The sequence below is a fragment of the Gobio gobio genome, assembly GCF_949357685.1.
Source record: "Gobio gobio genome assembly, chromosome: 9".
NCBI lineage: Eukaryota > Metazoa > Chordata > Actinopteri > Cypriniformes > Gobionidae > Gobio > Gobio gobio.
The window spans coordinates 35,392,158-35,536,336 of record NC_137115.1 but is presented as its reverse complement, the minus strand read 5'-3'; the positions used below and the strand labels follow the sequence as shown (position 1 = coordinate 35,536,336).

The following is a 144,179-nucleotide window of genomic DNA, read 5'->3' as shown; positions in this document are numbered from 1 at the left end:
CTCAAACTTGCCCTAGCGATAAAGTCCAACCCCTTAACAAGCTTCTCAACTTTACCATGATTGTAACAGGGAAAACTAAAGAAATAAAAACAAAAAAATAAAAAAAATAAAAAACAAAGCCAACAAAGTCATAAAATAATTTACGATTTTGCCATCTTAGAAGTAGTCATGAGACATCTGAATATCAGACACACAAACACCTTAGGGTTACCTATGCAATCCCGGTTTCAGTTGCTCGCCCTATGGGGACACGTCCCGAGGAACCCTGTGTCTGAAGGAAGACACACAGGCATGCCTGAAGCATGACAATGCGACGCAGCATCTTTTTCCCTTCTCAACCGGGGGTACATGTGTAACCCTAAGATGTTCCCTTTCGAGGAAACACGTACGAGGGGACTCAATTGTTGCTCATACAATGAGTAGTTGCAATGGAGACACTATGCAATCCAAATAAAGATTCCACCATTGTCTCAACGCCTCAGTGTGGAGATCTGAGAGGAATCAAAGGCTCACAGACTCAGAGGAATCCATCTAATTCCTCAGAACTAAACATGCCACATAGTATGCTCTCAGCAAGGTCGGAAGTGGCTGCAGAGTGTGATTTCTGATTTCAGAGTCAACATTAGAGCAATTGTTTCCATTTTGGATCTGAAGAATTCACAGAGCAAGCTTCCAAATCCAGAAACGGGACTTGCATCCAACTCCTTCGGGAGATGAACGCACTCGATTCAGATGCTCGATTCTATGCCTCGAAAGAAAATCAAGCAAGAACAGGGCTCTTATCTTCACATGCACATACAAACAAAGTGGCTTCCTGAATTGGCGTGAATTTTACACATTTAGACACAGAGTTCCGTGGGCGAGTCCCCATAGCGTCAGCAACTGACGCAGCGTTGAGTTCCCTCAAAAGGGAACCCATATTGTTTGGCATCTCTGGCATATCACGTCTTCATGTGCCATGTGTTGTTTATGCATGCAGAAGTGCAAATGAATTATACAAATATTACATTAAAAGTTTATTTTTTTTGCACATTCAAAACATAACATTTAGCTCAAAGTGCTTTACACACATACACTATATTGACAAAAGTTTTGGGACGTCTGCCTTTACATGCACATGAACTTTAATGACATCCCATTCTTAATCTGTAGGGTTTAATATGGAGTTTACCCATCCTTTACAGCTATTACAGCTTCAACTCTTCTGTGAAGGCTTTCCACAAGGTTTAGGAGTAGGGTTGGGAATCGTGAGAAATTTTCCGGTTCCGGTTCCGGTTTCGGTTCCGCCTAACGATTCCGGTTCCGATTCCGGTTCCATTAAAATTATTACACAAATAGTGGTAAAGGAAAAAGGCACAATACGCAACTCAAACAATCCATTTTGTGTTTATTACTTGCTCTAAAATTAATTTACAGGTTGGCAATGTCAAAAAAGTCCTGTACTGTACATATATTACAGTATTAATTAAGCCATTCTTGCAACACATTGTTTTTCAAATGAACACCTGTGAAATTGTCTTATTACATTTTATCTCTCTGTCTCTGAATAAAACCAAGTTATAAATTATATTTATTAGTTATATTTATTAATTAGTTGTATATTAATTTAATAGTAATTCAGTTATTCAGTGAACTTGTAAATAATAAATTGCAATTCAGCATTACAAAGGTAATTGTGCCTAAACGCTTACCTAAACCATGGTGACTCAACGGTTGACATACATACATTATACATTATACATTATATATATATATATATATATATATATATATATATATATATATATATATATATATATATATATATATATATATATATATATATATATATATATATATATATATATATATATATATAGGCCTTACACTATAAATCTGGTATAAGCCCTGAGGCACTCTGTGCTGTAGCAAATGTTTTGTCAAATTGCTAGTGCAGCCTCCTTTGCATGTTATTAACTTTTCACATTTTGCTTCATTATCATTCATTCTTTGGAAATGAATCCATACTTGTGACTTTCTCTTCGCCATGCTGGTGGTCAACGAGAAAATATCTGACGCAAAACCGTAAATGTGTAGCGCGAGGGCTTTCAGTGCTGAACTGCGTTGCACTCCTGGAAGCGGCAGGACACGTAATTAATATTCATGATGAGGGGAGCCAGGGTTGCCAGGTTTTCACAACAAAACCCGCATAATTGCACAATCGCTTCAACCCGCGGACATAAAACACAGCCCGCGGCAACAGTGGAAAACGGGAAGCGGGAAAACCACGGACTTGGCAACACTGGCTGTCACTCGCTATGAAAGGATACGCTTCCAGCAGCGCTTCGCACACACATTGCACCAGAACCGTTTTCGGAACCGAAACTTAGGAATTTCGCGCGGTTCTGGTATTTTTCAAAAATCAGTTTCGGTTCTGAATAAGAACCGGTTCTCGGTTCCCAACCCTATTTAGGAGTGTGTTTATGGGATTTTTTTTAGCTCGCAGTCTCCACTCTAATTCATCCCAAAGGTGTTCTATCGGGTTGAGGTCAGGACTCTGTGCAGGCCAGTCAAGTTCCTTCACACCAAACTCACTCATCCATGTCTTTTTAGGGACCTTGCTTTGTGCACTGGTGCAAAGTCATGTTGGAACATCCCCAAACTGTTCCCACAAAGTTGGGAGCATTAAATTGTCCAAAATGTCTTGGTATGCTGAAGCATTAAGAGTTAATTTCACTGGAACTAAGGGGCCAAGCCCGACCCCTAAAAAACAACCCCACACCAAACCCACCAAACTTTACACCTGGCACAATGCAGTCAGGTAAGTACCGTTCTCCTGGCAACCGCCAAACCCAGTCTTGTCCATCAAATTGCCAGACAAAGAAGCATGCTTCCTCATTCACTCTAGAGTTGCTTTACACCACTGCATCTGACTCTTCGATGCAGCTGCTCGGCCATGGAAACCCATTCCATGAAGCTCTCTACGCACTTTTCTTGAGCTAATCTGAAGGCCACACGGAGTTTGGCGATCTGTAGCTATTGACTTTTACTACTGGCATGCGCTGACCCCGCTCTGTGATTTTACGTGGCCTATCACTTCATGGCTGAGTTGCTGTTGTTCCCAATTGCTTCCACTTTGTTCTAATACCACTAACAGTTGACCGTGGAATATTTAGTATTGAGGAAATTTCACGAATGGACTTATTGCACAGGTGGCAACCTATCACTGTACCACACTTGAATTCACTGAGCACCTGAGAGGGACCCATTTTTTCACAAATGTTTGTAGAAGCAGTCTGCATGCCTATGTGCTTGATTTTATACACCTGTGGCCATGGAAGTGATTGGAACACCGGAATTCAATTATTTGGAGGGGTGGCCCAATACTTTTGGCAATATAGTGTATATATTATAGGCCTATATATAAAAGAAATGTCCTCCCACTTTTACTGTTTTTTTTCCCAACAAATTTCTTATGTGTAAATATTTGTATGTACATAAAAGAATTCAACAACTGAAACATAATCAGAAAAATTTCACAGACATTTGACTAACAGAAATGGAATAATGAGTCCCGGAACAGAGCGTTGGTCAATATTAAAAGTAGCAATCAGTAAGTAGCAGTCAATATGTGGTGTGGCCACCAACTGCTTTGAGTGCTACAGTGCATCTCATCTTAAATGACTACGAAAAATTTGCCAGCTCTTGCTGTGAATTGTGGCTCATCCACCAAGACACTTAAAAGTTGTCACAAATGTCTGAGGGGACATATGGTTACAAGTGGTTTGGTACTGCAAGAACGATCAATGGTCTATCCTATCTCCCTGTAGCTCTGTATTAGGCATCTTACATTACAGACTTTGCAGTTTATTACTTTGGCCACATCTGCAGTCCTCATGTCTCCTGCAGCAGGACAATGGCATGTTCACAGGTGATCAGAGACCCTGGACATCTTTCTCCTGGTGTTTTTCAGAGTCAGAAAGCTATTGGAACTGGGACATTACTTTGCATTTACTGTAAACTATTAGTGTCTTAAGGACTGTTCCACAGGTGCATGTGAAGAGTTCAGATGCAAAAGCCTCTAAAAGCCACTTCGGTCAAAAATGAGAAAACGATACTGAGTGAATGCTCTCCGCACATAGCCGTTATATAGTTCATAAAATACTTTCACTTCAAACCCACTAAATCCCAGCCTCAGCCCATTCAGAAGTACCAGAACTTAAGTAGAAACCTATTCATAGGAGCCTGACAAAAATGCTTATTTTAAAGAAAAACGTCAGACGGACCTGATGTCTTCATGTGCAAAATTAGTTTATAGTTCATTGAACAATCATGAAAATTGTTTACACACTTTCCAATAATGATTAGTAAAGCTTATTTTGATTTTACAAATTATCTTTAAAATACAGTATCCTGAAATAGGGATTTCACCTGTTTTTATAAAATATGAAATGTGAACCAGATAAGACAAGATTCCCAGTTAATAACAATTCAATTTCAAATATTGTTCAAAATATTTCACTTTTTATTACACTGAAAGTCTTACATGTTTGGAATGACATGAGAGTTGGAGGGTATGAGTTTTTGTATTTTTTGAGTGAGCTATCCCTTTAAATTTAACTTTAACTTGAATTGGTTTCAAAGCGCAGCTACTTAATACGCTCTTGCTAAAAATCTAAGTGGAATTTGAGCATTTCCAGGTAATCTTGAGCTTGCGTTCATGGAAACCAAATCTGCCAAGCCACTTAACCCCAGTAAGCCTCGATCCCTGAACCCACTTGCACAGTGTTATTTTTACCAGCAAACCCTCAACCACTGTAACACACAGGTATAAGCTTTGGAATTTGGCCAGGAAGGAAACAATAACATGCATAGAATAAAGGAGGAATCATCGCTCAATACATTCTGACCCATACCTGACTGCAAAAGACCCTGTTACCCTGAGGAGAAAGAGTATAAACACACACACAGAGCTCAGATATCCGATTACAGCCCTGATAAGCAGAAACACTTTCTCCTGGCAGATCAACTGATGTGTGTAATACGTTGAGAGATGGTTTCCACAACCTCCTGTCATCAGGACCCTGAACATATTGAGCCATCCCTTTAATGCCCGACCAGGAACTCACAGCACATTAGTAGTCTATGGCAAGCCAAGAGTCCCAGTGCCAGCCTGAGAAAGGCCTTATTCGTGAGGAGAAAGGGAAAGATAAGGATAAAGAAAAGTAAAGAGAAAGAAAGCGGAAGCTTCGATCTTCTTTGCCCATCTACTCTACATACGGCTGAGTGGTAATCGCGTGACAGCCAAGCTGATTTACCATTCAAAGGGGCCCCTTGGTTCAGTAACCTGTTTACCACAATTACAAACGACCCCCCCCCCCCCCCACATACGCACAAATACACATGCACATGACATATCACATTCAGCGTGTCTCCTGCATTCCCACACCTGCTTTACAGGAAGTCTGTTGGGATATTATACGATTGCTGGTTGCAAGATCAGTCGGCCCCTACACAAGTAATTCTCAGCTGGTGGGTTGTAACCTAAAATCAGGTTTCAGATAGCAGGAAAAATATGAAGCTAAAAGCACATGATGAACAAATAATTATATTATATTATATTATCAAGGTAAAACCCTTTTATTAAACTAAAATGTTTTATTAAAATCAAAAAGCTTAACTAAAAATATAGAAAGCAAGCAAAAACGAAGAGTAAATGAGATACCAGGTGAGATAAATGAGATATTATGAAGGATAATCATAATAATTAAAATGAAGGAAGGATGGATGGATGGATGGACGGATGGACTCAAATTCATGTCACTTGGTAATATGGCAATGCTAGTTAGGGGAGAACTGATGAGAACTTGACACTGCATAGACACGGTGCTGAAAACATTAAAAACTTTTGCATTTACTTTAGTACGATTAACAGTTTTGGCACTATGTTGCATTGCCACATTATGTCCAATATAAAATGTGGGTCCTGAAGTAAAACCACTGAGAACCACTGCTCTAAGCCAAAATGTGTGAGTGTTTGTGCAGTGAAGGAGCTCTCTAAGTGTCTCCGAGAAGGGGTAAGCCATACAAAGCCCTGCACCCCCAAAAACAAAAGCACCCTTGACCCCTTGAAACTCTGAATGTACCCAACTCAATAATGAGATGAGGCAGATAGAGGGGCAAACTGTTCTCATGATCGTTTGATGTATCTATCTAGAGTGAGGAGTTTTTGGCAATAAATAAACAAGTACAAAGACAGAACGAGAGAAGTGTTAGACCATGAACGCTATTCATTAGATTGCATAACGATAGAGTCAGTTCCCAAAAATAGCATTTTTGTTTGAAGTAGATTAATTTGCATGACATTGCGATTGCATGCTTTAATCTTTTAAAGTACTACTTTTGACCTCATTGCCCATTTTTCCATTTTTCAGAGCAATTAAACAAACAAGCACGAAAGCTTTAGAAATGGTCACTGGCAGTATAACGTCTGACATACTGTTGCATTATGCATTAGAAAGATTGTGTATCTGCTGTCCCCAGACTGTGCGCTCCATCTTGCTCCAGTCTCATGAACTTTGCCAAGAACAGTGTCTTTAGCTCACATTAAGTGGGTCATGACGCTTGTTTTATTGTCCCAAGGTCTCAAACTGAAGCTGGTTACTTGAAGAGCCGTAGAAACGCTGCTCACGCGATGAGACCTATAATCCAACTTAGAGAAGACACCAGAGATGATCCTGTGCACACTTGTCAGGTAATATTCCAAAAATGCTATAATTATTATTTTGGGAACCCATATTTTTCATTATTGTTGCCCATACTTTGAAAAAGTAACCCCAAGCACAAAACGTTGGCAAGCAACTTGCCCTGCACCATTATGATATCTCAAACTGCATGCTCTGTTGAGGTATGATGTTACTTTTCCACAATTAGACAATTTTTTAACCTGGAACATGACTGAAGGAGAGAGAAAATTGCATAGAATTAGATAGATGGAGACTAAAACACCATAGAGACTTGAGGCTATCACATAGCAATGCCTGAAAACCACATAGTTTGTTGCAATGCAATAAAGTTGGAAGACTAGAAATATTTTGGAATAAAATAATTTCTTCAGTATAAAATAAGCACAGAGGGAGAGAGAGAAGCTGTGGCAGACCCTAACAGAAAAGATACAATAGTTCTTGATGACAGTAGCACTCTAACGAGGGTGTTTGATGATTCAATTGTTCTTATCTAAATTCAATTTTGCATTCATTAGCGTTATCTTAATTAGCTATTCATCTCGGTTATCTTAATTTCTCTGCCCAACATACTCTGCATTTAGGTAATGAAGTGTTCATAATGAACTCATGGTTTGCTTAATTAAGATATCTTTCCTTTTGTTTTTTAAAAACCTTCAGCTAACTTTAAATTTTGAAAATGTCTGTAACCACTTCCTAAAAAATGACAACGCTATTAAGAGAATTGCACTGTGCTGATAACCCCACATCTTATCTGAATTTACAATTAAGTGAATCCAGTTAATCATGTTTTGAATTTCAAAAGGTGCACCATATGGTGGCCAGAATTTTTTTTATTTATTTTTTTATATTTTATATTTAAAGCACATGTAAAATGTTTGATTTCACTGCACTGGTTAAACAAATCTGGTTTTAAAAAACCTGGTTAAACAGTTTTAATAAACACTTTAGCCAATAAGTTTTATAGTGGGTGGATGTATAAAGTCACATTCCCTCAAGTTGTAGTTCATCATATTCACTCTTAAAAAATTGTTCTTCTATGGTATCACTGTGAAAACCCCCTTTTAGAACCTTTATTTTTATTTTATTTTTTTTTAGTATTCCTCAGTCAATTCATGATAGACAATATAACAAGAAAAAACGGTAACACTTTACAATACGGGTGCACTAATATGCATTAATTCCTGTTTAACTAATATACAGATAATCACGAGTTAATGTATGACTTATGAAGAACTAACCCATCTATTAACGATTACTGCATCAGCAACTAATGAACATTCTATATGATTAATAGATTAAATAATATATGAATTGCTATTAATTAAATGTGTCACCATGTATTAATTCCCTAATAGCATATTATATTAACTAATAATGTAAATTACCACAAAGGTCAAAGCTATGTACTTCAACTTCCAGTTGTCTGTTTTAATTAATCATTAGCTAATGATTTCCAAAGGTATCATTATGTTATGATTTTACTTGTTGAGGCACATGACTATTAACTAATTGTTAAGTAATATGTCATTGTGGTTATGGGTTTTGAATTAATTTTGGCATGTTTTGCAAATTTGCAAAACAAAGTTGTTGTTTTATCCCCTCTTGAACACTATATGGACATTTTCTTTTTCTTTTTTTCAAACCTAAAAACTATATAGGTATTAATGTGAAAATTTTTGTTTGAAATTCTGCTTCTTTCTTTTAAAAAATTTCACTGGTTTTGATATCCTGTTATGAAATGCAACCATCATTCATTCACATACAGTTTTATGAGTGATTTAAAGCGTTAGTTCACCCAAAAATGATAATTAGCCCATGATTTACTCACCCTCAAGTCATCCTAGGTGTATGTGACTTTCTTCTTTCAGACGAACACATGTTGCAGTTATAATAAAACATGTCCTGGCTCTTCCAAGCTTTTTAATGGCAGTGAATGTTGCTCTGTTTTTGAAGTCCATAAAAGTGCATCTACAGGTGCTGGTCATATAATTAGAATATCATCAAAAAGTTGATTTATTTCACGAATTTCATTCAAAAAGTGAAACTTGTATATTATATTAATTCATTAAACACAGACTGATATATTTCAAATGTTTATTTATTTTAATTTTGATGATTATAACTGACAACTAAGGAAAATCCCAAATTCAGTATCTCAGAAAATTAGAATATTGTGAAAAGGTTCAATATTGAAGACACCTGGTGCCACTCTCTAATCAGCTAATTAACTCAAAACACCTGCAAAGGCCTTTAAATGGTCTCTCAGTCTAGTTCTAGGCTACACAATCATGGGGAAGACTGCTGACTTGACAGTTGTCCAAAAGACGACCATTGACACCTTGCACAAGGAGGGCAAGACACAAAAGGTCATTGCAAAAGAGGCTGGCTGTTCACAGAGCTCTGTGTCCAAGCACATTAAAAGAGAGGCAAAGGGAAGGAAAAGATGTGGTCGAAAAAAGTGTACAAGCAATAGGGATCACCGCACCCCGGAGAGGATTGTGAAACAAAACCCATTCAAAAATGTGGGGGAGATTCACAAAGAGTGGACTGCAGCTGGAGTCAGTGCTTCAAGAACCACAACGCACAGACGTATGCAAGACATGGGTTTCAGCTGTCGCATTCCTTGTGTCAAGCCACTCTTGAACAACAGACAGCGTCAGAAGCATCTCGCCTGGGCTAAAGACAAAAAGGACTGGACTGCTGCTGAGTGGTCCAAAGTTATGTTCTCTGAAGAAAGTAAATTTTGCATTTCCTTTGGAAATCAGGGTCCCACAGTCTGAAGGAAGAGAGGAGAGGCACACAATCCACGTTGCTTGAGGTCCAGTGTAAAGTTTCCACAGTCAGTGATGGTTTGGGGTGCCATGTCATCTGCTGGTGTTGGTCCACTGTGTTTTCTGAAATCCAAGGTCAACGCAGCCGTATACCAGGAAGTTTTAGAGCACTTCATGCTTCCTGCTGCTGACCAACTTTATGGAGATGCAGATTTCATGCCAAAGCAACCAGTGTCTGGTTTAAGGACCATGGTATCCCTGTTCTTAATTGGCCAGCAAACTTGCCTGACCTACAAATTTTATATGGGGTATTGTGAAGAGGAAGATGCGATATGCCAGACCCAACAATGCAGAAGAGCTGAAGGCCGCTATCAGAGCAACCTGGGCTCTCATAACACCTGAGCAGAGCCACAGACTGATCGACTCCGCCACATTGCTACAGTAATTCAGGCAAAAGGAGCCCCAACTAAGTATTGAGTGCTGTACATGCTCATACTTTTCATGTTCATACTTTTCAGTTAGCCAAGATTTTTTAAAAATCCTTTCTTTGTATTGGTCTTAAGTAATCTAATTTTCTGAGATACTGAATTTGGGATTTTCCTTAGTTGTCAGTTATAATCATCAAAATTAAAAGAAATAAACATTTGAAATATATCAGTCTGTGTGTAATCAATGAATATAATATACAAGTTTCACTTTTTTAATGGAATTAGTGAAATAAATCAACTTTCTGATGATATTCTAATTATATGACCAGCACCTGGATATCCATCATAACTGCTCCACACGGCTCTTGGGGGAGTGGGGGGGGGTTCTTCTGAAGCGAATCAATGGGTTTGGGAAGGCGATTCGCCAGCAAATAGATAATTTAGTTTATAAAGTTTTAAATATGGACATTTTTCATATAAAAATGCATCAATTAGCTTTTATTATCTGCAAGAAGAAAGTCACATACACCTAGGATCATTTTCATTTTTGGGTGAACTAACCCTTTAAGTGAGCAAATATTTTTTTAAATATGTCCCTCCCTGAGTTTGTTCTGGAAGAGCCGAGCAGATGCAAAAGTGATCGATTCTGCCATAGCTTGAGGAAGAAATGCTGACATGCTGTTTTGTGAATAGCTCAACTAACATCTCCGGATCAGGTGGAGAGACCAAAAGGAGGAGACCGGAGGTCATTCTGGGTGATGGCAGACACACAGAGCCAGAACGCAGCTTTGACACAGGCTTTGGAAAGCATTCACCCCAGGCTGACCCTCCTCTGTCCAGACGTGAGGACCCACGGAGGTGGGCCGCACATCGCCGGAACCAGCCGTCCTCTCCACGCTCACTGCATCCTGTCAAAGAGGAATCTGATACTCACACACAGTTTGCAAACAAAGCAGGGCTGAAACAGAGGCTACCTGCAGGGTGATATAGCAGCAAGAGAACCGTGCAATGCATGTGCTATATCACTCAGACACAGAGCGGGAGAATGAAGGGGAGGAAGAGATAGAGAGATATCTCTTCCTTAAGACTAATAAATTATTAAGACTAAAGGATTGAATTTGGGGAGTTCAATGTATTTATACATAATATATTTTATTACAATCTACACTATCTTTCAAAAGTTTGGGGTCAGTAAGACTTGTTAATGTTTTTGAAAGAAGTCTTTATGCTGACCAAGACTTCATTTATATAAAAAATACTGACAAAAAAAGGAGGCTTTTATCCGCAAAAATTAAAAAGGTAATTGCGGCTTTTTATCTCATAATTCTGACTTTTTTTTCAAGCAATTCTGACTTTTTTCTCAGAATTGCGAGATATAAACCCGCAATAGTGAGAAAAAAAGTCTGAATTGCAAGTTATATCTCACAATTCTGACTTTATAACTCGCAATTGCGCATTTATATCTTGCAATTCTGAGGAATAATCAAATATCCTTTATCAACTGATACAAATCAATAATAAAAAATAAAAAAACATAATATCTGCTTATAAAAATATGGTACCGATATATTGTCCATATCAAGTATTTATTAAAATATATGCATCACAAACTTCATTACATTTCAAACTATTTTAATGTACACTAATTCACGATCTATAATGCTAATCATTTTTAAAATGTTCTGTAGATAATATCTATCGACAGGAAAGACATTATAGAATGCCTGCTTGTGCAAAAGTAACTGCCATGACATGCCACACAGCAATTACACATGGCACTTCAGTAAAAATACATTGTCAAAATATAAGAAATGCAATATCTAATAATTAAGCCTAAAGAAGACTGCTGTGAGACCCCTTTTTCATTTCAGCTTAACCTTTATATCCATTACTAAAATCTTTCTAGGTCATCTCATAGTAATTTAAAAGCTTTTAGGACTGGTATTTTAAGTGTTACCCTTATTAAAATGCTAAAAAGTAGCTAATCACGGCACAAGACCTTTTTTTTTTTTTTTAAGTAATGGTGTTTGATGTGCTTCATGGTTCAAATCATTAGGATTCCACATGTAGGATATATGTGCCCACCAGAAGCATTCCAGCAGTGCGGCTGTGTTTGGTAGATTGTTTAGGAGCCGTGGGGCGAGCAGGTAGGCAGTGTTTTAAAGGAAGTCATTTGTTCAGGCAGACTGGAAATGTGGAAGAATGGAAACCTGAGAATTCTCTTAAGATGACCTTATAGATACAGCTAGACCTAAAAGCTCTACAATGGCAAAGCTTGTGCTTTTAATGGCACACGTGTGCAGAGGAAATACTTTTATTGAGCTTGGGAAAAACTCTCACGAAACTGTCACCGAAATAAATAGAAATAGAAATGTTCACACCGAAAGAAATGCTGTTCCAAATTCAGCAAGTAAATACCATCAACACAACCACAGTGTGCATACGCGCGTGTGTGTGTGTGTGTGTGTGTGTGTGTGTGTTCAGAAACTTTAAATGTAAGAAAAATGTTAAGATGCAATAATAGATTAAAGCTGCTAGCAACATTTTTCGGGGTACAAGCCTTTAAGGCACACATGCATAAATAGATATTAAGGTTTAGTTTGCAAGCATGTAACAAATTAAGTCTTAGAAGGACTATACCATTTTAAAGACTGCTATAGGCTTTTGTGTGCAGCTATATGATAAACTAGATAACAACAAACTTTAAGTTGGCTTGAGAAAGCTGGACCATGAAAATAAGACATTATTTAATGTGAGACAACAATGTAGCTTTAGCAAAGGATCATTAGTAACTGAATTTCAACCAATGGTCAGCTGTCAGCAACCATTTCAAAGCAATCCTCTATCCTGACAGAAACCACTGTGGTCATTAGCTCACTGTTCAGTAACACAAAGTTTCAGCAAAAAGAGACAGGCTGCATACTTTCTACAACAATCCAGAGGTCTTTTCCTGTCACGAATCAATTATCCATGTGTGCAACTACCCATATGCCATTTAAGAAAAGTGGAAGCAATTACATGGAATAATTTAAGTGACTCCATGCGTACAACATACATGAATAATACTAATAAACCTTGCAAAGGCCACATTTTAAATGGCTCCCTGAATTCCGCTGTAATTCACTGCTTTGAATATGTCTTTCATGGGACGAAATTTAAGGTAACATCCTGGAAAAAGATAAGTGGCAAAAAAATGAAATGCAACATGCATTTTGAGAGGGTTTTTTTTCCCACGGTCTATGAACTATTAATATGATTCAAATGTTAACAGATTACATTTTCAAGAAGTTGTATGGCATCTCATTCATTCTGAAACAACTTGAAGAGACAAAATATGCAACATGGGCAATTTTCTCTCACTCAGATAGCAATAACTGGGAATTTAAAAGGGAGGAAGAAAGAGTGAAAAATAAGTTAGAAATTGATTACTCAGATTCTTTGTCACAGTGATCCCAGACTGCCCACAGAACGCCTGGTGTATATCATACACAAAATGGCAAAAGCATTTGAAAATTGCCAGTTACAATCTGACTGAATGCTCATTCCCAAATGGCACCCTCAGCTCTCCGAGTCCATATTTATGTGATGTAACACCAACTAGACTGTTGCACCATACACAGAGACAAGCTACCAAGAAGAAATCTGGCATTTTGTGAATCCATATTGCCATGTGGAAGTCAGCCAGACCAGAAACCCAGCACAAGATAGCATGTAACATGTTTTCAAAACTATGGTTTGATTGCTTCCTTCCTCGAAAGCGATTGAGTTTTACAAGAAGTCATTTGGAGCTGTATCCAATGCGAGACACTCATGGACACATGTTAGCGGCCAGCTCCAGCTAATGAAAGGTGTAATGTTGCATTATAAATCTACACATGGAAAACACAAGCACAGAGTCTGAATTCTGTGGTCATTGGACGTCTGTCTGACATTTACTATGTACACTGTTAATTAACTTTGATGCTAAACAATAAATCAACAGATGTCTAATAAAGGTTTAATCTCAGGTCCTGTTTACACCTGGTATTAAGATGCGTTATGGTCGATCGGATCACAAGTAGACGAGGGAGACACATACCCGTGTGGTGTTTTAATCTGTCTCTTTTGTCTACTTTCAACCACTTCTGTTCTGATTTCTTCCAGAGGAGGGTCTATGGGCGGGTAAATGTATGTGCTTTTTCAGATCTTTCAATCTAATGAAATAAGCTTCCGCAATTTACACAGGAACACACCCGGAGACGATGGAAAACATATGGAGAGCATCAACTTTCGTTTCTGCTCTGACAGCCACAAGATGCCACTGAACGCAATGAGTACGTGTTAGACAGCAGGAATGGTGAAAGAACATTGTGCGTTTTTTGTCTTCAAACCAAACTTGGGTCTCCAGCCGACAAAGTTAAAATCCCGTCTGGCTAACGCGCTAGTAGGTGTTCTTTTGTGGCTGTACAAACACATTTGACCACACAAGCGTTTACACTTCAATAGCAATCCGGGCAAATGTGTTTTCGACTACCTCTGGAAGTGGTTGAAAGTGGAAAAGCTCGAAACATTTTAGACCCCATTTACACCTGTATTTAGCGTCATCCACTTTAGTGATCAAAACGCATCTTAATACCAGGTGTAAACAGGGCCTGATTAATATATTTGGTTAGTGATGCTTGCCAATTAACAACCCAGACAATGTTCCATCAACTCCCTATAAACCAAACTTTAGCAACACCATAGCAACCACCCATGATGCTTTAGTTGCACCCTAGAAACTAAGCATAATCATAGCAAACACCTACAGAACACATTTGCAACAGCCCATCAAACACTCACAAACATTTCCTTAGAAACCACTCAGAGCATCTTATCAACACCCTAGCAACACCTACAATTCTCTAGCAACTCCCTAGAAACGCCTCAGAAAGCATATTTTGTCCCTTGAACAATGTAGATGGTTTTGTAGTTTTAAGTTTTTAAGACTACAAAAACCATCTGCAATGTTCAAAAATTCCTTAGAAATCATTCAGAACACTTAAGTAGCCTTCAAGCAAAACTCTAGAAGGTAACCGCTAACAACATTCTAAGAAAGAGCTCAGGACTGTGGTAACTCCCTAGAACCCACCCAATAGGTTGTAGTAACTCCCTAGAAACTATGCAGAAACCTTAGCAACAACCCACAATGCTGGTTACTCCCAGGATATCACACTGTAAAATGTTTACGTACAATCAACTTCATTTAAACTCATTTTAAGTATTTTCAACTTAAATAAGTTGAGTCTTGTTTAACTTAAAAAAGTTAAAGTAATTTACAAATATATGTTGACATAACTTATTGATCATATGGTTTTTTTAGTGCACCCAATGTTCTAGTAACTCCCTAGAAACTAGGGATGCAACAATACAGTTAGTCCACAGTTCAATACATACCTCGGTTTTTAACCACGGTTTTCGGTTCGGTTCGGTTCTGATGGCTTGTCACATCAGTTTTTTGTTATTCTATTCTTAGGCGACAGGAACAGCAAGAGGTTGAGAAAAAATACTATTTTTTTATCGCAATACTCTTTCTTTATTTTACTTAAAAGAATTGAAAACCCTTACTTAAACTTAAAACTTTACTTTAAAAAAAGCCCTTGTACACATTCCTAGTGTATTGTAAAATATAAAATAAATATATATAAAGATTTACACTGGCAGCTCAGAGCTGTACAACAGCATTTAAGTATGAAATTGAATGAATAAATGTAAAAATAAAACACTACATAGACTTCACTATAAAATATACATTGATTCTTATTAAAGCTACTCTATTAGTTTTTCAGTCAAGAGCAATGAGTGGTTTTCTCTTTGTCTTTTGTTGTTGTATTAACATTAAAGGGATAGTTAATTCAAAAATGAAAATTCTGTCATCGAGAAATTAATACAGGGTTGGAACAATATTAGTGTGAGTAAATAATGACATAATTTTAGAGGTGAACTGTCCCTTTAAGGACAGCGTGTTCACTACTCCACTGCTGTCAATTTAAGACCTCCGTGCATCTAATATGCAGACACGCACGATTTTACTTTCACTTTAGACATAACCGACTGTGTTTATGTTAACCTTGTGTGTATTTGACAGTAATAGCGCAGTAAGACGACTACTTAGTTCAGTATTCACGTGTTTGACAGGCGTTTAGTGCGCGTGCTCGGAAAAGCGCATGTTAAAACCGCGCACGCAAATGAGCCGCCAAGGCTTTAAAACGCATGCAAATAATGAACTTTCTTGATTGTGAATATCTATAGTGTTCCTTGAGTATAACTCTACCACTAACGTGTGATGTGAATGTATGTCGCGTTGTTCAGTATTGGGATGGAGGGAAATTATAGAATTTTTTGAAAAATAATTAATTCAATGCAAAACCGAAAAAAACGCAATTCACAAGCGCGTATTGAACCGTGAATGCCGTACCGAACGGTTCAATATTATATTGAGAATTGTGGCATCCCTACTAGAAACTATGCAGAACCTTACCAACTACCCACAATGGTCTAGCAACTCCCTAGAAACCACTCAAAATACATTAGCAACTGTCTAGCAACCACTCACAACCTTATCAACCCCCTAGCAACCAACCAAAATGCTTTAGGATTTCCTTAGAAATTATGAGGAACCTAATCAACCCAAAGCAACCACCCACAGCATTCTCTAACAACTCCATAAAAACATTCTCTAACAACTCCTCAGAAACCTTAGTTTAGCAACCAGCTAGCAACCATCCACAATGTTCTAGCAACTTCCTAGAAACTTCCCGGAAACCACTCAGAACACCTTAGCAACACCCTAGAAACTACAAAACAACACTCTAGCAATGCCATATAAACATGTTAGGAAATGTGATTTCTATCTAAAGAACCATAGGCATTTTTATCTGAAAATGTCAAAATCTAGTTTCATTTTATAAAACAATTTTACACACTAAAATAAAATGTTAAATTGTGCAATAAAATGTGTCACATTTGTGATATTCTGTAGAGTAATCATTGTGTAGTACGCTTCTGTAAGAACAGTGAGTATATAAAGTCTTTGTGAAGTCTTTGAAAACCAGTACAGTCAAATCCCCTGATAGCTATCTGCCAGAGCAGCGCTTTATAGACAGACTGTGTTGAAAGAGGCGAATGGGACATTTGTCAACATTAAGCCCTCAGAAAGCAAGGTCAGACATTTCTCCACAGCGCTACTAACAACCATCTTTCGCTCTTAATTAAAAAGAAATGCACAAAGGGAATGGTGGACATTAAAACCTTGCAGTGACACGCACATTCAAACATCTGAACAGCTGGTAGATATGTATTTCTGCCTAATGGCCCAGAATTTAGCCAGCAGGCACAAGCGAGCGCGCTCACCCTTAACTAGTCCCTCTGGAATAAGATGATCACATAGAACCATCCTACTGTCTGTCAGCAAAACCATCTCTCAATGAGATAATCACCATGGCATTTACATTACGATTCAATAAGCGTTATGGCTGAACAAAGTCCCGCTCTATTCCAGTCACACGGCATGATATAAATAGCACAATTATCTTGAACAATAAAAAGCATCTAAGAAAGATGGTCTCATACATATGTATGGAGGGCAGTTAATTTATTTTCACTTTCTTCAATTTCTACATCAAATTATCATAAAATATATTATAAAAAAAAAAAACTAAAAAAACGCATCAGCCAAAATGATTAAACGAAATACATGATTTAATTTTTTTTTTTGGATATAATGGTAAGGTTACAATAGGGTTCTGTTCCTTAACATTAGTTAATGCATTAGGTATCGCAAACTAACAATGAAAAATGATTCTGCAGTATTAATCTAATGTTAATTTCCACATTAGACACTAATACATATAAATATTAAACATCTTAAGTTGTATAAATAAATAACATTTTAATGCGTCTAATATGAATTAACAATGAACACTACTTTTATGAAATAACATTAACCTAGCTTAACCAAATGCGTTAAAATCATTTTGTTGTATCAATAAATAAAACCTTTGTTAATGCATCAAACTAATTTGAATTAATAATAAACAGTATTTTATAAATAAACAAATGCTGTTTAAAAAAATGTATAAATGCATTAACTAGTGTTAAAAATTTTACCTTTTTGCTAAGTGTTTCACTACATCCGATTTAATTATGAATTATGATAACAAAAAAATCCTTAATTTCGGATCAATTAGAATAAGAAAAAACTGCTTTATGCCACATTCACAGATGTTGCTATTTATGTGATATTACTCAGTAATTTAGCCTCTTGCATAGGATACTAAGGTTATCAAAAGTTCTCTCGAAATATAGTAAACACTCTTGCTCACTGGTGTTTATTTAGTATAAATACTATCACTAATGTATTGCTTCTCCACCTGAGCTATGATATTCCACATGGGCATTAACTTACTATTATTGCAAGTCTCAGTGCACATCTACTCTCGGTCGGCCTGCAGGGCTTGTGTCTGGATATCCCTGCGTCATCCACCTTCATAACACCTGGATTCGCCAAATCTCTTATGTTCTCGGTCCGTTCAACACCTGCAGGCGTCACAGTCTTGTTACCAGGCCACTAAGTCTCTGATAAAGACAAAACTAAAGGTACGTAATTCAAACCCAACAAACAGTAGAAATCATTACAAATTGGGGGAATCAGAGGGTTTTACCTCACAGTGGATGTTGTCAGAGGAGTCTTGAGACCTGGAATACACCATCCAATATCCTGTGAGAACGAGACATGAACCTGGATGAGAGTAAAGCCCATGAAATTGAATGTCTGATGGTAGTTGTGTATGCCACACCCCTTCTCGCTTTCACACAATCTCACACACACACAATAGATGAGGGGACCCTCCTAGTTACAGCTCTAAATTAGGCACAAGGCTGCAGGTCTCAAGGGCCGATGATGGTGTAACCCCACCTGAGTACACGCTGACGTCAGGACGCTCTTGAACTTGGGATTAATATCAAACCCTCAGTGTGTTTGTGCATGAGTAAAAGGCGAATTGAGCGCTGTAGAAATGTGTACATTTGTTCCAACAGAATAATGTGATACATCACATTTGCAATAACGATGCTTGATATGGGAGAGTGCAATTCCGGTGATGTTTGCCAGACTCTGCAGGTGAGAGCTCGTCTGGAAGGTCAGTCTGTATGCTGAAGGGGGGCGTAAGGAAATGTGCAGTGATTAGCATGAAAGTCAGACAGAGTGGGTCTAGTTGACTTGAGTGTGTTTTATCCATTTTCATTGTTTCCTTGAAGATTTGCAATAAATATATTCCAAATATCACAAGGGTCCGTCATCTGGAATGTTACACAGAATGGTAGTCAGTTCCAAGAGCTGAGTGGAGGCGCATCCAAGTTAAGCATTCCTATCACATAGAACACAAAAGTGTTTTATTGCTTGTGCACGGTTAGTAAAAGAGAGAGCATATTTAAATGACATGACCTTTATGCATTCTTAATAAAATTTATATTGTTTAAAAATTGCCATTGGATGAAGAACCAAAGTAAATAAATCAAATAACCGCCCACTGCTCTTTGTCAGTCAGCAATAACAAAGAGCTCCAGTATAGCCAATGCAAGCAAAATCGACAGTCATCATAATTTTGATTTATTTAAATGTCTTATTTGGGAACAATTAGCATAACTTAGGACTTAAAGGAATAGTTTGCCCCAACATTTAAATTCTTTCATTAATTACTCAGCCTTATTCCAAACCCGTAAGACTTTCATTCATCTTTGGAACACAAATGTGAAATCTGAGAGCTTTCTGTCCCTCCGTTGACAGTTATCTGAAGAGACTCGATCGCTATATGTGATGAACCAACCCAATCTCATGGCAATTCGTATATATTTTACGAGGACATTTTTTTACCTCACAACGTACGAATTGGTATGACTTTTGCTAAATTGTACGTATTTAACGAGTTCGTCAATTCGTATGATTGTGTACGAATGACCTAACCTCAAACCCTGCCCCTAAACCTACCCATCACTGCAGTAAAGACAAATCATACAAATTCATACGAGTGAGGTCGTACGAATTTGTACGAATTAGCCATTTTGTACAAATACGTATGAATTGGTCGTGAGATAGCGTTGGATGAACAGATCCAATTTAGATTTCTCACATATAAACATTCATCAACTCACACATCGGTTGTGGTAAACGGAAGCTAAAGCATGTTTGCTTGGTGTGCAAGAACCAATGAGGTTCATTCTCCTGTTATGCAGCACGTTTGAACTTCTGCAAGAACCAATGAGGTTCATTCTCCTGTTACACAGCACGTTTGAACTTCTGCAAGAACCAATGAGGTTCATTCTCGTGTTATGCAGCACGTTTGAACTTCTGCAAGAACCAATGAGGTTCATTCTCGTGTTACGCAGCACGTTTAAGCTTCTGCAAGAACCAATGAGGTTCATTCTCCTGTTACGCAGCACGTTTGAACTTCTGCAAGAACCAATGAGGTTAATTCTCCTGTTACGCAGCACGTTTGAACTTCTGCAAGAACCAATGAGGTTAATTCTCGTGTTATGCAGCACGTTTGAACTTCTGCAAGAACCAATGAGGTTCATTCTCCTGTTACGCAGCACGTTTGAACTTCTGCAAGAACCAATGAGGTTAATTCTCCTGTTACGCAGCACGTTTGAACTTCTGCAAGAACCAATGAGGTTAATTCTCGTGTTATGCAGCACGTTTGAACTTCTGCAAGAACCAATGAGGTTCATTCTCGTGTTATGCAGCACGTTTGAACTTCTGCAAGAACCAATGAGGTTCATTCTTGTGTTACGCAGCACGTTTAAGCTTCTTCAAGAACCAATGAGGTTCATTCTCCTGTTACGCAGCACGTTTGAACTTCTGCAAGAACCAATGAGGTTAATTCTCCTGTTACGCAGCACGTTTGAACTTCTGCAAGAACCAATGAGGTTAATTCTCGTGTTATGCAGCACGTTTGAACTTCTGCAAGAACCAATGAGGTTCATTCTCGAGTTACGCAGCACGTTTGAGCTTCTGCAAGAACCAATGAGGTTCTTTCTCGTGTTACGCAGCACGTTTGAACTTCTGCAAGAACCAATGAGGTTCATTCTCGTGTTATGCAGCACGTTTGAACTTCTGCAAGAACCAATGAGGTTCATTCTCGTGTTATGCAGCACGTTTGAACTTCTGCAAGAACCAATGAGGTTCATTCTCGAGTTACGCAGCACGTTTGAGCTTCTGCAAGAACCAATGAGGTTCATTCTCGTGTTACGCAGCACGTTTAAGCTTCTGCAAGAACCAATGAGGTTCATTCTCGTGTTATGCAGCACGTTTGAGCTTCTGCAAGAACCAATGAGGTTCATTCTCGTGTTACGCAGCACGTTTAAGCTTCTGCAAGAACCAATGAGGTTCATTCTCCTGTTACGCAGCACGCTTGAACTTCTGCAAGAACCAATGAGGTTAATTCTCCTGTTACGCAGCACGTTTGAACTTCTGCAAGAACCAATGAGGTTAATTCCCGTGTTATGCAGCACGTTTGAACTTCTGCAAGAACCAATGAGGTTAATTCTCGAGTTACGCAGCACGTTTGAGCTTCTGCAAGAACCAATGAGGTTCTTTCTCGTGTTACGCAGCACGTTTGAGCTTCTGCAAGAACCAATGAGGTTCTTTCTCGTGTTACGCAGCACGTTTGAGCTTCTGCAAGAACCAATGAGGTTCATTCTCCAGTTACGCAGCACGTTTGAGCTTCTGCAAGAACCAATGAGGTTAATTCTCGTGTTACGCAGCACGTTTGAGCTTCTGCAAGAACCAATGAGGTTAATTCTCGTGTTATGCAGCCCGTTTGAGCTTCTGCAAGAACCAATGAGGTTCATTCTCGTGTTATGCAGCACGTTTGAACTTCTGCAAAAACCAATGAGGTTTGTTCTTGCGCGCCAATTCGGTTGAGCTTTCTGATCAATGTTTAAATGTGAATAAAAGCCTAAATTCAATCTGTTCATCATATAAAGCGATGGAGTCTCTTCAGAAATTTTGGACTAAACCGCTTGAATCATATGGATTAGTTTTACTATCTCTTTATGAACTTTTTGTAGCATCAAGGTGTCAGTTGAGTAGCTGTCTATGGAAGGACAGAAAGCTTTCAGATTTAATCAAAAAGATCTGCATTTGTGTTCCGAAGATGAACAAAAGTCTTATGGGTTTTTAGGTGAACTAACCCTTTAAGAGAGAATTTTAGTTCACCAAAAGAATAAGATTTGAGGTTAAAAAAATTAAATAAATAAAAGTTTTGGCCTGTTTGTAACACAAAACTATCATTTGGCTTCAGAAGACGTGTTCTAGTCCATTGCAATTTAGCACAAGTATTATGGACTACTTATTGCACTCATTAGAACTTTAAAGTCAAAATATTTCAGAAGTAGCCAGACATTCTGTAAATCATCTCATTTTGTGTTTCAAAGACAAATAAAATGTAACATGCATTATGAGCAACATGAGAAGATGTTTAGTATATCAAAAAACAAACATGGGTTTCACAATTATATTAAGCTCTTTTTTCTGCATTTAAAAATGATTGAAAGTTTGTAGACTTCAAGCTATTTACATTAGCGTGGCTACTGAAACCTCAGAGGCTTGTGGGGAAAGTTTGAGCTGATGATTAATATCCAAGCCTTGGACCTGATACTTTTAATCAACGCAAGCTCATTTGAACTTTATAAAAATTTTATATGCAACAAAAAAAAAAAATCATATAACAGTCTGTTCATTTGTCATTACAGCAGCCGGGGGAAACAATTTTCTTCAGAAAGTGTTTACTGAGAAAAATATACTGAAGTTACCATATTTAGCCACAGTAAACAAACACATCATCATCTGTCCCACCATTTTTATGGAGCGGTGGAACAGTCTATTGAAAAAATTGCAGAGCTGGTCTATAGAATATCATTAAAGCTTTATTAAACAGATTACTCCTGGAAATAAGAAAAGGACATCTGGCTTGATGCCATTTATAAATGTAAGACTGAAAGAGTTTTACGTATATTTAATCAAACACACATTTGGTACATACAAACACACACACACACACACACACACACACACACACACACACACACACACACACACACACACACACACACACACACACACACACACACACACACACACACACACACACACACACACACACACACACACACACACACACACACACACACACACACACTCACTGAATTCTCTCAGGGTCATTTCCTGTATCGATTTAAAGCCGCACACACAAGGACATGACCTCTCCTGCGGCTCTCCTAATGAACAAGGAAAAAACGGGCAGGAAATTATTTTTCTGGTTGAAAATGTTTGGAATTTTTCACCACCCTCTCAATATTAATATGAATTAGTGCGGCAACACTTAATGAACGTGAATATGCAATTTCTTCTACCCAAAAACATCCATCATTCCTGTGGCAAACCCCGTAACCTTGACTTGTAAACAGGCAACAACAAAAAAAAGCTTTCCTCAACTAAAAACTGTCCTGATTCCAGATTGAAGGGCATTTCTATGAACATGCAGCATAACCCGGGGTCATTCGATTTGGATTTCTTTAAAGAGCTGTCAGCCTGTGAGGAAATGCATTTCCTTTTTTTAATAGATCATATCTGCAGTCTAAAATATATGTGTCCTTCTCCACCTTAACCTTTAACCTTTACGAGACATTCTACAAGCCGGGGAATTTAAATTTAGTTTCAACATACATAAGTTTAGCATGCAATGCCATTTTTTCCTATGATTCACTAAGCCAGCAGCCCTTAAGCAAGTAAGCAAGCAAGTAAGTAGAGGGAAAGTAATAGAGGTTTGGAATGACATGAGGGTGAGTAAATGATGACAGATATTTTGGGTGAACTATCCTTAAAGGTTTTGTTGTCCTTTAAAATTTTCAAGGAATAAGAACACTAAGGCAGGGTTTAGATTAAGCCAGGATGAGGCCTTAGATCAATTAGGACATTTAAGTAGCTTTTATAAATACGTACTTCCGCTCAATTTTCCTTTTCCTTCAGTACTCCGTTTGGGACTACGGTATATTCTTAGGTTTTCTCAGATCAAATTTTGAGACTGTTTTCCAAGATAGCTCCTGTCTGTATACGCGTAATGTACTGTCTTTATAAAGTATCTTCTTATTAAACTGTTTGTACACTTACAAAGTTCTCAATGCTTCGGTTTGCAGGTAGGGACCCTCATTATGCTACCGTGTTAGTGTGAGGCTATTTTGAGCCTTGTTAGTGGTATTAACTAGCAATTTAATTTTACTTATTATATGCCCCATATACCAGCGTTATAAGCTAATCTGTTTTTAGAGATAAAACTCTTTACATTCAAATTTTCGAACGATCTACTCGGTAACCATGTGTTAATTACCCCTAGGTTCATTTTTCACCGGAGCTGTTGTCCTACAGCTGAAACATGCATTTTAGTCTGAGAGTAGGCTTAAGCCTTGTCTGTGAAGCCAGGGGTAGATATTTTATCTGTCCATATGCGAGTCATCACACAAAAACAGCATGTGAAAAGGAAAACAAAAAACCCTGATATCCTCCTATATTCCATCCGGAGCAATAGCTCTGTTTATTATTGCAGGAAGTCAGGCAATCAATGATGGGAAATAAGAGCTGCTTCAGGGCTGCACTGTCCAATAACATAGTACATATAGGCCTAATAAGGAACCGTCATTGTGATGTGTGTTTATTGAATGCATGTCCGGAGATCGGGAGTACTAATGCTATATAGTTTCTGATGAACAAGACTTCACTGTTCTATGACCACATGATTGAAAAGACACATTATTCATGATACAAAACCGAATATAGGTATTCCTAAGATACTTTCATGTCAATACTTGTACTTCCAACAATGAATTTACACAAAAATATCGACTAACCCTCATGTTGTTCAAACACCTGTAATTAATATTTTCTGAAGGATGTACATAGTTCATAGAGACTGACAAGCTCCAAAATGGACAAAAATCACCAAAAAGTATTATAAAGTAGAAAGGATGTGCCCAATTGGAATAACATTAGAGAAAAAAAAGGACAGAATTTTCATTTTTGTGTGTACTTTAAATTAAACAAACATTTCTGGGAAATAGGACATTTCAGATCCAGCAGAGAATACCTGTCATATGTTCTCTCCCATCCCTCCACCTCGGTCACAGGATATCCTACCACAGGAAAAGGCTAAATGTTGCCTTGACAACAGTAGCATGAATCACACAGGGTTACTGTAGTATCCTGCTGAGGGCTTCCTGTACCGGACCATCAGGCTTCAGGCGATGACCTTTTATCTACGGAACAGCATGGTGCCCTGTAGTCTTTTCTTGTTCCTCCTGTCGGCACAGAGTGGACATCTGAATGTATTCAATGTTAAAATGATATTTCGCCACCTTGGAATTATAAGGTTCTATCTGCATTCTGACTGGTTTGGAGATATTGAGCTTTAAAGTTTTTTGCATTCCATTTGACTGTGTAGAAAGGACCTTTTTATTTTCTAAATAAAAAGTTCCAAAAAACTTAAAAACTTAAAAAAACATCATCACATAATGTAAATAAGTTGTCACAGAATAAGAATATGTGAATAACTCAATTTTGACAAAAATGTCAGATAGAACCTTATAATTCCAAGGGGACGATTTGCTCAGTCTTTGTGATTTTACAGGGTCTACTACAAAACCAAAGAAAATGACAATTTATTGTAAAAAAGTTTGAGGGCAGACTGGAAGAGGAAGTCAGGTCATGTGATGAGCAAAAGGAAATGATAGGGAGGAGGAAATATGATGCTGTGACAGCAGTAAAATTAAAGCTTTTGCGGGAAAGCAGGGCAGGGATGTGCGAGTTTGATGTGATCAGTTCATGAACAACCATCAGCCCTGTATGTACGTTTGACATTTGACGTAAATTAGTCACATTTGAGCATCAGAACAGAAGGATGTGTCTCTCAACAGAACTTCTCCCTGTTTCTGATCTCACAAATGCACAATATGTGCCATATCTCACAATATGGAATCAGATATTTCCAGAAAAAACTACTTTAGAGTTCTGAGAATATAAATACATGCTTAGTCTCTCATAATTACAGCCTTGCCTTCCTCCAAACTTTATGATCATTGATACATCCATGAACATGTACCCACATACACAACATACATTTAAAGGAGCCACAGGCATGTACAGTACCAGTCAAAAGTTTAGACACATGTGACTGAATTTTTCATGATCTTAAAGACGTTTTGATTAGGGCTGTCAAAATAAACGCATTATTTTTGCTATTTTACTATTTTTTTCTTCTTCAGTTTAACGTGTTAAAAATAATGAAGGCAGCATCCATTTTTTATGTGATCCTTTGTGTGCTACAGTATATGATCATGCTATCATTCATTCAAGCATGATAAGACGGAGAAGAAAAAAAAGAGCTAAAATCTGTCCTGGCATGCTGTCTGTGAAGCGGATCTCTGTGAACAAACAGCCAAAACGCTAAAATTGTTTTTGAAGACTAATAAGTAGTTCCCAACTTCAGCTGTTCCAATACATTTGTAACTACATTTTTAAAAGATTGAGTTGGACTGGAGAATCAGGAAAAATAACCAACAAGTAGAAAACCCTAATATATAATCAATCTTAAAGTAATATATGACCACTTTTTATTTGTCACAGTTATGTTCAGTTTGTCTCTCTGTCCGGTCACGTTCACATTTAGGGCCCTATTTTAATGATCTGAGCACATGGTCTAAAGTGCACGGCGCAAGTGCACTTAGGGCGTGTCAGAATCTACTTTTGCTAGTTTAATGACAGGAAAAAACGGTCGGCGCGCCAGGCACGTGGTCCAAAAGGGTTGTCCTTATTCTCTTAACCCTCTGGTCCTCTTCGTTTAGGGGTCACACTTGTCTCCTTCGCGGTCAAAAGTGACCGAAGCCTTAAAATTAGTGCTGTCAAACGATTAAAATATTTAATCACGATTAATCGCATTAATGCCATAGTTAACTCACAATTAATCACAATTAATCGCACATTTTTATTTATTCTAAATGTCCCTTGATTTCTTTTTGTCCCATTATTTTTTCTTATTTTAATGCTCTTATCAACATAGAAAAGTGGATCGGCTTGCTTTGTTCAAATGTTTGTTTTATTGAAAACAACATTGGCATACTGTAGTGTTCGATTTCACACCAACATTCTCACTTGAAGCAAATAATCGCTCACACAATGTAACACTGTCCATCAATAAAAGGGTGAAAAAAAATACTTTGTTGCACAAACAGCCCCTTCAACAGCCCTTTCTAAGGGATCAAAACAGGGTGATACAAAATAAAATTACAAAGTGCACATGCAAGGTAAACTAGGACTCCGCCTATAGTGCAGTTAAACCAGGGGTCGCCAACTAGCGGACTCCGGTCCAAATCCGGACCGCGAAGCCTTTTGACGTAGGCTAATGAAACAGTTAACGTTGCAATGCTCACTGTTGCGTTCAGACCCAGACGCGCGGTCAAGCATGCAGGTGCACCGGACGCGAATGACGCGACATGCACGCCGCTTAATTCGCGCCGCAGAATGTCTATTTGCGTCTTTGCATTGACTTAAATCACTCGCGCAAAACGCTTCATTCGCGTCCGGTGTGAATGCACCATCAGAGCAGAAAGCAGCGCTCAAGACAAGCACTTTTAGTTGAAGACCCCTGAGTTAAACCATGGCATAATACGTTTCTCATTTCGGCGTCTCACGCTTGCCATCCACGTCTACTCTTTTAATGGCCCAAACAAGTGTGGGCAGCCGCAGCGTGCCTGATGTTTTGTTTCCGGTCTAGCTACATCCGGAGTGGTGTTGTAGTTTTTCTAACGTTACTAGTTGCTGCAACAGCATGTGAAAAAACTACAAAGTTTGTTAGACCAAAAAGAACGTTAATCTCGCGATAAAAAAATTGACGCCGTTAAAATAGGTTTGCGTTAACGTCGTTAATAACGCGTTTAACTGACAGCACTACTTAAAATGTCACTTTTTTTTTCTTCAGGAAAACCAATGTAATATATTTTAGTTCAATAATATTTTTTGATTATTATTTAGAATTTTGAAGGGATTCTATGGTACTATGCAATAATTATACAATTTTAATGAGCAATTTTTTCCATTAGAATTAATTAAAAAAAAATAAAAAAAATGCAACATTTCACATTAAAATAGAGTGCAGGCCTTTAAAATTATTTTTTTTAAGTGAGAATAGTGCCTTCTGGAGCCGTAAAAATAATAATAACGTGTAATGTCGTGTAACCATCTGTAGGCTATAGCTTTTTTTTTTTCAATAAATGCTGTCTTGCCTGTCAATTTCTCTCTCTCTCTCTCTCTCTCTCTCTCTCTCTCTCTCTCTCTCTCTCTCTCTCTCTCTCTCTCTCTGTCTCTGTGTGTGTGTGTGTGTGTGTGTGTGTGTGTGTGTGTGTGTGTGTGTGTGTGTGTGTGTGTGTGTGTGTGTGTGTGTGTGTGTGTGTGTGTGTGTGTGTGTGTGTGTGTGTGTGTGTGTGTGTGTGTGTGTGTGTGTGTGTGTCTGTGTGTGTGTGTGTGTGTGTGTGTGTGTGTCTGTGTGTGTATGTGTGGACTGGTAATCCCAACGTTATGGGGACGTTAAATGTCCCCACAAAGATGGCAATATCCGAAATCCTCGTCCTTGTGGGGACATTTTTTGGTCCCCATGAGGAAAACATCTTATAAATCAGACTAAGTGATGTTTTTTGAAAATGTAAAAATGCAGAATGTCTCCTGTGATGGGTAGGTTTAGGGGCAGGGGCAGTGTAGGGGGATAGAATATACAGTTTATACAGTATAAAAACCATTACGCCTATGGAAAGTCCCCATAAAACATGAAAACCCAACGTGTGTGTGTGTGTGTGTGTGTGTGTGTGTGTGTGTGTGTGTGTGTGTGTGTGTGTGTGTGTGTGTGTGTGTGTGTGTGTGTGTGTGTGCATTTGAGCGAGAGAGTCACTTTTGTACTTTTTTTTTCATTTATTGATTTTATTTATCATATTCTCAAAATTTGCTGCTGCAGTCTTACCTGTTCATTTCTATGTGTGTGTGTGTGTGTGTGTGTGTGTGTGTGTGTGTGTTTGTGTTCTTGGGTGTGTGTGTGTGTGTGTGTGTGTGTGTGTGTGTGTGTGTGTGTGTGTGTGTGTGTGTGTGTGTGTGTGTGTGTGTGTGTGTGTGTGTGTGTGTGTGTGTGTGTGTGTGTGTGTGTGTGTGTGTGTGTTGGAGTGTGGGTGTCTAATTTGCACTCTAGACATTTTAGAGTGTCACCCCTTCATTGCTGTGCACTTTTTTTCTGCACAGTGGCTGATTTGTAGTTTGTACCACCAAAAGTTTCTCTGAGTTTTCGTATTTTTGCGTATTTACCGTTCATTTCCTATGTCGGTCATTTTTGACCGCGAAGGAGACAAGTGTGACAATTTGTTTTACGACCCTTTAACATATCCGAATCATCTCCTTGATTTTTTTGTGTGTTCACATAGCTAATGCAACAAAAGTCACCAAGTGTCATCCCATTCCGATAAGGCAAAAAAATGTAACATTTCAAAACGCAAAAGTTTTCGGTCATTTTTGACCTAAGAGGACCAAATGGTTAATGAGTAATGTGTGTGTGTTGGGCGTAATGTGCAATAAACCAATCAGAGTCTCATCTCCCATTCGCTTTAAAAGCCATATGTGCTCATACCATGGCGGATTCGCTATTTACATGGCGGAATTTGCAAGCAGAAAAACTGAGTGGTTCTCTAGCAAGGAAACGGATCTGCTCGTCCAGTGACGCCTGCTTGCTCGTCATTACTGCAAATAGGTAGGCTAATTCTGATACGTGCAATGACTATTTTTATATTTATGTACACAATAATAATCTTTTACATTTTAATCCTTTAATTTTTCATTTTTAAAAATGTTTGTGTGCTGCTGCACTGTGTGTGTAATAACCAGAGTGTATGCGCGTAGTGGACCCATCTATAGGTGCAGATTACAAACGTTTTCAGTTGCCTCAAAATATCAACGTGCCAACAACGCGCCTGAACACACCTCGTTTTCAGACCAGCAAGCCCATGGGTGCAACAATGTGGCGCAGGACGTTGAAAATGATAACTGCGTCAGGCTGAAAACACTTGCAAAAAACACTTGCGTCAAGCCTGGTGTCGCATTGCGCAAGGGTGTAGGGCCTTTAGTGTGTGTTGCTCCTACCTGTTTGCCTGTTATGTGGATCATTGATATTAAACTTGTGTTAGAACAATAATTTTCATCTTCCTTCCTGCAACTACCCATGACACTATTACTGTAATTCACCCTTCGCCGCAAGTTTGATTGACAGGCGATCTGACCAATCACATGCCGTTTTGTCCGACAAAGCAGTCAGGAGAGTTAGTAGATTAAACGGTGTAGAAAAATGGTGTGTACTGACGTCTTTCCGTGGTTGAAACAACATTTCTTTTAGTGTTCATTCCTGTTTATTTCATGCTTATCAATGAACTAGAAGGAAGAGATAATGGGTTCACGAGCAGCTTTAACTGAGGCGCTACAGCGATCACGACACATTAAAGAGCCCCAAAACTGTATTTATTGTTTAAATTTCTTTTAAAAATTACAATTTCAAAGTTGAGACTATGTTTCATATCAAAAGTAACTTGCTCTGTCCTATCTGTCGGCGTGTTGTCAGTGTCCTCTTTGCTCCACGATGTATTTTCTGTACGTGAGAAGCGCCATGGCTTGTCGGACATAGCAACAGTAACTAAAGGGGGCGGATCTGTACGAACGGTCAATTATTATGATGATGATTATTATTATAAATATTTATTATTATTATTATTATTGTATACACATTAAAATAGACATTCATTTTATTATCATTATTATTATTATACACTATTCTTAATACTATTATTAATGATAATACTTATTATATGCTAATATTAAGTACATACATAGCCTGAATCTCAAAATTAAATTCAGTCAACTTGATCTTCCAACAGACAAATGAACTGGAAGTAATATCAGGCATGTTTTTTAAAGCATCTCTTACTCGACCTTGCATGTTTTATTCAAAAATTGGTGTTCAATTATCATCTTGAAAACATTGTAAAATTTTGGATTTTTGTAAAACTCTCATTAAAGCTACACTGTGTAACTTTTTTAGTCTATTCTTAGCTAAAAACACTTAGTTCTTTCAAAAATATATGTGCTCATTAATGTATATTTACTTCTTTCAAGTAATAAAGTATTCTCGTAAGTTTATAATATGCCATTGAAAATACATAAGGTAATGGGATCTAACGGTGGTCGCCATGTTGCCCCTCCATCTTGAAAGTACATTAGCCAAAGAGGGACATACCCGTAAATTCAAGCTTCGCTTTTCTCGTTTTAACCGGTTTTAATACTCGATGGCACTGTACAAAATTCTCTGCCTCGCGCATGTGCGCGTCAACTTGTTCAGACTTGTCTGGTGCATGTGCAGAGAGTTTTCATCTCAGCAGCGTCCAGTAACAGAGTTATATGGAGTTTTCCTGGCTTGTTTATTCCTCAAAAGTCTGTTTTTCCTTGTGTGGTATTTCTGTGCGTTAATAACTCCGTAAGTAATAAGTTATTGTCATTGTAGATGTGTTTCAGAGTGTGTCATTGCGTAATTCAGTTGATGTCACCTCAGAAGTATTTTTGTGTCAACATACAATAGCGTAATGCTCACCTATTTGAATAATCATTCAGTTATTTTGTTATCAACAATGTTTATTCGTTTATAGAAAATATTTGCTTGTAATGTATGTTGATGGAAATATGTATCAGGTGTGATCGGCATATTAACAATTGTTATACAGAGCGCACTGCAGTGCTAACGTTAAAGCGCCGCACACACTTTTGTAACCGGACACCGCTTGTTAGCAGCAGCAGCGGCGGCAGCTCCGCTCCTTTTAATGCAGCTTCATTTAGCGCCTATATATGGTACAATAAGCTCTGGTTTACGGTTACATTATACAAATGTAACTTATAAGTATAGTTATACAGTTCTTAACTGTGTATGTATATTTACCATCCTTATTTGTTCTCTCACAGAAACCACATTTATGTACATATCCACGCAAACCTGTTTATGCCTTGCAATTGGATGACTGAATAAACATTACTATCATCAAAGTTCACTCTGGATTAGCTGCAGTTCTTTCTAGCCGAATAATTAGGCCAGTTGAGTTCCAACCATCCCACTGCGCACAGAAATCGGCCACCGTAGGAGTTGAAACGAAATCGGAATTGAGAGGAACAGAAACTAAAATTCGCTGGATGGTCATATACCTTTTCACCACTAGATGGGGGAAAATATCACACAGTGTAGCTTTAAATAATGAATTAAGAAAAAGATGCTGGTTGATCTGAAAAACATAGTAATGTACAACATATTAGGTGTAAAGCAAGTCTCAAACGAACAAGGGAAAAGTTCAGTGGAAATATAGTGCTCTTAACTGAGCGGAGAATTAGTGAAATGAGCCATGGGAGATGGAAAATCAGTCCCTAGATACCAAAAGAAACTGTTATTGTTTTTAGATCAGTGAGGTGTTTAAGGAGGGAGGGGTAAGACTCTCTCTTCCTCTTCCTCTCTTGAGAAAGTGGTGGTATATTGCACAGGTGGCAGTAGTTAACAGCAGGGGTGAGCTGATCTGTTTTTACACACTCTCTCTGTTTGTCTTTCTGCCTTTCACTCCCTCTACATACTAAAACTAAAACATTCCCATTCTAATCGTCTGAGCTTTTTACTGAAATGCATGTCGGGTATTGCAAACCCATAAGAACATAGTTCAAAATGAAACTGATAGTTGCTTGTTATAGCTACAGTACGCCATCATCAACTAACAAGAGAAAATAAATACAAACTACAATTTCAGGCAGCTGTGTAGGCGATTGGTTTTCAAGCAGGTGTTGTGGTGATGATTTGCACAGAACACTGGTCACTCTGTCCGTCAGAACAAACAGTGGCACTAAACATAGCAACAGGAGTGGTAAAACTATTAGGTCAGTGTGTGTTTGAGAGGGGTAAAGCAGGACTAACGTTATTCTAACAGCTCTCGGGTCATTAGCACTCTGTGGGGAAACCAGCGGGAGAGCGATTCACAAGACCAACCTCAGCACAGACACCTGAACTCATATCCAGTAAGATGCAGAGATGACAATCTGACCAGTGGCCCATGGATCTCTGTGTGAGAACAGGTCAGACTTTGGTGAAAGTGAATGGTGATTCCATTTGAATGTCTCATCTGGAAAAGACAGATGCAAACAGATGTACATATATCATTCTGAGGTTTGAGCCCTATAGTTTTTTTTGGTTTTAAATGAAGATAAAATACAGCAAAGAGATAAACTAAAATAAGTGCTAAATGTTGATTAGCAAATCAAAAACCATGCATAAACGTTATTCTCTCAAAAATACAAGCATGTACATACATGTTGCTCACATATTATGGTAGCCCAGTTTGTGCTGAATACACTTTTTCCATTCATATGTTTATAAGCAACTGAAAAAAAGCACAAATGTCAGAGCATGTCAAAACGTCTAAAGGGCCCCAAAACTGTGCAGACTTCTAGGAGTTAAAGGTATAATTCATCACAAACTCATTCCAAACCTGTGTGTTTTTATACCGCAAAATGATAGCAAAATGAAATTATTTGAAAAAACTATATATAATAATCCATGCATGCTCCAAATAAACAGAATACAAGAAAAATAAAAATGTTTCATTAAAAATGCTCCTTAAGCTGTAGGATACCAGGATATTTATTTGACTGAAATTGAAGTAGTTATTTACTAAAAAAATAAATAAAAAGAAAAGAAAATCTTATTAGGAGTTATTTATATATAAATAAATAAATAAAAATATATAAAATAAAATAAATTAATTAAAAAATAAATAAATAAAGTGAAGCTCTGAAATAATATTAGGAGCCACTTTCAGTAACATTAAAATAACAAAATAAAAATAAATAAAACAAAACAAACTAAAATGAAGCTCTGAAATAATATTAGGAGCCACTTTCAGTAACATTAAAATAACAAAATAAAAATATAATAAAATAAAATAAAATAAAATAAAGCTCTGAAATAATATTAGGAGTCACCTTTGGTAACATTAAAATATCAACAAATAAATAAAACAAAACAACAATAAAATAAATAAATAAAATAAAATAAACTTTTTCAATCTTTATGGTGTTTGTTGTACTTGTTGGAGTCTGACATCCTTGGTCACTAAACTGCCACCTAATAATAAAAAACTTCATTTTCAATGAAAAAATAACAGCATAGAGGTTTCTAACGACATGAGGGTCAGTAAATGATGATAGAATTGTCATTTTTGGCTGAACTATTCCTTTAATGATTAAATGTTACAGCCCATTAACCTTCATGAAGAAGTCATTGATATTTAATGTTGATGTAATGCTGCTCATTTAGTCAGCATTCCTACCAGACGCATGTTAAATAAACACTACAGGTTAAAGTCTATTCCAGAACATTGCTCTTGCAGCATCTGGATTGCTCAGTCGGATACGTTTCAGTCATTTAAGGGAGCCCAAAATGAGCTCCAGCACAATGGTGCCTGTCTCCTGAACCACAAGCGCTCAGACAGAAAGTTTCCCTGACATTGACCATTCTCCTCACATCCTGCACATATGCGTGTTTTCATCAGTCACGCCTGGGCCCTGCCACCAACATCTGCAGTCCTGCGGGAGCTGCAAACACAATATAAACCTTTTTGGAACACAGATCCCTGGAGACGGGCTACACTTTTGTCCATCAGACCCAGTTTCCTGAGGAGAAATCTTGAGCCCGACCACTGAAACCCAATCTGAGTGTGGATGAAGTACAGAGAGCCTCCACCTTCCTCCCCATGAGACGCTTTTTTTCACTGGGGTTTAGCCAGAAGTCAGTATTCAAGACTGCTCTTAACCTTTTGAGAATAAGAAAGGAAAATAGCCTGGTGCATCAGAATAGGGTGATTCTTCATTTGGGCTAATTTTGACTATACTTGAAGTCTTGACAAAAATGTTACTTTTTCAAACTATGCTTTATTCATGTTATTTATCACACTAATCAAATAAAGGTCAAAGGTTATGGGCAAAAAAATGTACAAAAAAAATACTACTACTAGTATTGGCTGTTTTTAACCCTTAAATGCACAAATGTTTCACTAAACATTATTACATATTCTATATCTAACATAGATCTCTACCTGTCACGATAATAAAAAACTGTCCCGATATTGGAGTAACAATTACAGAAGAATTTTGTTACCTTTTGGAGCTTGGAAGGGTTCAGTTTGAGAAGATGTTTTATACCATCATCACTGTCCTCGTCAGAGCTCATTTCCAAATACATTCAGCATCTGGCTCATATTCACCATCTCAAACATATTCTCAAAACTATAATTTTCAACATCTTCAAAATCAATATTTTGATTGCTGACAGCTTCTTCACGAGATCCACCATCAAGTGACAGTGACACTAATATTTGACAGCGTTCAGTACTTGCTCTGCAGTAAATCACTGAGACATTTCAAGTTTTGCAGATGAAACTTCCTATTCTTTTGTTTTCTGCCTGCGGTAACTATGAGTGAAACGCCACTTCATTATTGTGTATCAGACAAAGGTGAATTGCACTTATTCAGTCATCAAACATTCAATTATTGTTGTGCAGAAAAAAATATACTTACACTCAGAGCCGGATTAAATAAATGGACTACACTAGGCAGGCCCCCCTCCATCGATGTTATTTATGAATTGAAATCTGAAACTTACCAAAGTTACTAATAAAAGTGAATTCACATTTTACATAGCCTAGTCTATGGTTACAAATTGGTTGTGTTGTATATTAAACAGTCTATCAGACTATTTTTTGATATTCATTATTTATACGTCATTACATGGCTCTATTAAATGCTATTAAATGATCCTCATCCATTGGGAGTGTCATTGTTAAGGCAGTAGTACCAGTAAATAACCAATAGGTATCAGTAAACTATGTAAACAGAGCAAATAAGTTTATCTTATTTGCTCTGTTTACATTTAATCAACACATTTAATTAATTTCTGCAAAATGCAATAGCTTACAACATTTATAAATGTTGTAATTAAGAACAAGAAGGCAAACATGACCCCTTCACATTCATCAAGACCATTTAGAAACTGTCTAACAATAAATAATAATAAATATAAGGATGTAGGATTTAAACTATGGAAAACTAAAGGTATTCAGACTATTAAAGACTTGTATATGGATGGTATACTTCTTACATTTCAAGAATTGTGTGATAAACACCAGATTCCCTCAAAACATTTTTTTTTTTAAATATTCACAGCTTAAAAGTTTTATGTCTTCCAGGTCTACAGATATTATGTACATTCCCAAACTGTCATTAATTGAGAAAATAATTGAAAAAAGAGGTGAAAAGGGCCAATTGTCAAAATATTATAATGTCTAACTCTAAAGAGTCTGCTGTAGACAAATTAAACGCATGGAGGAAAGCCATTCAAGAATAAATAGAGGAATTTGAATGGACTGAAGTATGTTTAAAGGCGCAAAAACAAATCATAAACACGCGGCTTAAATTATTACAGTATAAATGGTTGACAAGGGTTTATATAACACCTGAAAAACTCAATCATATGTCTAGCAATATTCCTGACATATGTACAAAATGACAAAATTATAAAGGAACTCTAATATGGGAATGTTCTGATATACAGAAGTTCTGGAAGGATGTCATAAACTGTTTGTCAGAACGGTTTAATCTTAAAATACCACATTGTGCCAAACTTTGTGTACTGGGAATATATCCTACAGGTTTCTCACAAACAAAGAAACACACTAGACTATTGGACTTTGGATTGTTACTTGCCAGAAGAGCCATTGCTGAACTGGAAGAGCATGGAAGCACCTTCTATAAAACAATGGATAAAAGAACTTTCAGAGTGCATTGGACTGGAAAGGCTGACTTATATCTCCAAGAGTAAAATAAAGGACTTTGTACAATTATGGGAGCCATACATGATTATTATATCATATGTAAAGTAGGGCCATGCCATTATTCTTTTATCGATTTATTTATTTTTTTACATTTGTTTTTATCTTTTATTATCATTTAGAATTAGATTTTCTTGTAACTTAATGCTGCGTTCCACGCAAAGCGCGCCTTCCGCGCCGCGGGACCTCCAGACGCGCGTAAACGCGCCTTTCCATTGACTTAACATTGAAATCACTCGCGCCAGACGCTCTATTCGCGTTTGGTGTGAACGCAGCATAAAACTTGACACGGAAATGTTGTTTTACTTATTTTCCGCCGCATCTTCCACCGCGTCTTCGGGCCGTGTCTCCGGGCATGGCTCGGCCTTTGGCTCTGCTGACTCGAGCAGGGTCACAGCTGTCGGACGGCTGCCCGACAGAAACTTCTATAAAGCCCCCCACTGTCTCTTCTTTTGTTCCTCTTCATTTTTTTTTTTTTTACGTTTTGCCGCACCCGAAAGCATCTTGAATGTTAGCCTACTCAAAACACCTGCCTGCTAGCTTTGTTGTCCCGCTCTGACCTGATTATAATAAATACAGTCATGGGCTGGCGTTAATGTGACGTAATGTAACAGTCTATGGTTAAGATAAACATCGTCACTATTTTTAGTTAATTCATAAATATTGAAATAAATTGTAGATAGGATATTTGTACATTTTAATTTTATTAAAAAAAAAATTTTGTCCCTCTGTCTGGGCCCCATCCGGCCAATCGGGCCCTAGGCACGTGCCTAGTTTGCCTTTGCGTTAATCCGGCACTGCTTACACTGTTACATACCACGGGTCGTTAGTGAACCTATACCATTTTTTACAAAAATATGAATGGGAAAACAGGCATTCTTTTATAATTGTATTATTATTTTTCTTATTATATGTTCATAATTGATTGAGGAATACTAAGAAGGTGGTCTAACTTTTAATGATTTGAATGATACCCAGGGTCACTAATGACCCAAGGTATACCCTTACACTCCAAAAAAATGCTGGGCTAAAAACAACCCAAGTTGGGTTGAAAATGGACTAACCCAGCAATTGGGTTGTTTTAACCCAGTGAATGGGTTGTTTTAACCCAGCAATTGGGCTGTTTTAACCCGGTGAATAGGTCGTTTTAACCCAGCGGTTGGGTTAAATGTTTGCTAAAAACAACCCAATCGCTGGATTTAAACATCCCAATTGCTGGGTTAGACCATTTTCACCCCAACTTGGGTTGTTTTTAACCCAGCATTTTTTAGAGTGTATAGATATAAGCATAAAATTCAGCTGATTTAAACTCACATATAAGTATAACTACTACATATAACTACTAAGTAACTCTAATGCCAAAATCAAACTACGTAAAAACCACGGCAGTGAAGAGAAATATACAGATATCTAGGGGAGACCACCATTCTAAAGATAGAAATGATGTAATAGCCACAGGCAAGATAATGTACAACTTACAAACATCTTAAAACAGAACAGCCAACCAGCTGCAGACCAGAAAACTTCACAGATCAAAGCTATCTAGGAAAAAAAGATCAAGGAGCCGCACCAATATGAATGGTCAAAATATGTACTAATATATGGCCAACTCTTTAAATGGCAACCAAGTTACAGAAGGCATCAAAAGATGTCAAAAGTCACAAATATTATTATGCAGATAGACTATTGCCAGCGGGCTCATGTTCGCATCCAGACAGTGCGTCTTCAGAGTTAGTGAGATGGGAATAGCTCTGTCACACTAGTGAGAATATACAACCTAGTTTAAGTTACTGGTGCTAATACCAGTCTGCCTAGTAATAAGAGCCAGCAATACCACATCTGACTCAGATAATCCCTGATAACTATGGACATATGTATACCATTGTTATAGTCAATGACATATAGCCATAATAACCACAAATTACTAAAAAGGAGCCAAGAATAAAATAAAAAATATAGAAAAGCACTACGATATAGTAATTTCTGATGCATGAATGTATGAATGAATGAATGAATGAATGAATGAATGAATGAATGAATGAATGAATGATTGATTGAATGAATGAATGAATGAAGACAGTGAAGTACGTCATACAGATTAAAATTAGATAAAAAAAAGAATATAAAAAATAACAAACTTAGAAATAAGCGTAAATATATTGTTTTTACATATAAAAAAAAGTCCATGAAATGGCCTTTAAGCTGCATTTGAAAAATGATTTGTTCAACAGTAGATTTTTTTGCCAAGTAACACTCGCTAACATCCTTGTAATTGTAATTCTGTATGAATAAAACATTAGAGATTTCTTGGTTTTCTGGCATTTGTTTTGTTGCTTTGTCATAACCACAGGATCTTATATTACACATTATTGTTGCTTGAGGTAATATATGCTGGTATCTGTGGCATATTTGACCCCTCTCTATGGGTACATGCCCCTTCTGAAGATGGCTCTTGGCAAGCTGACACACTGGATGTGTCGGCTTAAAAACCATATTAATTACCAGCCAGACTCCTGAGTTCTGTTATTCAATACCTTCATCTCTCATCACGAAACAGTCGGCCATACACACACACACACACACACACACACCCTGCGGCCAAAAGCCAAACATTTCCATTACTCCGTGACCTTTCCTAAAATACCATAATGGAAACCACAGGCTGTTTACATTTGCATACTACACCAAAATAAGTTCAGCCAAGAGCCTTTAACCTAAACACCAAACCTGTACCTAGCCACCATGGAAAACTCTAGAGTAATTGACAAAACCAAATACAAACCGTGAAGGAGACGTGAATCCGTCCAATATTGGACTGACGTTGTCAAGCAAACAAGTTTCCACCGTGATACCGAGCTACTTTAACCGGGTCTTGGTGATCCTGAGGCCAGGCAGTAAAACGGCGCCATATCCCAGGACAAATACGCAGCTTTTTACTGGAACCACAAATCTGTTATTATTCCTCAAGGCCTTCCAAGAGAAATTACAGAAAGGTTCATGTTTAAAGGTAATAATGAGCCAGCCCTTTGAGGACGAAAAGAAAACAACACCATCACGAATAAAAAGCCAAGAAATAAGTACAGTCACTTCCACACTTGAATTAACAAAATATAATCATCAAAATGAATAAGCTTACTAGCATAAATATAGGTGCATCAATTTGCGTACTTATGCACTATTCTATGCCATTTGACTCCGATGTTGAATGACAAAATAACCTTATAAAGTTCATACACTATACAGTTGAGTAGTACATTGTAAAAAACACGTGTTTAAGTGCCTAGTGTATAGTGCGTCCTTTGGGACACAGCTTATGTTTTCTCAGTCAAGTTGTCCTGTTTTCAGGTCATAAACACTGGTGCATTTTTATTCTAAAATGACAAGTTTCTAGAGTCAAGATATTTTATTAATTTGTTTATTTTTTTAAAGCGAAAAAGTTGCGCAAAGTAACATTCAATAAACATATGTTTTGTGTTTAATATCAGAGGTGTAGAAACCATCTAAAAAGTGGTGGAAAGAGACATTGTAAACCACTTGTAAACCCTTAAATCTTGCTCACAAATGTTATTACAGCAAAATTAGGATTACATAAAATACACTCACATAAAGCGTAATATACTATAAAGCAAAGCTCAACAGCCTGATTTTTTTCGTAGCAAAATGTGACTATTGCCAAGAGCTTTATATAAAGTTTGACATATAAATAATTCTTTATCCGCATACATACAATGTACTCATGTAGGCCAATATAATTTCTCAACTGCTTGATTGCTTGTATAGTCGCAAAATGTAAACTATATCATCGCCGAATGTTAATATGCTATGAGGCTATAATGCATTAAGATATTAAAGCTGCAGTCCGTAACTTTCTTTGGTTAAAAATGATCCAAAATCTAATTTTGAGCAAGTATATAACCAGCCAGTGTTCAAAATCATCTCCTTACCTTAGTCTGATTCACAACGGTAAGCTTGTAATAACGTGTTATAATTTGAGTGGTACTGGTGGATTTCCACAGGAAATTCGAGCATGTCTTTGCATCATTATTTTTTCATGTATACATGAAGGAGTCCGGCTAGTAGTAGTATCGCATGTGAGGATGCTGCAGGTGGCGGATCATTTATAGTCTTTTCTCACAGCAGCTGGAATAATATAAATGTATTAGCCTGGATGCCAGCCGAACTTAGCACCGCCCACAACATTTTAACTCAGGCAGTTCGGTCTGGACTTGATCCGTAGAGAAGTAATAATGCCCAGAACAGAAACTGTTCGGACCAATGAAATTGTCAGGGCGGGCTTTAGACGATGATGGACAGATGATAAATAGTAACGTAATCATCCACGTCATCAAAGGCGCTTGGGTTGAATTTGTTCTAATCCTAAACGGAGAACTTGTTCGTATATGCATTCACCTTTACTATTTCTCTCAGAAATGTTGATCGTGTTGGTAAGTACTCTGTGTATCCTTAAATTCTTTTTTTACAACACTGGCAAAGATCGTTTACACTCATCTTTTTCTTCTAACGTTAGGCTACTTTTTCCAGCGTGCGTGCAGACAGGGTTGCCAAGTTTTTACAAAAAAACCCACCCAATTGCTAACGTTACTCAAAACTAGCCAAAAACAAGCCCAAGAGCTTTCCAGGGGGGGGGTTCTCCAGGAAAAAATGGCATTTGGGGGGTAAAATATGTGTTATTTTGGCAGGGCTGCCTGCTAAAATTCGCATTCCTGGGTCTGTATATCACATAATTGGGATCGCTTCAACCCACGGACTTGGCAACACAATGCTGTTGAGTTCTGTTGACATTTGACAACTAACGTTATGCGTCGCTCCGTTGCTCTGATTGGTTGTAGGTCTATCCAATTGAGGTCTTTCCTGGTTCGGTTGAAACACACCCCATAATCACAGCCCAACGGAGCAGTATCAGACTCAAATTCTGACTAGAATTGAGTATGACGACGTCAGGGTATAAATGTATAATTTTATGGTGGATTGTAATCCAGAAAGGTCCAAACGACAATCAGTGACATTAGATTCACCCGTAGTCAAAATCAAAAGATTAGACTGTACAGAAATTGAAATCTACAGGTAACGCTAATACACACTAAATACGCAGTCACGCAATACTGATGTTGTTAATATTAACAATTTGAGAAGACAGTATAATAATAATAATTTGCATGGTTTGATTTCATATGAGCAAAGCGATCATTAGATTTAATCTAATTTTTTTTTTCTCAGTCGGTCAGAACAAAAGGAGCAGACATGTTACTTACTTATTCAGCAGTGAAACTTATTATTTTGGTCGTACTTCCAAGACGTAATATCTGTGATTCCGAAATACAGTATTCACACAGGTGCGGCAACAGCCTACACACATTACTCCTCAAAACATTAGATTCATCCGCGCTGAGGAGCCATGACGATGCACAACGCAAATAAAGATAATAATTCTGCAACTAACTGCAATTCCAGGTTTCAAACAGAGATGGCGACAAAGAGGCAAAACTTACATACTGCAGCTTTAAAGTTGCGATAGGTGTGGTAGTCTTTTCCTCCCTATTGTTATGTATATCCGAGTGAAATGGCTTCTCAAACAAGAACAAATGTAAGGCGGAACTTGATTTTGTTCATATAGGAAATTGATTGGATCATTGGATTGTTGTTGTTTGCTATGGCTGTTATCTCTAAGAGTATAAATATCAAAATTATGATTTTCTGTAATATCCGAGTGAAATGGCTTCTCAAACAAGAACAAATGTAAGGCGGAACTTGATTTTGTTCATAGGAAATTGATTGGATCATTGGATTGTTGTTGTTTGCTATGGCTGTTATCTCTAAGAGTATAAACATCAAAATTATGATTTTCTGTAAAGCTGCTTTGAAACATTGCGAAAAGCACTTTATAAATATATTTGACTAATATTCTTATATCCCTAACCCTAACACTTTCTGACCAACTGGCGATGCAACACCAGAGGCTACACTTTTTGTCATAATATGATGGAGGTTGAATGAATGAATGAATGAATGAATTGCTTTTTTTGGACCTGTTGCACCTACTGTATTAAGGATTAAGGCTGGAAATCGCAAGGTTGAAGGTTCAAATCCCACATGGGGCGAATGTGACCCGAAGTGCCTTTGAACAAGATACCTAAGGTTCTTCCAAGGAAATTGTCCGTATAATAATTGTGTTGCAAGTCGCTTTGAGTAAAAGCATCTGCTGAATGGCTTCACCCTCAATGACACATAGCATCAAGGCTATAAAACATGTCTTCACTCGTAACGCAGGTCATTAAGACAGTGGTGAGGAAGATGCCTGCATGTTTTGATGTTAGAGAAATGGTGGTTGATCAGAAAGGGTTGGATCTGGATTCTTGTGTTTGAAGTGCAAGTAGAGGCGAGCGGTTCAGATAGCTGGGTTGATTTTGGCCTGGTTAAACTCTGGCGGCAAGAGCAAAAAAAGCTCTGGGTGTTTACCCGAACCGGGGTGTGTTTGGATTGGATATCCTCATTGCCCTTCACTGCGAGCCACCAGACAACTGGAGTTTCCCCTAGTCGCTTTCCTCGTCCGCTATCATCTAGCAGCAGCGATCTGCCAAGATTTTGTTTTTCTCCAATGAATCGTGGATGTCCAAACAAGTCGGTGTGTTATTCATTATATGCTATCTAAAAACCGCCACACGCACGAACACAAGTGCAGGACAAGCTGTGGGTCTCGCCCTGGCCCAGTTTCTCAGAATGCCTCCATGTGTTAGACACGCGCGTGTGGCATTAGCGAGACGCTTGCTCTCCGTGTGGTCTGTAAGACTATATGAGCATGTATCGGTCATACGTGCCTGACTCAGTTTCACATGGATCTACTGATACTACACACAGCGTTCCTTTAGGGAGCTAATGACCGATCAGCGCTTTCATTCAGCTTTTGTTCTGTGAGTACTTACACTTGCGTGAATAACTATAAAGGACTCTTTCATCGTATCGGCCATTTATTTATTACTACAGCTGTTACAGAGATCCTACATAGCCCTGTGGTCAAATTAGGACAGCATGTGTACTTAGTACTTAGATGTACATTGTGAAAATAATGATAATATAATTAATAATAATAAAAATACAAATAATAGCTTTTAATATTTCAAAAAAATGATGTGAGTGGTGGTTGCCAGTGCGTTGCTATCCAGTTTTTTAGGATGTTTTTGGTGTTTTCTATGGTTTCTTCTCCCACAAAATTTAAAGCTACACTGTGTGATATTTTCCCCCATCTAGTGGTGAAAAGGTATATGACCATCCAGTGAATTTTAGTTTCTGTTCCTCTCAATTCCGATTTCGTTTCAACTCCTACAGTGGCCGATTTAGTCCAAGATTAACATGGCTTCCAGTTCGACCTCGTCCACATTCGACACGGTGCCTGTGGGATATTCTGTGCGCAGTGGGATGGTTGGAACTCAACTGGCCTAATTATTCGGCTAGAAAGAACTGCAGCTAATCCAGAGTGAACTTTGATGATAGTAATGTTTATTCAGTCATCCAATTGCAAGGCATAAAGGTTTGCGTGGATATGTACATAAATGTGGATTCTGTGAGAGAACACATAAGGATGGTAGATATACATGATAATGACATGACAGAAGATACACAGTTAAGAACTGTATAACTATACTTATAAGTTACATTTGTATAATGTAACCGTAAACCAGAGCTTATTGTACCATATATAGGCGCTAAATGCAGCTGCAGCGGGAGCGGAGCTGCCGCCGCAGCTGCTAACAAGCGGTGTCCAGTTACAAAAGTGTGCGCCGCTTTAACGTTAGCACTGCAGTGCGCTCTGTATAACAATTGTTAATATGCCGATCTGACCTGATACATATTTCCATCAACATACATTACAAGCAAATATTTTCTAAAAACGAATAAACATTGTTGATAACAAAATAACTGAATGATTATTCAAATAGGTGAGCATTACGCTATTGTATGTTGACACAAAAATACTTCTGAGGTGACATCAACTGAATTACGCGATGACACACTCTGAAACACATCTACAATGACAATAACTATTATTACTTACGGAGTTATTAACGCACAGAAATACCACACAAGGAAAAACAGACTTTTGAGGAATAAACAAGCCAGGAAAACTCCATATAACTCTGTTACTGGACGCTGCTGAGATGAAAACTCTCTGCACATGCACCAGACAAGTCTGAACAAGTTGACGCGCACATGCGCGAGGCAGAGAATTTTGTACAGTGCCATCGAGTATTAAAACCGGTTAAAAACGCGAAAGGCGAAGCTTGAATTTACGGGTTTGTCCCTCTTTGGCTAATGTACTTTCAAGATGGAGGGGCAACATGGCGACCACCGTTAGATCCCATTACCTTATGTATTTTCAATGGCATATTATAAACTTACGAGAATACTTTATTACTTGAAAGAAGTAAATATACATTAATGAGCACATATATTTTTGAAAGAACTAAGTGTTTTTAGCTAAGAATAGACTAAAAAAGTTACACAGTGTAGCTTTAAGGTTGGTTGCCTGGTTACCATGGCCAATATTAAAATTATATACTATTTAGGCAAAAAAAAAAAAAATGGAACAATAAAACTCAATAATAGAAACAACCCACTACTCAACAATTAATAAATAAATAAAATTAAAATCAATCATTTAAATGTGACAACTGAATTTAGGAATCACAAAAATCGCAAAAGTAATATATATATATATATATATATATATATATATATATATATATATATATATATATATATATATATATATATATAGGCCTATAAAATATAGATACAATTATGAACAAAAATTCTTTAATATTGGCTGATAACAAATGTGGCACTCATATATTATGTTAACAGAAGTCAACCTACACTGCGTTGGTAACCACACTGTAAACCACACTTGGTTCTCACTGTAAAAGAGAAGGGAAAGCATATTTCACAGCCTGTGAATAGTTATAACATTACAACCATTAATAAAGATCAAATTAAGATGTACTAAGAAGTGCTAAAGCTACTGAAATCAACTCCAGAGACACCCCGATCACTTCCATGAGGCGCAGGACTCTATAAATATGCAAACACATGGACACAAGCTCCTCCATTACCCTAAAGGCCTTGTGTTGGAAGATGGTGTCGACAGTATCACACTGACTGCTGATTGGACGTCTTCACGTCGGGAGTTCCTGTGTCTTCCAGTGTGTCTGTTTCCACTGGAACTCAGGAGGTCGGCATGTATATGTCCGACCTCTTATTTTTAGTGGATGTAAACAGTATGCGTGGCGCTCTTGTCAGTTATCTCAGAGTTTGAGTGAGGCTCTGAAGACGGACGGGTTAATTAGTCGGGTCAAGGTCTCTCCTCAACATTCTTAAAGTGACATCCATACTGCACAGGGTTAAAACTTCATCTCCCACAGTCAGGGCTGATATACTTTTAAAGTGACACGTGCAGAATGTCATCTCAAAGAGTCTCTAGAATGCAATTCTGTTTGTCTGCAATTGTTTTCAGAAGAATAAAGGGATGTGATGCAGGAAAAGCAACTGGATCGGCTACAATGGCTGTCTGAAAAAAACAAAACTGATCTCCTGTCTATGAACCTGATTGGTTTTTAAAAGGCATTATTCATGTTTAATTACATGCCACAACCCTAAAAATAAAAATGTAGCAAGTAAATCAGTTCAGTTCATAGTTTTCAATTTATCAATACATTTATAATGGGAAATATGCAGAGTAGGCATCAAGCCTACATACTGTATTTATTTGTAATATTTATTATGTGTGTGTTATTTATATGTGTGTGTGTGTGTGTGTGTGTGTGTGTGTGTGTGTGTGTGTGTGTGTGTGTGTGTGTGTGTGTGTGTGTGTGTGTGTGTGTGTGTGTGTGTGTGTGTGTGTGTGTGTGTGTGTGTGTGTGTGTGGTGTGTGTGGTGTGTGTGTGTGTGTGTGTGTGTTCGTGTGTGTTTGTGTGCGTGCGTGCGTGCGTGCGTGCATGCGTGTGTCCTAGTAAACCTTCCTATGTTATGGGAAGAGAATGTCCCCACAAGGATGGCAGTATCAAAAAAATCCTTGTCTTTGTGTGGACATTTTTTGTCCCCATGAGGAAAATAGCTTATAAATCATACTAAGTTATGTTATTTTTTTAAATGTAAAAATGCAGAAAGTTTTCTGTGATGGGTAGGTATAGGCTTACGGTGTAGTACAGTATAAAAATCATTGTCTATGAAAAGTCCCCATAAAACATGAAAACCAACGTGTGTGTGTGTGTGTGTGCGTGCGTGCGTGCGTGCGTGCGTGTGTGTGATTGCTAAGTACATTAGCGTTAAGTGTGTGTAGGTGTTGTGTGCTAGGGAGTGAATGATGTGATAGTATGTCTCCAAGAATTGCAGTGGCCAATTATCTCTCAAACTATCAGCATGTGTATGTGTGTGTGTGTGTGCTTAAAAGCAAAGGCCTGTATCCCATCCACACCTCTTACATAAAGTGGTTGATGGCGACTTTCAGTGACCAGACATGACATGCGATGGACAAACTGCCCTGCTGTGTGTTTTCGTGTACGTGTGTGAGAGAGAGAGAGTGAGAGGGGTTGATTAGTGGAAAGACTCGGGCTCAGATGTCACTCAGGAATCAGGTGCAAGTCTGATAAGTTGACCGCATCCCCTACAAAGCCTTCTCATTATCCTGAGATGGAAGGATGTGGAGGCAGTTGAAAAGGGTACTTCAAATAAATAGTTTTTTTTTACGTCAGTTTCTTAGCCATACAAAATTCAGAGTGGAAAGGAATAGTTCAACCAAAAAAAAATGTTTTTATGTATTCCCAATCATGTTGTTCCAAACTTCTATGGCTTTCTGTCCTCCATGGTAGAATTTTTTTTTTTTTTTTGATACTTGCTCTTTTGCATTTGTCTGGCTATCACCAGACTGAGCTCAATTTAAGATTGAACATTGGTCTGGGGAGTCTGCTCTGTATTTTCTACTGCACAAGAGGCGTGATAAACGAGCATAAATTAAATGACTCTGTATGCAATTGGATAGTCCTTCAACCAATCAGATCACAAGAGGCGTGATCAACGGGCAACGACCCATCGCTTCTCTATCCGTCATTGTGTTAAACCCGCCAATAGCCCGCCAGGTGGATAAGCCAGTCTGTGATTTGTTCCTGCAAAAGTGTAACAGAAGCAGGATAAATTAATGTACAGGTTTCCAGACTGAGTTGCAGGGCGAAATCAAATCGCCGGGTTGGGTTTACCTAGTGTCACGACCGCTGGTGAAGAACCCTACCGTCGGCCATCAGAGGTCGCTATCACCTGAATACTGACTCTCGTTCCTGGACTTCATTTCCCACAACCCCACATACCTGGCCTGATCACCTTGCACCTGACTCTCATTACAGACTATTTAAGCCACACACGCGCACACACACACACATTGCGAAGTCTTGTTTTGCCCCGGCAAAATTTCTGAGCATTTTCCCTTGTATCTGATTCTGCCTTGTGTACGACCCTGCCTGTTCATCGACTCTGATTGTTCTCTGCCTGCCCGTTTGATTATTGTTTGCCTGGACCTTGTTTTCTCGACTGTTTGCTGCCTGCCCTGATCTCTGCCTGTTATGACCACGATTCACGTCTTGTCTCTGATACTGCTGTTATTCCTGGATGATCGACCCAAGCCTGTTTACACTGTGAGTTTGTCCAACTTTAATAAACTGCGAATGGATCCTACTCAACCTGAGTCTGTGTTACACCTAGTCTACTTTTGCATAATTATAATGAACTGGGGCTGAGGCTTGTAAGCTTCAAAAAGGATGTAAAAGCAATATAAAAGTATCAGTTAAAATGGACCAAATAGGATTTCCAGTAAATTACAACTTAAAGGGACAATCAAAAATATACACTTTGTCATTATTTACTCATCCTCGTGTCATTCCAAACCAAAACTATATGCATTTCTTTCTTTTGCGAAACTTGTAGACTGATTGGAAGCAAACAACATTGGAGCCCAAAAAATAGATATCTATTTTTTTGTCATGGAATAAAAAAAAAAAAAAGTTATGGGATTTCAATATGATTTAGATATTTAATATATTTATTTTAACCAACATTTATGATGCTTTTGTGTCCATCAGTCCCCAGTTACAGTTCATTATAATAGCATGGAAAAGACCAGACTTTTAATTCTGTGTTCCCACAAAAGAAAGTTATATTATATTGACAATGAGTAAGATATGGCAGATATTAGCATCCTAGTTCATAGGATCATGAAGGTCATAGCAGCAACAAACGGAATAATAAAAATAATATAATAACAATAATAGCTGCTTCAAATCATAAAGCCTGCAGCGGCCTTAACATTATATCTCTACATAAATTATATTCTCCCCCAACCCCACCTTCAGTAAAATAAGTCAGAAAAATAACACTAATGAAAGCTTCTACATTCTTCTGGCAGTCAGATTAAATATCCTCTAAAGATCTGGGAGATTTCCGCCTGGATTTGGCCTACCCAAATTGAAAAGCTTCCCATACCCACATACAGTGGTCTAAATACACAATTTTGGTGTCATTTTAAAGGAAACCCTTTTAAGTGTCATAAACCACTGTGATAAACATGTAAGTATATGTTGTCTAAGCTGTAAACAAAGTTTTTGCTCTACACTGCATTTTTAGTGGGGAAATCCTGTTCTTATATCAGTTAGATTATTATTTAGTTAGATTATAATAACATTGTTATGAATTATATTCATATTCAAATGTATCCAGGCGCAGAAAAAATCTTTCTCCAGAGTGGCACCACCTGAGTAAACATACTAAAACGACAGGTGAAAAGGCACCCTTTAAAAGACCTGCAGCTGCCAGCTGAACAATTACTCCCACCCTTAAGAAAGTAAAAATCACAATCTCTTTAAAATACCAACATCATCTACAATACAGACATGGATTTCAACTCAACATTTCTCACCAAAGTCCAAGTGACCTGAGCTATGTCTTCCACATTCATTTTATAGCTCTTAATGCATGCCAACATCTAAGTGAAACAATGAAGTAAAACGGTAGTACTTTACAATAAGGTGTCATTTGTTAACATCAATTAAAGGTGCAATAGGTGATCTGGGAAATTTAGCCTGCTAGCATTGAAAGCATACCCTCCCTGCAAATCGCCGTCTAAAGCATCGCTCCTCCAAAACACATAACGCACACAGACCAGAAGGGAGATGACCAGAGACAACATTATTGGATTACATCATGTATCATTCAGTACAGTGAGTAACAGTACTACAATAACAAACGTAAACAACTATTCGCCTGCCAATCTCGCTCTTTCTGCTCTGCACTCTCCATGTATGATGTCTGCGTGAACAGGCTGTGCAGTGGTATGCAAACACACGTTTACTGACAGGGAACACATGCTTTCTTTTCATTCGGACCGAATGCAATGATTGAATACGCCTTCCACAGATGATATACTTTTATAAAAATACTTTTATTTAGACCGCTTAACATAGTGATTGCTATCAGCAGGGTTTTTCCTGGGTCAAAAATGGTCTTCGGTGGTGGCTGACAGACATGGTCATCCATACACACACACGCACGCACAGTAAAAAAGTACCCTACCCACGTGATCTGCAAGCGCAATACTGACAATACATTTTAAATAAATTCAAAGAAAGTTTGTAACTTTTGCTTATCTTATTTTGATCCCACATGAAAAAATACTATAGTATATTATAGTAAAATTACTCTAGTAAATACTATAGTGTTTTTCAATCGTACTATAGTAAATATACTACAGTAAATTAACAAAAGTGTAGTAAATACTATAATATACTATAATATACTACAATTTACTGTAGTATCTTTCCTATGGTATGGTTCAAAAACACTATAGTAATTTTACTATAATATACTATAATCTAGTATTTTTTCATGTGGGATACCTTGATGTTTGCTTTTGTTCCTCATTTTTACACTATTTACTGATAATTGTTTTGGTATATAATCATATCAATATTAAAAAGTAGTATTAAAAAAAATGAACAAATAGCCTAATTTTCTCCCATATACAATTTCATAAAATTATCAGCTAGCTAATAACAACTTTGGTCTGGTTTCACCTCACTCCAGTCTAAACTAAGTGATTTATAGCCTATTTATTTTACTACACATTATGAACATAAATAAGCTGAAAGACTGTGGATAATTAAAACTAACTCTTACACCCACTCTTGCTATATGGGGTAAGCACACTTGTGTTCTCATTTCAGAGGTGTTCTGAGTAAATTATTAAACTGATTCATGAGTTCAGTGTTGTCAAAGGAGTCATTATGGCGAATCGGACATTAGCAGACGTGTTGTGTGCGAATCCCGTCTGTTAGAACATCGTGAAAGATTTGTCAACACACAGAACACACTTCATAACGGGATAGGATTTGTTTCCCGTTTATTGAAAGTATGGTTTATGTCAGCTGGTCAGAGAATCAGTCAATGTATTTTCAGCGCAATTCACACCCAGCGGTAATTAAAGGAAAACATCGTCTGATAGCGCCACGTGCAACATGGATTCGCTCTTCCGACCTTTTGATTTTGATTAACGTAATATGTGAAATATTAGAAAGCTAAGAATGCTTATTTTGAAGACAGAGAGAGTGCGAGCGGGGGAGGAGCTCTCTGATCGTTCTCTCTGTCACTCAGTTACAAGCGCAGCATCTATTCTACATCATTCATAAATCACAATAACTCATCAAATAAAGCTTTGGCGGGACAAAAATATGTTTTGGCGGCCGCCAAAACATTTTCAATGTAGGAAAAACCCTGTATCAGGATATGAGGAGACTTTCAATCAGCATAACAAAAAAATTTTCTGTAGAGAATCACCTATTGCACCTTTAACTACGTTGGCTAACATTAACAATTAACAGTATTTCTACAGCATCTAGCCAGCGAACAAAAATATGTTCTAAGAATGTTTCGCTAATGTTTCCATTAAGTTATGAAAACATTATTTCTGAATGTTCCCTGCATGGTAAAAATTTTTAAAGGGGTGGTTGCATGCTATTTCACTTTTTAAACTTTAGCTAGTGTGTAATGTTGCTGCTTGAGCATAAACAGTATCTGCAAAGTTACATCGCTGAAAGTTCAATGCAAACAGAGATATTGTCTTTTAAAGTTATGGCAGTTTATAACCTACAAAAACGGCCGGTTTGGACTACAACAAGCTTCTTCTTGGGTTGGTGACATCATAAACCCTTGCTATTAACATAAACACTGCCCCCGCGAACACGCAACAAAGTGGGCGAGGCCACGTCGCAGTCATTACGAAAGAGAGAGAGCTGTTGCAGACCTACAAACTACATTTGGCCATCTAACCAATCAATGACCATTGAGTTTTTCGGAGAGATGGGCTTCATAGAAGCAGGAAGCAAACGAGCCGTTCAAAGGACAGTGGAGACAGCGGTGTGGAATAAAGGTAAAATATAAGAAAAAGTATTAAGTATTAAGACATGTTATACTGCGCCCCATAAACACAACCAAGCCTGGAAAAAAACCACAGAACCACCCCTTTAAAAACGTTGTTTTGGTTATGCGAACATTAAGGAAACAATTAATTTTATCATTCTGCAAACATTATACAAATCTTAATTTTGAATGTTTCCTGAACATTCAAGCAAACAAGTAGAACTAAAGTGCAACTAACATTTTTTTGGTAACACTTTAGTATGGATAAATAAACATTAACTACTGTTAAAAAATGAGACACTATAGTAAAGTGTAACCAATAAAACATAACAGAGAACTCCATTAAGTCTCCAGAGCTTTGAAGGAACAACCTCTGAGCAAAAAAATACAAAAAGTACTCTAAGATTAACAGAACAATGGGGCAGGACTTCCAAAGTGTTTCTCCATTTCAGTCTCACTGTCCTTCACAACTCAGCTTTAACAATAGGAAAAAGGCAGTACACTATTAAGCGTGTCACAATGGCCATTTCCTGCCAAGTACATCCCATCGTCTACTCAGCCAATGAAACGAGATGTTAGAAGTCACGTTTCAAGGATCACGCTCCACTGAACCACACAAGTTACATTTCGACTGTGACATATGACACCATGTGAAAGAAAAAAGAAATGATGATTGTGCCGACTAATCGTTTTTTGCATCTTAGCAATAACCATGAAGGGCAGGCAAACTGTTTAATGTCGTTCATCTGTGAAGTATTTGGCACAGAAACGGACTGGAAAGTCTCTTCCATGCCCGTGACTGTATCCTTCATGCTTTCTGGAGTATGAAATGACACTTTAGCCTCTATTGGAATAAAGCAAAAGCTGGAGATGGGTTTGATAACCTTTAACTATGGGCATCACAGATCAAAACTTTGCTCACATTCCGTGTTTTTGACCTTCTGAATGTCCATTTATGCAGCATATGGCCTTTAAATGTCTTTACAATAAGGTTTCATTTGTTAGAATTAGTATTATATAACATGACCTAACAATGAACAACACTTCTACAGCGTTTATTAATCTTAGCCATGTTAAAGGGATAGTTCACCCCAAAACGAAAATTTTATGTTTTTCTGCTTACCCCCAAGGCATCCAAGATGTAGGTGTCTTTGTTTTTTCAGTAGAACACAAATTAAGATTTTTAACTCCAACCGTTGCCGTCTGTCAGTCGTATAATGCATGTGAATGGGGTCCAATTCTATTAGAGTAAAAAAAAACATGCACAGACAACTTCAAATTAAACCCTGCGGCTCGTGGCGACACATTGATGTCTTAAGACACGAAATGATCGGATTCTGAGAGAAACCGAGCAGTATTTATGCTTTTATTTCACCTATTATCAGACGAATGTCATCAGCTCTCCAGACCGTCATAACTTCCTGCGAATAAGGTAAAAATACCGGCGCGGTCATAGATATATACATAGATGCCTCATTAGTGCCTGCATGGATTGGTCGAATGAGGAATCTACGTATATATTTCTATGATCGCCCTGGAATTTTGACCTTACTTGCAGGAAGTTATGGCGGTCTGGAGAGCTGATGACATTGGTCAGATATGAGGTGAAATAATAGCATAAATACTGTTCGGTTTCTCGCAGAAACCGATCATTTCGTGTCTTAAGACAGTGGAAGAGTGCGTTGTAAGATGCAAGTAGCAAAACATTTAATATTTAACTTTCAGCGACCAATAGTAATATCCAGTGATGCAAACTACTTGACATTTTTAAATGAAATTACACTGTTTTGAATTGAATATATGACATTATTTATGTAAATCATAACTGAATTTGACGTGACAAGAAACATTTGCATTTTTACATATTAGGCAGATGAAAATAAGAGTGAATGTGTGCATAGTTTAAAAAATATATATTATTTGCAAATAGTTTACTTCATAATTACAATAAAACAATACAAAAATTGCATTTTTACCATTCTTATTTTTTTCTTAAATCCCTTTTAATCCTTTAATAATTTAAATCATTTAAATAAACCAATAAAACCAAAAATGAAATTACTTGAATGTTTAAGGCAGCAACTTTTTTTTTACAGTGCTTATATTGAATAAGTAATTACTTAACAACCACTAAAGAGTATGTATAGTATGAATGTGTGTAATATGAATATAATCTGGACGTACTACATTTGCCATATCATGTGACCTATCAGCGTCAGTTGCGTCGCTTCACTGTCATTCACAAATCCTCTCCCGTGGCCCCATGGGATATTAAAGTGTCAATCGTATGCACACTTCAGAATCTTGTCAGAAGTAGTAGGTCATCCGGGTACTTTTTGCCTACTCTTTTATGAGTACTGTAAATTTGGACATACTTCTTTTGTCACATACTGTTTTTCGCCTACTATATAGTAGGGAAGTATGCCATTTTGGATGCAGCCTTGCATTTTGGCTTCAATCCCAGAATGCATAGCACTCTGCACAGACTGTGTCAATGAGGACATGTTTGTTTTATACAACCTAATATTGCAGGTCAAATCCAAGCACAAATTTGCCTTACTTTAAGACTAAAAGGAGTTTTTAATGGAGATGTGCCAGGAAAAATGCAGGTTAATGCAGAACTAAAATAACATACGTCTGGACAAGCTTTCCTGTTATGCTAATGTCGTTCTTTTAGTTAGAATAGCCACTCCTGATTATATTAAACAGAGCATGTTGGTTATACAGCACGTTTAGACCTTTAATCACGGCCGACACATTGGACAGGGTTTCTAGACCTGATTAGGGCTCGTGGTTTTTTGACTCATCCTTCAGAATAGGTTATTTTGGTCATTTTGCAGGCTGATAATTTAGCTCTTCTGGCAGGTAAGGCCTCTGTGTGGCGTCTGGATCCCTCACGGCTCAGGTGCTGAAGAGCGGAGCGGTGATGACCATCTGCAGGGACTTCAAACAAACTGCCATCTGCTTCAGATTACCAGATCGGCCCACCAATAAACCGGCCAGCGAGAGAGGTGGCATGTGTACAGGTCTCATCAATCACTTTCACTTCTTCTCAATCTAACCAGACTCCCAAAAACATTCTCCCACCTGTGTTGTGGCTGCAGTTGCTATCAAAAACACACTTTTGCTTCCTCTATAAAATTATATTTTACTTGTTGGCACTATGTGTGGAATAAATGCCATGCTAGTTGAATGAGCTATTGTTTTAAATGTATGAAAAAAAGCAAAAAGTGCTATATCTATCGGTCTGCTCTGGCTCATATTTATCCCAGGGAAGGTTCTCTCAACACTCACTCAACAAATGGTTGTTATGGTGCCATTTCAGGTGCATTAATGGAAATGAAAACATCTGCTCGCTCTCAGACGTTAATTAGTGGTGATAAATCACTGGTTAGAGAGCTCCTCTGAGATGAGATGTCTCATTCTACCAAATCCACAGTCATCAGAGTCATTGCTTACTGACTATGACATTGGAGGGTTAGTTAATGAGGCCAAGTTCATCAAAATGATCCAAATATGAGGAAATGAAACAAGCCTAAAAACAGACATATATCCTCTTCTCTTGCTTCAGTGCACTAAATTTGCAGCGATGCATGAAAGCAAGTTTGAAAGGCTTGTCCCAAATTGCACACTTGATATGGACTTGTGGTCTCACGACCTTTGTGAAGTCCACAAGGTCGTAGGGCTTCTCATTTGTCAATTTAATCATTAACAATAGTACACACTCTATCTGACTACAGTACTACCCAACTGTTTTCCATTACCACAGTATGTTTTCTGGAAAAAATATACTTTAGGGGGCAGGAAAATACATTTCTAATCTTGAAAATTATATTATTATTATTATTATTATTTATTTTTTTATCAATTGAATTTTATTCAGCAAGGAATTAAATTGATCAAAAATAATTCTGATAATACATTTCTGAAGGATCACGTGACACTGACTACATTTACATGTGCACCAATAATGCGATTATATCAAATAATCAGAGTAAAGTCTAGTCGAAGTAAGATGTTTACATGACACGAGTAGAACTCCTCGCTCCAGTTTACATGCTATTTTCATTATTCTGATTATTCGCTTATAAGCATGGTTATACCACACTCAGATTATTACTTACGATCATGTCGTTCGACACCCGTAAGACCTCCGTTGATCTTCGGAACACAAATGAAGATATTTTAGCTGAAATCTGATGGCTCTGAAAGGCCTCCATTGGCACAATGCACGGTTCACTCTCAAGACCCTTAAAAGGTACTGAAGACGTCGTTACAAAGTCCATCTCACTACAGTGGTTCTACAATAACTTTATGAATCGGCGAGAATAGTTTTTGTGCGCAAAAAACCCCTAAATAACGACTTATATAGTGATTTCAAAACACGGCATCATGAAGCTTCGAAGCGTTATGAATCAGTGAGTCGAATCATGATTCGGATCGCATGTCAAACCGCCAAACTGCTGAAATGTGGTGATCCAAACTGCTGATTCGACTCACTGGTTATTCACTTATCCACCGACAATTCCTGCCTCGAACCCGCAACCTTCGGGTCACAAATCCGACTCCCAAACCATTGGGCCACGACTGCCCCATATATAAAATGATAAAATATAAGTTACTAAAACGTATTATCTACAACCAATTATGTTTATGCAGATATATATAAAATCTATATTATCAATATTTGTGCGGATGAATGGATGGATGGTTGGATAGATGGATTTAGATTAATTAGATTAAAACAACTACCTTTTAGTTACCAGATTTGATGTTTAACTATTACACCAAACTATAGGCTACCTATAATAAAAGCAAATACACAAACGTCCATGAATTGATAAAAAAAAAAAAACATAAACACCAACAGAAGAACTATGGTGAGATACAGTATTCCACAATTTCTGTATAAAATCTTAAATGGTAAAGACTAGTAAATATGAAGCACTGAAAGTTTTCAGCTATTGCATAATGTGTGTATCTTACTCAGACAGAACATGATGCATGCTAAGACCTGGAGGAAAAAATAAACAGACATTCTGCTAGGGAAAAAAGGAGCCATGAAGAGCATAAAAAATAATGGACAAAAAAAACACATGCCGGTATATTGAATAACTCAATATAAATATAACTGGATAATCTAATACAAAAACCTCATATTCTGAAGCAGGACAATGACGTACAATGAAAGCAGCTCTTTTAAGTGTTGCCTGCCAGTAGGTAGCGTTTACCTGATTAAACAATGCATGCTGAGTGTTTCTTTTGGCATTGTTAGCTCTCGTTTACTCAGCTGGGGTTATTCTCTTATGCAACATCCATGCAAATTCCAGCATGCAGTGGATTTAAAGTAATTAGTATTTTTACATGAGCTTTTGAGGCTTTCCAAAACAAAACAGAACAGACTTTTGTTTCCAAGTGATTTAAAAAAGATTAAATTAAATTGGCCCACTTCTCATTATAAACACACACTCACTCACTCACACACACACACACACACACACACACACACACACACACACACACACACACACACACACACACACACACACACACACACACACACACACACACACACACACACACACACAAACAATGTTCATGCCTTTCTATATCTTAGCTCAGTCAATCAAAAACTTTGATAAAACTTTGAAGGTACTCAAAACTAGTATTGCAATAATGTGCCTGTTGTGAAGTTGTGATTAAAATGCTAACAACATTGACATATGAGGAGGTGTTTTATGGACAGAATGGGCTGGCTTCCTGGACTCAACGTGTAGCCTGGGGTTTGGAACTTGAAAAGATTGCAGAGATAAAACGCCTGGACAAAAAGTCTTGACCCTTATCAGCTGACTAAAAATGCATCCAGCGTTCAGCCTGCCGTGTGCTGTCTGATTTCATTACACTGACAAAATATGAATGCAACTATTCATGCCTGCCGCATGCGCAAGTCTGACCAAATAAATCACCAAACATAATCAGAGTAAATCAGAGCCTCAGAGTAAAAGAAAAATCATGAGATAAAGTTTAAAATAATAAATAATGTTACATTGTGAGATAGAACACCAAACTGTGAGAAATAAAGTCTCAATTGTTAGATATAAAGTCAAACTGTGGATAAAAAGAGATGAAAATTAAAGATTAAAGTTGAAATTGTGAGAGAGTAATAATTACTGATATTAATTTAAAAGAATACTCTTTAAAATATACATGTTCTAGATGACAGCCAAACTAAGAAGCATTAACAATATTTTGTATAATTAGTTACACATCATATTATTCCTGTATATCAAAAATAGCACCTTCATTTGACTTAGTGACTTAGTGTATTTACTAGTTGTCATATCAAAATTATTTAGAGAAAAAATTGCGCCAAAATTAAGGAATCTTTGGAAGATATTACTGAACATTTTTTTAACCATAGCAAAAGTAAGTGTCTTACTTAAGTTTATTTTTCATCTCTGTTTTTTGTGTTTAATTAAAATAAGACAAATCTGATATGATTTTACTCTTAAATCTGTTATTTAACAGTTGAGATCATTCTTTAACGCTGATCTAACCAGCAGAAGACACGAGCTGGGGTTAAATCCCAGTTGCATAGGCGGGGTGTGTTGTAACACTGCGTTACAATGAGCCCCTATTAGAACTACGCTATTATATTCTATACTTTTATTATTATTATTATTATGAGAAACCATGAGAAAAAGGTGAATAATGACTGAGAGTCAATGTTCAGAAGTTGTTCATTATTAGATTATGTTTTTAAATATGATGTATAGCTGTTTTGTGGTGTGTTTGTTTGTCAAATTCCCCAAAAAAAAGATGATAAAAAAAAAAAAAATAATGATTAAAAAATGCCATTATTAAAATATTTTAGTTTGTCTAGGATATTTTTTTGATTATATCAGATTTTAAAAGTGCACTATGTAACTTTTCCGTCCACTAGAGGTCGCCTATTCAAAACAAAGGCGTAGTTTGATGACGCCAAGTTTGAGCGCAGAATCTTGGGACATGTGGTCTTAACCTCACAGCCGGTGGAAAAGACTCGGGATAGGACTCGGGCAGAAATCATGTTCATGGATGCGATTATTAACGTTACTGTAGTATGAAGCAGAGTGTTGTGGGAGCTGAGCAAGGCCGCAGGAGCGATTGTTAATGAGAAGAGCACAACACGCCTCGCGAGCAGCGGCACTTTTATTATGGTATAGTCGCCGGCGGGACTTTTATTATGCCACAGTCGCCGGGACTATTTCCGCTTTTCCGGTCATGAGTATGAGGTAACGCAGCTCTGTTTATCATATTAGATACATCTGAGTGTGTTGAAAATTAAGTAATGACGCTACTCGCTCGGCGGCTGCTATGACACTTGTTGCAGACTGCAGTGAAAGTAAAGCGTTTCTACAGAATAAAACCGGAAACCGACGGTAACGCAGATATGACGCCATTGACAGGCGACTCCCTCACATGTCCCAGTTCCTTGGATAAAATAGCAATTTTCTCACTATTTACAAATAGTTGGAAACATTTGGGATATTGTAAGTACTCAACTGAACAATATATATATAACACTGGCCTAGTGGTTTTTTGGATATTTTACAGCAAAAATGTTACATAGTACACCTTTAAGCTGTCATTTGGTAATGTTACAATGTGCCCCTCAAATGTTACAATGTACCCCACCTATGGGGCATGTTGTCATATTTCACTTCCATTCTTTCGGGGTAAATCAAGAAAAAAAGTATACACTGCATTAATGAAACAAAACCACAAAATTGTACTAGACATATGTGATGTGAAATGAATGTGGGAAAAAAATAAATACTCTGAACCCCAAGTGGATTTTCACAAACTGAGAAAGTCAAAAAGCGTTAGGTTGTGCCCCGTTCTCCCCTACAACATGTCAAATGCACAGCAATGTCAATATTTTCCAGACAATCCCCATTTAATTTAAATTTTTTTCCAAGGTGAAAGTCATTTAAGGCCTGTATATCAACCAAAGCATAACAATTCCTCCAAGGAAGAGATTTACCTTCATTTCACAAGTCATGTCAGCTTAGATCTTCATCATCATTGGGTGTCCACATGTTCAAATCCAAAGTCATCACCCTATTCAGGTGTCAGGTGTGAGGTTTGGAAGCAACCAAGGGCTTGAAAATGGTAAACTCTGCAGAATTCCAGAAACAAAAAAAGGTTCCAAGATTCAAATTACCACCATTTTTAATGTGCAAATGAACAAATCAGAACATTCAAAGTGCATGAGGGAAGCTACTCAACTCCATTCCTATACCCATAATTCTCCCCATAGGGAAAATATATCAAAATTAAAGTCTTTACATTAGATAAAAGTGAAATAAAAGGCTACCATAGACTCTTAATAGTCTTACCAAGGTTAAGGCAAAAGTGTTGACGTGGTCTGAATCTATTTTTTTAGGCAGCTGTTGTCACCTGCCATCATCCATGGATATAAAGAGATGGTGGAAGGAAGAAGAGACTGCATGAAGAAAATAATTAAGGGACATTGCAAAAGACATAATCTGACACCAGTTCTGCGGTGTTGTTCAGAAACATGCTACCAGTCAGTGTGCTTTTAACTCCTATGCAGGGGTAAATCTGATCTCTGTCTTGGCCTATAGTGAATGGGGGAGACTGGAGAGTGTATCAGTGATCAATAAAGCACAAGAACACTAAATGACACACTAAAAACTGTCACAGGAAACCTGGTTTGTCAGTCATTTGTGTGTTAGTGTAGTGATTCAGTTATATAGCTTTTTTAAGATATATTTATTTGATTATATTTATATATCTAGAATAGATTATATTAATTTATTGTATTTGTATAGCTAACCTATACACTACCATTCAGTAAAAAAAAATTAGCAGGTGTAATGTTTCACGATATTACTGTTTTACTGCATTTTTGGATCAAATAAATGCAGGCTTGGTGAGCATACATTTAGAGACTTCTTTCAAAAGCGTAAAAAAAATTACTATACACTATATTATTATATACAGTAGGGTGTAATTTACACGTATTCTGATTTCTTTCAGAATGCAGTGTTGTTTTAACCACTGCACATGCGGAACTTCAGTATGTGCAGAAAGTGAATGTGTTTACCTGCAGCACGGGTAAATACATGATATTTTGTTGCGAATGGAAAGTATCTGAAAAAAATGAAGGATGCAGATGTGAGCTGCTGAATTGTCCTTAAAGGTCCCAAGGCATGGCATTTTTCTATTATTTTATAATGTTTCCTGAGGTGTACTTCTATTGTTAGTATGACTTTTACATCATAAAATGTCATAATTTAGAAATAAAAGGCATTTTTTCTATACTGCTGTTTGCCCTGTGGCTGAATGCCCTGCTTCAAGAGGCGTGTCTGCTGTGAGACTTCAGTAAAAACGCCCACTGTTGTGATTGGCTGACATCTTTGCATTTTAAATGAGCGGAGGGGGCGTGGTTTAACGAGGCACGAGCTGCTGCCAGAGAGACGGATGGACCTGAGTTCACCTCACATCAGTTCTCAGCATGTCTGAACTGTTGTAGTTACTAGAATATACTTCAGGTTATTAGTCTATTTCTAGTCGGAGGGACTGTCACTCATGTAAGAAAGTTAGTAACTTATGTTATGGATCAGCGCTGACTGGAGACGCGAACCGTTTAGAACGATTCAGTCCGATTTGGTGAACTGATTCGGTTCACTAAAAAGAACTGGTTCAAAAGAAAGATCGTTCGCGAACCGGACATCACTAATGTACCAGAGACTGAGCTCAGCGATTGCTAACAAAGTTATTTATAGTAACTACTGAGTTATGAGAGCGCTGTCAGTCAGCGCAAGTTTATTGTGTTTGTATCTGAGAGTTCTGAATAAACACGAGTCCCAGTCACACCGAGTCCGTCTTCATCATTATTACCAACTTTGTAACACATGCAAAGTACCATTACAGCTGTCGAGATGAACGAGTTAAAAGTATGTGTTGATAATAGCATTATTTTAAAAATAAAATAAAAGCGTCAGTGACGCGCGTTGAGTACACAGCGCAAACAAAGACACAACAGCAGTAATCGAATGTAATCCAGTTTATTGTGGGGAAAGCTGGCTAGCCCGGATATGCTCACGCTTACCCCCCTTCTGCTTAATCTCACGGCGCGTTTGGTGCCTCCGCTGTGGGCCAGATGCAGTACTGGGGGTCGGGGATGTTGAAGGCCACCGGCCAGTGCAGCCCGAGCTTCGGCGTGTGTGAGGTTTATCTCTAAAGATGTTGAGCAGAAACTCATGACTGTATGCACATTTTAGAACCGATAGACGCGACGAGGACGTACAAAAACACTTACTCACAAGATAGAAAACACCGTTCTGTCGGGAGAGAGTGAAGCCGCAGTGTGTGCACGAATAATAAATAATTAGCTACACATCAGAAATCACTGATCACAGATCAGAAGGAACTGAAAAAAGACTTCTGTTTTCATTTGTACATCCAAACACTGAGAAACTGCCAGCATTCACTCGTTCACAACCCATGATCTCTCGAGCGTTTGCATGGGCGTGACAGATTCTCTGGGCGGAGGAAAGGGAGGTAACCATTCCTGCTTGGACGTCAAAACAGGAGACTTCAGGATTGGCTCGTCTGGCCTGTCATTTTCTCAAAGGCAGAGAAAGACAGCCAGAACTCGGGTTTACACCGAGCAACATTTCTATCCACTTGGGGACAATATTCAGGCTAGGGGAACTCATATTAATGTTGAAAAACCTCATAAAATGAAAATTTCATGCCATGGGACCTTTAAAGGGTTAGTTCACCCAAAAATGAAAATTCTGTCATTAATTACGCATGTTGTTTCAAATCTGTAAGGTTCATCTTCGGAAAACAAATTAAGATATTTTTTATTAAATCTGAGAGCTTTATGACCCCACATAGACTCCAATGTTGTTAGTACGTTCAAGGCACAGAAAGGTAGTAAACATATCGTTAAAATAGTCCATGTGACATCCGGTGGTTCAACCTTAATGTTATGAAGGGTCGAGAATACTTTTTGCGCGCAAAAACACGCTGTTCACGTAGTAAACATAGTGCAGCGATTCCAGGTTCTACGTCAGAACGCCAGCTCACTATTGGCTGACGCTGTTCATGTGAGCACAACGACGCATGCACGTGATGCTGATGCAGGAACTGGCCAATAATGAGGCGCCGTTCTGACATAGAACCCGGAAGTGCTACACTGTGTTTATTAAGTCAACAGCATAGGAGACTGACATGGAAGAGAATAAATTGTTGAATAAAGTTGTTATTTTTGTTTGTTAATTGTGAAATATTTAGATCTATGGCATTATGTTTAGATCGTGGAATGAAAGGTTGCAGTGATGAGCATTGTAGCCGATAACAGATATGTTAACTAACAATGTAAATAAGTGATTTGTTGATTATTATGGGAGTTTTGGCGAGAGTCCAAAGCTCAGTCACTGATTAACTCGCGCTGTCTGATTAGCAACTCCAGCGACTGTAAAGGGAGCGTTCTTTGATCGCTTTCTATATATTATTTAATCACAGTTTAAATAACAGATATTTTCATCCTACTAAGAGAAGCAATGTGCAGTTCACTGTTTAGTCACTGGTTTGATTAGTCACTGGTTTGAGAACATTTGAATGTACATGAATAATTACATATCAGAAATCACTGGTCACAGATCAAGCATTAGAATTAACACAGTTACTTAGGGTGAATTCAGGTTGATTGGGACACTTTTTGCCATTGAGATGACTGGGGAAAAGTGTCCCATGTTGTCGCATTACTGTTAAATCGTAAAAGTTTGTTTGCAAAGCCTGTGGCGAAATGGCGACTGATTTACCAAAGAATCCACAGTGAAATGTATCAAATACAAATAAATAATGCTCAACTGAGACATTCACATTGTTGAAAATAAATAAGCACTTTCTAGCATTAGGATACTTTGGAAGGTAATGTAATTTTTAGTCCAGTGATCCTGTATCGCTCTTCTCTCCTCGTCATCTCACTAACACCCCAGCGGGCGGGGCCAAAGTTGCAATGATGAAGTAGCCGTTGATTTTCTTCTGCAGAGGCGGTCTTTCACCTAACTATAGATAGGCACATTCCATAATGTTCGCTGTTGAGTCGTAAATGAGACGTTCACTGGACTTGATTATAATAAAAGCTGCTTTTGAACTAACAAGGAAGTTTTCAGTTCTGAAACTATATTTTCTTATAGTATGATGACCTCTTATATGTAAAAAGATTGCTCAATGCATGATCCCTTTAAAGACATGTAGAGTCATGTAGTTTGTTAACTAAACACTGTTTAATAAAAACATATTTCTCCCTGCTGTACCAAAAACAAGCATGGTGACTTTAAAACCCAATGATTCATACCCTAATCATTGTTACAACACGTATTCCTATTTCACTTATTTATGTACTTAAATTTATTTTTTTATATTGATGAATAATAGATTGTAAGCTCATCTGTGTGCTTTGTGTATGTACATTTCTGAAATGCATAGCGTGGCCAAATCACTTTAAATTGTAATGTAGACGCATGCATTTTCTGCTAAGCTGCTTGAGATATGTAGTGTGCAGTTGAAGAAAAAATACTGTTTCTATGACTCTGCTTGTGTGAAAAGCGCTTACCCCTACGGTGACCCAGTAGTTCACAACACAACGAAATCACACCACAACACAACGAAAAAGCCACAACACAACGAAAAGGCCCCAACACACTGCAGACCACTGCAGTAAAGTTAGTTTTCCTTGCAATTGTTCTATAGATTCGCCAATCTTACAAATATATAAACACTACGATCAGTTTTAAGTGTGCAATTGTATATCGACATGAAATATAAATTCAAAATCACCTACGTGCATTATAGCTGCATATTCATACTCGAAAATGCTTTGACGCGCTACCACGGCACGCCTAAGGGAACGACTGCCAATTCCACCAAGTGGTTGAAACGTATAATTTGTATTCATTAAAATTACTTTTAACATTTAAAAACAGAAATTTTAAAATTCTATAGTTTGATTGTATTGGTAAAATTTACCAAGTAATGCACAACACAACATTGGAATTTGAACATTAAAAAAGTAATTTTAATTCATTCAAATTATACGTTTCAACCACTTGGTGGAATTGGCAGACGTTCCCTTGGGCATCATGCGCTGTGGCAGCGGGTCAAAGCGTTCTTGAGTATAAATATGCAGCTATAATGTACTTAGGTGATTTTGAATTGATATTTCATGTCGATATACAATTGCACACTTAAAACTGATCGTAGTGTTTATATATTTGTAAAACTGGCGAATCTATAGGACAATGGCAAGGAAAATTAACTTCACAGCACTCAGAGAGCCCCCTAGTGGTCGGGAGCAATTATATTGTGTTGTTGTGGCCTTTTCGTTGTGTTGTGGCTTTATTTCGTGGTGTTGTGAACTTATGTATGCCTTTTAAATTGTGTTGTGTTGTGCACTACTGGGCCACACAAATAAATGTGAATTGAATTGAATTTAAAATCAATGTTCATACCGAACCATAATTTTTGTGCTGTTACACCCAATTAAAGAGAATTTCATGTTCAGTCAGCCTTTACATCACGTTGTTTATTAAATAATTTATAAATTGTCAAATTAACCTGTCAAAACATGTCAATGTCAAACCTGTGCTGTCTTAAAACATGAGTGTTTTTTTTCTTCATATTTGTTCTCTCAAGGCTCAGCAGGCGCATTCTACAATTTTGGCCAAAAGTAAGAGAGCTAGATTGATGTGTCTGCCTTGATAGATGTCCCAGAGGACAAAAGACTGACAGCATTCAATTACATTTTCTGCTCAATTGTATTTTCGTCAGGAAAAAATTTAGCCTTTCTTCAGCAAGGCCAGTGAAATACATATGATATTGTGATTGTATTAAATAATCAGCACAGGAAATAGTGCTCATGGTTACGATAGTAAGACTTTTGAATGAAATTATCTCTGAGAGGTTCATTGTGGTTTCCACAGTGCAGCTCTGAAAAATCGCCAAAATCCTGTCAAACGGCTGCTCACTTACGCAAGCTAACTGGGACAGAGTTTATGCACAGCACAGATTTAAAGCTCATTATGTTGTTAGTGCCTAACATGGTTTCTGAGCTCCACCAAACTTGTCTTATCAGTTCTGTCTACGGATAGGTCAGGTCAGGTCAACTATACAGGCAATAAACAGGTCAATTAGATGAGTTTTTTTTAGCGTTAATCATTTTGTAGTGTTGTTTTAAATGGAATGAACTTAGAGATGCAACGATAGCACACTAACAGTTTTAAAGTCCTAGCAGATAAAACCCTCTCTGATCAGTTAAGGCTCTAAATTCATCCCCTTTAAAGCAATGAAGGGGTGTGCTGGAAATTCAACAATACAATTATTGTCGGACGTGACTGTTTGATGTCCAATGCTTTTTAGGTTATATCTGGTTAGTGTTATTGCAAATGACATTGTTTCTCTTTGTTGAGTGATCCGTGAAAAGGCTGTGGTGCCCTGCCACAACCTTTTACCCCCAAACCCTGGGAGCACAGGGTCAAAGGTCAGGCCAAGGGTTTGCGAGTGGAGTTAATTGTCAGGTTATGTATATATCTGTTAGGGCAAACAAGGGAAAAAACAAACCAGTCACAAAAATACTGTTGGCATTTTACTATCATTCAGTTTAAGTTCAAACATCATATATAATTATTACCAAACATCAAAATTGAGTATTCTTTCATCTCCCAAAGCAACGGCAGGTTTAAGCCAAAAGGCACCCTCCGTCATCTTTGATGTCAGTGACATCAGCTGTATTTTTAGAGCTCCTTCTGACCCTAAATCAACAAACATTTACCCATAATACAAGATCAAGACGGGGCAGAACTGAATGCAGATCAGTCCATGCAACTCAATCCCCAGACCTTTGACCTCCATCAGTTAAATCAATTCAGATAAATATGAGTCCAATAGAGGGAGATTATTTGTTCTTTACTGACTTTACTGACTAGGGTGTTTTGTGTGATAGTATTTATTGCATTATTTTAGAGTAATTTGTCTTACCCTAATGGTGTCTTTTGAACTTTATCAGGGTAGACTAGAAGGAATTCTCTCTAACTACAGGCTCATATTGTTCGTATCTTAACCCAGCTGTGGCCTGTAATTTCAGAGATGGTGGTACATGAAAATTATGATGCTGCCTAAACACAGACATACAAATGTTTCCTGTGAATGAAGCCATCACTCCACAGGTGTGTGTGTGTGTGTGTGTGTGTGTGTGTGTGTGTGTGTGTGTGTGTGTGTGTGTGTGTGTGTGTGTGTGTGTGTGTGTGTGTGTGTGTGTGTGTGTGTGTGTGTGTGTGTGTGTGTGTGTGTGTGTGTGTGTGTGTGTGTGTGTGTGTGTGTTCAGCATGTTATGGCAGCGTTCAGGTGGAGAGATCCTGTGCATAAATCAGGTGTGAACCGCACAGGTAGTCATTACCCTCTCAGGGGTAACAACTGTTTCTCTCTCCGTCATACATTCCTCCTGCCCCTCTCCCCTCAGGACACTATCAATATTCTTCCCTTGTCAATGGCTTAAAGGAAGCTCCTCTCTCTCTTTTTCTATCTGTCAGCGCTGCGGTACACATCTGGAGCAGTGTAATTGCCCTGTAATATTCTGCCAAACATACCTTGATATCTCAATCCTGTAGATTTTTCCATGACATTTGTTTTGATAAGTCAATCCTGTCAGCTCCTTCATTCAAACACACACAGACACACACACACACAAGAATGCCTGTATGTGTTTTTTTAAGCTTATCTTTAGATAAATGATTCAAATCAGTCAAAGAATGTAGTCTGACAAAAATGTTGCTCAAAATGTTCCTTTTTTTAATGAAACATTAAAAATATTTAACGCAGTGTTCGTTTTTATGTACATTTAGCGTTATATATTGCCTAGCGTTACATTATATGATCACGCTCTTACTCATGTAAATGCTTTTAAGTGCGACAAGACACAAGAGAACGCGCTGTATGTCAGTGTCCTGTCTGTGTATCTCAATCAGATCCCGGTCTGTGCCAGTCTCGTGCACACATCGAGTTCTCTTTCGCTCTTGAACAAACAATAACAACAACACAGAGAATGTTGCCAACATGCCAGTTTTGTCAAGTATTCTCATAATAGGAGTCTTAAATGAGGTCCCATGGCATGAAATTTTCATTTTATGAGGTTCTTTAACATTAATATGAGTTCCCCTAGCCTGTATATGGTCCCCAAGTGGCTAGAAATTTTGATAGGTGTAAACCGAGTTCTGGCTGTCTTTCTCTGTCTTTGAGAAAATGAGAGCTCAGACGAGCCGATCTGGAATCTTGCCTGTTATGTCGTCATAACAGGAAAGGTCACCCCCCCCCCCCCCCCCCCCCCCTTCGTCTGCTTTGCCCACCCAGAGAATTAGGGGAAAATGGATTCAGTTTATCAGTCGCGATATCAGCACAGGCTTTACAAACAGACTTTTACCTTATGGATTCAACAGCACCGCCACAAACAGTGAATAACAGTGTTCATTAATGCCTGATCTGTGATCAGTGATTTCAGATGTGTAGCTAATCATTCAAGTTAACGCAGACTTTCTTTCGATATCGTTTAATACTTTTGTTTATGCATCAGTGAATCAAGCCAGTGACTAAACGATCAAATTCACATTGTTTCTGTTAGTAGCATGAAACAAATCTGTTATTTAAATGATACAACTAGAGAGCGATCAAAGAACACTCTCTTTATAATGTTCGGATCTGTCAATCACACGTCGCGAGTGTATCTGCACACTTGTCCAAACTGCCGTTATAATGAATGACGCTGTTATGCTGCATAAAACTCTTACTGTATTCCTGTCGATGCCGTGTTTGCTGTTAGTTGTGGTGAAAGCATTTTGTGAGAGAACGCGCTGCAATGATGAGATCACTGCATTCACACGATCAACAGAGTGTCTGTGTACTCAATGCTCATTACTGCAGCCTTTCATGTGATTGGAATAGATCATAAAATAATGCTATAGTCAACACTTTGACGATTCGTTCATCTTGACAGCTGTGATGGTAAAAAAGACGCAGTTTAGGGTGTTTAGAGGGGTTCCACAATTTCGTAGAATAAGGAGGAAGATGACAGGTCGTGTGACTGGGACTCGGTACAATAAAACTCGTACAATAAAACTTTCTCAGCAATCTTTATCCAGCCATGCGTCTCTCTGGTCCACATGCAGCCCGTCTCTCTCTCTCTCTGGCAGTGCGTGGAGATATTGTTAAACCACGCCCCCTCCGCCACATAATCTAATACTCATTTCAAATGCAAAGATGTCAGCCAATCACAACAGTGGGCGATTTCACTTAAGTCTCACAGCAGACATGCCCCTTGAAACAGAGCATTCAAGCCAGAGGGCAAATATCAGTACTGAAAAATGCTTTTTTTTTCCCTAAATGATGACATCTTTTTATGTAAAAACCATACTAACAACAAGTACACCGCAGGAAACATAAAATAATAAAAACAATCCATGCCATGGGACCTTTAAATAACGTCTTAAATGAACGTGAGAAAATGAGATGCACGTGACAGCGCGTCAGGTCTGCGTCATGTTCGGCAGCGGCCGATCTTAAAGTGACAGCAGCACTGATGATATCTGTCATTAGGGTTGCCACCCGTCCCGTAAAATACGGAATCGTCCCGTATTTACAAGCAAAATGACGCGTTCCGTATCAAACCAATACGGGATGCGATTTGTTCCGTATTTTACATAGGTCACACATAGTTCAATAAACACACAAGGATTTTGCAGTGTGGAGAATACTGATAGCAAATATAAACAAATCAATTTCACAATAAGTAGTACAGGAGCTCATTTGTGCGTGATGGCGTTTTAGCGGCTTTGTTGTCATAGCGGCGGAGTCTTGAGAACTTGCGCTGTGCCGTGTGCCTGTAAACTTGCGCGTTTTTTTAAAAACATGTCGAGCTCGCGTCGCGTGCGTCCACCGTTTAAGCGCAAGAGGATCTCCAGATAAAAAGCTGAATATCAAAAAGGTATCAATGGGTCTGTCCAGTAACTCATGATGAACCTCAGGCCAACTGCACACTTTGTGAGAAGCATTTCAGTTGCTCAGACTGACTGACTTAAAGCAACAGCGGTGACAGACACATCTGTGCTTCTAAAGGTAGCCTATAGTTTTTTTTAATGGATAATATATTAATATAATATTCCATAAATTATCAGAGCTTGGCAGACAGAATTATTATTTTTTAGACAGGTTAATTAATAGATTATAGCCTAATAAATGTAATTATTAATTTATAATTTAGCTACGCTATAATCATACATAACCAATAATCCTGTCGTATAAAGTTTATGACATTTAAAAAAAAAAATGAGATAAAAATGGGACAAATAACTACATGATAATATAGTCATAATTTAAGTAAATTAATAAAAAAAAAATATTTTTGAAATTCAAAAAAGTGATTAGTGGTTCAGAATGACTGCTTAAAGTCCTTGTGAAATCAAAATTGATCATATTTACTTTGTTAGCGCAAATTGCTAGTTTTGTGGTGAACAATCCATCCGTGCAAGTCAATCCGCATCAAAAAATTATTTGGCTTCGTAATCTTTAATCAAAATCTGAAAATGCTCCTCCCCTCTACATTGGTAGGCCTTTTTTGATGACGTCTGTATGACGGCTTGGGCTTCGACACCGACATGCCATCATTAAACACGCCCATCCAACTGCCCGCGAGCTAATAAACAGAGATGGCGAGGAGGTGCGTTTTTTGAATGAAACGCCTACGTTTCTATATCCAATCAGGTCACAGGGAGGAAAAAACAAACCACACCCTCTGTTCTGCTCATTTAGTATTCCGTTTCTCTCGGAAATACGTCAAATCACTGAAATAAAGTGGGTTGCAACTTCCGGTTCACTGGGACTTTAAAGGGACAGTTCACCCAAAAATGAAAATTCTGTCATCATTTTCTCACCCTCAAGTTGTTCCAAACATGTATACATTTTTTTGTTATGTTGAACACATAGGAAGATTACTATGGAAGTCAATGGTGCCCCCAAAGAAGCCTGGTTACAAACATTCTTCAAAATATCTTCTTTTGTGTTCAGCAGAATAAAGAAACTCATACAGGTCTGGAACATCATGAGGGCGAGTAAATGATGACAGCATTTTCATTTTGGGCTGAACTGTCCCTTTAAAGTGCACCAAATAGGCTACTAAAAAGTTCTTTAGAAATAAATAAAATAATCAAATATAAAATAATATAAAATGTGTTCTGTTGCAAGTTCACATACTTGATCTCATGTTTTCTTATGGTTTATTATTGAGCTGTCAGGTAGTCAATGTAATAATAATTTCATGACGTGTTATTTTTTGGGCCGGGGGGGGGGCGTGAATGGGTGTCCCTTATTTTGCCACACCAAAGGTGGCAACCCTATCTGTCATTAATGTTCATCAAAGAACAACGGGAACAGAGAAAAGATGATTAATCTATATTTAATTCATTATTTATGCAGTTAAGAAAGGTGTTTGATAACTATTACATTTATATATAGGCCTATGTCTAACAGGGAAGGCCACAGGTAAATAAAACATTTATTATAATGGGTTTATTTAAAGATTGTTTTAAGTTCACTTAAATTAAAAGTCGTTTTTTTAAAGCCTAATAAATGTTGAAATTGGTAGCTTTCATTTATACTGTAATGTAACGTCATTAATGTTTCATAGAGACATTAGTATCAGTGATACTGGCCTTCATTCATTAAAAGATGCCATTACAACACATATTTCAAATATGCTGTCTTTCAAATGTTTCTACGTTAATTTGGAGAGTAACTGAAATTATTACAATATCAAAATATTAAAAACTTGTGATTAATTACAGAAAACAATGCGATTAATTAGTTAAATTAGTTTTATTTATATACTTCCCAGAATGTCATTACCTTAATTTATCTTTAATTCAATAAATACTTACTGGCATTCCAATAACTTCCTATATAAAATAGCCAATTCAGCTTAAATTATTCGTTTTTCATGTCCATCTAACCACTTTTACCTGCTTACATTAATATTTACTTCTTAGACAAGTATAACTTAGTTCATAGTTTGATACTAGACTTTTAATATTATTTTAAAAAGGCCTACATTTAGTTGCAAGAATCAAAACTGGTCTCTAGTTTTCCACTGGGTTCCTGCATTCTCTCTCGGATAGGTGCTCCGATTTGTTCTAGCTATTAAATAAACAATGAAGCTTTAAAAACTCTCAAACGTATGGTCTGAAATATTCATCAGCTTTGTTAACAAAGAGAGAGCGAGAGCAGCGAACGCTCTTATAAATTCAGCAACAGAGCCGAGAATAATAGATAAGAAACCAACACAACATTCCAGTGCTCATTTCTCCATTTTCAACAAGCAAAACGGCAAATTAAAGGGATAGTTCACCCAAAAATGACAATTCTGTCATCGTTTACTCATTTCTTTGTTCTGCTGAACACAAAAGAAGATATTTTGAAGAATATGGCTGACCAAACAGTTGATGGACACCACTGACTTCCATAGTACGGAGAAAAAATACTATGGAAGTCAATGGCGTATTGTTACCAACATAATTCAAAATATTTTCCATTGTGTACAGCAGAACAAAGAAATTCATACAGGTTTGAAACAACTTGAGGGTGAGTAAATGATGACAGAATATTTTGGGTGAACTATCCCTTTAAATCATAATCATACAATCCACATGAAGATCGTATAATTATCTGTATCCCTCTTTTTTGCCTCTCCACAGGCTTTTGGGAAACCGCGTGCTTGCCGTAAAGAATGCGCAAACCCTGTGTGCCGGATGCACCGCGGGAGCAAATCACAGAAAAACACTGCACACAACTACTGATGATACAACCACAAATTCCCCAAATACTCAGATCTCAGCTGGAGAAGAAGCAACTTTATACAGTTATGATAATGCTGAAATGGTATGTGGTTTTGCGCCAGGTTTTGTAGATCATCTATTTGTCTGTGTCCTGTAGAGGACGCGGTCATCATGTGTCCTGTGTCCACTGGGAGACTGTAAGACACATTAGTCAGTTTGAGTCATATCTGCAAACGTGCACTTTTTGGGATCAAGAGTGGACTGACCTACAGCAGTGTCTGCATTATGGCCCATGCACAGCTATATTGTGACACTGAATATAGTTTTGCATGATAACATGTAATAGCCAAATGTATGGAATTATATACATGAAAATAATGTAAACCTAAAGCACTTTAAATTCACAAGCACAACAAACTGGTTCTGTGTTTAAGTACCAGCTTATTAAAATGTTTACACAGAAATATGTTGATGCTGTAAAGGCTGAAATTAGCCAAGTACTGAACACAGATAAGTGATGATTTATTATAAAACTTTTCAGATCACAGTCCAACACAACACATGGTAGCTGGGCGAAAACATCTTTACTTTCATTAAGTCAGCAGCCAACATTGATAAAATATGCTAAATCAGAGCCAAGTTGCAAAACTGCGTCCCAATTCAGTCCCGGCATCTTCCAAAAGACTAGAAGATACATGACTGACTGAGCCAGCCACACTATTTTTGACCACACCGGATCAGATCTGCTCTTTTACTGCATTTATATCAAGTCAAAATGATCATATTTACAAGATAAATTCGCCTAAATGCTACCACAATGTCATATATACTGTACATGTGGGAAATTCTTTTGAGCCATGACTTTTCGAGTTGAGCATGTAAAGAAATGTAAACAAATGGGTACTGGTCAAAATAAACATATATTTAATAATTTCTATTGTCTGGGGGTGGGGGGCTACAAATATATCTATTACTACTTTTATACTGAAATGTGATTTAGCCAGGTGACAAATTATGATTTGCCATCATTTTCTGTGCATACCTATTGTTCATCCTTTGCTCTATTTTTTTGTTGATGTTAAAAAAAATGTGTAGTCAAAAAAGATGGCATCTTTTTATGAATGAATGCCAGTATCACTGATACTAATAATGCTACTGATTGATTTTTTAAACATTAATGATAGACATTCAACATTACAGTATAAGCTATATCAATTTTAACATTTATTAGGCTTTAAAAAAATAACTTTTAATTTAAGTGAACAATCTTTACATAAACCCATCATAATAAATATCATGAACCTGTCTAACAGGAAGGAAATATACATACATTGAATAAAGTTATAAAACAGTCTGCACTTGTCACGATTTTGGGTTCTTGTCATGTGACCTCCTTGCCCTTAGGCTTGTTCGACATCACGCAGCGATGCGCAGACCGATCGGCGGCTGACTTCAAGTAGTACATGCCGGTTAGAAATTTTGTCCGACTTGATGCCGACGGCACGTGACTGTGACGTATGTCAACAAAGTGCCGCGAGAACGATTGGAGAGCAGCCGGCTGGTGCATTTTGCGCAGCTTCTACAGAGCGACTGCACAAGCTCTGATGACGACAGCTGTTCCACTATTGGCCGGATTCACTGCATGACAGCGATCACGTGTGTTTCGTGTTTATTCTGAAACCTTCTATTCCACTAATGCTCAAAAATCGGGGTTTTTTATAATGGTAAAACCTCCTTTCATGTAGTCGAGATGTTATATTGTCATGCTTATCAAAATAAAACTGATAAAAACGTAGACCCCACTTTATTGATAGTGTAGGCTTATATGTTAAACTTTATTATTGTACAAACAGACACTGTATTAAGCAGTACATTAACCCTCTCGAGTCGGCGGTCACGCTTTTTTTTCTTATCAGTGCCAAAGAGACTCAAATAACTCTGTCGTTTTTTATCATTCAGGCAAGTGTTATACATCATTATAATCTGTTAAGTTTCTTTTTTTTGTGTGTGTACAGTCACAATAAAAACAAATTGTTGTGCTTTTTGCAAAATAAAGAAAAGTGACCTCTAGCTTAGTGAATACTTGTCTCACAAACATGAGACATATGTCTAAAGAAACTATAAACCAAATCAAAAACAAATATTCTGTGTTTATGTAATCTGGTTGAAAGCAGAGAGATGTTAGTCGTTCCTGAGCGGCTCATTATACACTAATGCGACCACGCCCACGAAGCTCCGGAGTTGACGCCCACACATCACATCGCACATCAACTCAAACAAACACATCAAGTACTGCATTCCTACTTCAACTACATCGTTTTGAGACGCGTTTAATAATCCTGGAATGATTCTCCATGAAAAGCTGTTCATTTCTGAAAGAAACGGATTCCACCGCTGTGTGCAAGTAGGCTAAGTTTACTCTGTAAGCATCTGTGAATATTAAACGCAAAAACCTGCGCGAGGACGCACTGAAGCTTTCTTTGTTTAAATTAGCTCAAAATTACTGTCAGATGTAAGTAATTACCTTGACAAACTATACATCATTTAAAAGATCTAAGACTCAAGCTTCCATTTTTGACCTCTGTTTTATTTTCAAAGTCATATAGTGACCGTAATTTGTTAATATGTGTTATGAGTTATGAATATGAAAACCGCGTCGGTACCTTTGATTGTAATATGAGTGTCAGCTGATCTCATTCATAAAAAACTCAGACCAGACAAAACAACATCCCTCAGGGCTTTTAGTTCAAAAGTGTGCAGATGAGGAGAAATATTGATAGATTCTCATATGTCTGTGTCAGATTTCTATACAGAGAAGTGTTTTGGGTGTATTGAATAAAAATGTATCTGAAACATCTGTGTATTTGACAAATGTTGCATTTATTTCACTTCAGCTGTGATAAAGTGTGCAAACACAGAGCAAGCGTCACTGCAGGAAGCAGAAAGTGTCCGACTTCACAACTCCATTTTCAGCTCCTCCCCGCCTGCACGCGGCTACTCTCGCCGATCGGTTGCATCCAGCCGCAGCCGATGTCGAACACACCTCTTAAGTGATCATGTCATGTGCTTCCCTAGTTTCATGTGTCTTGTTCTGATTGGTTCCCTTGTCTATGTGTCATGTTCTCATTGGTTGATCTAGTCACGTGTCCATAGTTCTCATTGGTTCATTGTTTTGTCATGAGGTTGAGTTCTGGCTTTTCATTGGTTGTCATAGTCATGTGTTCCCCAAGTCTCTGTATATATAGTCCTCATGTTTGCCTTGTCAGTTTGTCGAGTTTTGTTCCTGTACGATTGTTGGTGAGTTCCATGTCTCTTGTTCAAGCCAAGCCAAGCCAAGCCAAGCCTGTGTTTATTGGATTTCTGTTCACATTTTGGATTTAATAAACTGTGTTTGGGTTCATCTACAACTTGCCTCCAGTGGAATAGTGCTGTCCCTTTAAGATCTGTCATGACGCAGATCTGACGTGCTGTCACACGCATCTCATTTTCTCACAACTCTTTAAAGGGTTAGTTCACCCAAAAATGAAAATTCTGTCATTAATTACTTACCCTCATGTCGTTCGACACCCGTAAGAGCTCCGTTCATCTTCGGAACAGAAATTAAGATATTTTAGTTGAAATCTGATGGCTCTGAAAGGCCTCCATTGGCTCAATGGTACTCTACACTCTCAAGACCTAAAGACCTACTAAAGACGTCGTTACAAAGTCCATCTCACTACAGTGGTTCTAAAATAATGTTATGAATCACTGAGCCGAATGATGATTCGGATCGCGTGTCAAACCGCCAAACTGCTGAAATTTGGCGATTCAAACCGCTGAATCGACTCAGTGATTCATAACGCTTCGAAGCTACATGATGCTTTGTTTTGAAATCGTCATCACTATGTAAGTCGTTATTTAGGGTTTTTTTGCGCACAAAAACTATTGTCGCCGATTCATAAAGTTATTTTAGAACCACTGTAGTGAGATGGACTCTGTAACAACGTCTTTAGTACCTTTTAAGGGTCTTGAGAGTGTTGAGTACCATTGAGCCAATGGAGACTTTCAGAGGCATCAGATTTCAACTAAAATATCTTCATTTCTGTTCCGAAGATGAACGGAGGTCTGACGGGTGTCGAACGACATGAGGGTAAGTAATTAATGACAGAATTTTCATTTTTGGGTGAACTAACCCTTTAAGTTAATTTAAGACGTTATTTAACTAATTTAAGACTGCTCATTTGATAATACTCGACAAAACTGACATTTTGGCATAATTGTGTGTGTTATTGTTTGTTCAAGCCTCTTTTGGCTTTGTTCTCTTCTGTCTTGTCGTGCTTACATGTTTTAAAAGCATTTGCATGAATAAGAGCATGATCATATAATGTAACGCTACCCAAAGGATGATAGAAAAAAAGATGCTGCTTTAATGGCGTTAAATATTTTTAACGTGTTAAACTGCAAAAAAAATTGCACTAATTTTGACAGCACTAAAATAAATAAAATAAAAAGTAAATTAATCAAAAATTTTAAAAAGCAAGTAAAAACAAGAGAAATATTTTATTCCAACCAAAATGATATGAATCGCAATTATAATTCCCAAACTCATAAGTAGCAGCATTTAAACTGTCCTATTATTAGCAAAGACACTCATTATTACAGACAACACCCAGCTGAGCCTAATCTATCCGATTTTTCTGTCTGTCTCTGTTTCTTTCTGTTTCTTTCTCCACCTTTGACCTGCCACGGCACGAAGCAGAACATCTTTGTTAATAGATGCTCTTGTATGGTTAAAGAGCTCAAGCGATCACCACTACAGGAGGGCATTCTGTAGAGAAAAGATCACTTTCTGCTTGTCTTGGCCGTGGCGGGAGGTACGGGAAGAGAAAGCGGTATTACTCAAGACTTTAGCACTGATAAATGAGTTCACCCATCAGCCCAGAAACAGTCATTTCCCCTTCATTGCACTCCCCATGTGGTTGTCACTGGCATCCCCGGCCGTGCCCCGACTCGGACAGAAAAGCCTTGTTGTCGAACCCAGAGCAAAATTCGGATCCTGTGTTGGTTTACTGGAACGACGCGGTTCATTTAGGACTTGTTTACTTGTGTAAAATGATCATTAATTACGTTTATAAAGGATTAAATTGTTTATTTTCTCCCTTTAAAAAAACGAACAAAACAGAAATAACGTAATGAGTTTGTTCGTGTGTGCGAGTGTGACCTACTGACCTTGACTTCCTCAGCAGGGCACCACATGCACTATTGACCAAACGAGAGGAGATGAGAAATCCTGATGGGAGAGGAGCCCTGACCTTGAAAACACAAGCACACATGCTTCAGGCGGTGAGGTTATCTGAGGTCACGCTCTATTGTAAAGTATGTGTGAGGAGCTCACTGCCTCTCTAATCTGACCTCAGAGAAATGCAGTCCAGCGATGAATCTCTCAGATCAATCATAACAGCAGCGCTGCGTGACTCTTGTTCAGATGTGAAGTCATGGGATATGAGATATAAATATGTGCGTATAGAAGTGCAATTATGAGGCTGTGACAGAGATCTGGGGTCAGATTGTTTCATCTATATTACATCACAAATATTGAACTTGTGTTTAACCCTTAAATGATTTTTGTATCCTGAGGGATATAGACATTTGAGAGCATGGGGGAGGGACACTGAGTGAGTGAGTGAGTGGGACCAATTTCAATACACTTAAAATAAAAACTGTGGTACAACCCTCCATCTTTTTCTAAATATAAAATGACAAGATATAACATTTTAAAATAAAAAGCAATATTTTGAGGAAAAAACTGTAAAATTTAACTCAATATTGGTTGAAAACGATTGACATTATTATATTAAAATGAGTGCTGTTAATCGTGATTAATCGCATCCAAAATAAAAGTTTGTGTTAAGATGTGTGTGTGCTGTGTATAATTATAATGTATATATAAATGCACACATTATAGGTATATATATTTAAATATAAAATATTTATGTATAATATCAATTATATAAATATATATATACAGTATATTCATGCAAATGTTTCTTAAATATATACATGAATGAGTGTGTATAATTATACACAGTACACACATATGTAAACACAAACCTTTATTTTGGATGCGATAAATTGCAATTCATTGATTTGACAGCACTAATTAAATTATAAAAAACATTAAACTGAAGATTATATCTTGCTATCCGGGCCATTGCAAAGTATTAGTTATTTGTTTCTTAATAGTCTCAAATTAGCTAAGTAAATCACTTTTTTTTTAAAGCAAATCTGTCATCGAATCACTTTTCAGATGCTTTTCATACTAGATATTGTATAGCTTCATAAGACTTGGAATATAGTGTACATTACAGGGTTATATAGACCCCTTTTATGGCACTTTTTTGTAGCTTGATAAGACCGTAGTCACCATAAATTGACATTGTATGAAGAAAAATTTGCCTGTATATTCTGCTAAATCTCCTTTTGTTTTCATCTGGGGGAAAAAAATCATACATACTTTGAGCAACATGAAGAGGTGAAGACATAGCATCTCCTTAAATAATAAATAAGTCAGTCTTTTCTCCATTGCGCAGTTAAGTAGAAATAAAAAAAGAGTTTATTTCAACACCATGGTCCTTTTAAATAATGTCATATGCCATAAACAAATTACCTACAGTAAGACAAATTGCAAAAATACAAAAATAATGTATTTTACTCAATGAAAATTAAATGCTTGGTTAAATCTGCAATCTCAAAAGAGAATTATATGTAAATAATGCTTAAGCATGCACAATCTCATGTACAAATCATATAAATATTTACATACATTCAACATGAATGCATTTTTATTCTTGGTTAAAATTAAAGCGCAATGAACTGGAGCCATGTTATGACAAACCCTAATCCAGACATTTTAAAACTGAACAATCCTGGTTTCGAGCATTGTTTTTAGGTTTATAGATATATGATTTTAGTATACAATACATTGCCCCATAGATATTGACATATTTTTAAGGCAAGACACTACAGGTAAATAGGGTGACATTTTTAACTGATAAATATCACAGTACCCCCAGTTGACTAATCAGAGTACATTAAGACAGTTGTTTTGTATTACAAGTTTTCTAAAATTGTGTTTTTATATGCAAATGATGTATTGTTTAATATGCTCTGATTTGTATCATTATAATTTGGTTAAAGTCGGGTTCAAAATTATTTTACATATTAAAGTTAAAGTTTGTATAGGGGTTTTGGATATCTCACTCCATAAATCAGAAAATACCATAAACAGGCAGAAAACAAATCTATATTTTTAGGAATGAAATGATATATAAATCAGGTGAATGCTCTATACCAGGGGTATCCAAAGTCGGTCCTGGAGGGCCACTGTCCTGCAGAGTTTAGCTCCAACTTGCCTCAACACACCTGCCTGGAAGTTTCTAGTATGTCTAATAAGACCTTGATTAGCTGTTACAGGTGTGTTTATTTGGGGTTGAAGCTCAACTCTGCAGGACAGTGGCCCTCCAGGAGCAGGATTGGACACCCCTGCTCTTTACATATACAAAACCCCTCTGTAAAAAGCCTTCTGAATATAGATAGGGGTAAAATTGGAAAGTTTGGGTCATGTAAGTACTACTAAAGTGGAGATTTTTGGCCCAAATAGCCAAAAATATCAAAATTGACCAGTGCTTGGAGGAAAAAAAAACAACAACCAAAAAGCAATGTTTTTTCCTGTAGTGTATTGCCTTAAAGATCAGCCAAGATAACTGATCACATAGGTATTTTGACTAAAGGTTTATTTCTAAATGGTAAAGAATCAGTGGGTCATATTTGATCAGTTAGAACGAAAACAAGATGAATGTTTAATGGTAAAATTGATGTTCCTGGAGGACGTTTTACTTTGCGTAAACAGACTGGTCAGGAGATTGTTAATTTCTGTATTTGTATTTGGTTTTGAGATTGTTTGAGTTCATTTAATCCACATCCAGTGGCTCCCAGGGCACTGTGACCCTTCTAACCTCACACTCGAATCCACGCATCATTGGCACTCCTAGTGGTGGCGTCGGTTCCTGCTCTTGCGGATCTCTTGGACATGCTTCCATTTGCCCTTCTGTTTTTGCTTCTTCTCCCTGTGCCAGAGTGTTTCACAGTACTCGTCTAGAGAGCGTGCAGGGCCGCTCAACATGCGCAAATAGTCCTTATAGCGCTGACGGGGTTCAGTCACGGTGGGGTTTTCTGATGATTCCCGTATAGCAGGTTGGTGTCCGTGGAGCTGTCCGTGGTCAAGGACATGCAGAGTGAGGTGGAGGAGGTTACGGGTGAAGCTGTGCTCCTGGGAGGTGCAGAAGTAGGAACCTGCGTCGCTACGCTGGAGCCAACGGATCAGCAAACCTCTCTCGGTTATCAGCACACGCTCGTCTGGTTTGATCTGCAACAAACAGAATCATTAGGATTCTTTCATAAAAATCAACCATATCAATATACTTTCTTGAACACACACACCAACTTAATCACATCCAAACAGTGAATTGATGTCACTTGCTGGGTTTATTCTCATAAATCATTCCACCCAGGAACCCACAGCAAGACTCCCTCAAGGTCAGAGATCAGTCTTTAACCTCTGTGCTCCGCTTCCTGCTGACCTCACATTACACCATCTTGATTGGTCATTACAGTCTTATTATACAAATTAGACAAGCTGACCACATGTTAATGCTAACGAGACAGAAAAGCAGAAGAAAAAGGGGGGTAGAGAAGGTCTTGAGAAATTTCGGGGTCTACTTTCATCTCAGGATGTTTGCGTGATCTATTGCACTGATCTATATGCAAGGTGTCCATCTTTCTGGTCACCTCTGACATACAAAGTGCTCTGTGCATACAAATCAGTCTGTGACCATGCACACAAAAAAATATTTAGAAACAGGACTCATTTTAATTAATCAACCCACTTCAATGAACTGATTCAAAGATGATTTGAATCTTTCAAACCATGTCTTTACCCAAATATGAGAAACCTATAATCATGATTTATATTTTAGAGCTTTCTGTACATATTTCATAGGAATCTGCATACAAAAATTTAATTTTCCCATGCATGTCACACCTTATACAGAGAAAAGTAGCTGAGGATGAGATTTGCGTAATGCTGGAAGTTATAACAAAAATGTACCATGGATCATTCAATAAGACTAACTTACAAAATACCCATTGTGAAAACAAAAAAAGATGTGCAGTATGTGTATATTGGTGCCTTAAACCGAATTTATCCGTGCAAAAAAGCAGATTGTTTAAAACAGAAGAGGGCCAAAAGTACACTATATTGCCAAAAGTATTGGGACACCCCTCCAAATCATTGAATTCAGGTGTTCCGATCACTTCCATGGCCAAAGATGTATAAAATCAAGGACACAGGCATGCAGACTGCTTCTACAAACATTTGTGAAAGAATGGGTCGCTCTCAGGAGCTCAGTGAATTCAAGCGTGGTCCTGTGATAGGTTGACACCTGTGCAATAAGTCCATTTGTGAAATTTCCTCACTACTGAATATTCCACAGTCAACTGTTAGAGTTATTATAACAAATTGGAAGCAATTGGGAACAACAGAAACTCAGCCACGAAGTGGTAGGCCACGTAAAATCACAGAGCGGGGTCAGCGCATACTGAGGCGCACAGTGCACAGAAGTCGCCAACTTCTCATTGAATAGCTACAGACCTCCAAACTTTGTGTGGCCTTCAGATTAGCTCAAGATCAGTGCGTAGAAAGCTTCATGGAATGGGTTTCCATGGCTGAGCAGCTGCATCCAAGCATTACATCATCAAGTGCAATGCAAAGCGTCTGATGCAGTGGTGCAAAGCACGCCGCCACTGGACTCTAGAGCAGTGGAGACGTGTTCTCTGGACCCAATCCAAAGGATGAGTCTGCAGTTGCCAGGAGAACGGTACTTGCCTGACTGCATTATGCCAAGTGTAAAGTTTGGTGGAGGGGGGATTATGGTGTGGGTGTTGTTTTTCAGGGGTCGGGCTTGGCCCCTTAGTTCCAGTGAAAGGAACTCTTAATGCTTCAGCGTACCAAGACATTTTGGACAACTATGCTCTTAACTTTGTGGGAACAGTTTGGGGATGGCCACTTCCTGTTCCCACATGACTGCGCACCAGTGCACAAAGCAAGGTCCATAAAGACATGGATGAGCGATTAGCGAGTTTGGTGTGGAGGAACTTGACCGGCCTGCACAGAGTCCTGACCTTAACTCGACAGAACACATTTGGGATGAATTAGAGTGGAGACTGCGAGCCAGGCCTTCTCGTCCAACATCTGTGCCTGACCTCACAAATGCGTTTCTAGAAGAATGGTCAAAAATTCCCATAAACACAATCCTAAATCTTGTGGAAAGCCTTCCCAGAAGAGTTGAGGCTGTTATAGCTGCAACGGGTGGGCCAACTCCATATGAAACCCTACGGATTAAGAATGGGATGTCATTAAAGTTCATGTGCATGTAAAGGCAGACGTCCCAAAACTTTTGTCAATATAGTGTAAGTGTGGCCCTAAATACTGCTGATATCACAATCTTTTAAATGTAATTGTATAAATCAGTTTGGTTTTATTGGTTGCATAAATTTGGGTGTTTGTTTGATGCTGTCAGTCAAAATAAGACCTTGATTATGTCAGATAGATTTTCACAGATTTCTATTTAGTCAAGTAATTCATATAATAGAATCATTAAAAATAAAATGTATTTACAAATCAATCATCTCCACCAGCTTTAGTTATGTTAATATTCCTTTTTGGCCATTGCACTCTTCAATATCAGTTTCTCCATCCATTTGCCTCCCTTCCTTCCGTTCCTATCTGCCTATTCTTTCTCTCCCTTTCATTTTTTCCTGTTATCTGTGTTTTTGAGTTCTCCTGCTGTAGTCGTGGACTAAATCAATACAGCTGTGCAGTACAGAGAGGAGGGAAAGAAAGCTTCAAAGCATACCAAATCCCTGTAAAACACACACAAACTGTTTACCGCTAGACTGACTAATGCAAATCTATCTACCATCTAAAAGATTCTTCAAGGAAATGCAATAGTCATGATTGCACTAAACAACTTTTTAGATTTGGAATTTAAATTTGGAGTATGACTATAAATCGTACCCTGCAGAAGCATGTCAGGAATTAGAGGAAATAGGGTGGTTTTGCGCTGTCTACAGCACCTGTGACAGCTGGAACTAAAACATAAAGGCCAAGGGCACATGAGTGTCAAGATGAAACGTGTGTGTATGTCATGGAGATGTTCTGGTGTGTGAGTTTGTTGGAAATGAATGTGTGTCTGGGTTTCGTATCTCAGCAGTATATCACACCGTATAACTGCCGCTGAAGGTTTTACTGGGGGGGCAGGAGGAAACTGGCCTCTGATCACAGAAGCAGGTTTAAGCCCAGCATCGGTCTAAGAGCCGGGTCAAAGGCATTAAAACTATGATACGAGGCCTTTGTCTCTCTGTGGCCCGTCCGCACTGCTGGGTCTGGCTGTGGGTTTAGAGAAAAAAAACAAGAGGGTCTGTAACCTTCAGCACAGGATCTGTCTCACATCTCAAATATGAGCTGGCCTGCCGGTGACCCACTATCCTCTGGGAAATTACATTTAGTTGTAAAAAGAGGGTAGTGAAGAGCATAGAAAAAAAGGGTTGTTGAGGGGTGAAGGGGGGAAAGAGAATGAGAGGGAGTGAGAACAGTACTGTTTAGTGCTGGGAATCGATAACAGGTACTTAAGGTTTATAAAATAATACAGGAAGGATTTTACTGACGTTTCGTTACATTTGGTTCTCAGATGTCTGGATTATTCCACCTTCATGTATGGAACATCATAATACTTATCAGGGGTTTTAATGTCTATAAAGCGTTGATGTTGTAATGACAATCAGCATGCATGCTTCATTTTTCATGTCAGCAACGCTTTGCCACTTATGCACTCAAAAATTAATCTTAGTTTAGTGAATTATTTATTAAGTTTTTTTTTTTTTTTTAAACTGCGGTACTTGCCTATGAACATACTTGAAGTATGAACATAGTTAAAATGTGGCCAACTGTGGAACAAGCAATTAATTTAGTTAAAATGTATGAGATTGGTTCACATATAATACATTAGACTTATTGATGGCAAATATTTAAACTAGTGCTGTAATTTGGATTAAAGAAAAACTAATTAATCAAATTTTTTCTGTAATTAATATTTTGATATTGTAATAATTTCAGTTTGGGGGCGGCAGTGGTTCAGTGGTTCATGTAGGTTGTCTACAAACTGGAAGGTTGGTGGTTCGATCCCCGGTTCCACCTGATCAAGTGCCGAGGTGTCCATGAGCAAGACACCTAACCTCAGCTGCTCTCGACGAGCTGGACGGCGCCTTGCATGGCTGACACCGCCGTCGGTGTATGAATGAGTGTATGAATGGGTGAATGTGAGGCAAATGTAAAGCGCTTTGGATGGCCGTAGGTCTGTTAAAAGCGCTATATAAATGCAGTCCATTTACCATTTCAGTTACTCTCCAAATTAATGAAGAAACAATTTTAAAACAGCATATTTTAAATATTTGTTGTAATGGCATCTTTTTATGAATGAAGGCCAGTTTAACTGGTCACTATGAAATATTACATTACAGTATAACTGAAAGCTACCAATTTCAACTTTTATTAGGCTTTAAAAAAATAACAACTTTGAATTGAATTGAACTTAAAACAATCTTACCATAAACCCATTATAATAAATGTTATATTTACCCATGGCCTTCTCTGTTAGACATAAATTGAATAAATGTATCAACACCTTTCTTAACTGCATAAATAATAAATGAAATATAGATTAATCATCATTAAATCTAAAATGTTTTCTGTTCCCGTTGTTCTTTGATGAACATTAATGACAGACATCATCAGTGCTGCTGTCACTTTAAGATCGGCCGCTGCTGAACATGACGCGGATCTGACGCGCATCTCATTTTCTCACAAGTTCATTTAAGATGTTATTTAACTAATTTAAGACTCCTAATATGAGAATACTCAACAAAACTGGCATTTTGGCAAAATTCTCTGCGTTTTTTGCATTTTTTGTTCAAGAGCGAAAGAGAACTCGATGTGTGCACGAGACTGGCGCGCATGTGTGTGTGTCAGGGTGTCCCTCGATTAGTTCCCTAGGTGGTGAATCAGTATATCGTGTACATGAATGTGGACGACTCCCTGATCAGTGCCCTGACTACTGAACTAGGGAGCGGATCTAGGCGCACCCACACAAACAGGACATTGACATACGTTCAACATATGTTCTCTTCTGTCTTGTTGCACTTAGATTGTTTAAAAGCATTTATATGAACAAGAGCGTGATCATATAATGTAACGCTGGGCAAAAATGGAGGTAACACTTTATTTTGATAGTCCACTTTAGACATTCTACTAACTATAAGTAACTTTGCACCTACATGTCAACTAACTGCCATTAGAGTATTTGTAGACTGTCTGCTTAATATTTACTAAAACTTTATTTTGTTGGTCCCCCAACAGACATTCTACTGACTATAAGTAACTTGGCAACTACAATTCAACTTATTCTACTAACCCGAACCCTAACACCTAACCATAACCTACCAGTCTACTGACAGTCAACTAATACTCTAATGACAGTTAGTTGACATGTAGTTGCAAAGTTACTTATAGTTAGTAGAATGTTTAAAGTGGACTATCGAAATAAAGAGTAACCCATATGGATATAAAAACGGACGTTGCATTAATTGCGTTAAATATTTTTAATGCGTTAAACTAAAAAAATTTAACATTTTCCCAGCACTAATATAAACCTAGTTATTGTGTAAAACACATTTTGCTTTATGGTACTATTGCATAAATCCCTTTTTTTATTTTATGTATGACTGATATAAATATGTATCACATATTCAAGTTTATTAGTTTATGTTAAAACTGTGTAATGCAAATGGATGGAAATTTTATATGCAATTGAAACAAAATTCTTTTAAATCTTAAATATGGACCTAAATATTTTTGGGATTGTGTGCTGCCTTCGCATGGCTTTAGACAAAAAATCAATTCAAGGTGTAAGTTTAGGCTTGCCTTTTTTAAAGATAACTTGTTTTCACGAAACGGTTAAGGAACCAAAATCAGACTTGGAACCATCCATTCCCATCCCAAAGTTGTTGTGTTCTCAGCTATGTGGAATATGAAGCATCCATTCTGTTATTGCAACCAGATATTGTTTTTCTCTGATTTGATAAACATTCACACAAACACACAAGCCCTGTTTTCTTTTCTATCATTCATTGTTGTCTTTTACGAGGTGAAGTGTGGGGTGATATTTTAAGATTGCACCACACATGTGAGATTGTGTGTTGCAGGTGTTTTGGGCAGCTGGGCGGTAGGGAGTCGTTTTGTGCTGTGGGAAAGACAGGAGAAAGAAAGGAGGAAAAGAAAAGCAGGAAGGGAAACTAAAATAAAACAAATGCATCATAGCAAGACTAATGTTTACTTGAGACGTGGGACTGCGGGATATTTCCAAAAGCAGGAAACTGCATGTTTCTTCAAGAATTGCATCTATCCTGTGACATTTGTGCTGTGATTTGACCTTCTGCTGTCATGCTTCCCCAAATGTGTCTTCAACTCTCTTACACACACACACAAACACTCCTGTTGGGATTAATTGTTGTGGAGATGGATCAATAGAAGGATATGCTGATCTACCACTCCAGAGTCAGGTCTTGGCCACGGTCTATTCATCACAGCTAAGAAAGACGAGGGACACACGTGGCACAAGGTTAAAATGACCTCTGTATCTGCACTATGAACTTTCATCCACAACACACCCATATCTACACAGTTGAATAGACTCAAATACACAAAAGGAGTATCTTTATCTTAGTAGATAGCATACATATACTCCATCAGAGAGTTTAAGAAATATCTGTAAGATGAGTGTATTTGTATGCATGTCTAAAGTAAAAAAGGGAAACAGTATTCATGACACCCAATAGTCGGAAGTGAAGATGAGATGAGATTAAATGTGTAGGTGTAAAACAGTGGAAGAGAGAGAGATGAATCCACCAGTGAAGGTCACTTCTTGACAGTTCTGCTGTGTTGTGTATCTCCATGTTTGTGTTCCTTTAGTTTTCTGAGCCCCAGGCCATTTTCACGATTACCAACAGAACTGTTGGAGTTCTCTGTCTCTCTGTTACAACACACTGTATAGTAATATGATCTTCAGAATTATGCAACATCTACTTTTTCTAAGCATCAGGGGGTTGAGAGTTACTGTAAATCTATTTCTGGAGTGTTTCCAATCATAAAAAGTCTGTGATCTCAAAAGACATTGTTATGAAAGAGAAAATATGACTGGAATACACCCAGGCTATACATTACATTAATGCTGAATGAAGTTTAAAACACTGCACTACCACATTTTATAGTACTATTTATTTTGGTGAATCAGTTTGATTGCAGTTTATGTAAACAAGCAATTCACTGTCAAAATAAATGATTCAACATTTCATTTGCATGACCCCATGCACTTCTTTCATTTATAGCAAAATATTTAGTTAAATGCTGCTGTTCGTTATGCAGATTTTTAAATGTTTAATTTGGTTAAATTTTATTCTATCACTCCTATTTAGATGATTTTGTGTCAAATATATTGTATGTTCAAATTGCAGAATTAAATTAAAAAATTTTAAAGGGGTGATGAATTGAGAAATCAACTTTCCTTTGAGCCTTTGATATATAAAAGTTAATCGTGATATAAGAATATCCTGCAAGTTTCGGAGCTGAAAACTTCCTTGTTAGTCAAAGAAAAGCTTTTATTGTTACCAGGCCCAGAAAACGAGAGATCTCAGAATATGTCGACCATTGACGTCATAGAATGCAGAAGCGCCGCCTCAAGCCGCCCACCGACTCGTGGAGCTAAATGCGTCACACTACAGAGCAATAAACAAGCCAGTTCCAGCTCACGTGCGTAAGACATTGCACATTTGTTCGCTTCATTTCACCGTGGAATCGATTTTAAACAAGATTCAGGTTGAGACTGGATTTGCAGACAGATTGAGATTAAAACACAATGCTGTGCCTTCAATATTGGATCCAACAGGAATGGTGCAACACACTTATGTGAGTAAAACATGTGTTTTATATGTGATAGTATTGCATTGTTACAGATCGTCTGATATCTATTGATTACATACCTTAACACGCTGTCACAGGCTCTTTTATTTGCGGTGTTATTGATTCATTAGTGATCAGACTCGGACTTGTAACGTTATGGGCCGGGGCTCGCAAAGCCCAACGTCCCGGGCCTATGTGTTTTTCAGACGGGTTACCAAAACGTATCACCGGCCTGCCGACGGGCTATCTTAAATAGTGAAATAACATTCCTTTCTTGCACAGGATTCTTCACTGATCGGGCCCACCAAGTAATAAAAAAAAAAATCCAATCAATCGCGGGTGGATGAGAGATGAATCATTGCGTTTGTTTGGTAAAGGCATTTTTCGAGCCCTGTGAGCGTTTCCCCAGACGCTTTCAAAACAATCCACACATGTACTGAGGGGAGCTTCATTAAATATGCAAATCTTATCCAATCCTAGCCGTGGGCATTTACTTACAAGTCTTCAGTGCGGCACGCCCATCAAAACCGAGCGTTTCTTCTGAGAGCCTCAAAACCAAGGCAGAAAATAGCCTATTACTTATTCATTATGATGTTTTTTTAATTATAAAAACCATGCAAACGTCATAAGTTGACCTCAGACAACAGTATAAAAAAAAGCCAGTTCATAACCCCTTTAATATTCATGCAGATAGTCAGTTTAAAAAAAAATAAGATTCTTAATTTTGTAGTGTAGCTAACTACTAAACAACGGTCATGCTAGATACAACTAGGAATGTAGGTGACTCAACACACACACACACACACACACACACACACACACACACACACACACACACACACACACACACACACACACACACACACACACACACACACACACACACACACACACACACACACACACACAGAATGAGGCAGATGTGTGTTGGTGATACCTCTTGGCGGTGGTCCGTTCCTGGCTTCAGTACGAACCAGCGGATCAAGGCCTGCTGGGATTTTGAAACGCACTCAAGAAAAGAGGAGTTACTCTCCACTCCGTACAACACCTTTTCCTCTACATTCCTCCCAAACACTGCCAGAGAGAGAGAGAGAGAGAGAGCAATCAGTATATAAGAAAGACAGTAAAGGCATTTTTTGGGTTAGCATTGTCCATTAGTTGAGCCCCACAGGACAATGCGGCATCTTAAAACAAAACAGAGCTTTTAGTGCTTTTATGCTCCATATGCGGGCGTACACACCCACACACGCACACGTTGGGTTTCCATGTTTTATGGCAACTTTCCATAAACATAATGATGTTTTATACAGTACAAACTGTATATTCTTTCCCCTAACTCTATACCTACCCAAAATCTACCCATCACAGAAAACGTTCTCCATTTTTACACATCACTTAGTATGATTTATAAGCTGTTTCCCTCATGGGGGCCAAACATGTCCCCACAAGGTCAAGGATTTCAGATCTGGTCACCTTTGTGGGGACATGTTGTCCCCATAATGTAGGGTTTACCTGAACCCCCATCCCCATCCACACCACTCACTCACTCACTCACTCACTCACTCACTCACTCACTCACTCACTCACTCACTCACTCACTCACTCACTCACTCACTCACTCACTCACTCACTCACTCACTCACTCACTCACTCACTCACACACACACACACACCATCATATGCCTCCTTACCATCCTCTGTGTCCCAACAATGGCTGGATGGATCTCCATGTTTGATGTCCTGCCTTCTGGCTCTCCTGTACGCACACATGAAAAAAGCCTTTTATTTAGATTCAGACTCATTTTGATTACATTTCAGACTCCTTGAACAACCAAAACATTCAGAGAGCAAACACTATTAATATTTAATATTGGTAAATACACAATGCTAACATGAACTGTTAATGAAACATAGAAACATCCTTCATGCAAATCCTTCCCAGCTTTTTTTGGTACTTTTTTTAATTTCATGACCTACTAATTGACAACATAACTACAACATTGCATGCTTGCAATTTCTTTTGCACCTTATTTATAATGGAGTGATATACAGCATGTGCCGCGAGCACAGTATAATGGCTGACAGGACAGGGAAAGTTAAGAAAATAACATTACAATAATGACACTGACATTTAGCCTGACAACATCTTATATGACAGCTGTAAAGTGTAGTCTTTATTTAAAGTAAATACAGGCAATCCAAATCTGGGGAAACACAAACAAAACAATGTGCATGGCACGAACAACACCGGACAATGACTGAAAGGAAATGAGGAACTTAAATAGACATGGTGATGCTAAATACAGACAGCTGTGCTTGTTAATGAATGTCCATGACCGATAATGACTGGCGGGAAACTAGAACAAAGGAAACAGGTAACTGAAGAAAGACAAACTCAAGGTGATGATACGCAGGATATCTGGATACTTTAGAACGGTCGTGGGCCCTGTGTCTCACCTGGTTGCCCGTTGACGGCAACATTGCTCAAAAAGTTGCCCCGTGTATAATCACCTTAAGAGTCCATGAAAATCAAACTAAACAAAACATAACCTTGAAAACAGCAGATACTGAATCAGGACAATGCATTTTTCTCAGACACTCTTTACTTAAACTGCGTCTAACCGAAGTGTCAGCAGCTTTCATGCATGTCTGGCAAAATAAAGTCTCGCATCAGAAAAACATAGAATTATGTTGCTGTTGTTGTTTCTTAGACTACACACTCCGTAACCCAAAAGACCCACCAGTTGAGAAACACTGCTGCAATATAACCAAGGCAACAGAGAGCTTACATACTAGACCTGGAAAAGTCATGTGAATTAATCATATTAATCTTTAGAAGTACATTTTTCTTGTTATGTCAAGCTAAAAATATTTAATCCAGTAGAAATTGTGTGAAAAAAATATTTTTTATTTATTTAATTATCACCCATGAAAGCATTACTGGCTAATCTTAAGTTTAATCTTCAGAGTGAGAAAACAGATATTAAGACTACTGTCATGCTATGTATTTTTTTTTTTTAATTCCAAACACAAAAGCAGTGACGCTAGGATTTTAATGAAAACTCTCAGCTCTCTCTGTAATAAAACAGACTTCAATGACAGATATGAATCTTAATGAAGCCGCAAAGTGTATTTCAAACAGAGCCATCTGACAGCCAAACAATCTCCAAAACAAACTCAAATTCCTCTCTCTGTGTGTCTCCCCTCTCTCTCGCTCTTTCTCTCTGCAGGACTGACCTGGCCTCCTTGCGTCAGTGGCGGACCGTAGAGCCGGGGAGAGAAAGGGCAAGAAAACTTCTCTGGCAGCTCACATACATCATCTCAACAACAAAGCAACTTTAATCAATTTGCCTGTCCAGTCCAGTCCCACTACACCCTATGGCACAGGAAAAATCAAATATTTATCATTTTCTTCTCTGTGCTGAACTCCAGGAAACAACTCACCCAGGAGAAGTAGGTCAGAAAGAGGGCACCCACAAAGCCCTCTCTCTCTTTTAACTTTCTGCTATCCCAAACACCTCAGAGCAACAAACTGCACACGGTGCACATCTCTGGGATATCATAGGATACATGTGGCGTTGCAGTTTTACGTGTGCCGATAAGTAGACCGTTAAACAGAAGTGCTGACTCTGTGAATCAATGTCAAGGCTTTGCATCGACTCATCTTTGGGACAATGACTTTATCGGTTCATGTGCATGTGTGTTTGTGTGTTACCTCTTAGAGGCTGGAATGTATCTGGAGCACTGGGTGCCGTCCCAAGCGCAGTAGGGGTCTCTAGCCAGGCAGCATTCTGCACAGCCCTGCCCATAAATATGGCACCTGTGCAGGGACACCTGCACTAACCCGTCGCTTCCTCCAACAAACAGCTGCTGCTGTACACACACACACACACACACACACACACACACACACACACACACACACACACACACACAATGTACTAAACCAGGTGCAAGGACAAAAAAAGTGCTTACTGGAGCAATCCCTTTAATAGAGTTATCAGTAACTGTCATTCGTTTGCAGTGTCTTTTTTGGTCCAACAAACTCTAAAAAGAAGCATGTGTACATGTGATGAAACAAACCCTAAACACAATAACAATAAGCACAATAAAAGTTGTGGTGCTCTTGTTTTTCTTACACATGTCTGAAAATAAACAGACAGTCAGAGTAGACCTTCCCATATAACACCCTTGTAAATGCAAATGCTGTTCAGGATCTTTTTTAAAGACATTTAATGGTTTCAAGTGTTAGAATTCACCAAAGAGAATTAAGAGGCAGAAGTAAAACTTCTTCTTTTTCTTCTTTTACAAACTCCTGTTTTTCCAAATACATGATTATCTGTACCTTAAAAAAGCCCTAAAAAATAAATAGTTACAAAATAAATTGTAGCCATAAGGTTCTATCATTGTGCAGAGAGAGGATAAAAGCTTTTGGGTGAACTGCAACCTAACCATGAACTGCAAAAGATAATAAGAGATGATTAGACAAACGAGATTGTAAAGAAAAAAATAAAAGGAATGGCACAAGAACAGAAGAAACAGACTTATCCGCAAGACTTAAAACAGAACAAAACAATGGAGGCCCTAACACATCTATTATGAGACAGAGGCTTGAAAACTTTGACTTTCAGTAGCTAAAATATGACAAATAGTCCTGTGGAAACTGGGAGATAAAAAATAGCTCGCTGATGAATGCTGTCTGTAATTTTCTTTGAGGAAAAGGTTGATTTATAGAACCAAGTTTGAACTTCTGTTCTTACCTGCTTTGAGGAGATTTCCATGTTGAGGATGGGTGAGGGACTCTGAGAGGAAATAATAAAGGTTTACTAGGTGAAGGTTTAAAAATTACTAGGTGAACTTGTTTTCTTTATTACGGTGTTATTTTCATTCATCCATAAATGCTTCACATTTGAATGTTTGTCACTTTTACCTTGAACACATGAAGCTCCTCTAAGATGATCTCCTCTGTGGACCAGTTTTCTTGAGTGATGCTGACAACCTTCAAAACTGATCCCATATCTGTACAGACAAACATGCACACGATTCTCGTGTCTCTTATAAAGATACTACTGCCATCTGCTGGTTGATCAAAATAAAAGCTAATTTTCTTTCTTTCTTTCTTTCTTTTTTACTTTTTGATGCTTATGTAGGGCCATCTTACAGTGTTTTCAAACCTTTACTGCATATTTGAACATTATAGGTATTTAGAACAAGCCTATGTTTGGCAAAATGCTGTCTTTGTAGACAGTTCACTAGGTCATTAAAACTTTTTTTTAATTCTTTCCTCTTTTTTTCCCAGAATACACCATCATTTGTGGTTTTTACATATCCCTAATAACATTTGTGTAGTCTTTCTTACCTGTGCCCAAGAACATAACAGCATACTGTCCGTCCTCAGCTGCCACACGGTCCACTACAATCCGAGTGAGCCGGTACTCTGTATTGATACGAGTGAAAATTGGTCGGCCCGTCATTGGGTGCACCGATCGGTACATGAGCGGGTGCATTCGTATAAAACTGATGACTTCATCTGGAAAGTCTTTAGTCGTTTTTATATGAGGATCATATGTCAGACTGGGGCACTACGAAAGAAAATAAGATTTATGGTTAGAATAAATAACAGCAAATATGCACTCATATGAAATGATGTAACTGCCTTTGTTATTATCATGCATTTTGTGTTTGTGTAACACTGTTTTGAAAATTAAAGGTAAAAGGTATATTTTGTGTTATGTCTCCCTCTAGCGGTAATGTATAAAACTCCTCAATGACTGAAAGAGGGGCCATAAAAACAGAGAATAGAAGTGTAAGAGTGTTACTAACAGTGCCCGGTCGTGGGTAAGGGATTCTGCCTTCATATTCCACCCAGCGATGGTCTGGTCCCTCTTTATGAGCATACGGTCCATTAAACACCGCACGGATGTCTTCCATGTTATAGACACACACCGCCGATCCTTTAAAGATAGAACTGACCCCCCAAAAACATGTTACAAAAACTAAAGAAGCTGAATGCCACAGTCAAAAATTATTTCACATTACAAATGGGCAACTTTATACAAATCACCATACTTTTAATAGCCTTGTTAATCTATAAAATATATTTATACTCATTTTATAGCACATTAACAAGTTTAAAAATGGAGTTCAAGCTACAGTACCCAGACAAAAACCAATTAAATGTTGATACGCTCACTGTACAGTAGGACCTGGTTCTCACCTGGTGGTGGTGAACACTCCATACACCATTGGATTTCTCTCATCTCTGCTAGGGAGGAGAAAGATGTCCTCTGTAACCCCCACACACACACACACACACACACACACACACGCACGCACACACGCACAAATACATTAACATCTTTTTAAAATGCCAAGAAGTATGATACAACTGAAATACGTATGTGTTTGTGAGAGGGAGCAGGAACAGAAACACTCACGGAGCTCATCAAAGTGTGTGTCCACTCCATCTGGTCCAGGAATGGAGCACACAAGTCTTGCTTTGAGGAATGTTGTCCACTTGTTGGTAAGACTTCTCAAACCCCCAACATCATTCTGCAAGCAACCACAAGCATATAGGGTCTGTTAATGTTGTTGTTATGAAAGCATTTGTTTATAATTTTAGTTTAGTTATAGGCCTTACAATAAAAATGTAAAACCAGCATTTGCTTCTGATTAGAGTAGCTTATTTAATGAAGCATGCGACTACAGAACACCACAAACCCCTCAGTTACACACAAACTTAAGAGGCACACAAACACGCACACAAGAGAGACAGACAAAGAAAGAGAGTTCGAGAAATCGTGAAGAGCGAGTGAGGCGAGTTTATAATGGGAATATAACGACCCTCTCCATGAATACTCCAAGAGCAGGTTTATGTCTTTAGATGCACAATAGAGCACTGAGAGGTCTTAGAGCGAGAAGACATGCTGAGAACACTTAAATGAATCTCCTCATTATAGCCAGAAGGGTTTAATCAAAGGACTCCAATGATTTCACCTACACCCACTTAAAGCAGCAAACATATTCCTCCTCTGCCATTATCCCAGTTGAATAACACACACACTTGAGAAAAAGGGGGGCAAAGACCTAAAAGAGGTTTAGGAGTGGCGTTTTCCAAATTCTTTAATCTTCAAAGATGCCCTCTCTAGTGTTAGGCCAGTTATCCAGTGAGGAATCTGGCCTCGGATAGCTTTACAGCTCACTCCTAAAGCTATAAAAACCCGCCCGCTTCGAACCAAGAATTTTGCAATAGAGCTTGGAATTTTTATAGCATACAGCCCGAGAGGATGAGTCTACAGCATTAAATCATTGACTTTTTATAATTGCAGGTTGACAGCTGACTTGCACGGACAATTGCTTAAAATCACTACACAGCTCTCTACAATCTTTAATTCTGACAGGTCAATTGCAGCACTCTGCATTAAAACAGTTTTCAACATATACACAGACAAAGAAGTCTCTTAAGGCCTGTTCACACCGGGACGATTTTCGCGCGCGTTTATCGCCGACATTTAACGCCTCGTGACTAAACAAAGGGCGTCAATGTGAGTGTGCACACCGACGCGCAAAACACTAGGCATAATTTTTAAAAAAAACGCCTCGGGTTCGTTTTTTTATTTTGAGATGGCACATTAAAAACTGGCCGACCAATGAGATCAGCGCTTTTGTTCACGTGCCTGGAGCTGCTGAAGTTACAGTAAAACATGACTTGGTGGCGCTCAAGCACAAAACGGTCTTGCCGAGCACACATTGATACGACGAAGAAGTAGTAAGTAGACAAAGAAGAAGATGAGCTGCTAATGCTGCTTGCCAGTTAGTAAAAAGTGTTTGTGAATGGTTTTGGCCATAGACATAATATGTCTATGGTTTTGCCAAGCACGTTATTACTGTCTCTATTCTTCTTCTGTGTGACAAGCGAGTGTCAGAAGCGTAAAGTGCCGCAGCACCACCTTTTGTACCGGGAGCGCATCCACTGAATGTGCACGTTCACTCGGCGCATCGCCAGTGGAAATCGCTTGGGTGTGAACACTCAAGACGCGCCTCACGAAAAACGCTGGCGATAAGCGCGCGCAATATTCGTCCCGGTGTGTACAGGCCTTTATTCTCACCAAGGGTTTTATTAAAGTAACATTTAAGATTTAAATCTCTATTTTAATTACATTTTAAAAGTACCCAGACCAAAAGCAAAATTTCATTTTATTTGGTCTGGGTACTGTAGCATGAAATTCTACAACTTGATTCTAATTCTACAATTCTAAAACTTGAGCTTTCAGCAGCATGAAAAAAAACAAAAAAAAAACATACTGATCCCAAGCTTTTGATCAAAAGTTTTGGATTCATGTCACTCATATAACTCTCTGTGGTCTCGTTCTTCTCTAATATAATACACACTAATTGTTCATTTATTTTATTTATTTTGGTAAGCGGTTGTAAGCAGTTTAATACTATTTTACAGTAATATTTTATGATAATAATCAATTGACTATACATTATTCTCTTCATAAATTTAAAATAAAAAAACAATCTGTACCAATTTTTCATGTTTTTGTTAAAAACACATTTATCTAACATTGTCCTTGGGTACATGAGAGTAATTGAGGTTTTAAAAGCTCAAAACAATGTTAAATTTAGCTAATAATATTAGATTAAATTTAAGATTTTGTTGAGGATTTGTCACCCTGGATCGCAAAAAGCAAAATTACTTCCATCTTCTGTATTCTTTGATGATGACCTTGTGGAAGAGAGCCTTCTGAAGGGATTCAATTGTTCACTTTCTTTAGGAATGACCTTGGAAATGGAGTTCACTTCCCACAGTGCCCTTCAAGGGAGTGAAAATGATCAATTTGTGGTCAGTTTGATGTTTGTGCTGTTGTTCCCCATTGTTCATTTCAGATGACATCAGATTTAACTTTGACTTCTTTATGGATGGTATTAGTGTAATGCCCCCAGCCTTCATAGTGAACTGATGTTAAGGAATGGGCGGGACACAATGGAGTCACTTAGCACACTTATTTCCCTTCACAAGGGACCTCCACTGTCATCATGAACAATGACTTAGGCGGCAATTACATAGCCAGACCTCTGCTATGATTTACCCCACCTGACAACAGTGGTTTGGTCCGCTTTCAGCAGATCATGAAGGGGAACGTACCAGGAAGCCTCCCCTCCCAGGGGAAGCACATTTAATCTTATGTCCTGAAGAAGGATCAGAGCGATGAGGTGAGTTTGTCTCTGATCAGGCAGCGTGAGGACAGGACTTACCCGGCAGATCCGGGCGACGCGAGACAGCACGCTCTTGTCCGCACTGCTCCCATCACGGGATGCCTCACGGAAAAAGAAGTAAATCTTGTCATCGTCAGGGTTGTAGGTGTCCGCGATGGGATGGGCGGAAATAAACTTGCCCTCTATGGACAAGAGAGAGAAAAGCTTGTCAGCTTTAATTTATATCTGTGATGCTAATCCAACAATCCCTTTATAAGAAAGTGTGGAAGCCTATTAAAATAGCAAAAATCCTGTTTTTCATCCATTGTTTGTGTGTGTGACAAAGTATAAAGACAAAACTGTATCCAACTGTTTAGTGTAAATGCTAGGCATTTCCTTTTAGACCCACAGCAGACCGTTAATGAGTGTTTAGGTTTGGAAAATAGACTGTGTGGGTTTAAACTCCATTAAATTGCATCAGCCACAAGAAGAGCTCTAACATTCAGAAGGAAAATCAAAGGTGGAAGAAAGACAGTCATTAACTCGATTACTAGACAAAGACTGTATTATACTGGACTCTCTGCAAAAGACCCAAATAGAGAGGAGAGAAGGAAAGTGCCAGCAGCTGGTAACTCAAGAGTCATTTAGAATATGTCTAAAGGATTAGAGCGTAATGACACTCAGAGTCCAAGCAGCAAGATATATTGTATCACATTTAGTTTTTAGTAATTTTTCAATTTAAGAGGTGGAAGTCTAAAAAATATATTTATAAGCTATTTGACACTTTTTACGGATATATCTAAAAGCCTTGAGTTGAGTAATAAACACCAAATGCACTTTGGTACACACTGGCAACTCACACAGATCTGACCATCCATTTCATTCCTTTCTGTTGAGTGATTTAACTTATCAACTCATGCGAGTTATATACTGTATCATACCTTAGTGTCGTAATAACTTTTTTCCACAGACTGTGAGAATAAATTAGTTTGTAGTATCAGTATATGTAGGCAGACTCTGCCTTTGCTATTTTCTGTGGTTTTGCCCATTCTCTGACATGTTTGGATATGTGTTAGCGTGAGTGTGGGCTTGTGTGTTTGGCCATAAAGATATTTTTAATATATAATTTTTTTTTTTAAATTATTATTCAACTGTTTCGTTGATAATAATAAAAAATATTATTTGAGCGCCAAATCAGCATCCTAGAATGATTTCTGAAGGAACATGTGACACTGAAGACTGGAGTAATGAAAGTTGAAAATATCAGCTTCGCCATCACTGGAATAAATTATATTTCCAAATAGAAAACAGTTATTTTAAACTGTTATAATATTTCACAATATTAAAGTTTTACTGTTGTTTTGATCAAATAAATGCAGCCTTGGTAAGACTTCTTTCAAAAACATGTTCAAAATCTTACCCAACCACAAACTTTTGAATGGAAAAGGAAGAGAAAGAAACTAAATTCAGGCTGCCCATTGATACAGTAACTATGTCTAAAGTGCAACATTAGCATATGAAAGCTCATATTTACAGATCAACGCCTATTTAGTCATTTGCAATGTTAAAGGGATAGCTCACCCTGAAATGAAAATAAAGTAATCTTTTACTCACCCTGCTGTTGTTCTAATGCCCTATGTCCTTCTATCTTTTTCGGACCTCAAAAAAATAAGTTTTGAAAAATGTCCTGCACACGCTCCTCCATTTGAGTGAGTGAGTGAAGTGACGTGTGGCCAAGTATGGTGACCCATACTTGGAATATGTGCTCTGCATTTAACCCATCCAAGTGCACACACACAGTAGTGAACACACACACACCGTGAACACACACTCGGAGCAGTGGGCAGCCATATTGCTGCGGTGCCCGGGGAGCAGTTGGGAGTTCGGTGCCTTGCTCAAGGGTCTCACCTCAGTCGTGGCATTGAGGGTGGAGGAGGGCACTGGTTATTCACTCCCCCCACCGACAATTCCTGCCGGACCTGAGACTCAAACATGCAACCTTTGGGTTACAAGTCCAACTCTCTAACCATTGGGCCACGGCTACCCCTATTATTTAATGGCAGTGAATTGCGACCAGGCTAAAGCTTTACAAAAAGGATACAAAAGCATCACGCAATGACACAAGTGAGCCGCACACCATATATGGAAAGTGTTCAGGAGGCATACTATAAAGTTTTGCGTGACAGAAACCTTATTATTCAGTCAAAATACAGAGCTGGGCCGTTACTATGTGTGTGTTCCTGTGAGTGCGTGCGAGCCGTCAGCAGCCACTCACGCAATGTTATCATGACAACCGGTACAAAACATTCCCTTAAGGAGGTTTAACTTATTATTAGTATTATTGTATTATTTCTTATTATTTCCCTTATAGAAGAGACGAGAGTCGCGTTTGTTTCTATTGAGCCTGGTTTCTCAAAATGGTGCGTGTGTGTGCTTATCCTGGTGCCATGACAACAGTGCGAGTTATAGTAAGCGTGAGTGGCTGCAGACGGCTCACACGCACTCACAGGAGCAAGCACGGAGTAACGGCCGAGCTCAGTATTTTGACCGCATAATAAGGTTTCTTTCTCGCAAAACCTTATAGTATGCCCCCTGAACACTTTCCATAAATGGTGGTATCTCACTGTATCTTTGCGTGATGCTTTTGTATCCTTTTTGTAAAGTTATAGCCTGGTCGTCATTCACTGCTATTATATGGAGGAGCGCGTGCGGGACTTTTTTTCAAAATATCTCCTTTTGAGGTCCGAAAAAGATAGAAGGACATAGGGCATTAGAACAACTGCAGGGTTCGTAAAAGATGATTTTCATTCCAGGGTGAACTATCCCTTTAAAAATGAAACCTAAAAATTCTGTAAGATGTGTCTGTATGCTATTCACGGAGTGTTGGTATGAGTGTATTATACTGGACTGGTGGGGAAAGCTGACCATTGATCCAGTAGTCCTCAGAAATGTCTGTGCGAATGTACTGCTGGTCTGGGGGCGGGCCAAGAGAGCGGCTAAAAGTGCTGTCCTTGCCCAGGAAATCAGACGCTGTGCCAGCGTAGAGATACTGATCTGAAAACAAAGAAAGGGAGCATCTCAGCGTAAACATTGAGCTGCGGTCAGTCGTGCTGCAGGCATGGTTACAGCAGCTATCGCCATCATGTTCTCTTTTCCTCACACACGTGATATACAAGCCCAAGTTCTATACACAAATTACCATCTCCGCAGTATCCATGACAACCAAGAGGAGTTTATGGATTATGTTTTTAGAATCACTCAGTGATTTCTATCATCATCATCATTTGGTGTTTAGGCATCTTTCCTACTTCACCCATCTTTCTATGCATGTGGTTTGGAACAAATCTCTATGACATAGAATGTGCTCTGTGTTCTCCCAGAGTTCTTCCCTGTTGATTATGCCTGTCAGTGTAAATAAACAAACACACTCAACCACACTGTTGAAAGAGTTCACACAAAAGTGAAAATTCTCATTTGCTAAATTACTTTAGATTTGAATGCTACAGTAGCGATAAATATTTGTATCTTAAATTTTCGATTTCTGAATGATCTTTTTGATTTTTTGGGACTTTTTGGAGCTTGTCACAATTTGCTTTTGTTCTACATTTTCTTCAAAGCTCTTGGAAAGAGATGAAGGTGAGTAAATAATGACATAATTTTCACTCTTGAGTAAACTATTTATTTAAAACGTTCCTAATCCAAGCCTTCTCAGGAAGGAAGGACCTGTAATGACTAATGGCTGTAATTAATCAAACTTTGCTCAGCTGGAAAAATGCAGGCTTTAATACAACCTACAAAAATGAAGCACAAGAAAAAAAATTGACATTTTGGAAAGTTTACAGCTGGTACTCTTGACAGGGTGTGACATTTCTCCACAGTCTTCCACTGGAAACATAAGGGTCGGTTTAACTTGAAGCAAAAAAACAAATGTCTGACAAACAGAACAGACAAACCAGATTTTTCTTGGGTGAAAGCCGATCAAGTGTAAAAAGTAAAATGCTCTTTACATCAGGTTTGTGTTTAAGAGAAGGAAGATCTGATTCATTCTCACCTGTGAGTACAGAAGCAAAGGGCTGGTGTGGATCAAAAGGGCATTTCATTCGGCCAGATTCCACAGAGTTGCTGTGAAGGTGCAGCCAGCTGTCCTGTAAACATTGTACACAAAACGCTTATCATTAATATTTACCATACAGGAGAAATTACTTAATAAAACTTTAAAACTCTTTCAAGAATACTAGTCAATCAAATAGAAAATCTTGACAAATTCAATATAATCTGTGTGGAAGCAGTCAGTAATTTAATTTCTTGCCTCTTTGTGACCTTTGACCTCTAAGAAAGCACAGATGGGGTGGAAGGCTCCAGTGCCACAGGCGTAGACATGGGTCCGGTTATAGCTGTGCAAAACTCTTATGAAATTAGCACATTCGGTCTGAGACAGACAGAGAAATAAAGAAATGATGAGCATGTGCAGTGCCATTGCAATATATAGCAAAATGTCTGATTAAGTGGTCTTTATTAAGAAAGATACCACAACCATAATTTTTCAAGTAAAACTTTTCACAAAATGATGTCCGTTTGATTTCAAATGATAAAACAATCAATATACTGTTTAAAATATGCAGCTTATTTATTCCTGTGATGACAAAAGCTGAATTGTCAGCATTATGATTTCAGTCTTCAGTGTCACATGATCCTTCTGAAATAATTTTTGTATTATCAATTTATTTAGGTGGAAAGCACAATAATATTATTACATATGTATGCTTTCCACAAAAAATAAATATATGTATTTTTATATATTTTAATTCTTTGGTTAATAGAAAGTTCAAAAGAACAGCATTTATTTAAAATATAAATATTTTGTAACATTGTGAAAGTCACTTTGGATCAGTTTAATGTATCCTTGCTTAATAAAAGTTTTATTTTCTTCCTTTAAAAAAATGCATTAGGAAAACTGTAGTGGAAGCCTGATGCAAAACAGTTTATTGCTCTCTTTTACAAGACAAGTTTGAGTTAGAGAAGACAGTAAGTGTATTAAAATGTTCTTTCAGCAGACATATATTCTGACTGATACTTACAAGAGGGTTTTTGCCAGCAAGTTTACACATATCCACCCTGTCTCTTGGAGCTGGCCAGCTCAGCTGCAAGTGAGAAACACACACGTTGGGTTTCCATGTTGTATAAGGACTCTCCATATACATAATGATTTTTATACTGTACAAACTGTAGTTAGTTCTATCCCCTAACCCTAAACCCCTAAACACAAACCTCACAGAAAACTTTCGTTATGGGACATTTGGTCCCCATAATGTATGGTTTACCAAGACACCACACACACACAGTACATTCAATTAAAAGTAGCAACAAATACCTTACAACTTAAATAGTCAGAGTAAGTGTTTACAATTGTATCTTATGGCATTGTTACAGTAAATCAACCATGAAGTGTAAACCATACAAAAATTCTGATTTAGAATGAGATCATGTCGTTACTCAAAGTAGGATTTTAAACAGAGTAATTCATTGTGTATTTAACAGATGAAAAGCTGCACACTTGAAATACTGTACAAACATGGTTCCTGGGTTAAGCTCACGAGAGGGAGGATCACGTTCAGATAAAGAGTGATGAAGGGGCTGCTGGCCTTGTCTCTGCACACATATATTATAAAAGCTTAAATGCTTAGCCTACACAGGGCTGACCTTTGACCTTGACCTCCGAGAGCCGTCTCTATATGTAATATGCAATCCATGATTACACATGCTCGTGAGGCGACTTTACATGACGGCGCTTTGAAGATTGTCGTGCCTACCACAAACTGACAAAGGGGCTCTATACGTACCCTCCACGTACAAAGGGGGAAAAAAAATGCATTAACATACAGATGAGTCATAAACACACACACATGCATGTCTTATGTAAATGTGCATGTATATATAAAAAGTAAAGCATTAGGTGCTTATATGGCCAATTTTTTTAATATTTAATATGTTTCTATATATTGCCCAACACATATAGTTCATATGCTAAATATATGTTGTACAAAGCACGACTTAAGAAAATCAAATGGCAAAATATATGACAAAATTTACTTTAAGGGGAAAAAAAAAAACTACAAGGAAATAAGTAACTAAAACTTGTAAATTAGCAATACATTTTGGCATACTTTAAAATACACTTAAAATATAAATATATACATGTACTGTATGTGAGAAAGAGGGAAATGTGTGCATGTGCGAGGGTCTTGTCATGGGACCACTGTGGAGACAGTGATTGACAGGTGTGATAATGGTAGGGTCAGCTCAAAGTAGCTCTGTAGGGTGATGCTATGGGAATATCTAGATGTGACAGTGAAATAACTGTGAGAACTTGTTGGAGTGAAAGTATAAAGTGAACTAAAGGACCTCTTAAGGCAGAGACACTCAAACACCTACTGCCATAAATGTATTCATAAGCTAAACAGATCCAAAAACTCTCAAACCATGCTGTCAAGCATTTTTGTGGGATTAGAAAGGTATAAACAGTTTTGATTTGTACTTAGTTTAACCCAGATTATGCTGTCCAAGTACAGGAGTGCAACCATTCGACAAGTCAAGAGTTTTTAAAACAAAAAAGGAAAAATACATTTGTTCTCACAATAAAAACATGTACCTAATGACAGCAAAGATTGCTTGCAGCATGATAATTCTGTGCTATGTTCTAAATAACAAAACTCATGTTCGGACAAAATATTTTTGCGCTTACAATGATCAGTGATGTGCACTTGGCTTGTCATTCCAACTCTCATATCTACTGAAAACACTATGCAAGGCTGCTTTTCCAAATGAAAGAAATATGTCAACCAGTCTGAGAGTGAGTGAATGCTTTTCTGCGGAAAAATTTGCTACGTTCTACCCCAGACCACACATAGTGTAAAGTCTTTACGTGCCTATTCGGAGACCTGATTCTGCATGTCTGCAGGTGTTAGCCCTTTAAGGTGTGTGTGTGTTTACCTTTTTGGGGTGTTTATTGATGTTGTCTGGGTCCAGGAGGTAAATGTGGTCTTTGGCTCCCAGCAGTAATCGGCTTCTCTCCTCATCCAAAAGTACTGTCTGAAACTGCTGTCCCTGGCTGGAACCCACAAATGGCACCACACTTTGAGAATGGATCAGCTCTGGAGAAGTCAAATGAGGGTCATCAATACAAAAATACACATACATAAACAAAAAGAATGTACTGTATGCACAAACAGATTCAGGATGATGACTGAAGCTTTTCTAATGCAAATTTGTTTTACATTTTTTTTAATAAAAAACATAAAGGATATTTACGTAGCAAAAAGATGAATTAGCCTACAGGAAACTTTGCTTAACTCTCCAATAAAATGATCTAAATGATCTCTCATGTGCCTCCTCTAGAGTTTTAGAAGGTATCTCAATAATGTCTCAAACTGTGCTCAGATTAGGGAAAAAATCCAAAGAGAGATTTAAATATGAACTCAAACATTTCTCACCAAATTCTCTAATTCTAAATTATTTTAGTTTAAGACTACTGTAAATTATCCGAACCACATTCAATCTATACATTTGTTTCCATTTTAATTTCTCCTATAAGCAATTTTAGGAGAAATGTTAGTAATGTAGAAATGTGCATCAGAACATAAAAATTACATTTTTGACTATTATGCATAATATAAGTGCATTTATGTGTTAATTGAGCATGTGCATGCGTATATGTGTAAACAATTGTCTTGTTTGTATTTGTTTTTATTATTATTTCTCCTAAGAAGTTGAAAGATGAAATATAATGAAGAACTCTAGTAAGTCTGCTGAGCCACTTTTCTTCCAGCAAAATGTGCATCAAAATTCAAAATCTCAAAAATAATATAGTGACTTGTGTGAGCAAGAGCATTTATGCATGAATGAGGAGCATGAATGTGAGTGTGTGGTCCTGGTAAACCCTATGTAAAGCTGGGTGCACACTGTGCGATTTTGGCCACGATATGGCCGTCTGAGACAAATTTGGCAAATCCTAAAAGATTCCTCTGATCCTAGGCTAAAATCTGAAGTCTTTGATCGTTAGTTGTTCCCCGACAGCCGATTAATGACCGCTGCGATAAAATTTGACCTCAGATGAAATTCTGGCAGTGTCAGAAGATTTGGGGCACAGTCCTGCAGTGTGACTTCTCCTAGGACGACTGTCCAATTGTCTTCCTTTTTCAAGACAAACCATGACCAAAATGAGCGTTAGAGATATCTTTGTAGCCACCATTTTAATCCTGTGTGTAATGCAGCTCACTGTCACCGAACGCATCATTGATTGATGGTATAAAATGCCAGACAAGTTTTCTTGAGTGCATCCATTTTAACGTGCCTTGACTATCGTACAGTCTGACATTAATGACCACTTAGATCTTACAGTGTGACATGGCTTACAGCAGGTATCATGTTCGTACAGTCTGACAAGGAACAATCATAAAGGACTATAAATCGCACAATGTGTACCCGGCTTTATGGGGAAAAAAGGTCCCACACAAAGATGGCAAAATCCTAAATCCTTGTGGAGACATTTTTTGGTCCTCATTAGGAAAACCGCTTATAAATCATACCAAGTGATGCTTTTTGAAAATGTCAAAATGCAGAAAGTTGTCTGTGATGGGTAGGTTTAGAGGTAGGGTTAGAAGATAGAACATACATAAAATCATTGTCTATGAAAAGTCCCCATAAAACATGATAACCCAATCTCAAATTTTTCTAATGTACTGAAGGGCTCCATTATCTCTATATTCAATATGATCTACAGTAACTATAACTTCAGGGCTATATGTCATCTATGTGTTCAGATTCCATCATGATGAAGTGTTATCCTCTCTTTAACATACGCCCATCTACAAAACCTCACTCCACCTGCCAAACATAAACCAAGATCCTCTGAGCTGTCTATAAGAATTCAGCTGGATCTAATTGCTCCACCTATCAATTCTCATGTCAACACAGAGGCAGATTAGCTTGGTTCACTTGCAAGTACGTTTCATACTTCACCTCTTGTGCTCTCTGAGGGAGCAATGACACATTCTGTTATTCTTGCAGAAGAATGCTGGTTAACAGCTTAGACAGCTGAGATGCGGTTGAGATTGGCGTTTGCGCATACAATGAAGGTAAGCCAAAAGTTGTCACGATAACACAAATCAGCTTAAAAGTCACAAGCTATCAACACCAACATAAGAGAGATGGAAACTCTCTAAAGGTGATGTTTTTAAGCCGTGTTCATATTCTCTTCGGTGCGTACAAACCAAACTCTCTGGATACATAATTCTTGAGATATTTTTGAAACACGTCATGACGTTTGACTAAAGCACAAAGTCTTCGTAGACTTGGACAGAGTCCTAAAATTTCTCCACCCTATGTTCTGCTCTCCATGCACTCAAACATAACCATCTGCCAGCAGCCTCAAAGCAAGGAAATCTGGCAGTGTGCACATAAACACTATGGAAAGCAGGTCTGTAGATTATTTTATTTTTTCTGATCCTCTGTTTGTTCTGAATTTCACATACTCATACCATTTGTTGGTCATTCTTTATATCTCCAGATTTTCAGCTACCTCTCTGCTTCTGCTGTCTGCCATGGACGCAAATATTGTTTAAACATCCCTATTGTGGTCGGGTCATGGGGTGTCAAGAGCATCAAGAAGTTGAATAAATCTTAGGACTTAACTATTAATTCTCTGGGGTGCAGGGTCGAGAATGGGTCATTTCTGATCAATATTTACAAGACAAAAAATCCCCTCCAAAATAAAACTCCATTCATGCTAATGCCTGACTAGCTGATGCTAATCTACTCTGCAAACAGTATTATGTCAGAGACCTGCTGAAAGATCCCCGCTTAGCAATGAGGTCTACAGAGATTTATCTGGAGCTATGGGGCTTTATCGGGACCCCTCATGAGAATAAAGCTCTCACTTCCACTCATAGCAGTACTCTATGAATTAAAGATAGTATAAAGAGGACACAACCACAAAAAGGTATGGGAGAAATCGCAAGTCAATATTGCAGCTAATAATTGAACTCCTGACTTTAGAGTGACAAAACCTAAAATACACAAATGAGATCAACCTCATTGCATAATAACATTAATTCACCCTTCGCCGCAAGTTTGATTGACAGGCGATCTGACCAATCACATCGCCGAATCTGCCGTTTTGTCCGACAAAGCAGTCAGGAGAGTTAGTAGATTAACATTGGTGGACTTGGAAAAAAACGGTGTGTACTGACGTCTTTCCGCGGTTGAAACAACATTTCTTTTAGTGTTCATTCATGTTTATTTCGTGCTTATCAATGAACTACAAGGAAGAGATAATCGGTTCATGAGCAGCTTTAACTGAGGCGCTACAGCGATCACGACACATTAAAGAGCCACAAAACGGTATTTATTGTTTAATTTATTTTTTTAAAAATGACAATTTCAAAGTTTAGACTTTGTTTCATATCAAAGTAACTTGCTCTGTCCTGTCTGTCGGCGTGTTGTCAGTGTCCTCTTTGCTCCGCGATGTATTTTCTCTACGTGAGAACGTGTGTTCTGTGAGACCGCCATGGCTTGTCGGACATAGCAACAGTAACTAAAGGGGGCAGGTCTTTGCGAACGGTCAATTATGAATTAAATGGGAAAAAACTATGTAGAATTAACGTACCACTCCATTGACGCGACATCATACAACACAGGAGCTATAAAGCATTGGACCTAGCCTACTGAAGCAGTCTAAACACACACAGGGCTCATCATTAATGCTTTTCAGGACACCTGGACAAGGGAATTTTTAAAGGGGCAAGAGAATTGTACTTGTCGGACCGGACAAGTTTCCTAGCCTAATTAAAACGGCAATAACAAAAAATAACTAAGGAATCACCAAAACTTGATAATTCTGCATTCTGCAAGTGCCGATCAATAGTGGACAATGTGCAGCAGACACAAAGAAACTGAGTTAACATACTGTGGTAAAAATTTAAAAATGTTTTTATACTCATAACATATGATACAGTTAAACAACATCACACGACCAAGAGTGCTGAATACCACCACGATTGAAAATGTGACATGTGAAATGTGATTTCTATGACAGTTCAATAAACAAGTAAGTATTATTGAGTCGCTTACATTTAAGACACAATTTTGACTCTTTTTGTTCAATTTTATCAGCAAAAATAGTTCCAAACAAAGATCACAGCAGAACCATAGCGCATCTCACAGCAACACTAAAACATTTCCGCGCTCACTATCAACAAACCAATCAAATCCGTTTAAAATAATTTTTTATAAAAATCAGACCAAACAGATTTGTATTTTTATTCAGGAGTTATGTATATACAAAACGATAACTTTTGATATCCGTAGCCTATTGATAAAAAAATAAAAATAAATGACTCGCAGGACGGGCCAGGCCCCCCAATGCCCGCCCATGGCGCCGGGACTGCATATAGGTACAAATATCTCTTTTTATTACACGGAAGAAAGAAAGTCAAAGTCATAAGAGTTAGTAAATGTTGACAATTTCCCTTTTTGGGCATCTGCCCTAGAACATGCAAGCATGTTATGCACTATAAATAATAAAAAGATTAATAATTAATTAATTAATAAACACATACATACATACATACATACATACATACAGGGAGTGCAGAATTATTAAGCACGTTGATTTTCTGATCATATTTTTTTTCCAGGAACATTTGACCAATTCCAAACCACAGTAATCCTAATAACTACTATTGATTTAGTATTTAATAATGTATAAGTGATATATTATTGTTCATGAAGGCTGGAAATGAAAATCACCTTATATTCAGGTGTGCAGAATTATTAGGCATGTTTTCTTTTACAGATAAATTGAGCCAAAAAAGAGATTTAACTCAGACTGAAAAGTCAAAAAGTATTAAATGCCCATGAGAAGGATGCAATACTAATGCAATACTAGACATTGCAGTTAAGGCATGACCATTGGACAGTGAAATGCTCGTTGGGTCAGCAGGGTCAGACAAAAACATGTGGCGGAGAAAAGACACCTATTAACTGCAAAATAATTAAGAATTAAGATGAAGAATTAAGGGTGAAACCATCAGGAACCCTTTAGCTGAAGTGTTGTAAAATACATGAAGCCTGCTTTTTTATAGGCTTTATAGGTTTTATAGGTTGAGAATGACTCTTGAAGGACCAGCACCACATCCTCTAGTACCACTGTTTGAAGAATTCATCTTCCAGAATCTGGCAGTACGTTTTGGGAGTTCATTTTAGTCCATCCTAAAGTCCGTTTTGCAGAGATGGACTAAAAATGAACTCCCAAAACGTACTGCCAGATTCTGGAAGATGAATTCTTCAAACAGTGGTACTAGAGGATGAGGAGCTGGTCCTTCAAGAGTCATTCTCAACCTATAAAACCTATAAAGCCTATAAAAAAGCAGGCTTCATGTATTTTACAACACTTCAGCTTATGATTCTTATTTAGTAGGGGTAATCTTTTAGGATTCTTTACCTAACTGAAGTCTCTGAGATCCTGACACCTTGCACTTCTGGAGACTCCAGGTAGGTTCAGCTCTGGAAAATGGTGGCGCTGGAGACTAAAGGGTTCCTGATGGTTTCACCCTTAATTCTTCACCTTAATTCTTAATTCTTTTGCGGTTAATAGGTGTCTTTTCTCCGCCACATGTTTTTGTCTGACCCTGCTGACCCAACGAGCATTTCACTGTCCAATGGTCATGCCTTAACTGCAATGTCTAGTATTGCATTAGTATTGCATCCTTCTCATGGGCATTTAATACTTTTTGACTTTTCAGTCTGAGTTGAATCTCTTTTTTGGCTCAATTTATCTGTAAAAGAAAACATGCCTAATAATTCTGCACACCTGAATATAAGGTGTTTTTCATTTCCAGCCTTCATGAACAATTATATATCACTTATACATTATTAAATACTAAATCAATAGTAGTTATTAGGATTACTGTGGTTTGGAATTGGTCAAATGTGCCTGGAAAAAAAATATGATCATAAAATCAACGTGCCTAATAATTCTGCACTCCCTGTACATACAAGTTAAGTCACTTTTATTTAAATAGCACTTTATACAATACAGATACAAAAGCAGCTTTACAGTAATAATAGTAAAATGACTCAACGATGCAAACATTTTATTTCGCTGTACAGCAGCTCTATAAGAAAATAGTGTAATTGTTCATACATATATACATTTTATTTCAGTAGAAGACCCATGTTATATTTGTGATTTGAACATTTTATATATGTTGAAACGTAAGCTTGGCAAACGGTTTTGGAAATTTTTGTCTATTCCTATTCAAATACAAAGGGGCTATACTTTCATGACTAGAAAGGCAATTGTCAAAATGGCCACAGAGTGAAATGATTTCAATAAAAACTTCTTTCTTATAAGTCACATTTTATAAGATTGTAGTGTAATGCTACACTTCTGCGGTTTGCTGATCGTGGTGGCTTAATAATTATTCTTATAAGAAACACATACTCCTTGTGGAAACATAAAGAAGGTATTGTCCATTCAGTTCAATCTTTACATAGTGCTGTACAGTTCAACCTTTACATTGCAAGCTATTTCAGCCCTACATGTACATCATTTATCTTCAGGCAACAGCAAAGCATAAAGGCTGATGAGTGAAATACAAACCTATGAAGTAATGCACAATTTGAAGGGCTGACAAATTAAGGTACCCCCAGCTGTTCACCAGAAACTGGGCCACATGTTCAAGCTAATGTCACAGAGTAAGACTTCTTTTCTCAGACGGTAAAGGATTACACTCTTAGGTGTAATCAATATTCTGGCTGTGGTTTGGGAAGAGAGCCAAACTAGTGGAAACTAGTGTAACTCTGTGTACAGTACATTAGGAAGACGCATGACTATATTTATGACCTGCTTGTTTTACATCTGTTTAGAGAGCCTCAGCCGACTGGGAGCCATATAGTTATAAATTCATTGTATACTATATCGTGAGTCCTTAAATTGCTGTTTTCCTATTGCAAAATTAGGCTTTGTGTTTGCACAGCTTCACGTTCATGCATGTCTATACCATCACTTTATGTCAAACACAAGAAAATATAGCACTCATAAAACAATCAATAACCCACACTCAAGACCCCCCTGCAGCGGGAGTCTGTATTTAATAGAAATATTTACACAACCTGAAGATAATATTTTGATGTGTTTCACTGGACATTGTCATCTGGGAGTGATGTTAACGACAGAAAGGTTATTGTTTAGTTGACTCCAGAGAACATTATGAGATGTATCTAAAGCAGATCAGATGTTCTCCTTTAACCTTCCTTTCAGAGAAAAACAAGATGAACCTACTGTCGGCCAGCCTTGAGGTGTGCACGCAGTCCTGCATACTTCTGGATAATGACACACTCGGTTTTAAAGGTTTGCACTGATACAGAAACAGTGCCGATGCTTTTATGAGAGCATCTTCACAGATGATGGATTGTGAAAGACTGTACTTCTGCATCCTCTCCAACAGGACCAAACATGGAGCGGAACAGCAAGTTTTAAGATCAAACTGACCTGTTCACTGTACTAAAATGATTAGATAATCTTTTAAAGCCAAGCTCATACAGCCTTAAAAGACTGATCACTTCTTAATCTGTATTTTTGTTTTGTTTTCCAGTAAAATGTCCTAATATAAATAACCTACTTATATAAGACAACTAAAAACAAGATTGGAATTGTGTACAATATTAAGATTTGTTTTCAAAAAAGATACCAAGAATTAAGTTGCCATTGCCATCGTTTTATTGTTGTTCCCACTAAATGTATCTGGTTTAAACGATGTTTAGATATATATTCCAAGGAAAATTATTTTTGCAGTTTAGTTATTTGCACTTTAAAATGTATGTATCAGACATGTCCCTAAAGGCCAAGTCCAAGTCAAGTCTCAAGTCTTTGAGGTCCAAGTCCAAGTCAAGTCTCAAGTCTTTGTTCCATTTTTAGCAATAATCCTTTCAGCTAGTTGTTGTAATTAACAGTTTTGAAATATCAAAAATTCTACTACGAAATTGTCTAATAAAGCACACAAAGTATTCCTTAACTCATTAATTAAATTTTTATTCACAATAAAAAAACTATTACTTTCAAACTATATAACATTATACCATTTCGAATGCAGGGACGTCACCAAAAAAAACAGTGTATTTTTAGCTATTTGAGTTGCCGTAGTTTGCTGTAGTCCACAAGCAGTGATGGGTAATGTAGTCTTCCAGTGTCGGCGGTAACAAAACCAGTGTATAAATAAGCATTACAGTAAACAACACAAAGAACAACATTCCCGTCTTTGTGACGTTTGTGATAAGGCGATATAATAACATTATATTATATATCACGATATAATGAATTTTCACGACTCTGTTTTCAAGTCCAAGTCAAGTCTCAGTTCAGTTGTTCACGAGTCCAAGTCAAGTCGCAAGTCATTTTTTTGGAGTCTGTTCGCAAGTCCAAGTCAAGTCGCAAGTCATTTTTTTACAACTTACAGCAAAACGATAAGGCGAATAAAGCAAAAAAGTAACTGCTTTATTCTTTCTGTGTTAAACTGACGTGTCATTTGTTCAGAGACTGTAGTGCTCTTCAATGTACTGAAAATATCCTTAGACCGTTTAAATGTTCTTCCACGTTTCTCCCTTGTTTTGGCAGTTTGTTGTGCCCTCAACTCTGTTTTTTTTTCTATATCCATGGTCATATTTTAATATTCATGTGTCTGTAATGAGCGTGTTGCAGGTCTGTGTTTTATTGGTTGTTGTCTCCCCACAGCATCATTTTGTGGGGCTTTGTAAACCTGTATTAATTATAGTGTGGACATTTCTATAATATTCACTCATGATGACAGTAAAATAGGGAATTCTAGTCAATCTACTGCAGTATTTCCTCTCTCAATCAGTAGAAAATGTTGTTCACACCCAGTCATGCATAGGGAAAAAAAAAACACTGTCATATACCGCGAAACTATACATTTTTAAACTAAAAATATAAATTTTTTGATCATACCGCCCAGCACTAACTTGAGTTTCCATCTCTGGTATGTATATACAACAATATATACATTAATTATTATTATTATTTTCCAATCAAGCAGAAAAATATCTCAAAAAGAGGTCAGACAATGCACAAAGCATGATTTCTAGCATAAGCCAGGCAGCTGTCTGTTCTTTCCACTCATTCACATTACATTCTCTTCAGCACACCAACTAAAATATGGCAAACTGACGCACAGCATGAAGGATTTTTATGCTAAAGAAACTGAAAATAAACAGAGGGCTCACCACAGTCATTCATATTTTTATTAGCGTGAGTTTCCTGATATGGATGAGGGTCTGTTTCAGTAGTTCTGGCATGCTGTGGGTCAGTTTTAGAGAGCTATAAATTCTATTTTCCTCAGTGGCATAAAACAAACGCTGTATTCAGTTAACTTGACAAATTGAGGCAGGGATCGAACGCAGAAAGTGAGAAATGGAGAAAAGACTTTTATCACTACTTGTTGGTTAGAAAGAACATTGATGTCTGGGACACTTTATCAATTGTCAGCACTATCTAAAACACATTCTGGAACTACGTGGTATCTAATCAGTGGTGCTACTGATGTTGTAAAGCTCAGTGCAGATATTTCATGCGTCTACGACTGTGGACAAAGTATGCATGACTTTTAACAATCTATGTGTCAGTGCACTTAAATGAGTATGGACATGCTGCTTTTAACAGATGTTTCTTTTATGCCTCACTCACTTTATTGCATTGTTCGTTTATCTTGCCTTTAACTCCCACAAATTATACACACAGCTTAAATATGTGTGTGTTTAAGTGTGTGGCACTGCTACACGTTGTCAATGTAACTCCAGCGATAAGCTAAAATGTGCTGTGCTTGTGGGATCACTGTTGAGATCAGAGCGTTAACGCCTTATTGACTTATCAAACCTTTGAAGCCGCAGCTGCAGTCGAGCGATCAAACACAACCACAGGTAGAGGGAGAGAGCGCTCACAGCATGCAACAGTGGTTAGCAAATACCACAAGAGATGCAGCCAGTTACAGTGAGGTACTGGGTGAAATCCCAGACCAGAGTAGTCATGGCCTTATGCAACCTCTCATTATGAAAAAAAAAAAAATTTCTTCTGACGTAACAAGAGGTGGCCGTTATGACCATAATCACAATATGAGTCATTTTATTTCAAGATAACAATATCATCATATATTTATTTTGGCTTGAAATAAGGTTGATATAAATTTTTTTGACATTTTGTCCTAGAACTTCTGATGTAGCAAGAGGTGGCTGTTATGCCCATAATCACAATATGAGTCATTTTATTTCAAGATAACAATATCATAATGAAATAAGGTTGATATACAAATTTTAGATACCATCGAAAAGAGACCAATTTCGATATCACCGCAAAAACGAATACTAACCTAACTAACGCAATTAAACAAGCTCTCAAGCTTAGTAAATAGTAGGGCTGTCACTTTACGTTCGAAAATCGATTGCACAATCGATCGGACTAACCAACACAAGTTTCGAAAATGAAAATAGAGAATCGATTTTAACCAAATACGTACACTATTATTTTTGAACGAATTAAACAAATAAAAAAGGACCCATGGAGGCGGAGCCATGCAGCTCGAAATCAAACAGGGGAAAGACGGCCTTAACAGCAATGGGGGATCTGTTTGGTGACATCTACACAAGGGGCTACGAAAGAGTGAATGACGTCGAAAGCGACCTCTTACAGGAGATATTGATTTATGAAAAGGAACCACCTTTGCCAGCTGACAGCGACCCGCTTTTGTGGTGGAAGATTGGCAGTTCGAAATACCCCCACCTTGCGCAGCTGGCAATAAAGTACCTGAGTGTCCCTGGAACATCAGTGCGGTCGGAACGCGTCTTCTCAACAGCTGGGCATATAGTGAATAAAAAACGCTCTGCTCTGGACCCCGAAAATGTTGATAGACTTGTTTTCCTGTCCAATAATTTGTAATAGAGCCTTATTTGCACGTTTCATCAGTAACGCCCGCATAGCCTAAGTGTCGGTTACGTTCAATTAAAAAAAAAAAAACACATGGCCTGTTCGCAAGCTAAGTTCATTCAAAGTTTCATTTTGAACGGTTGAATAATTACGTTCAATTATTATCCACACGAACTTCACATTCAGTGTAGGCTAGTAAATTTTTAAGCTTTATTTTCAACCTCTTTTCATGGGCTACAATTTTGTTGTTGTTGTTGTGGAATTTATAATCGTAAACACAGCCATGTTAAAGCCTGTAGCTAATGTTTTTCTTTGACGTTATGGCAGTCCACTCTGCTTAATGTTTTTTTCCCCAGAATGTTGCACTCCTGTTTGTCACTGTGCACAAAATAAATCATCAGAAATATTGCTGACTTGTGCGTCTCAAGCGCCCTCTTTACTTTCATCCTAATGCCCGTTAGTTGTCCGTGGATTGGCGTAGGCTATATTTACCGTTGAAAATGAAAACGTCATTTAAAATCGATTTTAGAATCGATTCAATGAACACTTGTGTCTCAAAAATCGAACAGGATTTTTTTACAAAAGTGACAGCCCTAGTAAATAGTAATAAAAAACAGAGAAGAAACTAATTACACACAATTGGCTCGTAAAATTTGGGATTTTCCTTAGGGTTCAGTTATAATCATCAAAATTAAAATAAATAAACATTTGAAATATATCAGTCTGTGTGTAATGAATGAATAAAATATACAAGTTTCACTTTTTGAATGGAATTAGTGAAATAAATTCACTTTTTGATGATATTCTAATTATACGACCAGCACCTGTATAAGGACATATAACATGTAAGAATCGATACATTGCTTCGACGAGCACTTCCGGTAACCAATTCTGCTGTGATAAAGGCCTATTGATAGAGTTCTCTTTCACAGTTCCTTCACGTTTTACTTAAACGTTTAAACTGGCATGGCTTAAATATGCATGCAAATACATAAACTTCCGTGACGGCGCAGCACTACACTCTAAAAAAAAAAAGGTTCTATATTGCACCAAAAATGGTTCTTGGATCGTAATCATAGGGGAACCTTTTTTAGTGCTATATAGCACCAATTTTGGTGCTTCAGTGGTTCTTCAGCGGTTCTTCAGTGGTTCTTCAGCGGTTCTTCAGAGGTTCTTCACCGGTTCTTTGACTAAGGTGATAGCACCTCTGAAGAACCGCTGAAGAACCACTGAAGCACCAAAATTGGTGCTATATAGCACTAAAAAAGGTTCCCCTATGATTACGAGCCTTTTTTTTTAGAGTGTACAACATCACGTGAAGCGCAACCATGCTAGAATTATAATGACTCAGATTCTCAGATTTTCCCTACTGAGTGGTGATCACCTGTACAAAACTTGCTGCCACAATGCAAGGTGTTGCAGGTTGTTGGCAAAGCATTACAATCTATTTTCTATGGTGTTCTGGGTGGCTACTAGGGCATTGCAAAGAAATTGAATACTAGTCAAAAACTATGCTACTGCATGAGCAACAGTGATGATTGTCTGAGCACCATTAATTAGAATATGATATTCATTCAAATTAGATTAGATGATGTATATGTGTATGGAAGTTAGTTATCTATAGTTTAAGTACAAAATGTCTCTAGAAGTAAGCCAAATTGTTGTGAACAATTGGAGACATAAAAAAATCATAAAGCAAAAAGCAAAGTTTTCGGGATTATTTGAACTATAGCCATTAAAATTTGCTTCATATAAAGACAATAGACCTCTATGGCACATCATCATTTAGATAGCGAAGTGTGTGTGTCTGTTCCCAGTATACAATATACAAAACTTGCATACTGCTACTGTGATATGCAGCACATCCCTTATGTACACTCAATCAGTCACATGTACAGTCTAAATATTGACCTACAAGTGAGTTGTAAACCTCTCATCACACTCCAAAAAGTACTTCAAAATGTATCCTTTAAAAATGACAAACGTTCCAGCAGATGTTTAAAAATAAACATGGAAATTCAACAAAACACAAAAGATTTAATAGATAATTCTAAAAAGAAATTGTCAACATAGAGCAAATTAAAAGCTTTTAGGAATAAAGAGAATGTTAAATAAAGTTTGAAAGTCACATAAGGACACATTTTACCTTTGTAGCCGAGTTTAACTCTTGGCACACTCTCCTTCATGCAGTCCACCTTGGGCAGAGAGAAGAAGAGCATCATCAAGGTAGACCACCAGACACTGGAGAACCGCCCCATCCCGACCTGGTGGAGATGCTGATGTCTGCTCCCCTGCTGCTTTTTGTTTTTTCTCCCAGCAGTCTTCATGATGGGAGAGGAGCGTTCTGCTGCTGCGGACCTGTGATGGAGTGGACAGTTAGATGGAGTCATTTAAGGGAGTTGCTGGGCATCTCTGTGGGAGGTGCGTGTGTGTGTTTGAGGTCTTGTTAAATCCCAAACAAATGTTCAGCTGCTTTACTGTGGTCTCTTTCAGGCATGTCTATGCATTTTAGCAGCTCTGCATCAGCTGCTGCTCTATTCATGTCCTTTCTTTTGTCCACCAACACACATACTTACTCTCTCTCTCTTTCTAAATCTGTTTGTCTCTAAACAAAAGGTCAGCTTGATGAGAGCAGCCACTTTCAGCCTTCTTTCAAATGCCTTTCTTTTATTTTCTCACACCATCTCTCATCTGCTCTGTCCCCGTCTCCCTTTCTTGCTTCTACAACAAACACTATTGTAAAAGCTGAACGGCTGGGGTGACGATCATGTCTGAATCCCTGCTTCATTAGTCAACAGAGTGCCATGAAATTGTGGGACAGCGTGAAAAAACTGTTGTAGTCCATCTTCATTAGGAGATTTCCTTCTGCAGGGAATCATTAAGAACAAGGATTCACACACTCCAGAGCAGGGGCTCTCAATGAATGAATGAATTAATGAAAGAGGGGATGGAGAGACTTCAACCTTGTTGTCCAACAACCAACTAGTGGGTTTATGTAGATTTTTTTTTTATCAGGGTTGCTTTAACGAAAATTAATTAAGAGACTTATCAGTGAGTGCTTGAGCATGCTGACAGCATGCTGTGCTTTGGCATGTTGAGTAAAATCCTCCCGAAATGTTTGTCTCTAAACTCATCTTTCAAAGCACCCTTTTTTCCAAACGGCCACACTAAAATTCCTAAAATTTAAAATAAATTTTAAAGGGGTGGTTGCATGCGATTTCACTTTTTAAACTTTAGTTAGTGTGTAATGTTGCTGCTTGAGCATAAACAGTATCTGCAAAGTTACAGAGCTGAAAGTTCAATGCAAACGGAGATATTGTTTTTTTTTAAGTTATGGCAGTTTATTGCCTACAATAATGGGCGGTTTGGACTACAACAAGCTTCCTCCCGGGTCAGTGACATCATAAAGCCTTGCTATTAACATAAGCACTGCCCCCATGAACACGCAACAAAGTGGGCGAGGCCACGTCGCAGTCATTACGAAAGAGAGAGCTGTTGCAGACCTACAAACTACATTTGGCCATCTAACCAATCTAAGACCACTGGGTTTTTCGGAGGGATGGGCTTCACAGAAGCAGGAAGCAAACGAGCCGTTCAAAGGACAGTGGAGACAGCGGTGTGGAATAAAGGTAAAATATAAGAAAAATATGGCTTTAAAAAAAAAAAAAAGAAGTATTAAGATATGTTATACTGCGCCCCATAAACACAACCAAGCCTAGAAAAAAAACACGGAACCACCCCTTTAAGACAATTAATGTCAGACATCAAATCACCTACTGAGCAATGTTTCCATTATTATGCAGTATGTCTCTATATTTTGTGAGAACTATGACAACTCTGTAGGTTTCAGTAAGTTTAAAGCATTCACGCATGAGAAGACGCAAAAGAGATGTCAATTCAGAACTCAATTCAGTTTTCTATGCGCGAACACAGACAGCACACAAACAGTGATTTCAGTTCTCTTTCTCGTCTTTTTGTGCTTAAAAAAAGACACATTCACACAAAATTGTCAAAATGCCCATCTCGGCAAGTATCCTTGTAAAACACAGTTGCATATGTCTTAAGTGAATGTAAATTATTAGGAAAGAAAACGGATGAGTATCATTATTTTGGATCCATGCATTTAGGTCTTAAAGTGACAGCCGCCTAATATACCTTTTGCCGTCTGTGTCATTAATGTTAATCAAACAAAAGACAAAATAACTCTTGTAGCTTTAAAGCTACACTGTGTGATATTTTCCCCCATCTAGTGGTGAAAAGGTATATGACCATCCAGTGAATTTTTGTTTCTGTTCCTCTCAATTCCGATTTCGTTTCAACTCCTACGGTGGCCGATTTAGTCCAAGATTAACATGGCTTCCAGTTCGACCTCGTCCACATTCGACACGGTGCCTGTGGGATATTCTGTGCGCAGTGGGATGGTTGGAACTCAACTGGCCTAATTATTCGGCTAGAAAGAACGATACTCGGTTACTTAACGTAACCTCGGTTCTCTCTAGAAGAGGGAACGAGTATTGCGTAAGTTCCTTACGCTACGGGAAAGTATTCTTTCTTCGAGATTTCTGAAAAACCCAAAATTATCCTTAATTTTGTAACATTGTCAACGCAGTGCGGCAGCCTGGCAGACCATAGCAGGCTATTCCAGCGTGCTATTGGCTGCTCTGCTGGCAACTGCAGCAGCCTATCGGTGAGCCCGCGTGACGTGGCGACCAATGAGGGCGCTTCGCGCCCACCTGGCTTCATTTGCCTACAGGTGGGGCGTGGCCACGTGTATATAAGCAGGGCTCACGGGCTGCATATTCGGTTTTCTTAGTTCTGAAGCGTAAAAGCCAGCGGGGCGCACGGCAAGGAACGCAATACTCGTTCCCTCTTCTAGAGAGAACCGAGGTTACGTTAAGTAACCGAGTATCGTTCTCTTACGAGAGGTTCTCTCGTATTGCGTAAGTTCCTTACGCTACGGGAACATATTGTCAACGCCGTGCGCGCCTCACATACAGCATATGTATCCCAGGGAACCGGGGACCATAACACTGCTCGGGCAGGGTGGCCGGTAAAGAAAAAACAGGCCACCACATATACAGACACTTCATTCGAACTGACGGGTGGTTTACGACGGGTGGTTACAACACCCTGTCCCATGAATGAGGGAACGGCACCTGCCGGTCTCCTTCAAATTCACCACACCTTGTCTCATGAATGAGGGAGCGGCAACGCCGGTCGCCTTCAAATTCACAATATCTTGTTATATGAGTGAGGTAACGGCACCGCCGGTCACCTTCAAACTCACAACAGCTCGTCTCGTAAATGAGGGAACGGCACCGCCGGTCTCCTTCAAATTCACATGAGCCTAGTACCGAACTTACTACCAGTATGTGAGCTATGTCTGCGCAGAATCACTGGGCAGAACCAACGGCCCTATTGAACTGATAACACTTTCGCCTGTAAGGCAGGAACTTCCAGATTGTAAAATCTCACGAACGTAGACGGGGAGGCCCAGCCTGCCGCCATACAGATATCGTGGATGGAAATCCCTCTGGCCCAAGCCCACGAAGAGGCCATGCCTCTGGTGGAGTGTGCTCTGACACCTAGCGGGCACTGCAGGTGTTTGGAAGCGTATGCAGTTGCAATCGCGTCCACTATCCACCTGGACAGGGTCTGTTTCGAGGAGGCGAGACCTTTAGTGCGCCCACCAAACGAAACAAATAGCTGCTCAGAACGCCTGAAGGCGGCGGAGCGTGTGACATAAACCCTCAATGCCCTGACAGGGCAGAGGAAATTGCCACCGTCCCCCTCATCGGATGCTGGCAGAGCCGAGAGGGAGATAATCTGCGCCCTGAAGGGAGTGCCGATCGCTTTGGGGACATAACCATGCCTCGGTCTGAGAATGACCTTAGAGTCATTAGGACCGAACTCCATACACGTCGGGCTCACTGAGAGCGCGTGTAGATCCCCCACGCGTTTCACTGAAGCCAGAGCTATCAGAAACGTGGTTTTCAGCGAAAGGAACCTTGGTTCCACAGTCTCGAGCGGTTCAAAGGGATGAGCCTTCAGGGCCTCTAGGACCAAGGCCAGATCCCATATAGGAACCGACGGGGGCCGCGGGGGATTCATCCGTCTGGCTCCTCTGAGGAAACGGACGATGAGCTCGTTCCTTCCTAGCGTGCTACCTAGCGTCGTCTGAGCGAACGCTGCTATAGCCGCCACATACACTTTGAGCGTGGAAGGGGACCTGCCCAATTCCAAAAGCTCTTGGAGGAAGGAGAGCACCCGCTGGACCCCACATTGCTGTGGGTCCAATCCCTTGGAAACACACCACTCAGTGAACACCGACCACTTAGAACTATACAACCGCCTCGTCGAGGGGGCTCTAGAGTGTGAAATCGTGTTCATAACCCCTTCGGGCAGGTCAACGGGTATCCGTTGGTCACCCATACATGCAGAGACCATCGCTCTGGATGGGGATGCCAAACTGAGCCTCCTGCTTGAGAGAGAAGGTCTGCTCTCAGCGGAACTGGCCAGGGGGGTGAGTGCGACAGCTTCACCAGCTCTGGGTACCAAATCTGGTTCTCCCAGCGCGGTGCTATAAGGAGCACCGGACGGCGCGTTTCCCTGATTTTCGCTATGACCTGGGGCAATAGGGAGATCGGCGGGAAAGCATACAGCGGGAGGCTGGGCCAAGTTTGGGACAGCGCATCCTCGCTTTTGGACAGAAACGTCGGGCAGCGGGCGTTCTCTTTTGTTGCAAAGAGGTCGAGCTCCGCTCTGCCGAACAGGCGCCATACCAGCTGGACTGTCTGGGGGTGCAGGGACCATTCTCCTGGGAGAATGAGGCCCCTGGACAGCTTGTCCGGGCCCACATTGAGGTGGCCCGGCACGTGCGCAGCTCTCAACGAGCGCAGCGAGCTGTGTGCCCACACGAGCAGGCGTTCTGTCAGATTGCCCAGACCTCTGGACCTGACACCGCCCTGCCGGTTCACGTAGGACACCACTGTGGTGTTGTCCGACCGGACTAACACATGGTGTCCTCGTATAAGCGGGAGAAACTGCTTGAGCGCGTTCTCTACCGCTATCATCTCCAAACAGTTTATGTGTAGGAGTTTTTCCTCGCTCGACCAAAGGCCCGAGGCTGATCTGCCCTCGAAAACGGCGCCCCAACCCGTGGTGGAGGCGTCCGTCGAGATGACCTTGCGGTGTGAGATGGCTCCCATCGTCACTCCCCTCTGGTACCAGTCGGCTACTAACCAGGGCTCTAGGGCTGACACGCAGCCCTGAGTCACTCTGATCCTGAAGCCACCGGACGCCCAGGCCCTGTGAGGCACTCGGGCGTTTAACCAGCATTGCAGCGGGCGCATGCGCATTAAGCCCAGCTGGAGCACAGCTGCAGCTGAGGCCATACGTCCCAGCATCCTCTGAAACAGCTTGAGAGGTGCGATTTTGCCTGGCCGAAAATACGCAGCCATGCGCCGAACTTGGCGCGCGCGATGGGGTGACAGGCGGGCTGACATTGCCACAGTGTCCAGATTCAAACCCAGAAATGAGGTTGATTGCGTGGGCACTAATGAGCTCTTGGTCCAATTGACCGTGAGCCCTAGGCTGTCCAGATGGCTGAGCAGCATTGCCCTGTGGGCGAGGAGCTCGGCCTCCGACTGCGCCAGGATGAGCCAATCGTCCAGATAGTTCAATACTCGCATCCCTCGATTTCTCAGAGGAGCGAGGGCCGCGTCCATGCACTTCGTAAATGTACGGGGTGCTAGTGACAGGCCGAACGGAAGGACGGTGTATTGATAAGCCTGGCCGTCGAAGGCGAATCGTAAGAATGGCCTGTGACGCGGCGTTATCTTGATTTGAAAATATGCATCTTTCAAATCTAGGGAGATTAGCCAGTCTCTCGGGCGAATATGCGCGAGGATCTGCTTGGTCGTGAGCATCTTGAACGATCTTTTCATAAGAGCTTTGTTCAGACGCCTCAGATCCAGAATCGGTCTGAGCGACCCATCCCTTTTTGGCACGAGAAAATACCGGCTGTAAAAGCCTGACTCGCTCATAGAGTGGGGAACCGGTTCTATAGCCCCTTTGCACAGCAGCGTGGCTATTTCTGCTCGAAGTAGATGTGCTACTTCCTCGCTCACTCTCGTCTCTGTACGCGCACAGAAGCGCGGAGGGCGGCGAGCGAACTGCAGAGTGTAGCCGTGCTTCACTGTTTTCAGCACCCATTCTGATACACCTGGAATGGCTTCCCACGCTCTCGCGTGCGCCACACGGGATAGAACGGCCTCCGGGCTCGAAACGCCGCGCTTCGCGGGTTTGACGGCCCGTATAGGAGGGGCGGGCGCAGTGCGCGCGCTCTCTGTGCTGTGGGCCAGCCGATCGCTCGCGATGGCTGGCCGCCCTACACACTGCATCTCTGCCGCTTCGAGCGGGGAGTGGCTTGTGTGCGGCCCTACACTCATCGCTCCGGCCACCCTGGGCGGAAAATAAATGGTGTGTGGCGTGGCGCGTGGCGCCTGAGGCATAATGTTCGCGAAAATGTGTGAGCGCGTTTGAGCGGGCACAACTCTTACGCGTGGAACATGACCGGTTAAGAGTGGCTGTGTGACAGCGCGTGTGGTGGTTAGTCGTGGACGCAAACAAGCGGACACGTGACCTAACTCTAGCACTCGAGCGGCCGGTGGCCGCTTTATGTGAGTGGGGGACACAGGGTTTATAGTGCTTGTGTGCAGGGGTGAACACAGAAAAGTGGGCACATTTACTGCATTTGAAACACATACGGCGCGAGCCGTGCGACCAGAAATAATGCAACTTTTGTGATTTCTCTGGTTCGCCGTAAAAACGGCGGTTGTTGACAGGCGAGAAGGCATTTTTGCCGGCTCGTTGGCTGCGTGAAATCCATCTGCAGCAGCCACAGTGGTGGGGGCTGACAGGAAAAAGAGTTTTGACGGTGGTCCGGCCGCGGCGGGACTTAACCGTCGTTTCTCGCCTCTTGCTAGGAGGACTTTGGAGGCTCGGGCTTCAGCGTGATCCTAGGCCGGGGGCCCCGAGGTGGAGGCGGCTTACCACGGCTGGAAGAGCGCGATCTGGGGCGGCCGCTCGGTCTTCTCTGAGACGAAGGGGGCCGCGCTGGGCGCTGCGCGGAGCTCGTTGCTGGCTGGTCACGAGGACGGCGAGCAGCGGAGCTATTGCTAGCGCCGGGGCGTCGAGGCAGGAAAAGGTTCATGGCCTGCGTCGTTTTCTGCACTTCGGAGAAACGGTCGACGATCCCCTTGACCGCTGGTCCGAAAAGCCCAGACGGAGAGAGCGGGGCGTTTAGGAAGGCCGCGCGCTCTGTTTCTCGCATGTCCGCGAGCGTGAGCCAGAGGTGGCGCTCAGCTACCGTGAGGGAGGCCATAGAGCGTCCGAGGGCCTGTGCTGCGGTCTTGGTGGCGCGAAGGGAGAGATCCGTCGCGCTTCGCAAATCCGTGATTAACTCAGCGTCACAGCATTTCTCGTCCATGTCGCGGAGGAGATTAGCTTGGAGGATTTGCAGCACGGCCATAGAGTGCAGAGCGGACGCAGCTTGACCGGAGGCAGCGAAAGCGCGGCCGATCAGCGATGACGTCACTCTGCAGGCCTTAGACGGGAGGGCAGCCTTTGAGCGCCAACCAGAAGGCGGGCAAAGGTGCGCTGCGACCGCCTCTTCCACCGGAGGGATAGCGTTGTAGCCTTTCTCGGCCGCGCCGTCAACTTGTGAGAGCGTCGAAGAAGCCTGAGACGAGACCCTCGCGGAGAATGGCGCATTCCAGGACTTTGCGAGCTCCTCGTGAAGCTCCGGCAAAAAGGGTGCAGTCCTGGAGGTGGGCGCACGGCGGCGACTGTTTAGGAAGCATCCGTCAAGTCGGTTCGGCGCTGCCACCTTGGGCGGGGCCCATTCGAGGCCTAGCTGCTCGACAGCCCGGCTGAGAAGGCGCAAGAGTTCGGCGTCCTCACCCGCTCGAGAGCGTCCGGAGCCCCGGACTGAAGAGGATGCGGAAGACCAGTCCTCGCTGTCGGAAGCCATGATGGAGCAGCTGTCGGCGCGTTCTGCGGCCGCATCCGCCTCATCCCCGGAGGCGGCAACAGAAATGGCGGCCTGGGGTGGGGGCGGGGAAGGCGAGAGTGAAGCGGGCGGGAAAGGTTCCGGCGAGCTTCTCTCTGCGAGCTCCGGAGTCCGCTGCGAGCGGCGCTTCTTCTTGCGCGGCGTGGCAGGGACTGGAGGGATATCATCTTCGAACAGGACGAGTCGAGCCCGCAGGGTCGACATCGTCAGTTCTTCGCACTCTTGGCATCCGCCAGCGTGGAGTGCGGCGGCGGCGTGATCACGGCCCAGGCAGAGAGCGCAGATCACATGGCGGTCCCCGGAGCTGAGCTGCGCGTGACACGAGCCGCAGGTGGAACGAGACATTTGTATCAACGCTCGGCTCTTTTTGTGAAAAGTGTGACGCAGCGGCGACAACACTTTGAGCGTAAAAGGATATGGGGCTGCCGGATAGCAGAGCAGGCACGGAAGGCTGAAGGTGGCGCGATGCTGCCGGCTTCCTCAGGCGCTGTCCTCTGCTTGCTTGTCTGCGCGGTCACGGCGGCGGGTTCCAGATCCAGCGATGCGAAGGGCTTCGCTGAAGAAAAGAAAACCGAATATGCAGCCCGTGAGCCCTGCTTATATACACGTGGCCACGCCCCACCTGTAGGCAAATGAAGCCAGGTGGGCGCGAAGCGCCCTCATTGGTCGCCACGTCACGCGGGCTCACCGATAGGCTGCTGCAGTTGCCAGCAGAGCAGCCAATAGCACGCTGGAATAGCCTGCTATGGTCTGCCAGGCTGCCGCACTGCGTTGACAATGTTACAAAATTAAGGATAATTTGGGTTTTTTCAGAAATCTCGAAGAAAGAATACTTTCCCGTAGCGTAAGGAACTTACGCAATACGAGAGAACCTCTCGTAAGAGAACTAGGAGTTATTAACTCACAGAAATACCACACAAGGAAAAACAGACTTTTGAGGAATAAACAAGCCAGGAAAACTCTGTATAACTCTGTTACTGGACGCTGCTGAGATGAAAACTCTCTGCACATGCACCAGACAAGTCTGAACAAGTTGACACGCACATGCGCGAGGCAGAGAATTTTGTACAGTGCCATCGAGTATTAAAACCGGTTAAAACACGAAAGGCGAAGCTTGAATTTACGGGTATGTCCCTCTTTGGCTAATGTACTTTCAAGATGGAGGGGCAACATGGCGACCACCGTTAGATCCCATTACCTTATGTATTTTCAATGGCATATTATAAACTTACGAGAATACTTTATTACTTGAAAGAAGTAAATATACATTAATGAGCACATATATTTTTGAAAGAACTAAGTGTTTTTAGCTAAGAATAGACTAAAAAAGTTACACAGTGTAGCTTTAACAAAGATTATATTCAATTTATACAGTGAAGTCCATGCAGTGCTATTTTACATTTGATTATTTAATAAAGCACTATTTAATTCATTTGTATCTTTGTTCTATTCTATCCATGTCTGTAATTTGTTTATTATTTTCTATGCAGATTTATTTCTCTACAAAATCATCCCAACCATTTTAGAATGTTTAATTGTTAAATTCGAAATTGAGCTAATAAAGCTATCTCATCTGGTAAAAAAAATATAATATCGCAATATATATCGCCAAGAAACAGCATATTGCAATTTCAATATTGTGCAGCCTAATTTAACCCTTTTATTTGTTGAATATTATACTGAATTGGATGCAAATATTGTCCATTTAAACACATCCACTGCATTGTTAAACAGAACAGAAACACAGTTAATCCATTTTTTTTTTTTTATGTGTTTGACAGACATACATTGTCACTAAGGAATCCACACTTACTCTATTGCTGAAATTTGCACAGTTAAACATATCTCTAACTCTTACAAAGATAAGTCAGATTTTTCTGTTTATTTAAAATAACAAGGCGGCATCACAACTTTGATTATGATGGATCAGCATTCGTGACATGTAGAGCAGATTTAAAGGAGCTGAGGGAGCTATCTCAGAAAGCAAGTGTCATGACTATATCTGCACAGGGGCTCTTGGGTAATGCCTGAGTCTTGGAAGTTCATATATCAAACAATATAACGTCTTACCCATGTATTTTATGATTTCGTTCTCTCTTCATTTTTCCTCTGATTTGACATCACAGCTATTGTGTGCTATTTCAAACATCTCCTGGACAGCTTACACCTACCACAGACATAGTCCACTACATTACTTTACCGTTCAGCTGTACAATAGGTCAGAGCAAGTTCATTATTATGAGCTTGGGTTACGTATTTGTGTTATTCTTGGAAGGGGTCAATTTTTTCACTGTGGTCATAGTCGGGTGTAAGCGTTACCCCTTGCTCTGTGTAAATAATATTCATATCAACATGCACACGCAGACACCAAGGCCATGTTATGTTTTCATAAAACTAATCACAACATACAACGAAAATTTGTCTTCGTTACATCACAAGAAATTCATATCATGTTCAAGGTGGTGGTTGGACTTTCTAAGACCAACACTGTTTTTTAAATTTGCCCCCTCAGAATTACCATTGTTGCTCTGTGGATATATGGCTGTATTTTCTGGCTTCAATATTTGATATAACCTTTGCCTAGTTATATTACTATACTTTAGAGTGTCAGCTCACATGGTCGCCATCTGTACAGCTACTATTTTGTTCATTAAAAAGGAAAAATCAAAGGCTAAAAAAAATATGATTATGAGAAACAGAAATATGGTTTTGTTGCTGCCAGAGATGACAGAGGGGAAAAAAATTGTTTGACTGAACTGAAATGGAGCTAAGTTAGTTTGGCAGCATTCATTTATTATTCCACATGACTCTCATTATACTTAAATGACTGAAGTTGAATTACTTAAAATAAAACTAAGGCTATTTATTCTTAGTGTAGGTGGTACGGTGGATACTGTTTGCATGAGTATAAATAGCAACTGCATTTCTTTACACTACTGTAAGAAATGTTGAAGTGAAAAGATGCTTTTCACACATGATGCTATTCACACAAAAGTAGTAACAAGTAATTTCCATAATATATAAGGAACATATCTAAGCAATTGTGGTCACTAAAAGTAGTTAGTGAAAATATAATTTGTCAACAAGTTTGCCAAATTTTAAATATAGATTTAAAAGTTCTTCCTATCAAGGTTTTTATCCATAGCTACATGAGGGTAAGCTCTATGATCTAGGCCTAATTAAAGTTGTACTCAGTAAGCTGTTTTTTTTTTTTTTTTCGTGTTTGCTGGATTTTATTTGTTTCAGTGGTCTTGGACTTTATACTGACACCCACTGGTGTAAATGTAAAGTTTCACAATTCTATTATTAGTTTTACTATATCTATTATAGTTATACTGTACTAGATATACTATAAATGTATGTGGTTTCCCAATTAATCAATTTTCTTAGAAATACTAAAAGCAATCGATCTTCGCTCCCCAATGAGCCTTGTCCGCCCATGACCCTGCTGTCGGTTCACCACTGTTTCTTCCTTGGACCACTTTTGATAGATACTGACCACTGCAGACCGGAACACCCCACAAGAGCTGCAGTTTTGGAGATTCTCTAGCCATCACAATTTGGCCCTTGTCAAACTCGCTCAAATCCTTACGCTTGTCCATTTTTCCTGCTTCTAACACATCAACTTTTGAGGACAAAATGTTCACTTGCTGCCTAATATATCCCAAAAACTAACAGGTGCCGTGATGAAGAGATAATCAGTTTTATTCACACTGTCAGTGGTCATAATGTTATGCCTGAACGGTGTATTCACTGTATGCAGTTACTCACACAGATTATTCCAACCATAACTCCACTTGTGTGTCTAAAATCTGTGTATACACGATTCTGTGACCCGGAATGTGTACAACTCAACTTAATACCTATAATGAAAACATTTGTAAAATCTTATTTCCTCTTATTTGTTGTGAATACATTATAATTGCCTCAGGACATAACCGAATTGAACTGACAGCTTACATATGGAGAAAAAGTAAAAGCAGACCTTTAGTTCAACTCTCCGAATAGTATTTGCATGACACTTTGGACAGTCCTTTGGCCTCAACTTAAACGCCATATGGCACGAAAGCAGTCAAAGACGATGTCATAACGATTTAATCTCAAATTTAATTTTTAATCCTCAACAACTGTTTCCTACAGTGTGTAAATTTGATTTGCGGCAATTTTGTATATGTATACAGCCATTCATCATCATCATCCATGGATCACTGCACTCTGCCTGTTATGGTAAAGGCAAATGAAAAAGATATCAAGTATCCCCACAATGTTAGACAGAGGAAAGGGTACAGTAAAAAAAAAAAAAGCTTTCAATTGTGTTCTGCAAACATTAAAAAGGGCGAAGCTCTCTCTTTAGAGCTGTTTGTTTGTGCCAAGTCCATGTTTAATGATATGTTTTTAATCCCCCTTCTCATCTTTAAAGGAAGACAATGTTTTAGCTCTCATACCTGCACTTAGCTCAAGGAGGTCCAGGTGCATATCTAATGACAGAGAGCAGAAAGAGAGTGAAGAAATTCCACCCTGCCAGCATTCCCAAACCTCATTATGAGCCCGGAATACCTGACACTCTGTCTGTCTGTCTGTCTTTCTGTGAGTGACAGGTTTAGAGAATTATGGGTAATTCAATACATCCTGGAACCTCCATAGCCGTAATTGAGAGCAGACAAAGTGCTCGGATAATGCCTCCTGTCGATTAGCTGTGTTTGGACTGAGAGGATTAAAAACTGTACTGTTACCCGCACACAGGTGAAGAGGGGGCGGATGGTGTAAGGTTTAGGCCGTGTGAAGGATGAATAAAAGACGAGGGGTTCGACATAGTTCTGTGTTTTTATCAAGGGTGTTCAGGTGTGTAAGGCCATTGACAGGAGCCCTTTGAGGGAGACAAAGCTGAACACAACATGTCAGTCAGTCATTTTAGGATACAAACATTCACACACTTAAAACAGTTTCAGTGGAAAAACACTGACTCAGGTAACACAGGTTATTAGGAAGACCAGAATGGTTGTGTCCAAAGCATAATAGGTCTGTTCCAAAACCTATGGCCTATTTTATGAAGCCAGTTATAGTGGCTCTACCCAAGAGCCACTATAACTTGAGCAAACTCTGGTTTTTCGGGACTAAAGGTGCGTTCACACCAGACGCGAATGAAGCGTTTCACGTGAGTGATTTACATGTTAAGTCAATGCAAAGACCCGAATAGACATTCATTGGTACGATTCGCGAATTGAGCGTTTGACGCATGATTCGTGTTAATGGCGCGAGTTGAAAAATCTGAACTTTGGCGGATATTTACGACGCGTTAACCAATCAGGAGCTTGCTCTAGTAGTGACAACAATGAGGACAAAATCATATGTGGATACCCAGAGCTGTACGCACTTTATAGAAACAGGAATAAAAAGGATCTTGCTTGAAAGAAAGTGAGTGAGGAGGTCGGACAATCTGGTAAGTTGTAAAAAACACTCTTTACTCAATTTGAGCTATACATAGGGTGATTTCAGGGTGATTTGGACACTTTTTGCCATTGAGATGACTTGAAAAAAGTGTCCCAATCACCCTGAATTCACCCAATTGAGACTACAAGCTAGTTAAAGCCGGCAAATTGATCTTATTCGCCGTATTTTAAAACAATCCATGTCAGCCATTTCACAACGAGACGAGCCGGCTGGCAGAAGCCCCTCCCATGACGCAAATTCGCGTCTGTTGTGTGGTGAATGTCACATGCAAATGAAGCGAATTACACGGGCGAATGAAGCGAGTAAACTCAAAATGTCCAAGCGTCCAACTACGCGCAAATTCATTTGCGTCTGGTGGGAACGCACCATTAGAAGATGGATTGGTTTTTAGTGGTGTTCATCGCCATGGTAACTTAAATTACACAGCTAACCTGCTCCAGAGGAGGTTTTATTCCAGGTAAGAGATCGCAAACCAAAACTGGACCAATCAGCTTTGAGAAATATGACATATATTTAATGGGATAAAGCCACTGGCCCAGTAGCTCTTGATCCAAATGAAAGAAATTGCCCTGCTTTTGCTGCTAATTATTTATTTGTACGGGAACGTACAATTTCAGTGCTCCAACACACACCCCAGACACCCGCGGATATAAAAAAAATAAGCCCTCCGACCTGATTGGCTATTTTGGGCTCTTTTTTTTGATTGGCCATTGGGCTAGTTTTTTGTGCAGACCTGGCAACCCTGGCAATCATTGTAACAAACATGTGGCAATTACCCTGCATGCCATTATGATGGAACTTTTGCATGTGTAGGACCGGAGGGGTTAAAATGGCGCCGTGACCCGGATGAAAGTGAGGTTTAAGGGGGTGAGTGTAACGGATGTTGGCTCCCCGATCTCAAATGGCGCATTCGAAACAAATGCTGCACACTATAGTCTTTAGCGTCCTCGTTAGCGTGCCCACCTCCCATGCCGGAGACGCTGGTTAGAGTCCTGCTCGGAACAGGGCGAGTAGGACCGGAGGGGTTACAATGGTGCCGTGACCCGAATGAGAGTGAGGGGGTGAGTCTAACAGACGTAGGCCAGTAAGAGCTGTGCGAGTAATCCTCACTCCCCTAATCTCAAAAGGCGCATTAGTAACTGACGCTAGAGACTGTGTTCTTTAGCATCCTTGTTAACGCGCCCGTCTCCCATGCCGGTGACACCAGTTTGAGTCCCGCTCAGAGTGGGGTGATTAGGACCGGAGGGGTTACAGTGGTGCCGTGACCCGGATGAGAGTGAGGTTTAGGGGTGTGAGTGTAACGGACGGTGGCCAGTAAGAGCTGTGTGAGTAATCCTCACTCCCATAATTTCAAAAGGCGCATTAGAAACTGACGCTAGACACTGCTGTCTTTAAAGTCCTTGTCAGTGTGCCCATCTCCCATGCTGGAGACGGCGGTTCGATTCCCGCTCAGAGTGCGGCGAGTAGGACCGGAGGGGTTATACATGACGAGCACCTCTTTTTCTTCAAAAAAAAAAAAAAGAAAAGGAAAAGATTTTCTTTTCTTTTAAGGAGTTTACACAGAAGTTTGTGCACTAGGGCACAGTCTGCTGCCTTCTAAATGAGTCAAGAAAACTGTGATTTAAACGAATAAAAGTTTTTTTTTGTCTTACTGCCTCATATATTGCTGATGTAGTGAGGAGAGACAGTGAGGCGAGACAGTCAGAGAGAAAATGTACGAGAAAGAACACTTCTGTGCTAGAGCTTTTTAACACCCAGGTGGCACTATGCTCCACGGACGTACAGTAAACACACTTAGACACACACACACACACACACACACACACACACACACACACACACACAGCAACTAGAATCCATCACTCTGCCACTTACTGCCCTACTTTGATTCTTCAGCATACACAGAGGAAATCCAGCTCCCCACCCTCTCTGGTATTATGTTTTCCTCTCCAAATATATGTCAGAAGTCCAGCTTGCTAAACTAAGAAAAGCAAAACATTATATTGAGAACACAGGTACAACTATACTGCACGGCATGTGTGCTTGTGCATGCAAATTAAATAAAAACAGTTTCACTGTGAATTTTTTTTTAAATAATATATAGATAAATGAACTGCTAATATTTATTTTAATCAGTCAATACTTAATAAGAAACACACTTACATAATCTGTAAAGTGTGTGTACTCCATCTGTGGCTGATGACTGAGACTTTCTCTTGGTCTCACCCCATAAAACGGTGGGGTGTGTTAGAGAGAGTTTCCATAAAGTCTGCGTGCATCATAGAGAGGTATTATCCGGCCCGTTAACACGAGGCAAACACCGCTGGGAAGAGAAAGAGCCCCATCTAACCCACTCAAGACCTACGTCCTGGCTTACTTTAGTCCCCTTACTCTTCTGACTCAAGAGTTAATGCCAATCCCAGCTCAGCTGTTGGCGTGGACGTGTGAGGAGGACCAGAGGCAGACTGAGAATCTCCGTTCTTTCATTCCCTTGACAGACACAACAGACACACTTTACTCCCATTAAACATTCCTCACCAGCAAATCTGGCCAGCAGTTTGAAAACAAACCTTATCTGCTTTCATAACCTTATTAATCTTTTCCTTAATTTAAGGTCACCCATGGGAGTTTTTGTGGCTTAATCCATGTTTTGAGGCAATCAATACTTCTAAAAGTGGATAAAAGTTAGAAGATATGGATTTAAAATTTGTAAACAAAAACTGCTTATCAAACTAGGTAATTGTAATGATAATGACACTGCAGAATGCTGCCCTAAGCCTTTGGCCCTCCTACTTCAAGTCCACACTTTGTTGACGCAATGCCACATAGACTGTCTGGTAGTCTGCCCCATGGTGCCTGCATCAGAACGCACTTTTCTGAAACTTAAAATGACATCCCACGCAATTGCTACACACATCACAAGTCCAATTCATCTAACACCACCTGCAACTGACTAGCAATACCAGTAGCAAATCATTCACAGCGAAGAAAACTGCAATAGGCAAAGGAAAGGAATGACATATCGCTTAATTATATAATTTATAAATGAAAATAAATCAAATGTAAAATCTATCCATATGTTAATAAAATTATAAATACATTCATAATAATATGCAAATAAAAAAAATTAAATGGCCATCTACAATAGCAATCAAGAATGTTGATAAATGCATGTGTGCTTTTATTATTTATTTATAATATGCACTTGTTAAAGTCAAATATTTGCTTTACACCAAGTTGCCAGTAAGATAATGCTTAAGATTGAAATCTTCTGAAATTAAACATGTTTACTACCTCAAAGAACATAACTGCACATATTTATCCTCATGAGAGTCAACGATTCATTTTTTATACCTCTGTATCACCCAGAGCAGACATGCCACCGTTTTAAGTGCTGGTATCTTTAATAGGAACGTAATAAAATATAATATAATATAATATAATATAATATAATATAATATAATATATAATATAATATAATATAATATAATATAATTGAGGCTATCGACCATCGCCCGTCATAAAACACAGTGATGCACCTCAATTATGTCTGAACTGCTGAAGATGGGCATTTTTATTAGGTTTTGGCGGTTTTCTGTCCACTATCTAGCATTGAAATGCAATAAAATAATGAAACATTAATAATAAAGGGTACCTGTTAGAGTTGGTGTCTGTCGTTATTTTCTGGAAGTCTGAGGCGCAGTTTGACACTTCAAGATCCGTTATTATCCAAAGTCATGCTTGAAATGTCTTGAAGGCGTTCCCGCTGTTCCCAAACTAAGCTCTCTTCAACTTAATTGAGGGGAGACACATAAAACGAAAACAAATAAAAAGACTAATGACCTGTTCTCTCAGTGTGACTGGACACTGTGAATTTGGCTGAGGTATCCGCGTCTGTGGCGCTCGTGTGTGCTGGCTCGAGCAGAGAGCGCCAATTAGCGCCGCGTGCAGCAGGGAGGGGAGGGCGGGGATTGCAAGAGAGTAGCGCACGCTTCAACATATTCACACATTTTCCATGAGTTGGAGATACTGTCATTGAGCTGAGCATTTTGATCGACTTTCAGTTTATTTGTAAGCTATAAATTATATTTAAATTATGAAAAAATGAATATTCTGTTTGAACAAAATGCGAGATTTAAATTATGCCGCATCCCAGACACTTTAGAATTCCCCCCTATACGTGAAAATAATGAAGAATTCAGGACACCAGAAGTCGGATTAGATTGATTAGCCTAATCCCGACTTTATTGAGTAGCCTAGGCTATTGAGAAGCCATATTTTGATGGCTGTGGAATGATCGATGCTGATTGGTTGATGAACTTTCTAAGGTGTACAATTATTTTTCAGGAAACGCAAAGATAAAGCAGGCTAGCCTAAGTCTTGGTCTTGACAGCATATTTTTTTATATATTACTTTGTTTGCCCAACTATTTCAGTTATTTAAAATGTTCTTACAGCCTACCACAGCAAAAGAACGTCTCAGGTTATGACTATAACCATAGTTCCCTGAGAAGGGAACGAAACACTGCGTCCACTAGGGACAGCTTTGGGAACGCCCACAGCGTGATAGCGTCTGATGCACGTATGTCAACTCAGCCAATGGCGAGAGTGAGCGTCACGGGCGGGTGACGTCACGTCCAGGAAAGGATAAATATACATCCGGTCCGATCGCACTTCAGCTAAACTGCCGAAGCAAGGGATCACAGGGATGCAGGGAGTATGGCAAAGGGACGCAGTGTTTCGTTCCCTTCTCAGGGAACTATGGTTATAGTCATAACCTGAGACGTTCCCTTTCGAGGGAACTTCACACTGCGTCCACTAGGGACAGCTTTGGGAACGAAATACCAAAACGCCATAATACCAAATGCCTGTCGTGTGAAACTGTGGCACATTCAAGACAGGAGCACTGAAGAACCTGGAGCACATTCCAGGTCAAGATCATAGTATCTCACAAACGTAAGAGGCGAGGACCAACCGGCCGCATCGCAGACTTCTTTGAGGGAAACCCCCGATACTAAGGCCTTAGAGGCCGCCATACTCCTAGTAGAGTGGGCTTTGACAGCTAAGGGACACTGCTGATCAGAAGACCCATAAGCCAGTGAGATAGCCTCGACTATCCACTTGCTCATTGTATGTTTGGACGCAGGGAGACCCCTGTTCTGAGGTCCAAAACAAACAAACAATTGATCCGCTTTCCTCCACAGGGCAGCTCTGTGGACATAAGCATCCAGTGCTCGCACTGGACATATAAGGTTCAATCTTTCCTGGTCTGGATTAACAAATGGAGGAGGACAGAGAGCCTGCAGCACTATAGGCCGTGGAACATTGGTTAACACCTTCGGAACATACCCTAATCTAGGGTAAAGGAAAGCTTTAACCATCCCTGGTGCAAACTCCAAGCACGAAGGGGATATTGATAAGGCCTGAAGGTCTCCTACTCTCTTAATAGAAGAGATGGCAAGAAGGAAGATGGTTTTCAGAGTGAGAAACTTTTCTGAGATGATGTTAAGTGGCTCGAACGGAGCCGAAGATAAACCTTCCAACACTATAGCCAAATCCCAAGTAGGAACTCTAGTGCGCACCGCAGGCCTCAGCCTCTTAGTGCCACGAAGGAAACGAGTTACCAACGGGTCTCTCCCCACAGTAATACCATCCACATGGGCATGGTAAGCAGAAATAGATGAAACATACACCTTTAGTGTAGCAGGGGTCAACCCAGAGGAGAATCGCTCTTGTAAAAAATCTAGCACTGAACCAACAGGGCAGTTGACTGGATCTAAATGTCGTTCTTGACACCAAGAAGTGAACAACCTCCACTTCAGGGCATATAGTCTCCTCGTGGATGGAGCTCTGGAGCTAAGAATGGTCTCCACTACCTCAGTAGAGAGACCAGACTCTATGAGCTCAGCCCCCTCAGCGGCCAAACCCATAGGTTCCACATTTCTGGGCGGGGGTGAAATATTGAGCCCTCCGCCTGAGATAGAAGATCCCTCCTTATCGGAATCTTCCAAGGTGAGCCATCGAGCAGTGTTACCAGGTTCGAGAACCAAATCCGGCTCGGCCAGTAAGGAGCTACTAGCAGTAGACTTATCCCCTCCCGGCGAACTTTCTCCAGAACTCCCTGGAGCAGAACAACTGGGGGAAATGCGTACAGACGCCGCCTCGGCCACGTCTGTACCATGGCATCCAGTCCCAGAGGAGCTGGATGTGTCAACGAGAACCAGAGTGGACAGTGCGTCGTATTCTGAGACGCAAACAGATCCACTTCCGCCTGGCCGTAAATCTCCCAAATGAGCTTCACCACCTCGGGGTGAAGTCTCCATTCCCCTGGCCTCAGCCCCTGTCTTGACAGGATGTCCGCTCCAATATTCTGGGCCCCCGGGATAAAGATTGCTCTCAAGGAGAGTAACTTCCCCAGAGACCACAGGAGGATCTGGTGCGCTAGTTTGCACAGTGGGCGCGAACGCAGACCCCCCTGACGATTTACATAGGAAACCACCGATGTGTTGTCCGTACGGACCAACACATGATGGCCCCTCAGGTCCGGGAGGAAGAACTTCAAAGCATTGAAGACTGCCATCATCTCCAGGCAGTTGATGTGCCACGAAAGATGATGGTCCCCCCACAGACCCTGAGCTGAGCGGCCTTCCATTACCGCTCCCCAGCCCGTGAGAGAGGCATCTGTCGTCAGGGTGACTCGACGACATAGTGCCCCCAGCACCGGACCCTGGGACAGGAACCAGGCTTTCTTCCATATGACCAAGGCGCGGAGACACCGCCGCGTGATCTTGATCATACGAAAAGGGTTCCCCCTCGGGGAAAACCCTCTGGTCCTGAGCCACCACTGTAAGGGCCTCATGTACAGCAGGCCAAAAGGAATCACGTTGGACGCCGCTGCCAATAACCCCAGCAACTTTTGAAACTGCTTGACAGTGAATGACTGGCCTAGTTTGACTCTCTTTATAGCTGACAGAATCGCAGCAATGCGCGTGGGTGAAAGCACTGCCCGCATTGCTACAGAATCCCAAACCACGCCTAGAAAAGTGGTCCTCTGTACTGGAGGAAGCACACTCTTCTTCGCGTTCAGTCTCAACCCCAACTTTTGAATATGCGCGAGGACGACATCTCGATGCCGAACCGCCATCTCCTGCGACTGTGCCAGAATCAGCCAGTCGTCTATCTAGTTCAGAATGCGTATGCCCTGCAGCCTGAGCGGGGCCAGAGCTGCATCTACGCATTTCGTGAACGTGCGGGGTGAGAGAGCTAGACCAAATGGAAGAACCCGATACTGGTACGCTTTGCCCCCGAAAGCGAACCTCAGAAACTTCCTGTGTTGTGGAAGGATGGAGACATGGAAGTATGCGTCCTTCAGATCTATTGTGACAAACCAATCCTCGGATCTGATTTGGGTCACAATCTGACTTAGCGTCAGCATCTTGAATTTTAGTTTCCTGACCGTACAATTCAGACGACGAAGATCTAATATGGGGCGCAACCCTCCATCCTTTTTTGGAACTAAGAAGTACCGGCTGTAAAAACCCGACTCTCTGTTCTGTACAGGGACCTGTTCTATAGCCTCCTTTTTTAACAAGGTTTCTACTTCCTGTTCCATTATCAGAGCCTGCTCGGGACGTACTGATGTTACCAGCACTCCGTTGAAACGAGGTGGGTGGAACCCAAACTGAATTCTGTACCCCTTTTCTACCGTCTGCAGGACCCATAGCGATATATTTGGTAGACGTTTCCATTCTGCCAGAAAATCTACTAAGGGAACCAGCCTCTCGAGGCTGGTCTCTGATATTTCCACTGCAACCATCTCGGCGGCCTGAAGCGTACTGGCAGCACCTAACCGATCTGGCTGTGTTTCTAACCTCCTTGGAGGCTGCGAGTGTGACACCTTGTCCTGTGGACGCCGAGTCACGAGCTCGCTGGAAACCGCTGCGCCCCGAAGCACCAAGGGTGGCGGGGTTGGCAGAACGGTCCCCTGAGGGCAACGAAGTGGAGTGGGCACCGTATACTGAGGTGAACACCAATCCACCCCGCGGGGGGGCGCCCTCGGAGACCTGACGCTGCTGGCGTCAGGACCTCTTTTGGCCTGAAGCCTTCTTCGCCTGAAGCACGACCCTCAGGTCGGTCTTCGGCTTAGAAGGCTTCGGCTGAGAGTGCCGACCTGGCCCACCGTATCTCTGAGGTGGAGCACGAGATGCGACACTCTCTTTTTGCTGCTGCCTGTACGAAGAGCTAGACGGCTGGGGCTGCTCACGCCCAGCAGCCCCAGAGGGTTGGTGGCGGCGCGGGAGATATTTTTTAAAAGCCTCCGCTTGCTTTTTATTCTCCTGAAATCTGTCGACGACTTCATTTACAGCGTCGCCGAACAGACCAGCGGGTTCAACTGGCGCATCAAGGAGAAAAGCCCTGTCTTTATCCTTAATATCAGATAAATTGAGCCACAGATGTCTCTCTGTCGCCACCAAGGCTGCCATAGACCGCCCAATAGCTCTAGCGGTCTCCTTGGTGGCTCTCAGAGATAAATCTGTGGCCCGACGCAGTTCGCGCACTGCCTCAGGGCTCACTGTTTCGCCGCCATCCAAATCCCCCAGCAGTTCAGCCTGGTACGCTTGCAAAATGCTCATTGTATGCAAACATGCACCAGCCTGCCCTGCTGCCGTGTACGCTTTCCCCACTAGCCCTGATGTTGTTTTTAATGGTTTAGTGGGGAGCGTGGGGGCCTTCAGGGACGATGCTGACGCAGGGGACAGATAACTAGCAAGCGTCTGATCCACTTTAGGCATCGCCCCATAACCATATTCTTTCAGCCCCCTTATATCACTGTATGTTTTTACTTGAGGGCTGAAAAGACGTGATGAATATGGTTTCTTCCATGATCTACACAGCTCACTGTGTAAATCAGGAAAGAAAGGAAGACCCCGTGGTGAAGGTGACACATTTGACGTCAAAAAGCGCTCGTCTAATTTGCTTTTCGGACGAGCGCCTTGTTTCTCGGCTGGCCAATCAATATTTAACTTCGCCACAGCGCGAGTAATCACCTCCACCAGCTCTTCGTGTGCGGGGGAAAGAGATGGCGAATCATCTTCCCCCAATCCGACGCTCAACACATCCACCTCCTCAGAGCTGGAGTGTTGAAGCGATGGGCTCTCACTCTGGGCGGAAGAAGCCGCAGCGCGGGCTTCCGACACCAGAGATTGAGCGACAGATCTCCCGGGTGAAGGCAGAGAAAGAGCGCTCGCGCTCGTCTCAAACCCCGCCGAGAGATCCATCTGCGAACCCCATGATGTCCTTCTCCGCTGTGCCTCAGCAGCAGCGGGTCCAGAACCAGAGGGAACGCGATCCTGATCACCCTTCTCAAAGAGTGACAGGCGGGAGCGGAGCATGCGAAGCGGCAGCTTCTCACAATGCTCACACTCAGCCCCCTCGAAGGCTGACAGAGCATGCTCCACTCCCAAACACATCACACACAAATCATGTGTATCTCCACCCGTAAGGAAACGGGGACACGGAGGAGTACACTGTTTGAATACTGATGCATTCGCCATTTTTAAACTGAGACTTATTGTGCTTTTGACGGACAACAATAGGTAGACAGAGACAGTTTTTCACACAGATCGCTTAGCTGAGGCAGAAAAGCTGAAGTGCGATCGGACCGGATGTATATTTATCCTTTCCTGGACGTGACGTCACCCGCCCGTGACGCTCACTCTCGCCATTGGCTGAGTTGACATACGTGCATCAGACGCTATCACGCTGTGGGCGTTCCCAAAGCTGTCCCTAGTGGACGCAGTGTGAAGTTCCCTCGAAAGGGAACCAAAACACACAATGACACTGACTAAGCAAAAATAATATAGGCCTAACGAACAATATAATAAAAACAAGAAACTATTTTCATATTTCCCCACAAAATTACATTTAAAGGATAATTAGTCCAGGGGGGAGAAGCGTTGTGTGTGTGAAGAGTGATGATCGGCTCTAGCCTGGCGTGGCCATACTCAATTCTAGTCAGAATTTGAGTCTGGTACCGCTCCATTGAGCTTTGATTATGGGGCGTGTTTCAACCGAGCCAGGAAAGACCTCAATTGGATAGACCTACAACCAATCAGAGCAACGGAGCGACGCGTAACGCTCAACAGAACTCAACTGCACTGTGTTGCCAAGTCCGTGTTTTTCTCCATGTCCGCGGGTTGAAGCGACCCCAATTATGTGATTATATAAACCCAGGAATGCGAATTTTAGCAGGCAACCTTGCCAAAATAACATATTTTGCCAACCAAACGCCATTTTTTTCCGGAGAACACCCCGGAAAGTTATTGTTTTGGGCTATAGTTTTGAGTAGCAATTGTGCGCGACATTGCAAAAACACTTGGAAACCCTGTCTGCACGCACGCTGGATTAAGTAACGTTACAAGAAAAAGATGAGTGTAAACGAACTTTGCCAGTAATCAAATTATTTAAGGATACACAGAGTACTTACCAACACGATCATCGTTTCTGAGAGAAATAGTGAAGGTGAATGCATATACGAACAAGTTCTCCGTTTAGGATAAGAGCAAATTCAACCCAAGAGCCTTCGATGACGTGGATGATTACGTTACTGTTTATCATCTGTCCATCATCGTCTAAAGCCCGCCCTGACAATTTCACTGGTCCGAACAGTTTCTGTTCGGGCATAATTCCTCCTCTATGGAGCGAGTCCAGACCGAATTGCCCGAGCAAAAAAAATTGTGGGCGGGGCTAAATTCGGCTGGCATCCAGGCTAGATCGGCTCACAAGTGAAGAAGAAATGGTTCGTAACGCTCTTCCCCCCTATTTACATTTTACCGGCTACAATGGAGTTCCCACGGGACTTCAGCGCGAGACTACAGCTTGTCGTCTAAAACACTATTTAGGTGAGTTTAAACAATGGCTAAGTTGCTAAACACATCTCGTTGTCATGTAAGGGCCCTGTTCATGTTGGACAGACATTTTAATTGCATTTTGTGTCTGTTAAGAGGCACAAAGACACTCTTTATGTATATGCCCCCTGTGGCGAGGTGGACGAGCGAGAGACATGGGAGGAGCGAGCGAGATCGGTGTGCGTGATTGAGAATGAACGTCACCTGCGAGGCACACCGGTCTCGAGTCCTCTCATGAGGGAGCACGGAAACATAAATAAAACACAAATTAAAGTCCAGGCCTGGTCCTCTCTCGTCCTTCAATGGAGTCGCTCGTCCTTTTATGTCTCCGTTCTTCCCTCATGAGAGGACTCGAGACCGGTGTGCCTCGCAGGTGACGTTCATTCTCAATCACGCACACCGATCTCGCTCGCTCCTCCCATGTCTCTCGCTCGTCCACCTCGCCACACCCCCATAGCTGCCGTGTTAGCTGAGTGGGAGCTCTGGGCATTAACTGTAACAGCTCCGTGTTGCAAGCACCAATCCGGTTTGTTTTTTTTCTATAGACAGTACTCACAAAGGTATAACGATCAAGATTAACTTAAAAATTCACCGGAGTTCTCCTTTAATTATCTATGGAAAGCACACTATCTTTCTTCCCATCTCTCTCCTATACGAAAAAATACACAAACACCAACTGAAAAGCTACACAACATCTATCAGTTGCGAGGTAATAACGTCGCTGTTTTTGAAGCAGCTTCGCTATTAGTAGACACGCTGCTGCCAAACACTGTTGAGAGACAGACAGACTCAGATGATTCCCACACACTTATAGGGTATATTACGGAGCCCCACACATGACATGTAGGATAAAACTAGTAGGCTAAATCGTGTGATAAATCCACGATTTATAAATTGTGTGCACAATTTACTAATAAGTTCCCTTGATTTGCTAAGTCGGGTGCACGATTTATAAATCGAGGGAACAAATTAGTAAATCGTGTGGACGGTTTATCAAGTTGAGGGAACGAAATAGTAAATTGCGCGCATGATTTACTTTCATTCTTTTTTTTTGCACGTCATGTGCAGGGCTCCGTACTATATAACAGTACCTGTCAAAAGTT

General features: G+C 39.5%; 1 protein-coding gene across 10 annotated transcripts; it reads right to left on the bottom strand.

The window, feature by feature from the left end:
- Positions 1-79,422: 79,422 nt before the first annotated feature.
- On the bottom strand, positions 79,423-136,100 carry sema3d (sema domain, immunoglobulin domain (Ig), short basic domain, secreted, (semaphorin) 3D). 10 transcript variants are annotated; one of them, XR_013817195.1, is made up of 19 exons: positions 135,826-136,100; positions 118,794-119,005; positions 105,646-105,806; positions 103,734-103,796; positions 102,965-103,084; positions 102,707-102,800; positions 101,581-101,709; positions 98,716-98,858; positions 95,892-96,006; positions 95,672-95,741; positions 95,278-95,422; positions 94,814-95,036; positions 94,385-94,473; positions 94,215-94,256; positions 93,170-93,327; positions 91,146-91,210; positions 90,392-90,528; positions 81,012-81,750; positions 79,423-80,697 (listed from the first exon to the last, which is right to left on the bottom strand). XR_013817195.1 is itself a non-coding variant. In XM_079825488.1 (18 exons), the coding sequence occupies exons 2-18, from the start codon at positions 118,972-118,974 to the stop codon at positions 81,373-81,375; spliced, it is 2,313 nt and encodes a 770-aa protein (XP_079681614.1). In that variant the 5' UTR covers positions 118,975-119,005; positions 135,826-136,081; the 3' UTR covers positions 79,425-81,372. The 10 variants fall into 10 exon arrangements, 3 of the variants coding, with proteins under 3 accessions (XP_079681614.1, XP_079681616.1, XP_079681615.1); XR_013817197.1 differs by having other exon boundaries at positions 79,423-80,708; positions 80,866-81,750; positions 135,826-136,093; XR_013817198.1 differs by having other exon boundaries at positions 79,423-80,708; positions 80,890-81,750; positions 135,826-136,081.
- Between the last annotated feature and the right edge of the window lie 8,079 nt (positions 136,101-144,179).

Bases quoted from the DNA above. Each gene is read 5' to 3' on its own strand.
- sema3d (XM_079825488.1), bottom strand. From the start codon at position 118,974: ATGAAGACTGCTGGGAGAAAAAACAAAAAGCAGCAGGGGAGCAGACAT. The intron at 95,742-95,891 runs GTGAGTGTTTCT...TGGGGGTTACAG, and splicing joins CACACACTTTGATGAGCTCC to AGGACATCTTTCTCCTCCCT. The intron at 95,423-95,671 runs GTGAGAACCAGG...TTGGGGGGTCAG, and splicing joins GGAGTGTTCACCACCACCAG to TTCTATCTTTAAAGGATCGG.